The following is a 121,896-nucleotide window of genomic DNA, read 5'->3' as shown; positions in this document are numbered from 1 at the left end:
TTATTTATGATCTCTAAACTACACATTTCCTAAAACTGTTTTTCTATTTTTCATCACCAATGCTTGAGTAGACACAAACTTCATTTTACTTTAATAACTAATTGTTAAAAGTAAGGCTTACTGCAATTATTCCTAAACCCCTATTTGAGAGTGTGAGGAGATGTAAAGAGGCAGATAGCAGGCTGCCCACAGACTGTTTTTTCTTTTTTAATATACACCAGAATTATTTTGGAAAACTTACCTTAGTTGCTCCTCTCAGTCCCTACATCCAGAAACTGGATTTTACCAGTGGCCCTGAATGTGACCTGGCATTTAATGGCACACTTACAATGACTATAGTCATACAATACTCATGCACAGATTAGAAAACCAGTTAATTAATTAGCAATAGGGCATATTTTTTTTCCAGGCGTTGAAGACCTCTTTCAGGATGACTCACCTTCCAACTATAGGTATGCTTGGGAGGAAGAATTAGGAATCACAGAGTTGCTGCATAAGCACGGAATCTGAGCAGAGGTCAATGGCTAAACCTGGGGGACAGTCCTCCAGAGCCTGCTGAAGCCATGAAACATCTTTGCCCCTAACTAGCCAGTCCCCTCTGGTGTCTGGATTGTCCATATGCCCAGATTCTGCTTCTGGCTCCCTAAGATGAAGAGAAAGACAGCTTCCTTGAATCTCCTACTATTCCCTGCTCACCACACCCCTAACCCAGTAGATGCCCCCGGGAGGGAGGGTATGTTTTGGTTTTATTAGTCCAAAGGAGACAACAACTCCATTTCCTTTTCTCCCAAGTTCATGGAGATTCCTCACATCCATACTTAAGGCTTTAACTACCAGTTTCAAGTATCAGAGGGCAGGGCTCATGGCATGTAAGAATGACGTGTGTCATACTAAAAGAACAAAGACACACGTCTTCCAGGCTCCACACGAGAACCTCAGGGACTCCTCAAAAGCAGAGAGCATTTTCCAGTCATTTTTTAAATGCCAGCACATGTCTGTTTTTTTAATAAGTTCCTATGATCAAGCTTAAATTAACCATTCAACAGGTGTTTTCCTACATCCCTGAGTTGTCACTAAATCTTGGGACACTATTATTCCTGATTCCTCTTGCCTTCCAGGTACTTTGCCATCTCATGCCGTGGGTCCCTGAGTGTTCTCCTTTCTTTTGTTCACCCGAAGGAAACACTTCCTAAGTATTCCAGTCATTCTATTTGCTCTGTTGTCAAGTACCTTCTACACCCAACAATCTTATCTCCACCCGACCAACCCAACCCTGTACCCTCCTCACCAGTCTTTTGTCTTGTCCACCCACTCAGGATGCTGCAGAAATGCAAGACAGATTCTTCATCCCAGCTCCGTCCTCCCCTTCCCTACTGATAAGTGGTCTAAGGCCTGTGCCCTAATTTATCCAGAAAATAAGGTTTTTTAACTCTCAAAAACACTTGTGGCAATATCGTGGACATTTTTTCTAACTTTCATTCTCCCTGATCTCGCCAAGAATTTGAAACTCAAGACCTGGAAGCATCTCTTAGAGGTTCAGGAAACACCATCTGGTGACTCATCTATGCTTCGGTGTGACTTCCCGGGGCTTTCCCAGACTTCCATTCACTGCCTTAACCACATTTCCTCTGTGTGAAGTCTAGCTTTAACCTTCTGATTGTCTCGCTCTTAAAAACTCAGTGGTCTCAAGACTTTGTCACCTTGATGTGGACGATCCCTAGCCTTAGCTCCCTCCCAAATTCTTCTATCAATTCCTTTTTTAAACAAAAGGAAAACTTTAATTTGTGCTGGTCCTGTCAGGTGATCCACAAACTATAAAAACAGTATTTTAGTTAGCAGCTTTGAGGAAATTCACCCCCTAGCATGTATACGGTCTTTGCAGAACCCAACAATAACCAAATTTAAAAGTGATTTTGCAATCCTAGTTCTACTCAACATATGCAAATGGTTTCTATCTACAGCACTGCTGACCATTTGTCTTCTTCAAATTCTGCTCTCTTGATTTCCTTGAAACTTCTGTCTCCTGATTCCTCTTTCTTTGGGCATTACCTTTCAATCCCTTATGTCCCCTTAAATGTCACATTGCCTATGGTTCTAGCCTCTGTCATCTCTACCTATTCTCCAGGAAACTTCATTAGGTATTATGGCTGCTCTGAGCCACAAATTCCAATTCCAAAGCCACATGGCAACCGCCTACAAAACATTTAAACCTGGGCGTGGATGGCGCCTCACCCCCATATCCCCGTCCTGAACGCGCCATCTCCCCTACCAAGCCTGCTCCTCCTTTGCATTTCCATATGGGTTAATGGCAGCCCCCAAAGTGTGAAATGGAAACCTCCTGTCATTTTAGGTTCCCCCCACCCCTTCATCAGCCCGTGACTTGTCAATAGTCAAACGCCACCACGTCTCTCTTCTACCGTCTCCTTAGCACCTCCTCACTGCTCTTCCCTGGAAGTCTCGCTGTCTCTTCTCCTTACCCTCAACGTTTCCTATCTCATCTACCTGCCTCTGGTTTCCCTCCAGCTCATCGTGTACAGTGCCAACAGTGTTATCTTTCTTCAAATTAAGATCACTTCACCCCCTGCTTGGGAGTGTTCAGTGGTCCACCCCCTGACTATGGGACCAAGTCCAAATTCTTTACGTGGTTTTAAAGGCTCTTTGCCATCTGGCCCCCATCTTTTTCCAGTCTCACCTCTTGGCACTCACTCTCTCATATAACCTCATGTGCCAGCCAAACCACATTTCACCGAGTCTGTCCACTATGCCACTCATGTTTACACCTCCTTCACCATGCTCGTCTTCCCTCTGCCTGGAATTCTTCTCCCCACACAATGAATTCCCCCTCGTTTTTTAACCTATCATTTAAATGGCCTCTCCCTAACTCCCCCAGACACTAGTTTGGTTTTTTGGTGCTTGATTTGCCTATAAACCTGTATCTATTTTTTAATTATCTATGGCTTATCTCTACCCTCCCCCACCCTTGAGGGTGAGGACCACATCTTATCTTTGCTTCTCAGGACCCCGTAAAATCTCTGGCATACAATAGCTATCCAGTGAGTGACTACTGTATATGAATGGGGGGATCAGAGTCAAGGCACTGGCCCTCCCCACCAGAAGGTAAGGGGGAAAGGCTCGGAGACAAAAAAGAACACTTTTCACCCCCTTTCCTGCTTCAGCTCATCTGAGGATCAAGTTGCATCAATTGAAAGCATACAGAAAAGGCCCTTCTCCAGAATTTTTATCACCACAGTGTCTAAAACTCCACTTGGACAGGAGGTAGCTTTGGTGACTACCTCTCCATCCCTACCCACCTGTGTCAGTAAGTCACACCCCAGATGCCATTAGATGCTTATCCTCCTAACACCTATTCTCATAGCAGGCTGAAAAGTTTTTCTGCAGAGGGAAAAATAGGGAAGCGGAGTCCATCAAGGGAGGACAAACTAAATTGGGGTGTAGCTTTATGGTACCAGGGAGCAACTTCAGAGCACAGGGTAGCTGGGGGGTGAGAGGGGGTGCTGCAGAGAGGAAGAGGGCAGCAAGACAAAGATCCAAATCCAACAATGGAAACCGGGGTAGGTACTAGTTCTCCTACTCCTCCCAGAGCTGTGGGAACACCCTCTCTCACGGTGAAGGCAGCCCCACGTGTGCACACAAGCCAGCCTGAAGGCAAAGAACCCATCTCCCATTGTTGCTTAACTCCAGTTAGCTCTTGTAACCTAACCATTGTTCCCACCTACTGCCTGCAGTATCCTGCCTCTCATCTAGTGAGGAGGCGAGGAGAGGGGTGAGCTGGTTTCTGTAGTTTGGAGACATAGACTGTTGCTGAGGATTAGATCTCATCTTAATCTGTCCCCTGATCTACCTGAGAGCTTCTTTCTCCTCCTACCTTACCTGCAGCAGTGAGCAGGCCTTCCAAGAGGAAGACTGGAAGGTAGAAAACCAGAAAGTTTCCATGCAGAAGACAAGAAAGAGAAGACAAGAAAGCCAGAACTCAAGCACAGACCCTTTAACTCCAGGGTGCAGGGACTGCTTCACGCACTCCCTGGCCAGGGGCTAGGCGTTGCCTTGAAGAGTTAAGTGGAAGGTGAGCGATGTCTGAGCTGGCTCAGGAGCATGAGGATGACATGAAAAGCAGGTCAGAAGGAAACCAAGGTTTTCTATTTGAGGAGAGCTCCCAGGATTCAGAAATGACCATTCATCATGGTTCAAAAGACAAAGTCATGAAATCATGGTCTCCTGTGCTTTTCCACACAGAGAGATTCCTGTCACATATAAGAGTCCAACGCCAGAAGGAGGCATCACTTGAGCATCTGCAGCTCATCAGGCACTTAGCTAAGGGATAAAGAGATTAAGCTGACCCCTAAAATCTATACTTTAAAAAAAATGTATCATTAAAGATGACGCGATGTTACCAGGATCATAGTCACAATCTGAGTCTCTGGAGCGTGCCGGCTGGCTCCAGCTGACTGCACGTCCTCTTGGTGGCCTGGCTTGGAGCAGCGCTGCAGTGGCTGCGAGGCTACTAGGGCCTCAAGAGGAAGCTGTGGTATTGTGGGGGCTCAGAGAACACAGGTGCCTGCTGGTGGAGTTTGGGGTGGTGGGATCGGGTTGGGAGCCTGAGTGCTGGACCAACTGCAGGCCTTGGAGATGCTGGTGGTGCTAATGAGGTGGCCTCCCTTCACGTCAGGAGAGAGAAACCATGCAGAATTTAAACACCTGCACAGTCTCCTGCTCAGCCAAGTGCTCTGCTTAGAAAGTGACAACCCTGATCTTGAATTTAGCTTATGAAAGGTTTCACAGGAATGCTCTACTTTCAGAAGCCAGAAACCCTGTACTGATTTCACAAAACACAAATAAAAGCAGTGCACAGTCAGCATGTCTACTAGGCTTTTCACCCCTCTTTCCTTTGGCACAGCCCACTGCCCTCAGTGATAGCTCCCGGGACCCCAGGCACGAGAGAGGATCTCACTGAAATTCACACAGTCTAAGAGCAGGATCGCAGGGCCCTGTGCTGGGCAGTACTCTCAACTGGAAGCAAATATGAAAATAAGGGCTGGCAATGCTGGCTGATGGGATATGTTATTTCTTACATTATCATTTGCATCTTTCCAAATCTTAAAACTTGATGCTTTTTCTGCACTTTGCAAATGTCTCAAAATTTTTCAAAACAGCACTGGGCTAGGAGTCAAAAGCCTTGGATTCAGGTTCATGCTTCGTTCATCATGATTTTGATGAGTTATTCTTCATTAAGTCCCAAACTTTTTTAGTAACTAATAAATAATAATGCCCCTCTCCCCCCCTCTCAGCAAAATTTAACTCTCAGGGTAACTGTCAGGGTCAAATAAATCACTTAAATTATTTTGTAAAATATAAAAAATACGATTATATTACATGGCCCTAAATATTTTTCTAATACATTACTAGATAAAATACAGGATACTCGGTTAAACAGGAATTCCAAATAAGCAATGAATAATATTGTGGTACAAATATATCCCAAATGTTGCAAAGGACACACTTATAGTAAAAAAAAGTATATACTGTTCATCTGAAATTCAAATTTAATTGCATATTCTGTGTTTTTACTTGCTAAATCTAGTAACATTTTTGTGATCTCTTAGAAATTGTTAAAAATCTCAAGTTATTTCTAAAATCTGTATTTCCAGTTTTATCTTCAAGTTATCATATGCCAGACGAAAAAACCAAGTAACCTGTGACATTTCAAATTATATATTAGATGTGGAAGTGAAGGGTGACAATGATAAGGTGCCTCAAGGTGATGTTAATGTGGAAATCAAGATGGTCCAGGGAGGGACCAAGAGCCCTATGGAGTGAGAGAGGGGTGCGATGCGGCCCAAGCTGAACAGTGACACAAAAGCCTGGCTTAATGAAAGGGAAAACTATCACCATCCAAAATACTACCCGATATTAAGCAGCACCTGTGAGAGCTGGGGCTAAGTGTCTTTGTTTGTACTCTACTCCTCAGGGTAAAGAACTGAATGGGCAAGTGTTGGCATCTGAGTATAAGCCCAGCACAAGAGGAGCAGGACTACGGGGCTGCGGCAGCTCTACAGGCATTGGGTTAGAGCTCCCTGCCCAGACACCTCCAGTAGCATGTTGTTTTGAAAGCCCCAGTGGTTTCCCCTATGTGAAGGGATGCAGTGGTTATCTATTGTATGACAGCTACAGCGCTGCTCACAGAATTCCCAAACCATGTCTCCCCAGAATAACATCTGCACTATAAAAAAAAAAAAGCAACCTTGTTTATGGTTAAACAATAGGGGAATGGTAAATTAGGATAAGAAAGACAACAATTCCAAGAATAAACAAATTTGGAATGGTTCCTTTATGTTATAAATTAAGCTCTGCCTTACCAGACGATGTCATTCTGCTCTGCTTTTCTGCATTGCAATGTTTAACAAATACTCTTTTCACTTCTATTTTCCATTCCTTCAAAGAAAATCCTGTGGCTCTAGTTTGACAGAAACAGAAAGTTAGTACTGTGCTCAACTTTCACAAGTGTTAGAAATGATCCCCAATCTGGATGTTCAAGTTAACAAATCAGGACTCAAGTAGAGAACCAAAATGCTGAATAGGAACAACTCTTGAGGTGTGAAGACACAACTGATGAATGAGAGAAACTGATGAATGCAAAGTCTGGGTAGGCAACAAAATAAACACTCTACTAAATACACAGTTCTTAAAACGATGGTGTGTACTTACTCACACCAAGGCTATCAGGTCACACCAAGGCACCTGCCATAAACCAGGCTAGCATCATGACTGCCCCCTCCCAAACCCAGCCAAGTCCATTACCCTCAAAACATACACGTCACAAAGTCGTTACAGAACAACTTTGAAATAACATTTGTAAATCAATTTTTTAAAAAGGAATGCTCATCAAATCTTCTTACCTTAAAAATTCCACTTAGTTCATTTATAAGGAGGAAAGGTAAGCCTATCCTAAAACAGGCCTGCTATTATAAAAAGGTTCCGTCCTCACCACTATAATTTACATTTCTGGGACAGCCTTTGAAGCCACCAAGCGAAGTTTAATTGAACATTTGGCAGTGAAAATTAGTAAGAATGTGGGATTTAGAGAAGACAGACCTGGTTTCAATTATGGCTCAGTTACTAATTTATTACCCTGAGCTTGATACATAACCACTCTAAATTTCTGTTTCCTCCTTTATAAAAAATATCAATAACAGTACCTGTCTATCTTAGGGTTAAGTAGGTTGTATAAGAAAATGTACATAAATCCCTTCATACAGTGTGTACACAGTAAATATTAACTAAATGTTAGTGATTAAAGGAGGCAAAGCACTTGTTATTCTTGGTCTTCTTGTGCCCAGAGTGACTTGATGGCTATGAGTGTGCTGGACTGTCACAGTAGTCATCCCAGTGCAGGTTGTAGGATCCTATGCTTGGAGAGTTTGCCTTTTTTTTTTTTTTTTTAAGATTTATTTATTTATTTATTTATACAAGCACTGGGTACAGTCAGAAGTGCGGGAAGGTGAGCAGAGCCAGAGCAGGGAGCAGAACAGGAAGACTGACGAAATACACTGCTGAGGGGAGCAGAGGGGGCGGCAGGAGAGGTGTGTTGCGCCATGTGGGACCCTCGCCAGCGGCCGGGGATCAAACTGGCACTGCAGAGGCTGTAGGCAGCTTCTCAGCCCAGCGCTCAACCACTGTGCCACCAGGGGAGGCCCTGGAGAGTTGCTTTGAAGGGCAAAAAAAAAAGACCTGTCTACTAGATCATATTTAAATTGCAGCATTTGTACCATGGAAGTCAAGAAAAAAATAACATACACCTTTCCATAAATAGCCACTCATTTCTATCTAAGCTAGAAATTTAAGTCTAGAAAGGACTAGAAAATGTTCATCTTAATTCTACATTTTAGGTAAAATTATCAATATGGTAAATATTTGTGAGACACCCAAAAAAAAGTATCTTTTTAGCTCTTGGATTACAGAAGTTGGGAAATTGCAAAGCAGCATCACTTACTACTGCATAGTTTACTATTGCATTAATTCAGACATATACCACATGTTCACGACTTAGAATAAAAACCTGATGAAAAGCAGATAATCTCTGTGTGAATGAAAAGCAAATAATGATGTGTGTTAACTCCCTCTGGAAAAGCCAGCACTATAAAAGGATTAACTCTGCAATCATGCATGGTAGCTAATTGCTCTGATTTGTTATTTTAGTAACTGGCCTGGAGTTGAAGGACAATCCTGCCAAAGAATTCGGAACCTCCAGAAACCCAAGCGGGAGGGACCCTCAGAGAGCTGGGGCACAGCCAGCCTGGCACAGGCAAGAGCCACCAGGCTGACCTATTCCAGAGCAGGGACGCTTGTCTCCATTATTTTGAAATTAGTCTGGGGTTTGCCTTTGTTTAGTTGGCTGGATGGGGACAGGGGTGGGTTACAAATGCAATGATAAGAAAGAAAGTTTGTCCAACTCTTGCGTTCCTGGTAATTCTCTAAGTCACAAGACTGGGAAATACAATTTCAGGTCACTTCAGGAGAGTTTTCTGAAGGTAAATGTCTGTGTTCAAATACCAGCTGAGCCCTTTCATTGAACCATTTTGGAGAAGCTACTTAATTTTTTAGGTAAAAGCTACATCATCCAGTGGCTGTCAGGATTTGAGGAAACAAAAATGCAGGTCAAGTGCTTAGCACAGACCCTGAAGCATAGAAAAGTCTCAAGTTATAAAAGCTCTAATTATCTGAGGACTGATTTAGCAAGTGTTACCTACCTATTTATTTAGTGGGTTTAATTTAAGAAATGAAAAGTTCTTTGGGCATTATCAATCTATATACCTGAATCTTTAGTCTTATGGAAGGAGGTTACATTAAATTATTAATAGTATTAATTTCATTAATTTTATTTTATTTATTTAAAATTTAATTTTATTTAAAATTTAATTTAATTATTAATATTAAATTTTCTCCATTGCTATTGTGTTTCATCTAAATAATAATTTAAATCTATTTGTTAACCTGCCCCACCATCAAAAAATAAGGGTGATCTGAACAAAAATTATTCCCGACTTGTTAGAAAACTGACAAGGTGTTTGCTCATTTAAAGTCAAGTATTTTAAAAATCTCTAAATAATAATAAAAAGATTTACTCCATAAGACTTTTTTTGTTTAAATCTATACACTTTGCAAATATTCACTTAAGATCATGAGTAGGGAATCAGAGCTTGAATTATGTACTTTAACCACTGTATGCATAATTTCTAATCCAAATTTTTCTCTAATATTTTTAGATCTGCCCAGACTCCCGGATGAGGTGGCTGAGTGGTTAATGCAATGGAATGCTAACATAACCTATTGATAGTTATTTTCTCTCATTACCAGCCATCTTTGAAATGATCAGTTTTGATAAACAACCAAAACTGGACCTAAAGTAATTTTCTTGCATTTATGAGTAGAGGGCAAAACGGCCACTGAATTTTTGGCAAAGTTTGTAGTCTGAAGAGGTGGGTGGGTGGGTGCTTTTAGCTTTACTAATTTTTGTGAAAGCTAAAGGGGATATTAAGTTTCCACTTTCTTTTCCATGTCTGTTAAATTTTCCTATTAATCTAGGTAATTCATAGTGACCTTTCACAGAAGGAAAGTAACTCCATCAAAAGGAAGACCTTGAGGACATACTACAGAAACTTAAAACCTAAGTCATGTTACATGTAATCCTTAAATTACACCATAGTCATAGTCTAGCTAGCCGGAAAGCCAACTCTAATAGCCAATTCACCTAATAAAAATACAAATTTTAGCAGCTTACTAGTATCAAGATTATCTCAATAATGGACACAAGACCAAAGAAGGGAGCTTTAATATAAAGGAAAAGGTGAGGGCCCAAATGTTTTCTTAACATACAATATGTATACATGATGGAATACTACTCAGTCATAAAAAATGACTACTCAGTCATTAAAAATTTTCAGCAATGTTGATCGACCTTGAGGGGACTAGCTAAGTGAAATAAGTCAGGAGGAGAAAGACAAATGCCATTTTATTTCACTCATTTGTGGGCCATAGAGGAGATAAAGCAACGGAACAAATGAAACTAAAACAAAAGCCCTTAGACTCTGAAAATGGAATGGTGGTTACCAGAGGGGAAGTTGGGGGAGAAAACAAGAACAGGGAACTGACTGGTTGGTCATTAATGGTGACTGGACATCTGGTGGTGGATGTGAGGTGATATATACAGTTATCGAGATGAGAAACTATATACCTGAAATGCATACAGTGTTGTAAACAAATGTTATCTCAATAAAAATTACATAAATATATATTCTAATGTATATATCTTTACACATTTCAAGCTATCTAAAAATTTCTATGCAGAATCTTGGATTTCTTAACATTCTTACACAACATTCTCACATCTAAAAGTTATAATTTGCTTCAAAGTAAAATTAAATTGTCTTCAACTGACCTTTAAATTTTGGATTTACACTCTTGCCAAAACATGAGGTAGAAGAGTTTCGAGAACAAAATAAAGGCTGAGAAAAGGAAGTAGAGAAAGACACTGAGGACATGAAAACATTCAATAAGTACCTTCCTGGTTCAGCAAGCTATAAGGCATCCACCCATCTCTGAGGGAACTTAGTGTCCTAACTCACTCTGAGCAATAAGAATATATTGTAGCACATTATTATAAAATACTAAGTTGTACACAAAGGAAATTAAAAGAGACAGACATGACTAAACTAATGGTGAGAAGCCTAATGAAGATGACATTTAAATCAGAGCTTGGAATTGAGGTAGAACTATTTGGACAACAGCCATGTGGAAGAAGGCTGTTCCAACAAAAGTAACAAGGGTCTTTTTCCCCCTTGCTTCTGTTAGAATAATTGATTTTACTGAAACTCTAGGTACAATATTTTAGCTGTGTCTTTCCAGCATCAGGATTACATTCATTTTACTTAAGACAAACAAGGTCTTAAAATGGGGTTAAGAATAGAGACTTTGCCAAGATTAAACAGAAAAGCTAGCTTAAAATTAAAGGAAAACACTCTTCATGGGATCATGGACTATTATTGTTATATATATTTTAATATTTATTTTTTTAAAGATTTTATTTTTATTTATTTATATAAGCACTGGGTACTGTCAGAAGCACGGGAGGGTGAGAGAATTCACCAGAGCCAAAGCGGGGAGCAGAGCAGGCAGTGGGACCGAAGTACACTGCTGAGGGGAGCAGCGGGCGGCAGGAGAGGTCTGCGCGCCATGTGGGACCCTCCTCTGGTGGCTGGGGAGCAGCCGGGGATCAAACCGGCGCTGCAGAGGCTACGGGCAGCTTCGCAACCCAGCGCTCAACCGCTGCGCCACGCCACCGGGGAGGCCCTATATTTTAATATTTATTATCCATATTTTATAAGCTAGTAAAAGATACAGAAAGGCTGCGCATCTTGCCCAAGCTCACAGAAACACTATTAGGAGAACATAGCACCTGTTGCACTCCATCACCCTCAACTTGAGGGTAGACAGACAGCACAGGTCAAGGTTATTGGGAAGATTCAATCTACCCAGGAAAGAAAGATGCTGTGGGTGCTTCAGTGTGTTGCTGAAGTGGCGACAATGCTTTCTCAAAAACTTTAACATTGCAGCAGCAAACAGATCTTAAGTGATACCACACCGAGCCAAGAAAAACAGCTCCAAAGCTGGTGATATAATCCTTGAGAGAGGGGATGACAGCCTGGCTGAGGGCGGTTACCGTGGTACTCGACCAAAAAAAACCCAAACACATCAGAAATGGCAAAAGAAAATGTGACAAAAATGGGAACTTGGTGGCTATAGGAGATAAAAGAATGAATGACGTTAAAAATGAAAGCTAGCATCATTCAGAGAAAACAGATGACACAGATTTTCACAAAATGGAAGAGAATCCCCTATTCTCCTGCCTATTCTCCTCACTGGTCATATTCCGACTCCAACCTTGTCCTTTCCTGCACTCAGCTGTTGCTAGTTATCGGTTAGACAGTGGGGTAGACTGTGAGAGAGATCACAGTAATAACAACCACCACCAAAAACTATCAAGCACCCTATATATGCCTGGCACTATCCTAAATGGTTTGTATTTATTAACTCATTTCACTCCCACTACAATTTATACCTAAGTAAGTGATTATTCCTGCTTTGGAGATGAGAAAACTGAGACAAAATCACAGCACAAGCAGTTGATCCCAGAGCCCACCCACTCCACCCCTCTGCTTCAGTACGCTGAGGCGTTTTCGAGCTTTTGTGACTTCCATTCTGAAGTCCCAGACGTTTCATAAGAATTGTGTAATATGGGAGTGTCTACAGACATCAAATCCTGACTTTTAGAAGTTTGCCAATGAGAAGACATGGGCTTTATCAATACCTTACCTGTCTCAGTTACTCAGAAAGCACCAGTCTGTCAAACACTGGTTCAACTTTCCATTTGGGATTTGCTCCAATGGCAGTAACCAGAAAGGCATATTCAGCAATTTGCACAAAGCCTCAGAAGATTCAAGCCAAAAAAAATGCCTAACACTCAAATTTTATGTGATCAACAACAGAAAATTCTCAACATTTAGCTCATCAACCTTGCGGTCTTGAGACACAACCTGCATTACCAGATTTGTCTATTTGCAATGACCTGATTTATTATTGTATTTCAATGACTCAATCAGAAAAAAGAAACTCACAGAATTTCCAACTAGAAACTTCAAAAGGGAATTTTATTTGAACTAAAATAAGGAAGAAAGAGGAAACATTTAAAACCCAACAGTGACATAAATCAAGCTGATAACAGAGCCGGATCAACAACATGGTTCACTTGTTCCAGCCAAATTAGCCATGGGAACAGCACCTGTCCTCATTCTAACCATGACACAAAGTCCAGAAACAACTACAGAAGAAATTTATAAACAGAAATACAAGAAAATAAAATGCCAATAAGCAAAGTAATCAGTTCCAGTATTGGGCACTGACCGTGGGTTCCCATCACCACTCTCTGCACCTGTCCTCTAGAAGGATGCCAATGGTTCCTACTGGCCAAACCAAGTTTTTAATTTCCTTTCTCTTCAGCCTCTCTCTGGAGATCACCCCCACCTTGTTCTTTGGGTTCCCTGACTTTTCCATGACCCATTTCCCCTCATTGAGCGCCCTCCTCAGTTTTATTCCCTATTATTCTTCCCAGCCCCTAAAGCAGTGTAGACATTCTGCTCATTTCTCTAAATTTCTTCCCTTAGTGATTCCAACTATCTGAAATATGCTGCTTTAATTTTCCTCTTAAATTATAAACCTATGACTTTAATGGCATTGCTTCCAATTCATTTGTCTTAAACCACTCATCTCCCAAAAGCTGATCTACTATTCTTTAATTGAGCACACGTTCCTCTCTCTCTCTCTCTCTCTCTCTCTCTCTCTCTCTGCTCGTTTGCTCGCTCTCGCTCTCTCCCTCTCTCTCTCCCTCCCTCCATCCCTCCCTTCACTCCCTTAAGCACCTATCCACACTTCAAATGTAGCCCAGATTACCCTATATGATAATCCCTGATTCATGGGTATGTTTGTTTGTCTCTCCAAACAGAGTATAAACTCCTTGAGGGGCATGAAGTATATATAAGTCACCTATATACCCCAAAGACTACCATAGATGTTCAGTATAATCTATTTAAAAATTCAATAAATATGGATAATCTGTTCCCGACAAACTGATCCATTTAGTCTTCACCTGCTTGGCATTTTCAGTCCCCACTTTCCAGAACAGTCCTTTGCTGCTGCACACATGGAAAAATCCTACCCATCCTTCATGAGATTCAGTTTAAATTCCAATAAATTCAGTTTAAATTCCATTTTGAAAGTTTTTTTTTCACCTATTAAATGAAACAAGTAATACATATCACAGAGGATTGGGGGAGGATTAGGGGAGAGTAAACCATCTAGAACACAGATCTTGAGGAAGTTGTTAACTCCTCTCCATCCCACCTCCTTTACCATCTACGTAGAGTTTATGTTGGTAATTTATCTTACATCTCAAGTAGGTTGTAATGTAAAAACTTTAAGGGAAACAGCTGAATTTCATTCATGTTTCTATCTTCTAAACACCTACCAATGTAGCTTTCATAGAGACAATAACAATCGAAAACAATGAAATTACAGTTACAGTGGATTGTGGCAATCGTGTAAATGGTGCCAAGGCTACATACGACAATTTTAAATTTTCATCCAATTTAGCTACTAAATTATTAAATGGCACCTCTGTAATTTCACCCAGGCCAAAAGGCTGATTTCCACGGATGATAGTGCAAATATAAACAAATCCATTTCTAGAGTATGCAAGTTAAATTCATCTTCAATTATACTATTTATATATAATCTGGGCTACATATACTAGCCACAAGGTGGCTTGAAGCAAATGTTATAATCAGTATTCAAAGAAGTTTAATACATATATGTGTGCCCATGTATTTTCATGCAAAGGCTTTCTTTCACATGATTCTTTGAGTTAATATACTCTTAACAGATCTCTTCATATCACTTGTTACTAGATTGAGATTTTTATATTTTCCTACTGGCAGAAAAAGTTAAAGACTAATATTAAAGCAAAACTGGTAAAATCAAGATCCAAAATTTGTGATAATTACAGGTAAAAATCAATTAAAATCACTCTTTAATTGAAATGCTTTCTTTCCAAATTGCATTCATTAATACCAAGGCTCCAACATCCTCTCTGAACTTACTGAATTTTTTTTCCACCCTGATTCACCAAAGCCTTCCTTCATTGCATGTTATCTTTGCCAAGGATCAATTCCCATGAGTGAGTTTCATTTTTTCTTTTATCTGCTGCCCCACTTGCATGTACTGACAAGCTAGAGGAGCTGCAGTGTGTTGGGGAGTAACCTCCATTCTAACAACCAACTCTTCGTTAATCCTCCCAATCGCATTCTCTTTTCCTACAGAAACTCTTTCTATAATTTTCATAAACTGGGAGGTGTGTATATAAATTTAATTTGAAAAAGCAATTAGTAACAGAAGGGTGTATGCCAAGTGCCCCTACCCTTTCAAGAATTTCATACTTCCAAGGAATTTGGCTTTCCCATGTGAAAAGTTTATGCTATGAAATAAAGGCATTCTGTTCTATCAGACCAAATCCACCAGAGCAAAGAACATATACACACACTGACATAATAGAAAAGTCAAAAGCCAGGTGTCACAAGACCAGCCACCTATCATATATCTTTAGACAAGATCATACACTCTCTGAGCTTCAACTTTCTCTCCCACAAACTAGAAATTAACCACCATCCCTATCCCAGGATTATAAAATCACAACACAAATTGCACTATATAACTGTAAAATAAAGTGAATATATAGGGACAGAATAAATATGTAAACATATTTTAGAACAGTAGCAATGTAGTAGCCTATGGGTAGATATAAAATTATTTTATATCACGTATTAAAGTCCCAATTATATACTTTCCTACAATGACTGTTACACCAAATTCTGATAAACGCAATCTACCTTAGAAACATGTTTGCAGTTTAGTTCCGAATTTGGGGAGCAAGTTATCATTTTCTAACATGGATTTATATCCCTGCAGGAAAAGTTTTACTCACAATCATAACACAACTAAATCCTCCCATTTCAATTACTCAAACACTGTAAAAAAAATAGTACAGGGGGTTAGTCCTTATCTTGGGCTATAAATTTCTTCATTATGGTTTTCATAAATTTAATTACACTAACTGTACTTTATCAAATTAGAATAAATTTAAAAATGAAAAATAACAGGGTAGTTTCATGATTTTAGATTTTTTTTATGTTAAAAAGCACCATGAAACTGGAAAACGCCTAAGTCATTACTCATTTCCAACTTCCTAAGCAATGTATCAATATACTTTCATTCTATAAATAAACGAAAATATTCCTTGTATATACACAGAAGTCCTAAACTGTGCTTTTAGGGCTTTAACATTTTGTCTGTGAAACTTCAGAACACTGATTAAATTGTTTAGCATATGTTTGGAATTTTTTTCTTTCTGGTTGCTTTCAGTTTTCTACAAGACCCCTATTACAGCACAGTTCTGACAGACTTTATATTAATTGTTGTTCCAATTAAATAAAACTGCTTAAAACATGAATTAATGCCCAAAAATAGATGACTGGATCAAGAAGATGTGGTACATATATACCATGGAATATTACTCAGCATTCAAAAAAGATAAACACATGCAATTTGCAGCAACATGGATGGCGCTGGAAGGGATCATGCTCAGCGAAATAAGCCAAAAAGAAAAAGAAAAATAACGGATGGTCTCACTCATAGCAGGAATCTAGAAAACTTAAATAAGGGACCAGGAAAATGAATATAAGAAAGTTAAAATCAAAATCAACAAAAAACTATGAACCAGAGACACTTTTTGGGGGTGGGGGGCGGGAGGGGAAGGATTGGGGTCAGAATGGGGCGTTTGCAATTGTATGGGGGAATATAAAAATAAAATTTATTATTTAAAAAAAAAAAAACATGAATTTCAAAAAGACCTTAACTATAATTTTGGAGTTAAAACTTTCTCCAAACATTGCAAATATTCCCTCAAATTAGTGCTGAAAAATAGATTTTAACTGTTGCCCAATGTTTTCAAATAGGTGAAAACTCAAAATGGAACATATGCTATGCTCATCTGAACTACACCCCTTTTCAGTTTCAACACAGCAAAAATCCTGTTTGTTCCTAAGACAAATTCAAAACTATACCTATTGGGTTTGGTTATTACTGAAGGAAATTTATGCAATCATAACCTCAAGATGCTAAATTGGCAAAAAGAAAACCAAGCAGGTAAGCAAACTCTGACACACGTGGGACACACCCTCTCAGTATATAAAGGCCTGTCACTGTCCGTAGTAGCAGGTGCTCCCAGGGCTACAAAGCATCACCATGTCTATTCGCTGCAGCTCAAGCAGGCAATTCTCTTCCTCCCGAAGTGGAGGAGGAGGAGGATCATGCAGAATTTCAAGCAGCAAAGGCTCCCTCAGTGGGGGATTTAGCTCCGGAGGGTGCGGTGGTGGCTCTTTCAGCCGTGGGAGCTCCAGTGGAGGCTGCTATGGGGGTGGATCATCTGGTGGCTTTGGAGGAGGAATGGGAGGAGGAATGGGAGGAGGCAGCTTTGGTGGAGTTTATGGAACCAGCAGCTGTGGTGGTGGGGGCTATGGAGGAGGCAGCTTTGGAGGTGGCAGCTTTGGAGGGGGTGGCTTTGGTGGGGGTAGCTATGGTGGGGGCAGCTTCGGTGGGGGCAGCTTTGGTGGAGGCAGCTTCGGAGGCGGCTTTGGTGGTGGCGGATATGGAGGAGGAGATGGCGGCCTTCTCTCTGGAAATGAGAAAGTAACCATGCAGAATCTGAATGACCGCCTGGCTAGCTACTTGGATAAAGTTCGGGCTCTGGAAGAATCAAACCATGAGCTAGAAGGCAAAATCAAGGAATGGTATGAAAAGCATGGCAATGCAGGCCAGCGAGAGCCTCGTGACTACAGTAAATACTACCAAACCATCGAAGACCTTAAAAATCAGGTAAGAGGCATTTTAAAAATCCAACTTTAAGCCTATTACTTATCCACGTGGTTTAGATACATGAAACTTGAATTAAGCACAATATAGTTGAGTGTGTTAGCTGTTACTTTCTTGCTTCCAAAAATAATTCAGTCTCATCAAAGATAAATACTTGTGAAGATATGGCCACTGCCATCTTCATTCAACATGTGTGTTGTATGCCTTATAGAATGCAGACTACTGAGACTGCTTTAGGTTTTAATGAGTATATGATGACTCCATAGTTAAAATACACTAGATCTCTTAGAAATATGAACTGAATTACTAAATGAAACAAAATATTATTCATAACAAAAAAATGACATGTGCACTACCAGCAGTATGAATTCTACAGTATGGATGTGGGATGTTCCTTATCTCCAAGGAATTTGTGAGCTGTACCTACTGCATGCCAGCTCAGGCTGTGTTCATTTAGAATATATAGTTATAACAAGCTAAACTAAATACAGGCATGAGTCAGTGAAAAGTTGGCTGAAATACATGGCAATCAGTTGCAGGACACATTTGCAGGAACATGTCTATGACATTCCAGTTAGTTTTCAGAAAGGGATGCTACAGAGATAAGAGTACAGAAACTCAAATTTAAGTATATGGTTAAGTTTACAATATTTCCTATTTTAGAGAAAAAAATTCCACCAAAATGAACATAAAAATGCAGTTCATCTATGCCACTATCAAAACCATACCTGCATCTAATTTACTCGCTTCTCCTTCCAGATCCTCACTCTAACAACCGACAACGCTAATGTCCTGCTTCAGATTGACAATGCCAGGCTGGCAGCTGACGACTTCAGGCTGAAGTAAGCTAAGTGAATGTGATTCAAAACTGCCACCACAAATATCTGAGTAGTTTTTAACAATGACTTTGAAAGCTGACAATAGCATTTACATTTTCCTAAATTCACTCAAATTGTTATTAACAACTCCGGCAATACTGAAAGAAGAAAATGCAGCTCAAAGTAACTGTTCAACTTCTTTGCATTAAACCACTAATATCCCTGTGTGAATTAGTATATTATCAATGTGGCCATGATGCTTTTTAAACAGTCACCTCTCTTAGGGAAATTGTATCAAGGATTTGTCTCATGCTTGTTTCAGGTATGAGAATGAAGTGGCCCTGCGCCAGAGCGTGGAAGCCGACATCAACGGCCTACGCAGAGTGCTGGATGAGCTGACCCTGACCAAAGCTGACCTGGAGATGCAGATCGAGAGCCTGACCGAAGAACTGGCCTACCTGAAGAAGAATCATGAAGAGGTATACCAAAAAGTCTTACTTCCCTTAGGTAAAAGGAGCTCATTGTAGTCACAGTGCAAATTAAATTTTACTGCTCCTCAAACAGGAAATGAAAGACCTTCAGAATGTGTCCACTGGTGATGTGAATGTGGAAATGAATGCTGCCCCAGGTGTTGACCTGACTCAACTTCTGAACAACATGAGAAGCCAATATGAACAACTTGCTGAACAAAACCGCAAGGATGCCGAAGCCTGGTTCAATGAAAAGGTAATGCCTCTTCCTTCATGGTGAAGCGGGTGGAGGTTTGTTTATCATTTCAGACTTTTTTCATCTTCTCCTCTGTTTTTAATATTCTAGAGCAAGGAACTGACTACAGAAATCGACAGTAACATTGAACAAGTGTCAAGCCATAAATCTGAGATCACTGAATTGAGACGCACTGTTCAAGGCCTGGAGATCGAACTACAGTCCCAACTAGCTCTGGTATGTTGTTAACTCTCTTGTGAAATGACTTCAACTTTATCTTACAAAGTTTCATGCTCACATAAGAATATGCAGCACATGAGAAAATGCAGAACTGGGGTAAGACAGTAGAAATAGCAGTGAAACTCTCAAGTATAGAAAAGCATTATTGGCAGTGATCTGAAAAGAGCTAAAATTGAATTATCATTCAACATAAAGCTCATGTTCTACTCATTTATTCTTCTGTGCAATGACTTATTAAGTGAGTAAATAAGCTTCCCAGTATTCAACTGAATGAGATCATTAAGCCACATCTGTTCTCTCTTCTTTGCAGAAACAATCCCTGGAATCCTCCTTGGCAGAAACGGAAGGTCGCTACTGTATGCAGCTCTCTCAGATTCAGGGCCAGATCTCCGCTCTGGAGGAACAACTGCAACAGATCCGTGCTGAAACCGAGTGCCAGAATGCCGAGTACCAACAGCTCCTGGACATCAAGATCAGACTGGAGAATGAAATTCAAACCTACCGCAGCCTGCTAGATGGAGAGGGAGGGTAAATTATATTTTTTAATCCTTTTATTCAGTATTTCAAATCCCAAGAGAATGGGCGTGAGAGGGGAAGGTGGATGACAGGAAAACCAGTCTCATTTCCCATGAATTTGTCCAAGAATGATTCTCAGGGTTGTGTTACATAAAATGTATCTTGGGGGTGGTTGTATTTTTATTTTTGAACCCATCTGGCAGGAATTGTTTTTCCTCGAAGCATTCCTGCTTATTTTCTAAAGTCACGATAAGCTGGAAAGCGGCCTGCCGTTTTCCAAAATTAACAGTTAGCCGAAAAAATGTGAACAGAGCATGACCTTACTCCCCACAGCACCGGAGGCGGCTCCGCAGGCGGCTCCTACGGCGGCGGGCGCGGCGGCGGAAGTTCCGGCGGCGGAAGTTCCGGCGGTGGCTACGGCGGCGGGTCCGGCGGCGGCAGCTCCGGCGGTGGCTACGGGGGCAGCAGTTCCGGCGGCGGGGGTTCCGGCGGCGGCTACGGCGGCAGCAGTTCCGGCGGCGGCCAAAGGCCTTCCGGGTCGGAGAGCTCAAAGGGACCAAGGTCAGCAGAAACAAACTGGGGTAATCAGAACTAGTTTTAACTTTCTGAGCTGGTTTGGTTGCTTTTTAAGCACTAGAGCTGCTTTTTTTAAAATTGAAACCTTGCGTTTTGGGCGAACTGTATGCTTGACACCAACCCTGAAGGCACTTGGTGTGGTTTAAGTGCTGTCTTGGACACGGCTCGGTTTTTTAAAACAACATTTATTGTTGTTTTTAAGCGTATTTTTCTCTTAGAAGCTTTGGTTGCTAATTAGTAAGCCCCCTCTCCGCCCCGCCCCAAATTGCGTGGTCTGTATTCTAATTCTGTGTCATTCCTTCCAGATACTGACAAAATCAGGGTAATCAAGACAATTATTGACGAGGTGGCACCTGATGGGAGAGTCCTTTCATCTGTGGTTGAATCAGAAACCAGGAAACACTACTATTAAGCCACAGCGACTGAAAAGAGTCTCAATTCTACAAAAGCCATTTGATACAGAAATGCAGGAGGAAAATCTCCAGGGACGCACTTCAGTCTTAATGGTCTATGGAAATAGGTTCACTCCTCGAAAATAATTGATCTACAGGTGTTTTGTGGTTTCTGTAGTTCTTCTTTTCACTTGACCAGAAAGTGATTTTAATGGATAAAAAGGAAAAAACCTTTCTGTTCTCATTTACTAATGAATTTCAATAAACTTTCTTACTGCTGCAAACTATCCATTTGGTCGTAACTGTCCTTATTTAAATTAGGTAATAATTTTAACTTTGAAGATAGATTTATCCCAGAAATTCTCAAGACGGGGTTATTGTCATGATGATTTCTCAGTAATCTCACTGACTAAAAAAACACATGAGTCAACAATCTTATTCTTTCTTAAAAATACACAATATACTGAAAGCAGCCCTGGCTTTCAAATCATTTCAATCCTAGAAATTCTAAAATAACTCCATTAAGATCCAAAAAATTAATTGGAATTTTCACTTTCTGATCACTTCTCACATATACCTGCCCTTACATTCTTCTCAATACTGTTATCTACAGCTTGTGAGATAGCTCCCAACACAGTCTTGGAGTGAAATCCTATCACCCCAGCAAAGCTATCTGGTGTCTCTCACATGGACAGAAGGACTGTCAACATGGTGTTGCCAATTTGACCAAAGAGTGACTTCCAGACCCCTGCCTTCTCCAGACTTGCCTAGTGAGCAGGACTAAAGACCTGGTACTTGTAAGGTCAACCCAATCCCATCCTTCAGTCAACAAAAACCCATTCTGTGTTACTTAGTACTCTACTGTACATGGAGTAGTGATAGCTAGAGTTACACTGTGCCCCTGCAACTACCTTGGGTTCCCTGATGGGTTCCTGCATTACCGTGTCCACCAAATAGCAGCCTTCCTCCATATTCTTCCTGATTTGAATTGCAGTTTTCCCCAGGACGTGAACCCTGATCCCCCTCCCCACCCCCAGGATATTTGCTTGGGACCTGATGGATAAACCCTAATCTCTGTATCTCACACTGATGACTGATGCCCTATACCAGTGTGCATGGACTCCAACAGTCAAGTTTTCATCATCTACCTGGCACCAACATTGTCATAGTTCAGACAATCTTGACTGTAGTTCACATGTCTTTCTGCATGTACCGGGCACTCTTCTTGGGGGCCACTCTTGTAAGGTACATTGTTGAAGTCCCAACATGCTTCAATGTAAAGCCCTTCAATGTAAAGCTGGGTAAGGACTCTGAGCTCTTACTGTGTACATACTGACTGCTATCCTTTAAAATGCTGATCTAGCAAAGTGAACCAAGCCCTGGAGATCTAGAGTATTGTTCATAACCTGACATGATTTTTCTCCTTTTCCTGGAGAAATTAGTGTTTTCTTTATCAATAACACTAATTTGAGACCAATACAAGGGGAGGTGCAGCAGTTAATCAATATTAGTATTTATTATTAAGCTTTGTCTTTCTCCTCAATCTTCCCCCAATCCCTCCAAGCCAAAGTTCTTTATCTCATAGAGTGGTGACCCAAACTTTCATTCCTGAGAGTTCTGAATCACAGCAGTCCTATCTTCTTACCTTTTCAATTTGCTGATATCACCAACAGTTATTTATGTCAAATTCTCTCTGATAAAGTACATTATATCTATTAACTACTTTTTTAATAGATGTTAACTAAACTTATTGTGATAACCAATTCTCAAGTCATTATGCTGTGCATCTTAAACTTACTTGATACTGTTAATTATATCTCAAAAACAAAAGAGAACTAGTTTCTTTACCAGACTGTGAACAATAGTTTAATAAAGACAGTCTAAGTAAACAATGTGCTATTTTATTTTAACAAGTACATGGTGGGGGTGGGGGGTTAGTAAGAATATTGTTGACTGTGCAGGTCATTTTTCTACATAGATTTATCATGTAGCTATCATTCGAAAAAAATCCTGTACCTGTCCTCACATATTCTTAAGTTGTTACAGATCCTGCTATTTAAGCAGTCTCCAATGAGAGTAGCAAAGCCAATTTTTGACACTCATAGAAGATTTATGCAGAACAGCAAAAAAAAATTGTTTCCCCTCCAAAGATTTTGCATAATTGCATTTTCCTGCCATAGGCCTTCAACTTTCTCTCCCACAAACTAGAAATTAATCACCATCCCTATCCCAAGATTATAAAATCACAACAACACAAATTGCACTATATAACTGTAAAATAAGGTGAATATATAGGGACAGAATAAATATGTAAACATAGTTTTGAACAGTAGCAATGTAATAGCCTATGGGTAGATATAAAATTATTTTATATCACGTATTAAAGTCCCAAATACGTACTTTCCTAGAATGACTGTTACACCAAATTCTGATAAATGCAATCTAGCCTAGAAACATGTTTGCAATTTAGTTCCTAATTTGGGGAGCAAGTTATCATTTTCTAACATGGATTTATAACCCTGCAAGAAAAGTTTTACTCACAATCATAACATAACTAAATCCTCCTATTTCAATTAATCAAACACTGTAAAACAAATAGTACTGGGGGTTAGTTCTTATCTTGTGCTATAAATTACTTCATTATGGTTTTCATAAATTTAATTACAATAACTGTACTTTATCAAATTAGAATAAATTTAAAAATGAAAAAAATATCAGGGTAGTTTCATGATTTTAGATTTTTTTAATCTTAAAAAGCACCATTATTGGAAAACTCCGAGTCATTACTCATTTCCAAAATCCTAAGCAATATACTTTCATTCTACAAATAAATGAAAATATTCCTTGTATACACACACAAGTCCTAAACTGTGCTTTTAGGGCTTTAACGTTTTGTCGGTGAAACTTCTGAACACTGATTAAATTGTTTAGCATATCTCTGGAATTTTTTTCTTTCTGGTTGCTTTCAGTTTTCTACAGGACCCCTATTACAGCACAGTTCTGACAGACTTTATATTAATTGTTGTTCCAGTTAATTAAAACTGCTTAAAAAATGAATTTCAAAAAGACCTTAACTATAATTTTGGAGTTAAAACTTTCTCTAAACTTTGCAAATATTCCCTCAAATTAGTGCTGAAAAATAGATTTTAACTGTTGCCCAATGTTTTCAAATAGGTGAAAACGCAAAATGGAACATATGCTCATCTGAACTACACCCTTTTCAGTTTCAACACAGCAAAAATCCTGTTTGTTCCTAAGACAAATTCAAAACTATACCTATTGGGTTTGGTTATTACTGAAGGAAATTTATGCAATCATAAGCCCAAGATGCTAAATTGGCAAAAAGAAAACCAAGCAGGTAAGCAAATCTGACACACGTGGGACACACCCTCTCGGTATATAAAGGCCTGTCACTGTCCGTAGTCGCAGGTGCTCCCAGGGCTACAGAGCATCACCATGTCTGTTCGCTGCAGCTCAAGCAGGCAATTCTCTTCCTCCCGAAGTGGAGGAGGAGGAGGATCATGCAGAATTTCAAGCAGCAAAGGCTCCCTCGGTGGAGGATTTAGCTCTGGAGGGTGCGGTGGTGGCTCTTTCAGCCGTGGGATCACCACTGGAGGCTGCTATGGGGGTGGCTCATCTGGTGGCTTGGGAGGAGGAATGGGAGGAGGAATGGGAGGAGGAATGGGAGGAGGAATGGGAGGAGGCAGCTTTGGTGGAGTTTATGGAACCAGCAGCTGTGGTGGTGGGGGCTATGGAGGAGGCAGCTTTGGAGGTGGCAGCGTTGGAGGGGGTGGCTTTGGTGGGGGTAGCTATGGTGGGGGCAGCTTCGGTGGGGGCAGCTTTGGTGGAGGCAGCTTCGGAGGCGGCTTTGGAGGTGGCGGATATGGAGGAGGAGGAGATGGCGGCCTTCTCTCCGGAAATGAGAAAGTAACCATGCAGAATCTGAATGACCGCCTGGCTAGCTACTTGGATAAAGTTCGGGCTCTGGAAGAATCAAACCATGAGCTAGAAGGCAAAATCAAGGAATGGTATGAAAAGCATGGCAACGCAGGCCAGCGAGAGCCTCGTGACTACAGTAAATACTACCAAACCATCGAAGACCTTAAAAATCAGGTAAGAGGCATTTTAAAAATCCAACTTTAAGCCTATTTCTTATCCATGTGGTTTAGATACATGAAACTTGAATTAAGCACAATACAGTTGTGTGTGTTAGCCGTTACTTTCTTGCTTCCAAAAATAATTCAGTCTCATCAAAGACAAATATTTATGAAGATATGGCCATTGCCATCTTCATTCAACATGTGTGTTGTATGCCTTACAGAATGCAGACTACTGAGACTGTTTGAGGTTTTAATGAGTATATGATGACTCCATAGTTAAAATACACTAGATCTCTTAGAAATATGAACTGAATTGCTAAATGAAACAAAATATTATTCATATTTGTAACAAAAAAAATGACATGTGCACTACCAGCAGTATGAATTCTACAGTATGGATGTGGGATGTTCCTTATCTCCAAGGAATTTGTGAGCTGTACCTACTGCATGCCAGCTCAGGCTGTGTTCATTTAGAATATATAGTTATAACAAGCTAAACTAAATACAGGCATGAATCAGTGAAAAGTTGGCTGAAATACATGGCAATCAGTTGCAGGACACACTTACAGGAACATGTCCATGACATTCCAGTTAGTTTTCAGAAAGGGATGCTACAGAGATAAGAGTACAGAAACTCAAATTTAAGTATATGGTTAAGTTGACAGTACTTCCTATTTGAGAGAAAAAATTCCACCAAAATGAACATAAAAATGCAGTTCATCTATGCCACTATCAAAACCATACCTGCATCTAACTTACTCGCTTCTCCTTCCAGATCCTCACTCTAACAACCGACAACGCTAATGTCCTGCTTCAGATTGACAATGCCAGGCTGGCAGCTGACGACTTCAGGCTGAAGTAAGCTAAGTGAATGTGATTCAAAACTGCCACCACAAATATCTGAGTAGTTTTTAACAATGACTTTGAAAGCTGACAACAGCATTTACATTTTCCTGAATTCACTCAAATTGTCATTAACAACTCCGGCAATATTGAAAGAAGAAAATGCAGCTCAAAGTAACTGTTCAACTTCTTTGCAGTAAACCACTAATATCCCTGTGTGAATTCGTATATTATCAATGTGGCCATGGTGCTTTTTAAACAGTCACCTCTCTTAGGGAAATTGTATCAAGGATTTGTCTCATGCTTGTTTCAGGTATGAGAATGAAGTGGCCCTGCGCCAGAGCGTGGAAGCCGACATCAACGGCCTACGCAGAGTGCTGGATGAGCTGACCCTGACCAAAGCTGACCTGGAGATGCAGATCGAGAGCCTGACCGAAGAACTGGCCTACCTGAAGAAGAATCATGAAGAGGTATACCAAAAAGTCTTACTTCCCTTAGGTAAAAGGAGCTCATTGTAGTCACAGTGCAAATTAAATTTTACTGCTCCTCAAACAGGAAATGAAAGACCTTCAGAATGTGTCCACTGGTGATGTGAATGTGGAAATGAATGCTGCCCCAGGTGTTGACCTGACTCAACTTCTGAACAACATGAGAAGCCAATATGAACAACTTGCTGAACAAAACCGCAAGGATGCCGAAGCCTGGTTCAATGAAAAGGTAATGCCTCTTCCTTCATGGTGAAGCGGGTGGAGGTTTGTTTATCATTTCAGACTTTTTTCATCTTCTCCTCTGTTTTTAATATTCTAGAGCAAGGAACTGACTACAGAAATCGACAGTAACATTGAACAAGTGTCAAGCCATAAATCTGAGATCACTGAATTGAGACGCACTGTTCAAGGCCTGGAGATCGAACTACAGTCCCAACTATCCCTGGTATGTTGTTCACTCTCTTGTGAAATGACTTCAACTTTATCTTACAAAGTTTCATGCTCACATAAGAATATGCAGCACATGAGAAAATGCAGAACTGGGGTAAGACAGTAGAAATAGCACTGAAACTCTCAAGTACAGAAAAACATTATTGGCAGTGATCTGAAAGTGCTAAAATTGAACTGTCATTCAACATAAAGCTCAAGTTCTACTCATTTTCTTTATTCTTCTCTGCAATGACTTATTAAATTAGTAAGTAAGCTTCCCTGTATTCAACTGAATGAGATCATTAAGCCACATATTTCTCTCTTCTTTGCAGAAACAATCCCTGGAATCCACCTTGGCAGAAACGGAAGGTCGCTACTGTATGCAGCTCTCTCAGATTCAGGGCCAGATCTCCGCTCTGGAGGAACAACTGCAACAGATCCGTGCTGAAACCGAGTGCCAGAATGCCGAGTACCAACAGCTCCTGGACATCAAGATCAGACTGGAGAATGAAATTCAAACCTACCGCAGCCTGCTAGATGGAGAGGGAGGGTAAATTATATTTTTTAATCCTTTTATTCAGTATTTCAAATCCCAAGAGAATGGGCGTGAGAGGGGAAGGTGGATGACAGGAAAACCAGTCTCATTTCCCATGAATTTGTCCAAGAATGATTCTCAGGGTTGTGTTACATAAAATGTTTCTTGGGGGTGGTTGTATTTTTATTTTTGAACCCATCTGGCAGGAATTGTTTTTCCTCGAAACATTTTCCTGCTTATTTTCTAAAGTCACGATAAGCTGGAAAGCGGCCTGCCGTTTTCCAAAATTAAGAGTCAACCGAAAAAATGTGAACAGAGCATGACCTTACTCCCCGCAGCATCGGAGGCGGCTCCGCAGGCGGCTCCTACGGCGGCGGGCGCGGCGGCGGAAGTTCCGGCGGCGGAAGTTCCGGCGGTGGCTACGGCGGCGGGTCCGGCGGCGGCAGCTCCGGCGGTGGCTACGGGGGCAGCAGTTCCGGCGGCGGGGGTTCCGGCGGCGGCTACGGCGGCAGCAGTTCCGGCGGCGGCCAAAGGCCTTCCGGGTCGGAGAGCTCAAAGGGACCAAGGTCAGCAGAAACAAACTGGGGTAATCAGAACTAGTTTTAACTTTCTGAGCTGGTTTGGTTGCTTTTTAAGCACTAGAGCTGCTTTTTTTAAAATTGAAACCTCGCGTTTTGGGCGAACTGCATGCTTGACACCAACCCTGAAGGCACTTGGTGTGGTTTAAGTGCTGTCTTGGACACGGCTCGGTTTTTTAAAACAACATTTATTGTTGTTTTTAAGCGTATTTTTCTCTTAGAAGCTTTGGTTGCTAATTAGTAAGCCCCCTCTCCGCCCCGCCCCAAATTGCGTGGTCTGTATTCTAATTCTGTGTCATTCCTTCCAGATACTGACAAAATCAGGGTAATCAAGACAATTATTGACGAGGTGGCACCTGATGGGAGAGTCCTTTCATCTGTGGTTGAATCAGAAACCAGGAAACACTACTATTAAGCCACAGCGACTGAAAAGAGTCTCTCTTCTACGAAAGCCATTCGGTACAGAGATGCAGGGGAAAAATCTCCAAGGACGCACTTCAGTCTTAATGGTCTATGGAAATAGGTTCACTCCTCGAAAATAATTGATCTAAAGGTGTTTTGTGGTTTCTGTAGTTCTTCTTTTCACTTGACCAGAAAGTGATTTTAATGGATAAAAAGGAAAAAAACCTTTCTGTTCTCATTTACTAATGAATTTCAATAAACTTTCTTACTGCTGCAAACTATCCATTTGGTCGTAACTGTCCTTATTTAAATTAGGTAATAATTTTAACTTTGAAGATAGATTTATCCCAGAAATTCTCAAGACGGGGTTATTGTCATGATGATTTCTCAGTAATCTCACTGACTAAAAAAACACATGAGTCAACAATCTTATTCTTTCTTAAAAATACACAATATACTGAAAGCAGCCCTGGCTTTCAAATCATTTCAATCCTAGAAATTCTAAAATAACTCCATTAAGATCCAAAAAATTAATTGGAATTTTCACTTTCTGATCACTTCTCACATATACCTGCCCTTACATTCTTCTCAATACTGTTATCTACAGCTTGTGAGATAGCTCCCAACACAGTCTTGGAGTGAAATCCTATCACCCCAGCAAAGCTATCTGGTGTCTCTCACATGGACAGAAGAAGGACTGTCAACATGGTGTTGCCAATTTGACCAAAGAGTGACTTCCAGACCCCTGCCTTCTCCAGACTTGCCTAGTGAGCAGGACTAAAGACCTGGTACTTGTAAGGTCAACCCAATCCCATGCTTCAGTCAACAAAAACCCATTCTGTATTACTTAATACTCTACTGTACATGGAGTAGTGATAGCTAGAGTTACACTGTGCCCCTGCAACTACCTTGGGTTCCCTGATGGGTTCCTGCATTACCGTGTCCACCAAATAGCAGCCTTCCTCCATATTCTTCCTGATTTGAATTGCAGTTTTCCCCAGGACTTGAACCCTGATCCCCCTCCCCACACCCAGGACATTTGCTTGGGACCTGATGGATAAACCCTAATCTCTGTATCTCACATTGATGACTGATGCCCTATTCCTGTGTGCATGGACTTCTACAGTCAAGTTTTCATCATCTACCGGGCACCAACATTGTCATAGTTCAGACAATCTTGACTGCCGTTCACATGTCTTTCTGCATGTACCGGGCACTCTTCTTGGGGGCCACTCGTGTAAGGTTCATTGTTGAAGTCCCAACATGCCTCAATGTAAAGCCCTAAAAAACAGATATTACTGGGTAAGGACTCTGAGCTCTTACTGTGTACATACTGACTGCTATCCTTTAAAATGCTGATCTAGCAAAGAGAACCAAGCCCTGGGGATCTAGAGTATTGTTCAGAACCTGAGATGATCTTTCTCCTTTTCCTGGAGAAATTAGTGTTTTCTTTATCAATAACACTAATTTGAGACCAATACAAGTTGTTAATCAATATTAGTATTTATTATTAAGCTTTGTCTTTCTCCTCAATCTTCCCCCAGTCCCTCCAAGCCAGGTGGTCAACTAGTCAAAGTTCTTTATCTCATAGAGTGGTGACCCAAACTTTCATTCCTGAGAGTTCTGAATCACAGCGGTCCTATCTTCTTACCTTTTCAATTTGCTGATACCGCCAACAGTTATTTATGTCAAATTCTCTCTGATAAAGTACATTATGTCTAATAACTACTTTTTAATAGGTGTTAACTAAACTTATTGTGATAACCAATTCTCAAGTCATTATGCTGTGCATCTTAAACTTACTTGATACTGTTAATTATATCTCAAAAACAAAAGAGAACTAGTTTCTTTACCAGACTGTGAACAATAGTTTAACAAAGACAGTCTAAGTAAACAATGTGCTATTTTATTTTAACAAGTACATGGCGGGGGAGGAGGGTTAGTAAGAATAATGTTGACTGTGCAGGTCATTTTTCTACATAGATTTATCATGTAGCTATCAATCGAAAAAAATCCTGTACATGTCCTCACATATTCTTTAAGTTGTTACAGATCCTGCTATTTAAGCAGTCTCCAATGAGAGTAGCAAAGCCAATTTTTGACACTCATAGAAGATTTATGCAGACAGCAAAAAAAATTGTTTTCCCTCCAAAGATTTTGATAATTGCATTTTCCTGCCATAGGCCTTCAACTTTCTCTCCCACAAACTAGAAGTTAATCACCATCCCTATCCCAAGATTATAAAATCACAACAACACAAATTGCACTATATAACTGTAAAATAAAGTGAATATATAGGAACAGAATAAATATGTAAACATAGTTTTGAACAGTAGCAATGTAGTAGTCTATGGGTAGATTTAAAATTATTTTATATCACTTATTAAAGTCCCAATTACGTACTTTCCGAGAATGACTGTTACACCAAATTCTGATAAACGCAATCTAGCCTGGAAACATGTTTGCAATTTAGTTCCTAATTTGGGGAGCAAGTTATCATTTTCTAACATGGATTGATATCCCTGCAAGAAAAGTTTTACTCACAATCATAACATAACTAAATCCTCCCATTTCAATTAATCAAACACTGTAAAACAAATAGTACTGGCGGTTAGTTCTTATCTTGTGCTATAAATTACTTCATTATGGTTTTCATAAATTTAATTACAATAACTGTACTTTATCAAATTAGAATAAATTTAAAAATGAAAAAAATATCAGGGTAATTTCATGATTTTAGATTATGTTAATGTTAAAAAGCAGCATGAAATTGGAAAACTCCTAGGTCATTACTCATTTCCAACTTACTAAGCAATATACTTTCATTCTACAAATAAATGAAAATATTCCTTCTATACACACACAAGTCCTAAACTGTGCTTTTAGGGCTTTAACATTTTGTCGGTGAAATTTCTGAACACTGATTAAATTGTCTAGCATATGTTGGAATTTTTTTCTTTCTGGTTGCTTTCAGTTTTCTACAGGACCCCTATTACAGCACAGTTCTGACAGACTTTATATTAATTGTTGTTCCAGTTAATTAAAACTGCTTAAAAAATGAATTTCAAAAAGACCTTAACTATAATTTTGGAGTTAAAACTTTCTCTAAACTTTGCAAATATTCCCTCAAATTAGTGCTGAAAAATAGATTTTAACTGTTGCCCAATGTTTTCAAATAGGTGAAAACGCAAAATGGAACATATGCTCATCTGAACTACACCCTTTTCAGTTTCAACACAGCAAAAATCCTGTTTGTTCCTAAGACAAATTCAAAACTATACCTATTGGGTTTGGTTATTACTGAAGGAAATTTATGCAATCATAAGCCCAAGATGCTAAATTGGCAAAAAGAAAACCAAGCAGGTAAGCAAATCTGACACACGTGGGACACACCCTCTCGGTATATAAAGGCCTGTCACTGTCCGTAGTCGCAGGTGCTCCCAGGGCTACAGAGCATCACCATGTCTGTTCGCTGCAGCTCAAGCAGGCAATTCTCTTCCTCCCGAAGTGGAGGAGGAGGAGGATCATGCAGAATTTCAAGCAGCAAAGGCTCCCTCGGTGGAGGATTTAGCTCTGGAGGGTGCGGTGGTGGCTCTTTCAGCCGTGGGATCACCACTGGAGGCTGCTATGGGGGTGGCTCATCTGGTGGCTTGGGAGGAGGAATGGGAGGAGGAATGGGAGGAGGAATGGGAGGAGGAATGGGAGGAGGCAGCTTTGGTGGAGTTTATGGAACCAGCAGCTGTGGTGGTGGGGGCTATGGAGGAGGCAGCTTTGGAGGTGGCAGCGTTGGAGGGGGTGGCTTTGGTGGGGGTAGCTATGGTGGGGGCAGCTTCGGTGGGGGCAGCTTTGGTGGAGGCAGCTTCGGAGGCGGCTTTGGAGGTGGCGGATATGGAGGAGGAGGAGATGGCGGCCTTCTCTCCGGAAATGAGAAAGTAACCATGCAGAATCTGAATGACCGCCTGGCTAGCTACTTGGATAAAGTTCGGGCTCTGGAAGAATCAAACCATGAGCTAGAAGGCAAAATCAAGGAATGGTATGAAAAGCATGGCAACGCAGGCCAGCGAGAGCCTCGTGACTACAGTAAATACTACCAAACCATCGAAGACCTTAAAAATCAGGTAAGAGGCATTTTAAAAATCCAACTTTAAGCCTATTTCTTATCCATGTGGTTTAGATACATGAAACTTGAATTAAGCACAATACAGTTGTGTGTGTTAGCCGTTACTTTCTTGCTTCCAAAAATAATTCAGTCTCATCAAAGACAAATATTTATGAAGATATGGCCATTGCCATCTTCATTCAACATGTGTGTTGTATGCCTTACAGAATGCAGACTACTGAGACTGTTTGAGGTTTTAATGAGTATATGATGACTCCATAGTTAAAATACACTAGATCTCTTAGAAATATGAACTGAATTGCTAAATGAAACAAAATATTATTCATATTTGTAACAAAAAAAATGACATGTGCACTACCAGCAGTATGAATTCTACAGTATGGATGTGGGATGTTCCTTATCTCCAAGGAATTTGTGAGCTGTACCTACTGCATGCCAGCTCAGGCTGTGTTCATTTAGAATATATAGTTATAACAAGCTAAACTAAATACAGGCATGAATCAGTGAAAAGTTGGCTGAAATACATGGCAATCAGTTGCAGGACACACTTACAGGAACATGTCCATGACATTCCAGTTAGTTTTCAGAAAGGGATGCTACAGAGATAAGAGTACAGAAACTCAAATTTAAGTATATGGTTAAGTTGACAGTACTTCCTATTTGAGAGAAAAAATTCCACCAAAATGAACATAAAAATGCAGTTCATCTATGCCACTATCAAAACCATACCTGCATCTAACTTACTCGCTTCTCCTTCCAGATCCTCACTCTAACAACCGACAACGCTAATGTCCTGCTTCAGATTGACAATGCCAGGCTGGCAGCTGACGACTTCAGGCTGAAGTAAGCTAAGTGAATGTGATTCAAAACTGCCACCACAAATATCTGAGTAGTTTTTAACAATGACTTTGAAAGCTGACAACAGCATTTACATTTTCCTGAATTCACTCAAATTGTCATTAACAACTCCGGCAATATTGAAAGAAGAAAATGCAGCTCAAAGTAACTGTTCAACTTCTTTGCAGTAAACCACTAATATCCCTGTGTGAATTCGTATATTATCAATGTGGCCATGGTGCTTTTTAAACAGTCACCTCTCTTAGGGAAATTGTATCAAGGATTTGTCTCATGCTTGTTTCAGGTATGAGAATGAAGTGGCCCTGCGCCAGAGCGTGGAAGCCGACATCAACGGCCTACGCAGAGTGCTGGATGAGCTGACCCTGACCAAAGCTGACCTGGAGATGCAGATCGAGAGCCTGACCGAAGAACTGGCCTACCTGAAGAAGAATCATGAAGAGGTATACCAAAAAGTCTTACTTCCCTTAGGTAAAAGGAGCTCATTGTAGTCACAGTGCAAATTAAATTTTACTGCTCCTCAAACAGGAAATGAAAGACCTTCAGAATGTGTCCACTGGTGATGTGAATGTGGAAATGAATGCTGCCCCAGGTGTTGACCTGACTCAACTTCTGAACAACATGAGAAGCCAATATGAACAACTTGCTGAACAAAACCGCAAGGATGCCGAAGCCTGGTTCAATGAAAAGGTAATGCCTCTTCCTTCATGGTGAAGCGGGTGGAGGTTTGTTTATCATTTCAGACTTTTTTCATCTTCTCCTCTGTTTTTAATATTCTAGAGCAAGGAACTGACTACAGAAATCGACAGTAACATTGAACAAGTGTCAAGCCATAAATCTGAGATCACTGAATTGAGACGCACTGTTCAAGGCCTGGAGATCGAACTACAGTCCCAACTATCCCTGGTATGTTGTTCACTCTCTTGTGAAATGACTTCAACTTTATCTTACAAAGTTTCATGCTCACATAAGAATATGCAGCACATGAGAAAATGCAGAACTGGGGTAAGACAGTAGAAATAGCACTGAAACTCTCAAGTACAGAAAAACATTATTGGCAGTGATCTGAAAGTGCTAAAATTGAACTGTCATTCAACATAAAGCTCAAGTTCTACTCATTTTCTTTATTCTTCTCTGCAATGACTTATTAAATTAGTAAGTAAGCTTCCCTGTATTCAACTGAATGAGATCATTAAGCCACATATTTCTCTCTTCTTTGCAGAAACAATCCCTGGAATCCACCTTGGCAGAAACGGAAGGTCGCTACTGTATGCAGCTCTCTCAGATTCAGGGCCAGATCTCCGCTCTGGAGGAACAACTGCAACAGATCCGTGCTGAAACCGAGTGCCAGAATGCCGAGTACCAACAGCTCCTGGACATCAAGATCAGACTGGAGAATGAAATTCAAACCTACCGCAGCCTGCTAGATGGAGAGGGAGGGTAAATTATATTTTTTAATCCTTTTATTCAGTATTTCAAATCCCAAGAGAATGGGCGTGAGAGGGGAAGGTGGATGACAGGAAAACCAGTCTCATTTCCCATGAATTTGTCCAAGAATGATTCTCAGGGTTGTGTTACATAAAATGTTTCTTGGGGGTGGTTGTATTTTTATTTTTGAACCCATCTGGCAGGAATTGTTTTTCCTCGAAACATTTTCCTGCTTATTTTCTAAAGTCACGATAAGCTGGAAAGCGGCCTGCCGTTTTCCAAAATTAAGAGTCAACCGAAAAAATGTGAACAGAGCATGACCTTACTCCCCGCAGCATCGGAGGCGGCTCCGCAGGCGGCTCCTACGGCGGCGGGCGCGGCGGCGGAAGTTCCGGCGGCGGAAGTTCCGGCGGTGGCTACGGCGGCGGGTCCGGCGGCGGCAGCTCCGGCGGTGGCTACGGGGGCAGCAGTTCCGGCGGCGGGGGTTCCGGCGGCGGCTACGGCGGCAGCAGTTCCGGCGGCGGCCAAAGGCCTTCCGGGTCGGAGAGCTCAAAGGGACCAAGGTCAGCAGAAACAAACTGGGGTAATCAGAACTAGTTTTAACTTTCTGAGCTGGTTTGGTTGCTTTTTAAGCACTAGAGCTGCTTTTTTTAAAATTGAAACCTCGCGTTTTGGGCGAACTGCATGCTTGACACCAACCCTGAAGGCACTTGGTGTGGTTTAAGTGCTGTCTTGGACACGGCTCGGTTTTTTAAAACAACATTTATTGTTGTTTTTAAGCGTATTTTTCTCTTAGAAGCTTTGGTTGCTAATTAGTAAGCCCCCTCTCCGCCCCGCCCCAAATTGCGTGGTCTATATTCTAATTCTGTGTCATTCCTTCCAGATACTGACAAAATCAGGGTAATCAAGACAATTATTGACGAGGTGGCACCTGATGGGAGAGTCCTTTCATCTGTGGTTGAATCAGAAACCAGGAAACACTACTATTAAGCCACAGCGACTGAAAACAGTCTCTCTTCTACGAAAGCCATTCGGTACAGAGATGCAGGGGAAAAATCTCCAAGGACGCACTTCAGTCTTAATGGTCTATGGAAATAGGTTCACTCCTCGAAAATAATTGATCTAAAGGTGTTTTGTGGTTTCTGTAGTTCTTCTTTTCACTTGACCAGAAAGTGATTTTAATGGATAAAAAGGAAAAAAACCTTTCTGTTCTCATTTACTAATGAATTTCAATAAACTTTCTTACTGCTGCAAACTATCCATTTGGTCGTAACTGTCCTTATTTAAATTAGGTAATAATTTTAACTTTGAAGATAGATTTATCCCAGAAATTCTCAAGACGGGGTTATTGTCATGATGATTTCTCAGTAATCTCACTGACTAAAAAAACACATGAGTCAACAATCTTATTCTTTCTTAAAAATACACAATATACTGAAAGCAGCCCTGGCTTTCAAATCATTTCAATCCTAGAAATTCTAAAATAACTCCATTAAGATCCAAAAAATTAATTGGAATTTTCACTTTCTGATCACTTCTCACATATACCTGCCCTTACATTCTTCTCAATACTGTTATCTACAGCTTGTGAGATAGCTCCCAACACAGTCTTGGAGTGAAATCCTATCACCCCAGCAAAGCTATCTGGTGTCTCTCACATGGACAGAAGAAGGACTGTCAACATGGTGTTGCCAATTTGACCAAAGAGTGACTTCCAGACCCCTGCCTTCTCCAGACTTGCCTAGTGAGCAGGACTAAAGACCTGGTACTTGTAAGGTCAACCCAATCCCATGCTTCAGTCAACAAAAACCCATTCTGTATTACTTAATACTCTACTGTACATGGAGTAGTGATAGCTAGAGTTACACTGTGCCCCTGCAACTACCTTGGGTTCCCTGATGGGTTCCTGCATTACCGTGTCCACCAAATAGCAGCCTTCCTCCATATTCTTCCTGATTTGAATTGCAGTTTTCCCCAGGACGTGAACCCTGATCCCCCTCCCCACACCCAGGACATTTGCTTGGGACCTGATGGATAAACCCTAATCTCTGTATCTCACATTGATGACTGATGCCCTATTCCTGTGTGCATGGACTTCTACAGTCAAGTTTTCATCATCTACCGGGCACCAACATTGTCATAGTTCAGACAATCTTGACTGCCGTTCACATGTCTTTCTGCATGTACCGGGCACTCTTCTTGGGGGCCACTCGTGTAAGGTTCATTGTTGAAGTCCCAACATGCCTCAATGTAAAGCCCTAAAAAACAGATATTACTGGGTAAGGACTCTGAGCTCTTACTGTGTACATACTGACTGCTATCCTTTAAAATGCTGATCTAGCAAAGAGAACCAAGCCCTGGGGATCTAGAGTATTGTTCAGAACCTGAGATGATCTTTCTCCTTTTCCTGGAGAAATTAGTGTTTTCTTTATCAATAACACTAATTTGAGACCAATACAAGTTGTTAATCAATATTAGTATTTATTATTAAGCTTTGTCTTTCTCCTCAATCTTCCCCCAGTCCCTCCAAGCCAGGTGGTCAACTAGTCAAAGTTCTTTATCTCATAGAGTGGTGACCCAAACTTTCATTCCTGAGAGTTCTGAATCACAGCGGTCCTATCTTCTTACCTTTTCAATTTGCTGATACCGCCAACAGTTATTTATGTCAAATTCTCTCTGATAAAGTACATTATGTCTAATAACTACTTTTTAATAGGTGTTAACTAAACTTATTGTGATAACCAATTCTCAAGTCATTATGCTGTGCATCTTAAACTTACTTGATACTGTTAATTATATCTCAAAAACAAAAGAGAACTAGTTTCTTTACCAGACTGTGAACAATAGTTTAACAAAGACAGTCTAAGTAAACAATGTGCTATTTTATTTTAACAAGTACATGGCGGGGGAGGAGGGTTAGTAAGAATAATGTTGACTGTGCAGGTCATTTTTCTACATAGATTTATCATGTAGCTATCAATCGAAAAAAATCCTGTACATGTCCTCACATATTCTTTAAGTTGTTACAGATCCTGCTATTTAAGCAGTCTCCAATGAGAGTAGCAAAGCCAATTTTTGACACTCATAGAAGATTTATGCAGACAGCAAAAAAAATTGTTTTCCCTCCAAAGATTTTGATAATTGCATTTTCCTGCCATAGGCCTTCAACTTTCTCTCCCACAAACTAGAAATTAATCACCATCCCTATCCCAAGATTATAAAATCACAACAACACAAATTGCACTATATAACTGTAAAATAAAGTGAATATATAGGAACAGAATAAATATGTAAACATAGTTTTGAACAGTAGCAATGTAGTAGTCTATGGGTAGATTTAAAATTATTTTATATCACTTATTAAAGTCCCAATTACGTACTTTCCGAGAATGACTGTTACACCAAATTCTGATAAACGCAATCTAGCCTGGAAACATGTTTGCAATTTAGTTCCTAATTTGAGGAGCAAGTTATCATTTTCTAACATGGATTGATATCCCTGCAAGAAAAGTTTTACTCACAATCATAACATAACTAAATCCTCCCATTTCAATTAATCAAACACTGTAAAACAAATAGTACTGGTGGTTAGTTCTTATCTTGTGCTATAAATTACTTCATTATGGTTTTCATAAATTTAATTACAATAACTGTACTTTATCAAATTAGAATAAATTTAAAAATGAAAAAAATATCAGGGTAATTTCATGATTTTAGATTATGTTAATGTTAAAAAGCAGCATGAAATTGGAAAACTCCTAGGTCATTACTCATTTCCAACTTACTAAGCAATATACTTTCATTCTACAAATAAATGAAAATATTCCTTCTATACACACACAAGTCCTAAACTGTGCTTTTAGGGCTTTAACATTTTGTCGGTGAAATTTCTGAACACTGATTAAATTGTCTAGCATATGTTGGAATTTTTTTCTTTCTGGTTGCTTTCAGTTTTCTACAGGACCCCTATTACAGCACAGTTCTGACAGACTTTATATTAATTGTTGTTCCAGTTAATTAAAACATGAATTTCAAAAAGACCTTAACTATAATTTTGGAGTTAAAACTTTCTCTAAACTTTGCAAATATTCCCTCAAATTAGTGCTGAAAAATAGATTTTAACTGTTGCCCAATGTTTTCAAATAGGTGAAAACGCAAAATGGAACATATGCTCATCTGAACTACACCCTTTTCAGTTTCAACACAGCAAAAATCCTGTTTGTTCCTAAGACAAATTCAAAACTATACCTATTGGGTTTGGTTATTACTGAAGGAAATTTATGCAATCATAAGCCCAAGATGCTAAATTGGCAAAAAGAAAACCAAGCAGGTAAGCAAATCTGACACACGTGGGACACACCCTCTCGGTATATAAAGGCCTGTCACTGTCCGTAGTCGCAGGTGCTCCCAGGGCTACAGAGCATCACCATGTCTGTTCGCTGCAGCTCAAGCAGGCAATTCTCTTCCTCCCGAAGTGGAGGAGGAGGAGGATCATGCAGAATTTCAAGCAGCAAAGGCTCCCTCGGTGGAGGATTTAGCTCTGGAGGGTGCGGTGGTGGCTCTTTCAGCCGTGGGATCACCACTGGAGGCTGCTATGGGGGTGGCTCATCTGGTGGCTTGGGAGGAGGAATGGGAGGAGGAATGGGAGGAGGAATGGGAGGAGGAATGGGAGGAGGCAGCTTTGGTGGAGTTTATGGAACCAGCAGCTGTGGTGGTGGGGGCTATGGAGGAGGCAGCTTTGGAGGTGGCAGCGTTGGAGGGGGTGGCTTTGGTGGGGGTAGCTATGGTGGGGGCAGCTTCGGTGGGGGCAGCTTTGGTGGAGGCAGCTTCGGAGGCGGCTTTGGAGGTGGCGGATATGGAGGAGGAGGAGATGGCGGCCTTCTCTCCGGAAATGAGAAAGTAACCATGCAGAATCTGAATGACCGCCTGGCTAGCTACTTGGATAAAGTTCGGGCTCTGGAAGAATCAAACCATGAGCTAGAAGGCAAAATCAAGGAATGGTATGAAAAGCATGGCAACGCAGGCCAGCGAGAGCCTCGTGACTACAGTAAATACTACCAAACCATCGAAGACCTTAAAAATCAGGTAAGAGGCATTTTAAAAATCCAACTTTAAGCCTATTTCTTATCCATGTGGTTTAGATACATGAAACTTGAATTAAGCACAATACAGTTGTGTGTGTTAGCCGTTACTTTCTTGCTTCCAAAAATAATTCAGTCTCATCAAAGACAAATATTTATGAAGATATGGCCATTGCCATCTTCATTCAACATGTGTGTTGTATGCCTTACAGAATGCAGACTACTGAGACTGTTTGAGGTTTTAATGAGTATATGATGACTCCATAGTTAAAATACACTAGATCTCTTAGAAATATGAACTGAATTGCTAAATGAAACAAAATATTATTCATATTTGTAACAAAAAAAATGACATGTGCACTACCAGCAGTATGAATTCTACAGTATGGATGTGGGATGTTCCTTATCTCCAAGGAATTTGTGAGCTGTACCTACTGCATGCCAGCTCAGGCTGTGTTCATTTAGAATATATAGTTATAACAAGCTAAACTAAATACAGGCATGAATCAGTGAAAAGTTGGCTGAAATACATGGCAATCAGTTGCAGGACACACTTACAGGAACATGTCCATGACATTCCAGTTAGTTTTCAGAAAGGGATGCTACAGAGATAAGAGTACAGAAACTCAAATTTAAGTATATGGTTAAGTTGACAGTACTTCCTATTTGAGAGAAAAAATTCCACCAAAATGAACATAAAAATGCAGTTCATCTATGCCACTATCAAAACCATACCTGCATCTAACTTACTCGCTTCTCCTTCCAGATCCTCACTCTAACAACCGACAACGCTAATGTCCTGCTTCAGATTGACAATGCCAGGCTGGCAGCTGACGACTTCAGGCTGAAGTAAGCTAAGTGAATGTGATTCAAAACTGCCACCACAAATATCTGAGTAGTTTTTAACAATGACTTTGAAAGCTGACAACAGCATTTACATTTTCCTGAATTCACTCAAATTGTCATTAACAACTCCGGCAATATTGAAAGAAGAAAATGCAGCTCAAAGTAACTGTTCAACTTCTTTGCAGTAAACCACTAATATCCCTGTGTGAATTCGTATATTATCAATGTGGCCATGGTGCTTTTTAAACAGTCACCTCTCTTAGGGAAATTGTATCAAGGATTTGTCTCATGCTTGTTTCAGGTATGAGAATGAAGTGGCCCTGCGCCAGAGCGTGGAAGCCGACATCAACGGCCTACGCAGAGTGCTGGATGAGCTGACCCTGACCAAAGCTGACCTGGAGATGCAGATCGAGAGCTTGACCGAAGAACTGGCCTACCTGAAGAAGAATCATGAAGAGGTATACCAAAAAGTCTTACTTCCCTTAGGTAAAAGGAGCTCATTGTAGTCACAGTGCAAATTAAATTTTACTGCTCCTCAAACAGGAAATGAAAGACCTTCAGAATGTGTCCACTGGTGATGTGAATGTGGAAATGAATGCTGCCCCAGGTGTTGACCTGACTCAACTTCTGAACAACATGAGAAGCCAATATGAACAACTTGCTGAACAAAACCGCAAGGATGCCGAAGCCTGGTTCAATGAAAAGGTAATGCCTCTTCCTTCATGGTGAAGCGGGTGGAGGTTTGTTTATCATTTCAGACTTTTTTCATCTTCTCCTCTGTTTTTAATATTCTAGAGCAAGGAACTGACTACAGAAATCGACAGTAACATTGAACAAGTGTCAAGCCATAAATCTGAGATCACTGAATTGAGACGCACTGTTCAAGGCCTGGAGATCGAACTACAGTCCCAATTATCCCTGGTATGTTGTTCACTCTCTTGTGAAATGACTTCAACTTTATCTTACAAAGTTTCATGCTCACATAAGAATATGCAGCACATGAGAAAATGCAGAACTGGGGTAAGACAGTAGAAATAGCACTGAAACTCTCAAGTACAGAAAAACATTGGCAGTGATCTGAAAGTGCTAAAATTGAACTGTCATTCAACATAAAGCTCAAGTTCTACTCATTTTCTTTATTCTTCTCTGCAATGACTTATTAAATTAGTAAGTAAGCTTCCCTGTATTCAACTGAATGAGATCATTAAGCCACATATTTCTCTCTTCTTTGCAGAAACAATCCCTGGAATCCACCTTGGCAGAAACGGAAGGTCGCTACTGTATGCAGCTCTCTCAGATTCAGGGCCAGATCTCCGCTCTGGAGGAACAACTGCAACAGATCCGTGCTGAAACCGAGTGCCAGAATGCCGAGTACCAACAGCTCCTGGACATCAAGATCAGACTGGAGAATGAAATTCAAACCTACCGCAGCCTGCTAGATGGAGAGGGAGGGTAAATTATATTTTTTAATCCTTTTATTCAGTATTTCAAATCCCAAGAGAATGGGCGTGAGAGGGGAAGGTGGATGACAGGAAAACCAGTCTCATTTCCCATGAATTTGTCCAAGAATGATTCTCAGGGTTGTGTTACATAAAATGTTTCTTGGGGGTGGTTGTATTTTTATTTTTGAACCCATCTGGCAGGAATTGTTTTTCCTCGAAACATTTTCCTGCTTATTTTCTAAAGTCACGATAAGCTGGAAAGCGGCCTGCCGTTTTCCAAAATTAAGAGTTAACCGAAAAAATGTGCACAGAGCATGACCTTACTCCCCGCAGCATCGGAGGCGGCTCCGCAAGCGGCTCCTACGGCGGCGGGCGCGGCGGCGGAAGTTCCGGCGGCGGAAGTTCCGGCGGTGGCTACGGCGGCGGGTCCGGCGGCGGCAGCTCCGGCGGTGGCTACGGGGGCAGCAGTTCCGGCGGCGGGGGTTCCGGCGGCGGCTACGGCGGCAGCAGTTCCGGCGGCGGCCAAAGGCCTTCCGGGTCGGAGAGCTCAAAGGGACCAAGGTCAGCAGAAACAAACTGGGGTAATCAGAACTAGTTTTAACTTTCTGAGCTGGTTTGGTTGCTTTTTAAGCACTAGAGCTGCTTTTTTTAAAATTGAAACCTTGCGTTTTGGGCGAACTGTATGCTTGACACCAACCCTGAAGGCACTTGGTGTGGTTTAAGTGCTGTCTTGGACACGGCTCGGTTTTTTAAAACAACATTTATTGTTGTTTTTAAGCGTATTTTTCTCTTAGAAGCTTTGGTTGCTAATTAGTAAGCCCCCTCTCCGCCCCGCCCCAAATTGCGTGGTCTGTATTCTAATTCTGTGTCATTCCTTCCAGATACTGACAAAATCAGGGTAATCAAGACAATTATTGACGAGGTGGCACCTGATGGGAGAGTCCTTTCATCTGTGGTTGAATCAGAAACCAGGAAACACTACTATTAAGCCACAACGACTGAAAAGAGTCTCTCTTCTACAAAAGCCATTCGGTACAGAGATGCAGGGGAAAAATCTCCAAGGACGCACTTCAGTCTTAATGGTCTATGGAAATAGGTTCACTCCTCGAAAATAATTGATCTAAAGGTGTTTTGTGGTTTCTGTAGTTCTTCTTTTCACTTGACCAGAAAGTGATTTTAATGGATAAAAAGGAAAAAAACCTTTCTGTTCTCATTTACTAATGTATTTCAATAAACTTTCTTACTGCTGCAAACTATCCATTTGGTTGTAACTGTCTTTATTTAAATTAGGTAATAATTTTAACCTTGAAGATTATAGTATTTGAAGATAGATTTATCCCAGAAATTCTCAAGATGGGGTTATTGTCATGATGATTTCTCAGTAATCTCACTGACTAAAAAAACACATGAGTCAACAATCTTATTCTTTCTTAAAAATACACAATATACTGAAAGCAGCCCTGGCTTTCAAATCATTTCAATCCTAGAAATTCTAAAATAACTCCATTAGATCCAAAAAATTAATTGGAACTTTCACACTTTCTGATCACTTCTCACATTTACCTGCCCTTACATTCTTCTCAATACTGTTATCTACAGCTTGTGAGATAGCTCCCAACACAGTCTTGGAGTGAAATCATATCACCCCAGCAAAGCTATCTGGTGTGTCTCTCAGATGGACAGAAGAAGCACTGTCAACATGGTGTTGCCAATTTGACCAAAGAGTGACTTCCAGGCCCCTGCCTTCTCCAGACTTGCCTAGTGAACAGGACTAAAGACCTGGTACTTGTAAGGTCAACCCAATCCTATCCCTCCGTCAACAAAAACCCATTCTGTGTTACTTAGTACTCTACTATACATGGAGTAGTGATAGCTGGAGTTACACTGTGCCCCTGCAACTACCTTGGGTTCCCTGATGGGTTCCTGCATTTCTGTGTCCACCAAATAGCAGCCTTCCTCCATATTTTTCCTGATTTGAATTGCAGTTTTCCCCAGGACGTGAACCCTGATCCCCCTCCCCACCCCCAGGACATTTGCTTGGGACCTGATGGATAAACCCTAATCTCTGTAACTCACATTGATGACTGACGCCCTATTCCTGTGTGCATGGACTTCTACAGTCAAGTTTTCATCTACCTGGCACCAACATTGTCATAGTTCAGACAATCTTGACTGTAGTTCACATGTTTTTCTGCATGTACCGGGCACTCCTCCTGGGGGCCACTTTTGTAAGGTTCATTGTTGAAGTCCCAACATGCTTCAATGTAAAGCCCTAAAAAACAGATGTTGCTGGGTAAGGACTCTGAGCTCCTACTGTGTACATACTGACTGCTATCCTTTAAAATGCTGATCTAGCAAAGTGAACCAAGCCCTGGAGTTCTAGAGTATTGTTCAGAACCTGAGATGATCTTTCTCCTTTTCCTGGAGAAATTAGTGTTTTCTTTATCAATATCACTAATTTGAGACCAATACAAGTTGTTAATCAATATTAGTATTTATTATTAAGCTTTGTCTTTCTCCTCAATCTTCCCCCAGTTCCTCCAAGCCAGGTGGTCAACTAGTCAAAGTTCTTTATCTCATAGAGTGGTGACCCAAACTTTCATTCCTGAGAGTTCTGAATCACAGCGGTCCTATCTTCTTACCTTTTCAATTTGCTGATACCGCCAACAGTTATTTATGTCAAATTCTCTCTGATAAAGTACATTATGTCTAATAACTACTTTTTTAATAGATGTTAACTAAACTTATTGTGATAACCAATTCTCAAATCATTATGCTGTGCATCTTATACTCACTTGATACTGTTAATTGTATCTCAAAAAAAAAAAAAAGAGAACTAGTTTCTTTACCAGACTGTGAACAATAGTTTAATAAAGACAGTCTAAGTAAACAATGTGCTGTTTTATTTTAACAAGTACATGGGGGGGATTAGTAAGAATATTGTCGACTGTGCAGGTCATTTTTCTATATAGATTTATCATGTAGCTATCTATCAGAAAAAATCCTGTACATGTCCTCACATATTCTTAAGTTGTTACAGATCCTGCTATTTAAGCAGTGTCCAATGAGACTAGCAAAGCCAATTTTTGACACTCATAGAAGATTTATGCAGAACAGCAAAAAAAATTGTTTTCCCTCCAAAGATTTTGCATAATTGCATTTTCCTGCCATAGGCCTTAATATTTTGCACCCTGACCTTAATGTTTATGGTGGCTAAAGAGTTTGCTTGGGGGCCTCCCCTGGTGGCACAGCAGTTGAGTGCTCGGCTGCGAAGCTGCCTGCAGCCTCTGCAGTGCCGGTTCGATCCCGGCCGCCGGACGAAGGTCCTACATGGCTGCAGACCTCTCCTGCCGCCCCTGCTGCTCCCCTCGGCAGTGTACTTCATCACTCTGTCTGTTCTGCTCCCCACTCTGGCTCTGGTGAATTCTCTCACCTTCCTGCGCTTCTGAGTGTACCCAGTGCTTGTATAAATAAAATAAAAATATTTTTAAAAAAAAAAGTGTTTGCTTGGTTGGGTATGAAAAAGTAACCTTTTTATGGTCTGATTTTAGGGGATATAGCTTGAGTAATGTTAATTACATAAGCTTCAGCATCTAGATTGCACCTTGAGAATGGGGGTTGGGGAAAGATTTCATTTGTGGGTAAGCATGCATTTCAAAGTTACTAGTTCCTGGACTTCATATCTTGGCACTGGCATTTACAAATCTGGTAACTTGTGGACAAGTAACTTCAACCCTCTGAGTCTCGGCTTCCTTATGTATTCAATAGGGATAATAACTACCTCTTATGAGATTAGTGTGAGGTTAATGTCTGTAAAGCTCTTAGAAAAATACCTGCCCTGTAGAGTCAGTACCGGAGAGACAACATTCTGTTCATCTTCAAAGAAATATACTTATTAAGGTCTCCTTGGTGACATAGGGTTTAAGCCTCAGCACTACGAAGCTATCAGCAGCCACTGTAGCATGAGTTTGAACCCTGGCCAGGGAGCTGACCCATATGGCACAGCAGACCTCTCCTGTCTTGCCTGCTGTTCCCCTCAGCAGTGTATTTCAGTAGATCCACCTGTTCTGATCCCCACTCTGTCTCTGGTGAATCCTCACCACCCCCCACACCTCTGGCCTAGACCCCAGTTCTTATATGCATAAATAAATAAAAAGAAATCTTTTTTAAAAAAAAAAAAGAAATATTAGCTAGAAAAACTAGTTTTTCCAGAGATTGACGTGAGCATCACAATAAGTTGTTGATTAGGTAATCATCAGTGTGCGGCCCCAGGGGTGGAGAACAAGGTCAAGTTGCTATCCTAGGACTGAAAAACTAAATTCCAGACAGTATGAATATGGTGAGAATGTGTCACAAAGGACTGAGACTAATCTAGTCCTGTGAACCTGCGTCCCAATATTATATACAAGAGGGATGTAGGAGTTATTGGAAGGACCAGCCGTTGCCCCCAAAGAACTGAGGTATTTGACTGCCCTTAAAAGCTGCAGGTGTGCCATAATGCAAACTGTCTAAAATGTGTCCACACAGAAACAAGTCAGCACTGCAGAAATAAATGCAGTCCAGAAACAGGAACAAAGGCCTTTTTGAAGGATAATTTTCAAACAAGCTTGTCCCCCAGAAAACCATGCCAGAAGAGGAAGGACTCTTAGTGTCACATTGGGCCTCAGTCTCCAGCTAAAGACACAAACACTATTGACATCCCAACACCAAGAAAGCTCTTTATACAGCTTAGCATCACTTAGAAAAGGAAGAAATTATTGTGAATTGGTGTAAATTACCCTGAGAAAGATGAAAACATTCTGAAATGGTTTTGTCCTCCAGGATTTTTTTTCTTGTTGGGGGCAGGGGAAACACATCCATAAGCTTTTAATTAACCTGTTTAACTCAAAATGAGTTCTCTCAGGAGAAATATTTGAAACACATGAATACATGATTTGAAAAGCATGACTACAAGGTTACCTGAACCCCGGCCAAGCTAACAACCCCCTTAGAAGACCTCTCATTAAAAGTTTTCCCCTATAGAGTCACTATACAGTTTTGTAAGTAAGATATTTGTAGGGGAGACTGGAAGACAAAATTGCACCAAAATGCATCTTGAAGGTTGAACAACACTTGTAAAGATGAAAGCAAATGGGTTATTGCCAAAAAAAAAAAATGAAAAGAAGCTCAACATCAATAATTACTGGGGAAATGTGAATCAAAATTGTAATGAGATACCATCTCACACCCTTTGGGATAGCTACTATCTAAAAAAAAAAAAAAAAGTAACAGGTGTTGGCAAGGAGGTGGAGAAGCTGGGATCCTGCTGCCCTCTTGTTGGGAATGGAAAATGGTGCAGCTGCTACTGAGAACAGGATGATGACTTCTTTAAAAATTAAAAATAGAATTACCAGATGATCCAACAACTATTCTTCTGGTTCCGTAGCCCAAAGATTCTGTCAGGAGCTTAAAGAGATATTTGCACCTGCTAATTTCATGGTGTATTATTCACTGTAAGAGCTTGGAAGACACCTGCTTTTTCCCTTCTGGAGCCTCTGCTAATAGTACAGTGCCTTGGTACATAATTGGTGTTCATTAAATATTTCTTGAATGAGCTAAAGAAATGAATGAATGACAGCTGATAGGCAGTGTAACTATAGTCAAGAGTGTCATTTCGCTGTTAACTAGAAATTGCTGTTCTAAATAAGATTCATTAATCCTCATTAAAGAAGGATTTTTTTGCTTTTTATTCGTTTTATTTTCTTAAAATAATTATATCAAAGCACTGAATCACAAGACACATCCTGACTTCATTCATCCAGTTTCACATTCTGTATACTCAAACACTCCTTTTCCTCAATTCCTCATCTTTAAAGCTAAGGAAAGAAACCTCTCTTTCTAATTCCCAAAAGCATTATTTAAGGTTCATTTGAGAACGTATACCACAAGTGTCTTTGGAAGTTGTGAAGTACCACGTAGGAATCTTGGGTTTATATATTCATCCTGCTCTAGATTTGTTGTTGTTGTTAGTACATTTGCCTTTGCTTTTTATCAGGGGTTTAATTATTTCCAGGTGAGGCAGTGTGGGACCTAGCCAGAGGTGGCAGTTCCGCCCTAAGCAACATCCATTTGTAGGCCAGCACTGCCCTCTGGTGGAAATAGTATGGCAGGGCATATGTGGTTAACCACCCGGAATTGCCAGGAATGATGCTTATTGAAAGGTGTTAAAAGAAACCACTTATTGGCAGCCACCTGCACTATGCAGGTGCCTCTCTTTTTCTTTCTGTTCCTAATAAACCTGTCCCTTTAAAGCATAAAAAAGAGAAAGAAGCCACATATTTAAGTATTGCTTTAAACAAATGGCTTCTTCCCCTCTTCTGCCACAGAATATTCTTTTGGAAATATTTTCTCACATATGCACGTAGTAGGCCCATTACACCATCAACTTGTGTAATTATTATTACTTACAGTTAATAGGCACAGAAGAGGTTTGCAATTCTTTATATATTTCAATATTCTATTTCTTTGACATTTCAACTTCAATATTCAATATCTTAATCATTCAATAATTTCACTTTTCAAATATTTAAAATCCCCACATGTTGAGACTATTGATGGAAGTACATAAAGTAGGTATTCATATTATTATGGATCATGTAGAATAATTATTTATATGTAAAATATGCCCATGAAGCCAGAATCTCAAGGGCCATCTTTAAACACATGACAGTTCTCCCTGAATAAGTCTGGTGACACTGAGCAAACTGTTTAACATTCCTGGGGCCTCATCTTCCAAATAAAGGGAAAGAATTAGGTGATGTCTAAGACTCTGTGCTGCTCTGAAATGATCAAGAATAGATCAAGATGTGGTATGTTTACACAATGCAATACTACTCAGCGATCAAAAAGGTAAACTCATACTATTTGCAGCAACATGAACAGAGCTGGAAGGGATTATGCTAAGCAAAATAAGACAGACAGAAAAAGAAAACTAAAGGATGGTTTCATTGATAGGAGGAATATGGGGAAACCAAATAAAGGGTCAGGAAATAGGTAAAACTTGCAGGCAAACCACAAATTTGAGGCACAACACAGGGGAAGGGGATAGAGGAGTCAAAACAGGGTTGGGAAGAGCACAAGAGACTGTGGTGATGATTCAGGGGTGCTATGTCAGTGGGAATATTATGGGGACTACCCCTGAGAGGAGAAATCAAGTATTGTACAAAAATGAACAATGACATAAGAAAAAATAAATAAAATAAGAAATGCATTTAAAGGCCATTATCTGATGCCAGCTGAACAGACTTCAGACTGCTTGTGCCAACACAGTTCTAAAAGACACCCCCACAGAACCTGAAACCGATCCGGTCCCTCCCGTCCTTCCTTTTCCTGCCCTACCACCACCTTTACACACACTCCCTCCACAGCATCTAGAGGAGACTGCTCACGTCCTCTCTCCCCGCTCACCTCTTCTTTCTTAACCTCCTCAATCCCTTCCACACACATCCTGCTCCAGACATAATAACAATCATAAGCACAATCACCTTTGGTGTCTCAACAAATGTATGAGGTGGATACTCTACATCCACACTTTGACAACCACACACACCCTTTCGCAGGCCTCACCACAGAAGAGTCCACTGAAAAAGGATATTTTATGTATCACTAACCATTTAAAATGCCTTTCTCCTGGGCCTCCCCTGGAGGCGCAGCAGTTAAGCACAGGGCTGCAAAGCTGCCCACAGCTTCTGCAGCGCTGGTTCCATCCCTGGCCACTGGCAAGGGTCCCACATGGCGCGCAGACCTCTCCTGCTGCGCCCACTGCTCCCCTCAGCAGTGTACTTCGGTCCTTCTGCCTGTTCTGTTCCCCGCTCTGGCTCTGGTGAATTCTCTCACCCTTCCACGCTTCTGACTGTACCCAGTGCTTGTATAAATAAATAAATCTTTTTAAAAAATGCAAAAAATAATAAAATGCTTTTCTCCTGAATCAGCCCCATTTTCTCTTGGAAACAAATCACTCATTCCCTGTTTCCATTCCTGGCTCTCCCCCACCCATCTCTGCCCTCCCTTTTCTTCCCTTCCCATCTTCTCTCCAGCCTCTCTCTTGACCTTCCATTTCCCCACCCCATCTCCATCAGCACCTTGCTCCTTCCCCCCACTTCCCTGTGCACTTCTCTCCCCATTCCCTCACCCACACCCCCACTCCACTTCCACATACCTGATACACGAACTTCAAGAAAAGCTCAGTGTCTTCCTGCTCCGGGATTCGCAGTCTCCACTCATGTTATGGGATTCCCACTATCTGGAATCAATTTCCTAAGAGCCACCCCCAACCCCACCTTCTTCCTCCTTCTCCAAACTCAATCAATGATGGTACCTGCTCAGACTCTTCTTCCCTCTCTTTGTCTTCAGCCTTCATCCTCACCTGGCCCATTGTCCACACCTTGCAATTACGCTTTCTTTCTTTTTTTCATTTCAACCTGATCATTCTGCCCTCTGCTTTCTTTTTTAAAGATTTATTTATTTATACAAGAACTGGGGTACAGGCCAGAGGCGCAGGAGGGTGAGAGAATTCACCAGAGACAGAGCGGGGAGCAGAACAGGTAGAAGGACCAAAATACACTGCTGAAGGAACAGCGGGCAGGACAGGAGAGGTCTGCCACACCATGTGGGTATCTCCCTGGACAGCCAGAAATCTAACCCGCACTGCAGAGGCTGCGGACAGCTTCGCAGCACGGCATTCAACCCAGGGAGGCCCTATCCTCTGCTTTTTTACTTAGAATTCATTCCAAACTCCTTAGACTAGCACGGAACACTATGCTACATCTGGTCCTGACATTCATGCATTTAGCATTAAACACCAGCTATTGTAACTATGCATTCATTAAAGAATCAGTGATACTTATGTTATTGTTCTAGGTACTGAATAGATGTTATAATCACGGTAATACAGGGAAGTTGTCATATTTTTAATAACACATGTTTTTTGCTCTGATGGGATAAAACATATGTTTCTGTAGCTGATGGTTCTTTTTACACCTCTCTGATAATTAAGACCCTGCTGGAGCTGATGGTCCCCTAGCACAATCTTCCTTAACTTTTAAAAACTTTATAATACCCTGTGCCACATAATGATGCTATATGCCTAGGTCTAGATGAAAGTAAAGGATTACTCACTCAAAATTAGAAGTTAAAATAATGAACTTAATATAGAATGAACCCTATTATATTTAAGATAACAAATATCCCGAAGCAACAGTCAGAGATGTTAGACATCAATTTACACACACACATAAAAAAAAACCCACCCAATTATACATAATTTCATGCTAATCTGAATGATGCCCTTTTTCTTTTGGCATGCATCATTCAAATAGAAACACCCCCATAATTGCGTATAAAAGCCGAGCGAAATCTTTCCCACACGATATTCTGTTCTTTGCAGCCGAGCTGTCCCCAGGAAGGACGAACGTTTCTCAAGCGGCCATGTCTCTCCGATTTTCCAGCGGGTCCAGGCCTGTTTGCTTACGGCCTGGAACTGGCTCTGTCAGGCCATCCAGCGGCGGCGCGGGCAGCCCCCTGGTGGGAAATGGACTGTCCTGCGCCTTGGTCGGGGGCTTGGGCGGCGCTGCTGGTGGGAACCACACGGGCGGTGCCCTTGGGAATGCAGGCTGCGCTGGCTTTGCTGGCAGCGAGGGCGGCCTCCTGTCCGGCAACGAGAAAGTGACCATGCAGAACCTCAATGACCGCCTGGCCTCCTACCTGGACAACGTGCGCGCCCTGGAGGAGGCCAACGCCGAGCTGGAGAGAAAAATCAAGGGCTGGTATGAGAAATTCGGACCTGGATCTTGCCGTGGACTTGATCACGACTACAGCAGATACCACCTATCCATTGAAGATCTGAAGAGTAAGGTGAGAAATCCCAAATTTCAAACCTCAAAGTATTTTTTTCTTAAAGATTTATTTATTTATGTATGAAAGAGCTGGGGTGTAGGCCAGAGGTGGGGGGGTTGGAGGATTCACCGCAGTGGGGAGCAGACTAGGTGGAGCCACTGAAGTACACTGCTGAGGGGAGCAGCAGGTGAGATAGGAGAGGTCTGCTGTGCCATGTGGGTCACCTCCCTGGCTGGAGATGGAACTTGTGCTTCATAGTGCTGAGACTTAACCCCTTGTGCCACCAGGAGGCCCCTGAAACTTTAAAGTAATTAAAGCTAAGAATTACTTTCTTAGCAAAAGACATATAGCAACAACAGGAAATGCTTTATCTGTAATTTATATTGTATTGACTTATTTATTTTGGTAAATAATTCTTCCTATCAAAATAGGCACTTTTAGGCCTCCCCTGGTGGCGCAGGCGGTTGAGCGCAGCGCTGTGAAGCTGTCCGCAGCCTCTGCAGCGCCGGTTCGATCCCTGCCTGCTGGCAAGGGTCCCACATGGCGCAGCAGACCTCTCCTGTCTTGCCCGCTGCTCCCCTCAGCAGTGTATTTCAGTAGATCTGCCTGTTCTGTTCCCCCACTCTGTCTCTGGTGAATCCTCTCACCCTCCCATGCATCTGGCTTGTACCCCAGTTCTTGTACAAATAAATAAATAAATCTTTTTTTAAAAAAAAGGCACTTTTATTCATGAATATCAATGTAATTTAAATGTTGCTAGTTTTATTATTTTGAAATATAGTCACTGATAAAAATGTAGTCTATTCTAAAAGCTCTTATGAGCATATGAGAATAAAATCTTATTTATAATTTTTAAAAATTAAATTTTAGACATGTTGGTTGTTACTTAAGGAAGTATATTTCAAAAGCTCAATTGTGTAACATTTTTTTATTTCCCAAAAAAATAAGTTATGAGACTAATTTCTTGTGTTCTCCTTTTGATTTCTTGCAGATCATCTCTTCTACCACTGCTAATGCTAATGTCATTCTACAGATTGATAATGCCAGATTGGCCGCTGATGATTTCCGGCTAAAGTGAGTAGACAGAAAAAAATTCAAAAAAAAATTTTCCTATCTACTTGACGTGTGAAATAAAATTTCATTTTCAACCTAACTAGAATGAACAACTAGCTTATAGCTTGTAGTTGAAGGAAGTAATGCCTCCTATAACACTACACTTCATGCAAGCAGGTCATATTGCAATCAGCTACACTCATGATTTATATGTGTTTATTGTGTGTTTGTAATCTAAGAACAAAATATCACTGTATTTCTGTGCCAACCCAGAATAGTGCCATGCACAAGATAGATATTCCTAAATATTTGTCAAGTAAGTAATTTTTTAAAGATTTATTTATTTATTTATTTATTTATTTATTTATTTATTTATACAAGCACTGGGTACAGTCAGAAGCACAGGAGGGTGAGAGAATTCACCAGAGCCAGAGCGGGGAACGGAACAGGCAGACTGACAAAATACACTGCTGAGGGGAGCAGCGGGCACGGCAGGAGAGGTCTGTCGCAACATGTGGGACCCTCACCAGAGGCTGGGGATCGAACCGGCACTGCAGAGGCTGCAAGCAGTTTCTCAGCCCAGCGCTCAACAGCTGCGCCACCAGAGGAGGCCCTCAACTAAGTAATTTTAACTAAGATAAAATTCTGCAGTGGCATACTTTCACTTAATTGGCATATACTTTCACTGTAATGTTTATGCTAAAGAACTGCTGTTGATCCTGCACAGAACTGGGTGAGCAGAGTGGAAGCGGCTTTTTGGGTATATTTTTTGTAATATTTGGCGTCCTGGTTTAATTTCTAACTTTCAGTTTGAAGCAACAGAGGTTTTATTGCTCATATCTTGAAGTCGTCTAACTTGTTCTGAAATTCACTGAATGCCCCTCAAGGTATGAGAACGAGCTGGCCCTCCACCAGAACACAGAGGCAGACATCAACGGGCTGAGGCGGGTCCTGGATGAGCTGACCCTCTGCAGGACCGACCAAGAGCTGCAGTACGAGTCCCTGAGTGAGGAGATGACATATCTCAAGAAGAACCACGAGGAGGTAGGAGAAGCTTTCATTCTATTCAAATGGCAGCTCTGTACATTTTCCATATGGGGGCGGGGGGACAGAAGAGAGTGTTAAATTATAAGAGTAATTCAGCCTCATTACAGCAACTCAAACAATGCCAAGGGATTAAAGGAAGAAATTCCCTTCTCCCACTCTGCCTCTGTAATCTCATCCCCTGAGGTAATAAATATGAACAAGTTGACCTGTGTCCTTCCATTTTTCAGGCTGATATATTCCATCTTTTGGAAAATAAAGCATTGCTTTTCTATTAATACAACCATCTTTCCCCACACTAGATAGATCATTTCTCTGATTCAACAGGCACGTCTTAGGTTAGCCTTCTCACCAAAGACCCCCAACTAGGGAAGATGTCAGTGTTTTCCCCACTGCACAAGCCTGGATTTATTCTAATGTCAAAGCCTGCACAATAACAAGCTCACTGTTTGATACATAACACCAGACAAAGCCAACTTCCTTAAAAAAAAAAAAAAAGTATTGTCCCAGAGGAATTGCAGAAGTTTCCAAAATAATGAATGACAGATTTTCAGGAGCCACCCAATAATAGGAGTGTCCTATCATTGACTAAGACACCAAACCTCCTTACCCCAGTGAGAAAATTATGGGAGAGGGGAAAAGCACATTACAATAAAAATGTTAGAATGAAAGAGAAGTGAAAAGAGAGGACAGTCACAGAGCAGAGGACTGGAGGAGGAAGGCGACCAGAGAGTGTTAGCAAGAGAGCGGAAAAGCCTGAGTGTGAAACAAAAAAAGAAACCAGCTCGGAAGAGAAGTGATAAGGACCACAGTGAGCAGCCCAGCCAGCCTGCACCTTCAGGGTGGGGTCAGGATCACAGCTCACCGAGGCCCCTCTGAATGCACTGAGGCAGGGAACCAAGACCCACTCACATCTCTGCACCCCTGAGAGTGTCCTCTTTATCAAGCTCACCCATGACCAGTGTCCTGAAGGTAACACCAAGCAATTCAATTTCTAAGCTTTTGTAGCAACAAGAATTCTTCACATGGAATCTTATGCAAAACCTCAAAATATGGGCAAGGTAAATCTTTTGCTCTTGGTGGATACTGGAAAGTCGCTGATCACAGGACACAGAGAGATGGTGTAAGAAAACAGAGATACCCATCCATCAAAAGCAAAATGAAAAAGGCATGGCTCCCTAAAGAACTAAGTTCCATCATTCATAGGCTGATTTGTCCAGAAACCCATTCCCTGGCCAGGCAAGACAGCTGAGTGACCCCGGTAGGGCCCAGTGCAGCTGCTAAGCAGATGCTGTGGAGCCAGCATCCACCTTGTTCAGTATTAAGTATCTTGGGAGAGGTATGCTACCTCTCTGTGCCTGTTTTCTAATCTGTTAAATAAGTCCAGCAATAGTGCCTACCACATAAAAATGTTAGAAGAGTTGAATGTATGAATGCATAGAAACTGCCGAGAACGGGGTCTGACCTGTGACAAGCACTCGGTAATGGATTGCAGTTACCCTGAGATGCCAGTTCCAAGGAGGGTAGGGATGGTTATGTGCCCTTTCCACTGCTCTATTCCCATCAACAAGGGCTTTTCCTGGTATTAGTCACAATTGATGTGCTTGATAACACTCTGGCCTTTTTATCCCTTTCTTGATTAAAAGAATAAAATGCTTCTCCTAAGATGCTGTATACCGCCTTCGCTGAGGTGTCGGTTATAGTTGTTTTAATAACACGTCATTAAAAACACATAATTAAATAGATGGCTGGCATGATTACGGATCCAGCGAGTCTATCTGAAAAATCTTGAATGGGTTTCCCTTCTGGGGTGAGTCAACTGTTCTCTCGAGGTTAAGCCACGAACCTTGCACGATCAAGTACCTCTCTGAAAATTCTCCTCGGGCATTGGGTGAATACAAAGAGCCCCTGAGTCACACTCCTTTCCCTGCAGGAGATGAAGGCGCTGCAGTGCGCAGCGGGCGGCAACGTGAACGTGGAAATGAACGCGGCGCCCGGTGTGGACCTCACGGTGCTGCTCAACAACATGCGGGCCGAGTACGAAGACCTGGCAGAGCAGAACCGCAGGGACGCCGAGGCCTGGTTCAACGAGAAGGCGAGTCTTGCCACAAACAGCCCCGCAGCGCTGGGGGGTGCTCACAAAGCTAAGGTTTGCCTCTTGCCTCTCCCCAGAGCGCCTCGCTGCAGCAGCAGATCTCCGACGACGCTGGCGCAGCCACCTCGGCCCGCAACGAGCTGACCGAACTGAAGCGCGCCATGCAGACCCTGGAGATCGAGCTGCAGTCCCTGCTTGCCATGGTAGGTGACAGCGTGGGTAGCCCGGGCTTGGGGATTTGAAAAGTCTCTCTGAGCCCTGCCTTGCTTCCCGGTAAGTAGCTTTACTCACATATGCTTAAAAGAGCAGAAAGACAGACACACAGAAAGAGAGACAGAGTGTCTCCTCCTCACAAGACCTCTGAGGCTTCCGTCCAGGCTGGGCTCAGCGACCCTGGCTTGAAAATAGCTCAAGGTTCTCGAAGCATTTTGCTCCCCCTGAGCAGTCAGCGGCAGGCCTGTGTCCTGCTGCTGCGCCTGGCAGGGCCCGCGTGCCTGACATCTCCAAATAGTGATGCCAAGTGCACATCATCCCGCAGAGCGAAGCAGTGCGCACCTGCTCCCACAGAGCCCCCTCGTCAGCTTCATCCCCACGTGTCCCTCCCAGCATCCTCCATACCCAGCCGGTTCCTTCAGAGGTTACCATAGAGACCACCCAAGACTAAAACTGGCTGACCTTCTGGGGAGTCAGGTGGCAGTACTCAAAAGGCTTGATTTAGAAAGTCATGCACAGACATAGCCCCAGTTTCCCTGTCCCTGTAAGATGTTTCCTGCTCCCTAAGGTCACCCGATTGTGGCACAAAGAAAAAGGCAACAGGTATTGCACAAATGAGTCTATGAGTCAGGAAGGAAAAGATGATGGTTGTGATGGAGACACCCAAAAGAGTGAGCCCTCTTACCATGCACATCTCATGAGATTTGTTTTTCACCGCTGCCCAGTCCCCATCCAATCAGCCTGACCCTCTTCTCAGCCTTGTGGCCACTGCCGACTGGTACCTGGACCCTCCCTGCCACTGTGGATTCCTGGGGTGCTCCTCCCTTCCCATCCCCCTTTTCCCTGCAAGTAGAACCCGAGGACCTGGTCCTGCTGAGCACATGTCCTCCCTCCCATTCCCAAGCTGTGTCCAAGGAAATAAATCCCTGGGTCCCCAGGATGGAATTTTGTGCATTTTCACATAGAAGCAATGATGTTAGAAAGCAATATATGTATAATTTTCTAAGAGCATGCTTCCATGTGAAAATGTCTATGCCCACACTCATACACAGACATGTATACAGTGGAATTTCATAACATTTATGAGCATACTGGAAAACAAAGGAAAGAGCTCATTCTGTGCTGCCAGAAGTACTATAGTTTGGACTCAGGAAATAACCCAAAAAAAAAAAATTTAACAAACAACATAACTGAATTATAGACTCATGGTGACATTGAACTTAACTTTCATACCTAAGAATCATTTGGCGTAAGATGAACTCTGAGCTCCATCTTCCTAGGTTAGCACACAAATCATGTGTAAGCTGGGCACTGTCTAAATATATAAATATGTCATATGCTTTCTGTAGTATCCAAACTGCCCAGTTCCACCTGCCCTCCTTCCCCATCTATAGTCAACCTTTAGAAGGAAGGCTCTGAAATAGAGATCCCGCCCAACTGATTTAAGAGAGTATTAGTGATCTTTAATAAATATGTGGTGATATCATGGGGGAAATTAAAGTTCTGAGCAGCCAAGCACATGCCTCCCTGACACCTGGCCACTTGCTGCCTCGCCTTGCCCAGGTCATCCTGCCCACCTTCCCCCCTCTGCCCTAGAGAGGCCAGCACCACTTAGCCAGTCTGCCTGGCTAAGTCAGTGGTTCTTAGCCCATTAGACCCAGTATCCGCTTAATAAGATTAATATTTTATAACTTCTTCTTTAATCCTATTATGAAGGCAATACATAATCTACTTAGCCCTACACAGAACATCTTAAACCAAAATTTCTCCCAGACCTGCAATAACAAGGAAAGCTGAAAGTATTGTTAAATATATATATTTACAGTTAGGTCCAACCACCCCAAAACATGGACTGAAAGAGACAGAGACTTGTGCCTTCCTTTGATGAGTTTTATTTTAAGTTTTATTTTAAGTTTTATTTTAAGTAATCAGGATCAGGAGTTGCTCCACACAAGAAGGGAAATGGAGTGTAAGTGAGGGTGGCTGCACAGGTAAGAACTGATACCAGAAGTAGGACCGCTCAGATGTATTTTCATATGATAAGGGATGGAGGAAAATTGCTTTACCTGAAGTAGGGGTCACGTGATGGAGAAATTAGAGCCTATGGAAACAGCCGTGGGGCTGTATAACACTCAGAAGAGTGGTGCTGAAAAATGATCTGTGCCGAGTTATGAAATCTACGCGTCATCCTGAAATCCCACCCCCGCAACGGCATTCATTCTGTCTCAAGTGCTAAATAAAAGACCTTTGATGGACAATGGAGACTCGAGGAGGGACTAAATAAAGAAAGAACAGCACAAACGGCTGCTAAGGAACAGTGTGGGGTGGAGCTCTAGCCACAGAAGCAAAAGATTGGAAAGCAGAAAACCCCCAAATCAATGTGTCTTTTCAAAATGTCTGTTTTTCAATACTAATTTCTCATGGTGCTAAGCCCAAAAAAGTACTTTAACATATAGGTTGGTCTTAATAGGAAATATTACCTCAATATTATGACACTTGAGACACTCAGCAGTCTGTGGGAAAAGCATCATTACCTCATGTCAGGTCATCCAGGGTGTCTGCCCCCCATCTAGTAAACGCCTCTCTCTTCCTCTTCCTCTTGCCACCTGCCTTTGTTGTGACAAGCCCCTCACATTGTCAGAACTCACCTAGGGGGCAGCACTGGTCTCCACATAATCCTCAGAGTGGCTTCATCCCTTGCTCTGGCATCTTCTGCGTCCCTAGAAACACTCCCTGGAGTGCTCCCTGACCGAGACCGAAGGCAACTACTGTGCTCAGATTGCCCAGATCCAGGCCCAGATCACGGCCCTGGAGGAGCAGCTGCACCAGGTCAGAACTGAGACCGAGGGCCAGAAGCTAGAGTATGAGCAGCTGCTGGACATCAAGGTCCACCTGGAAAAGGAAATCGAGACCTACTGCCGCCTGATAGATGGAGATGGAAAGTAAGTAACACCATCTGAAAATCCAGCTTTTACCTCTTCCAAACCACAACCAGAAGCTGCCCGTTAGCCTTCTGAACCTGCAGGCCTTTTCTTTTTCATTCCACTGCAGAAAAGCATGTCCATCTCCTGCCTCTGCAGTCACCTGCTCCGTGACTTGTACATCACAGGGGCATCATCATCTGCCTTGAATGACCCCAGCTGTCCTTGCAGAAGCCAGTGTTTGTTGTCCATGTTAATCCCCATGTTTCAGCATTCTCCCGGCCACACCCCCAGGCATTATCTAGCTTCCAATTCATGCCTAATATCATCTCTGTTTCTCTGAAACAAGCATACTCTTGAAAAACTCCCTGAAGCTTGACATTCTTGAGTTTTAAAAAAAATCAAACAGAAATAACATTGTTTTTGTTTTTTTTTATTTTAATTAATTTTATTTTTATATTCCCCATACAATTGCAACCCCCTTATTTTGACCCCAATCCCTCCCCTCCCGCCCTCTACCCACCATAGAGTGTCTCTGGTTCATAGTTTTTATACCCTCTCTTTAGATAACGTTTAATTATTTTCAGTTCCGGCACACAAATATTTTAACATTTCCTCTCTAGAGAATGAAGATCTGTTTCTGGCATATAAAGTTCACCTGAGTTCATGTTCATCTCTTGATTCAGTGATGGTTTCTTGTTCTTGCCTGATAAATAGAAGTAATAGAGACTAAACTGGACTTTATTTTTTTTTATTTTAGCAGCTCATGCTCCAAGGGCTTTGGGTCAGGAGGCTCAGGAAATTCATCTAAAGGTAATAAAATCGAGTTCTGTTTCTGTTGCAGCAAATACTTTCACATTAATGGCAATCAAATGTGATAGCAACAGGCTATATTTAAATAATCTTAACTAAAGTGCTCTGGACTTAAGGCATTATTCTATCTAAACCAACATACTTATGATATATTTGTGAGTAAACTATGCTTACTCACAAATACATAAAATGTTTAAAACAGCACAGGAATTCTTTGTCATGTAGTCTTTCAGGTTGAATATGTATATTCACTAATGTTTTGTTTCTAGAATTATCCAAAACCACACTGGTAAAGACAGTGGTTGAAGAAATAGATCAACGTGGCAAAGTTCTTTCCTCAAGGGTTCACTCCATTGAAGAGAAGACATCGAAAATGACCAACGGCAAGGCAGAACAGAGGGTTCCTTTCTAGCTATCATTTTTGAGAAAAGCACTTGGGGAAAGATCCCATGTGACTGCATAATTCTGAATAGCAGGGAAGATAATAAAAGTATTTCCTACCTTTACAAATAACTTTCTTACACATAACTTTTACAGGATGCTGGGTGTTTGTTTTCAAATAAATTTAAAAAATTGATGTGCACTCTTTTCCATTTACTTGTGACTAATAAATAATTATTTGTGATTCTTTTTTCCTATGTTAATTCATGGGAGACATTTGTGGGATATATTGTCTTTGCTTTTCACTCTAGTCTTAAACAGTAAGCAAAATCATATGACATTTAAATATCAAACATTCACCAAACATCATCTTCAATTCTCACCACTTTGGTGTGTGCAAATAAACTGGACAAGTTCAGAATTATCTCTTCAAATTGAAAGTTTCCACCACTAGATGGCACATTCCCAGTATTTTGCCTATGAGCCTACAAAGTCAAAAACTCTTCTGGAGACTTGGATCAATCCAGAATACCATTGCCTTCATGAACAGGATAATCTCTAGAAAGATCCAGAGAAATAAACCTCATGCTCATTACTTTTTTCCTAGAACAGAGATGGGCAAATCTTTTCTGGGAAGGGCCTTACAGACACTAAGGTCTCTTATTTCAACTGCTCAACTGAACAATTACAGCAGAAAGTAGCCATGCTACTTTGCCATACTACAGCAGAAAGTAGCCATAGACAATAGATCAACAAGTGAGCTTGGCTGTGTCTCAGTAAAACTTTACTTACGGCCACTGAAATTCAAATTTTTAATGATTCTAATGTGTCCTACAATATTTTTCTTCTTCTGATTTTATTCAACCACATAAAATGTGAAAACCATTCTTAGCACATGAGATATATGAAAACAGAGAGCAGACCAGATTTAACCCACCAACACTTGTTCTAAAACTTCAAATCTCATCAAATTGATGAGCATTATGTTTACTATGTATTTCTATGTTTCTGAATCAAAACAGACAGTGGGGATTTCAAACAAGCGTTAACTTCTCACTAAGAGAGCAGTGCTCATATTTCTCTCAAATATGACCTGATACTAATGATCAGATTAGATCAGATCTAATCTCCAGGGAAGTGAGAAATTCTACCTAATAACTCAGCAGTCTGGTGGGATTTCAAAGGATAGGCTATTTAAAAGACCTTGAACCAAGACTTATCAAATAAAGCAAATACTAGAAATTCATGAGGAAATAGCTTCCCAAATGTACAACATACAAGGCCAACTACATAGGTTACAAGACTCAATGAATATATACAGTTCTTTATTCAAACATCAGGGGGAAAGTATCATTAAAGCACTAAAATATGTTTTTTTTCCTGCCTTCTGCAGTCAAACTCTCAACTCATCATGGTTTTTTTTTTTTTTTAAAGATTTATCTTTATTTATTTATTTTATTTATTTATACAAGCACTGGGTACAGTCAGAAGCGCGGGAGGGCGAGAGAATTCACCAGAGTCAGAGCGGGGAGCAGAGCAGGCAGAAGGACCAAAGCACACTGCTGAGGGGAGCAGCGGGCGGCAGGAGAGGTCTGCGCGCCATGCGGGACCCTCCTCCAGTGGCCGGGAAGCAGCCGGGTATCGAACCGGCGCTGCAGAGGCTGCAGGCAGCTTCGCAACCCAGCACTCAACCGCTGCGCCACCGGGGAGGCCCTCAACTCATCATGGTTTTGTGTGTGTGTGTGTGTGTGTGTGTGTGTGTTGGGTGGCGGGGTGGGGGGGCTCTTGCCATTTAATGTCATTCTAAGTCAGTATAAATTAAAATAAATTATTGGTATAAATTTTCCCCTTCATTTTATATTGTACAATGCCAGGTTCAAATCCCAATATAAGAACATTTGACTTATGCAGAATCAGAAAATCACACAATTCATATTTTGTAGCTTATATGTGTGCGTATGTTGATCTTACCAAAACACTGGAAACACATCACCAAACACACTCAACTGTTCTCAGTTCATTTCTTTACATGGTCACATTCTACCAGTATGCTCCACCAAAGGAACTATGGATTGTCTTATCTTCCTACATTATTGTTTTCAGCAAAAGGAGCTGGCTGACATAGAAACATAACACAAGTAATTACATGATATTTCTTTGATCATTCATTGTCCTCTTTCTGCTTTCAAAGCAAGTTCCATTTGAGTGGAAAGCCTGGCATCTTGGGGCTGTCAGAGAACTGCTTGCTCAATCGTAGACATAGATACGTCCCTTGTACTCCCTGTGAGTCTCCCCAGACTCCTGCCAACCTGGGTCCACCAGAAAGCTGTGCACATGGACATTGCATGTGCTATACACAACTTAGGCAATAAAGGTGAACACAGACATTTCATATACTTCTCTGCCCATTCACATGCCCCATAGTCTTCACTTATAAGACCAAAGTTCAAAGATAAAAGTATCATAAATATCAAAATGGCAACAGGAGAGGATTAAACTAAATGTGTGAATCTTCTCCAATTTTGTGCCACAATGCCAGCCCTGCCTATGCCAGGAACTCATAACACACTGATTTTTTAAAATCTTGTCTTCATGATCTGCTTTCCATAGCTAGGACCACTATATACTATGAACACATATTGCATTTTGTGGCTGTGATAAGGGTGCTGTTGGTATGGAAAAATTTAAAAGGAAAAAAATAACTCTCATTCATCATTTCTTGCCAAAGAAATAAAACCTGCATATCTCTGTATCTACTTAGCCAAGGAATAAGTCTAAAATTAAATTCTGGATGCATTTCCCTCATTTCTGTTGCGTTCACAGGATGGAGGGAAATATTCCATCCTCAGACCTTAGCATCCCAAGTCTGTCCTTCCTACCTGGACGTCTGAGAACTGACAATCTCCTCTGGGATTTTCCTTTACTCAGCAGAATTATAGGGCTCCTGGGTTCTTAGGGAGTTTGGCTGAATGACTACATGTTCTTATCAATCCTTGAAAGCTCACATGCTTTTTGTTGGAATGGGAAGGTACTTCCAAGTAATCAGTTTCCATCTAAATGAAAGAATTCAGTTGCTATGCTCTGGTGGTTGTCAAAGCAGAAATCACATGTGGCTCCACTTTCTTTCTTTTAACAAACATCCAACATTTGTGGGAGCTCACTGCAATGGAAGAAAAGTACCGCTTGTGAAAGTGTGATGGAAATGTTGATATTGCTATTTTTCTTTCATTTTTTGTCATCATTAAGACACATAATTCAATATCATATTTATTTATTTATTATTTTAATTTTATATATTTTTACATCATTTTTCATTTTTGCACAATGTATGCATTTTCATCTTGGTTATAGTCCCTCCCCTTGCTTAAAATTTCATCATTAGGTTCTGAGTTTCAAATCTGCTGAAGCAAGTCTTTGTCACTCCAACATTATAAATAAAATTGTACATTTTCCTTTGGTCCTTTTGAAATGATCACATGATTTTTTTTTTATAAAACATTTCTAAGTAACTCCCTTGGAATATCATTTACTATTTGATATACTATTTAATTGTATTGGCTAAGATTTTATTTAAGATTGTATATTTCCAGAATGTCTTTTCTTTTAGGACTGATTTCCTCTGAACATCTCATTCTTGTGATTGTAATGTGCTTAGTGTAATGACTTTTTTATTTCACTTCTAATCTTTTCTAAGTCATATCCCCTAATTTCTAAATTTTCTATTTTTTGGCATTTTTTTTCCTGTTGTTTCAAATGCATTATGGGTCACTTTGAAATAGTAGGTTATGTCATAATCTGTTTTGTGGGCCTGACTTTCTGACATGCTTTCAATTTCTATAGGGATGTTATTCAGAAAATCATCTTATTTTAGTGTATTAAGATTCTGTGGGTCAAGTCCAAATCCTAATGTATGTGTTGTGCCCCAGACTTGGCAGGTTCACTGTTGATTCCAACAAACAGAAAAAGAATCTTCGAGGCTTAGGTATATACGATATGCCTTTAAGACTGAAGCAGGGGACTGGATACACAGACAGAACAGCAGGCAGGGAGGCAGGCAGGCAGCAACGGAGCCTCCTCATCCTGGACCCTAAGCTTGATCTTTTCTTCTTTATATTTCCCCTAGTAGCTTCCAGAAAAAGCGTGCAAGAGAGGTATATTTTTTGAGAATTTTCATGCTACTATTGCAGGTATAATGGAGAACAAAACAAACCTAGTCTCTCATGGGCTGGCCTGATCTGAGTGCACTCAGCTTCCTTTATGGTCTTTTCCCAGAGGGCTATTTTTTGCTGCTTTATCTCAGTCTCTGTCTTTATGTTGGAGTTATTTTTCAATATATGATATCTTTTGAAATTCTGTTTACCTTTAAGAGTAAAGCCTTTGTGGCCTCCCTAATGGCACAAGAGGTTAAGACGCAACCTATGAAGCTATCCACAGCCTCTGCGGCCAGGCCAGGGAGCTACGCACATGGTGCAGCAGATCTCTCCTGACTCGCCTGCTCCCCTCAGCAGTGTGTTTCAGTCAGTCTGCCAGTTCTGTTTCCCACTCTGTCTCTGGTGAATCCTCTCACCCCCGCACCTCTGGGCTGTACCCCAGCTCTTGTATGCATAAATAAATAAATCTTAAAAAAAAAAGAGTAAAGCCTTAAATATTTGGAGAATCCATGAATTTGTGTGTGTGTATTCACTTCAAGGTAGTTGTGTAGTGACCTTCTATTTGTGGAAAACATGCAAATATCCATAGCTGGAAGTCTTTTTTCTAGGATTCTTCAGCTTCCCTACTGAAGGTCCCAACAACCAAAGATAGCTACATGATTTTCAGGGCATAGTACAAGGTGGAAATGTGAGGCTCTGTGTTCAAAAGTCAGGAAAAAGTTCAGTTAGAAGTACTAAAACATATTTTTTTAATGTTATTACTTAAAAAACATAATAGAGGTCATAATGATGCATATATAATAATATAAACTTACAAATTTCAAAAAGTAATATTTGCAATGTCATCCTTTCATGCCACACAATATATAGTAATTTATTAAAGTGATTTCTTAATTGATCAACTGATCTTTCTGGCTTGCTTTTCTGCAAATTCACTTATTAGGTCAAGAAAATATATATTTTTAGCAACTTCATTTTCAATCTATATAATTGAAAGTGATGTCAGTAATTCTTGGCAAATTCAAGATCTCAAATAATCTCAAGTGGAGAGAACAATATGAAGAAAGACAAGGAGGGGCAGTAATATAAAAGAATGGATGGATTGGTAGGTAGTACCGATGTCAAGAATGACCTTAAATGTCAGGCAAAGAAGCTTCATCTAGTTGATAGTCAATGATTTTAAACTGGAGAGAGTAGAAAAGGGAAAAAATACTTACCAACTACCTATTATTGACAGATACGGTTGCTTTACATATTTAAATACCTCTTAACAGTCTTACAACCACACAAATAATTTCTCAATCCTAGAAATGAAAAACTAAGGCTTAGTTATGTGAATGATCAGTCACACAACTAGGAGGTGGCAAAACTGGGATACAAACACTGATACACCTGATTCAAGAGCCCAAGTTCTTTCAATTGCATGAATGGAATGGTACATCAGGGATGGTACTTCAGCACCTATCTGCCTACCAACTAGGACAAAAAGGAAAAAGACTTGAAACTAAGAATCCAATTAAGACTTCAATAATTGTCTAAAAAAATAGTAGTGATAAGAGAAATAGAAAAGAGAAAAAACCTTCAGGAGACACTGCAGAAATAGATTCAGTAGAACCTAGTGACTTATTAGATGCAGACTGATAGAAAATGAGAGCAATTCTCGTCTTCTTAGTAATCTTGAGCATGACTCAGGGTAATTCCACCCACCACTAATGAAAAAAGATGCAAAAGATCCTATTTTAATGACAAGGTGATTGAGTGTTGAGAAGTCAAGACAGAATACCAGAAATGTCTGGTGGGCATAGAATGGTGTGGGTTTAGAAAGGTGAAGAGGTCAGTGGTAAAGATGTAGATTTAGAAATCATTCACACAGAGCCACAGCAATAAGTAAGGACAAATCACAGAGTCTGTAGAAAACAGATGCATCAAGCCCAAAACTTTAAGGAATGAAAAAATGTAGAGAACATAAGCTACGGCATGGAGGAACAAAGAGAAGCAACCAGTGGTAGAAGCATCCTCAGAAAGCAATTGCTTAAAACTCACCAGTACTGGGATTATCAGTATCAAATGTATCTAAGGGAAGAGAGGAGAATAAATACAAGAGATGATGGTTGGATTGGAGATGTGGGGTAACAAACAACCTTTGAGAGATCAATTTCAGTAAAGTTACAGGACCAAAAATCAGCAGTAAGTAGGAAGTGAAAAGTGAAAGAAAAGAATGCAGCACATTTTTATAGAATAATGAAAGAAAGAAATGTAAAATGACAAGAAATATAGAAATGCAAAGAGAATATACGGGTCATAGTCTTAGTCCCTTCATTTTTACAATGAGAAAACTGAAGCCTGGAGTATCTCACCAACACCTCTATTTAACCTGGTTAGCAACAGAGTGTAGTGGAAAACCAATAAATACGAAATGGTAACTCAGGAGGGAGAGGAATCAAGGGAAGACTTTCTGTCCCCAAAGAATAGTCATTCCTCAATTTTCATTTTAGAACCTGGCGTCCTTCTTCTGATCCACAACCCCAAGATCTTTTTTTTTAAAGATTTATTTATTTATATAAGAACCAGGGTACAGGCCAGATGCACGGGAGGGTGAGAGGATTCACCAGACAGAGCGGGGAACAGAACAGGCAGACAGACTGAAATACACTGCTGAGGGGAGCAGTGGGTGAGGCAGGAGAGGTCTGCTGCGCCATGTGGTATTCCTGCCAGCCAGCCAGGCTCGAACCGCACTGCAGAAGCTGCGGACAGCTTCACAGTGCGGCGCTCAACCGCCTGGGCCACTGGAGAGACCCACGACCCCAAGATCTTGACCTTTTCAACATCTCTGAAAGAAACCTCACACAATTCATAGAAAACCATGAATATGATGTTTCACCTCTGCCAAAAATGCAATGCTATTGATTTGAGCAAGGGAAAGAGAAATATGTCAATCAACTTTTATATTCTTATAGGAATTTCATGGTCCCAAAGGCTGGAGGGCAGGAAGGATTAGTCACACTAAATTTGAAATGCATCACTATAATAACCCTGATAATACTCCTCCCTGACCCATTTTGGAGATAACAAATAACCCCAAGGTAACTCTCCACCTACAGAAGTGGACATAGTAGGGTAAAGACATTCATTAAAAAAAAAAAAATCACCCAATTATGAATAATTCATGATGAGCTGGCAAATACTCTTTTGCTATGGGTAGCAAAGCTCATCAAGAAACACCCCAATAATGTGTATATAAAGACAAACTGAACTCTTGGAGTAGGACACTCGCCATCGGAGCTCCACTCCAAGAATAAACGCTCCCGTCTGGCCACCATGTCTGTGCGCTTTTCTTCCACATCCCGGCGCCTTGGCTCCTGTGCCGGAGCAGGCTCCACGCGGCTCTCTAGTGGGGGAACAGGCTTTGGGGCTGGAAACGCCTGCGGTGCGCCGGGCATCGGAGGGGGCTTCTCTTGTGCCTTTGGGGGAAGCTCAGCTGCAGGAGGCTATGGCGGGGGGCTGGTCGGAGGGAGCACCCCCTGTGCCGCCTACACAGGGAATGAACACGGACTCCTGTCCGGCAACGAGAAAGTGACCATGCAGAACCTCAATGACCGCCTGGCCTCCTACCTGGACAACGTGCGCGCCCTGGAGGAGGCCAATGCCGACCTGGAGCAGAAGATCAAGGGCTGGTATGAGAAATTTGGGCCTGGCTCCTGCCGCGGTCTCGATCATGATTACAGCAGATACTTCCCAATCATTGATGACCTGAAGAGCCAGGTAAGAAACGCAGTATCGCGAGGTAAACACCCCACCTGCTACCCAGGTCCATATACATACATAACATATATCACAGTGGGGCTCTGCTCTCAGCTTCTAACATTGGTAGTTCATTACTAATATTTTTTTAAAGATTTATTTTTTATTTACACAATAGCTGGGGTACAGGCCAGAGGCGGGGAAGGATTCACCAGAGACAGAGCAGGTAACAGAACAGGCAGACAGACTGAAAGCACTGCTGAGGGGAGCAGCAGGCGAGGCAGGAGAGGTCTCCCGTGCCATGTGGGTATCTCCATGGCCAGCCGGGAATTGAACCCTTGCTGCAGAGGCTGCAGACAGCTTCGCAGCGCTGTGTTCAACACGCTGCTCCATCGCGGAGGCCCATCATTACTAACATTAAAAAATCTTTATATTAAAATGTAAGCTTAGAACATGGTCTGCCCATCATGTGGTATTAAGTATGCATGTTTATGCATTTAGAAGATTAAAATAGCAAAAATTGCTCGATGTCTTTAGGTCTATATTTACAAGCTCTTCCATAGAAAGGGTTGGTTTGCTTTTAATGAGCGGGATAGAGGGTAAAGGAGGTCATACTTGAATTTCCTATTTTCAAAAGAATCAACTTCTTGTTGGCAACAGAACGACAGAAATACTATTATAATTTCATAAGTGACTATTTTAAGGAATTTTTTAAATTAGCATTTCTACTCTTACCTGACTCTCCACTTATCAGATCATTTCTGCAACTACAAGTAATGCCAACGTGGTCCTACAAAATGACAACGCAAGACTCACAGCTGATGACTTTAGGCTCAAGTAAGTAGATGTAGAAGGAAAAACAGGAAAAGTTTATCTGAGCATTTGCTTCATTTTTTAGATTAAAGGTTGGTTCCATGCTTTGTTTTTTGTTTTTTTGTTTTTTTAGTTTGTTTTAAACCAAATGTATACTAGAATGACTAACACACTGTACTTGGAAAATTGGACAGGGACGGTGACACACATGCACGTCAGGCTCATGGGAAGGGCGTTTTGAATATTCCCATTCTCTTGTTTCTAAGAAATGTGTTTATTGCATTGTGGGTCATCTAACTAAAGTTATAGAGGATATTTTAGTCATCTGACCTCAAAGCTGACGTGGATTTTTATGAAGACCTAGAAAAGCGATGTGATTAGGGAGTTGAAACGTTCCAATATTTGTCTAAGGTATGAAAACGAGCTGGCCCTCCACCAGAGCGTGGAGACGGACATCGGCAGCCTGCGCCGGGTGCTGGAGGAGCTGACTCTGTGCCGAGCCGACCTGCAGATCCAGCTGGAAACCATGAGCGAGGAGCTCACTTACCTCAAGAAGAACCACGAGGAGGTACACACCCCATGGCCCCAGCTCTCACCACCTGTCTTCCTCCCCAACTTTAACACGAATTTCAGATGAGAAATAGGACATCTTCAATCCATTTCGAGAAGGAACTTGCTTGCTTTGTTCTGGGTGGCTTGGGATGATTCTATTCATTCCCCTCAAACGAAACCAAGCCTTTAAAAAAGTATCTAACAGTATGGATGTTGTCAGTCAGGTGCCTTTAAAAATGTTCAGCTCCTACAATAGTGAAACTGCATTTCAGGAGATGAAGGCGCTGCAGTGCGCGGCGGGTGGCAACGTGAACGTGGAGATGAACGCAGCGCCCAGTGTGGACCTCACGGTGCTGCTCAACAACATGCGGGCCGAGTACGAAGACCTGGCAGAGCAGAACCGCAGGGACGCCGAGGCCTGGTTCAACGAGAAGGCGAGTCTTGCCACAAACAGCCCCGCAGCGCTGGGGGGTGCTCACAAAGCTAAGGTTTGCCTTTTGCCTCTCCCCAGAGCGCCTCTCTGCAGCAGCAGATCTCCGACGATGCTGGAGCCATCACCTCGGCTCAGAACGAATTCACTGAGATGAAGCGTAATCTTCAAACCCTGGAGATTGAACTTCAGTCCCTCTTAGCTATGGCAAGTAAAAATTACCAAAAACAGAATTGGTTGACCATATTCAGATCAAAAGTTGGGGGAGAGGGGAGTTTTAAAGAGGGTTTTCTTCAGCTCTTCTTTTTTATCCATTCATGACTATGCTTGAAATAAGACACATTTGCATTTTGCACAGTAGACACCACCTTGGCTGAAAATTATGCCACGTCGCTAATAATTGTGATACATTAGAAACTAGCAAATACGATTATTTTGAGGTGTGTGGAACAGAAAATTTTTTTGCCCTGACTCTTTTCTTCCCAATCAAAAGGTCCAAAACTACTGTCCATGGAGTGAAAAAATATGTTTGCACCCCTTCCTAACTTCTTTGGCTGGGACTCCTTTCTGGGCACTTTAGAGTACTTACAAGTTCCTTTTTAAGTGGCACAAACAAGAAGCAAAGTGGAAGCATGAAGGTTACCTATAAAGCTAAACATTTGATGATGATAATAATAACCCTTCTCATTAAGGGTTTTCCCAGCACTTTCACCCACATGAATCCACAATAACCCTGGGGCATGAGCCAGGTAGACTTTATAACTCATGTCATTATCTACAAAAGAAGAATCAAGATTCAAAGAAGTTTAAGCATTTTTCCCAGAGTCCCACAGTTGTATACAAGGAATCCAGAATGTCTCTCCAAATTTTCTAACCCCCAAGTCTACACTTTTTCCACTAAGGCTAGTAAGCTTCCAGAGTATAGCCACCCAAGAGGCTATGAATGTTTATACAATTAAAACTTTTACTTAAGAAAGAAATTTTAATTCATTTTAAAAAATATTCTTGCAGATAAAAGGGTAAGACTCATCTCCATTCCATGTAAAATTTCAACAGTGTCCCTCAGTGTGATAAACACTGTGTAAATCCATTTGGATTTGCAAACCAATGAATCAAATTATTAAAGCCCTAAAAAGGTCATTCTTTTCTTTGGGTCATTCTGTGGGAAAGTGTATGCAGTTTACTATAAGATTTTAATAGAGCAACAATCCTCATGAGACAAGGTTGTTGCATGATTAGAAGTGACATGGCATCGTGTGGGGGGTTAGCAGGGGTATCCTGGGGAGTGGGAAACTGTACCAGACTCTGCAAGCACAGACGGTGTTGGTGGTGGGAGGGATCTTTAGACTGTCCCCTATGAAGAAACAACTTCTTCTTTTGAACACTCCTGGGCATAACATTCACCACCAATTATTCATTCTCAAACAGAACAATAGGACATCTAATATGACATCTAATAAAGGCAACAATTAACAGCAAACAAGTAGAATCTTTTGAGTGAATATGGCTATTTGCATGATGTAAGGATAACTCAAATGTTTTTTAAGTGTTTTACCTTATTCTAAAACAACACGGTGACATTTTCTACAAACCACAGAAACATTCCCTGGAGTGCTCCCTGACCGAGACCGAAGGCAACTACTGTGCTCAGCTCGCCCAGATCCAGGCCCAGATCACGGCCCTGGAGGAGCAGCTGCACCAGGTCAGAACCGAGACCGAGGGCCAGAAGCTGGAGTATGAACAGCTGCTGGACATCAAGGTCCACCTGGAAAAGGAAATCGAGACCTACTGCCGCCTGATAGATGGAGAGGATGGGTAAGCACAGCTTCCATTGAGAAAACTATCTTAAGGTTCTTAAAGGTTTTTTTTTAATCATATACATTTTTTTTCTCGTTCCTTCAACCACAGAGTTAAAGTGTTACCTTGAAATCTTTATTATTTTTTTTTTAGTGTAGGCCTGTGTTGCTATAAACTTCCCCAGTGGTATTGCTTTTAAAGCATCCCATAGGATCTGGCAACTTATCTCTCCATTTTCATTTGTATCTAAATATTTTGTGATCTCTTCTTTGATTTCTTCTTTGACTCAAAAGTTTTTCAGAAGCATTTTGTTTAGTCTCCGCATGTTTTGGTTTGTTCCAGAATTCCTTTCATGGTTAATTTCTAGCATGATAGCACTATGGTCTGTGAAGATGCTTGACATAATTTCTGTTTTCCTATATTTTCTGAGACTTGTTTTATCTCTAGTTAGTATGTGATCTATTCTTGAGAAGGTTCCATGTGCACTGGAGAAGAAAGTATGTTCATTACTTTTAGGATTCAGTAAGAAATCACATAAAATTATCTTTGATCTAAACCATATGTCCATAACCACTGTCTAGTATTACCTAAGAATTCAATGAACTCCCATCTTAAATCATTGTTTTTCAGTTTCCTCAGCAAAACACAGAGTGATATAATTAATTCAAGCTCTCTATATTTTTGCAGCTCTTGTTTCAAATCAAAAGGCTATGGAGGGCTAGGAAATCAGATAAAAGGTAAACAACAGCTGTGTTGAGTATTCTGTATTTGTATGTTTCAAATGAGGAGTTCATTATTTGCCTTTCATGACTTTAATCAATTCTAACAGTTCATATGTGTTATTTTAGATTCACCTAGAACCACCATGGTTAAAACAATTGTTGAAGAAATAGATCCTCGTGGCAAAGTTCTCTCCTCCAGAGTTCACACTATGGAAGAGAAATCCATCAAAATGAACACCATGAACAGTGAGCAGAGGGTGCCTTCCTGAACCCACAAAGAAGGTCCCTGGATTAAAGTACTAAATTGAACTTGATCTTTTAATGAAGGCCCTCTTATCTTTTCTGTTTTTCTTCTAATGAATTAAGACCAACTACTTCTAGAATAGTAACATTCTCTGGTTTTCTCTACAGTGGTGTTTTAATAAAGATTCTTCCTGTTGCAAGTCATCTTCACTGGTTCTGGTTGTCAATTTTTTGCATTTTAAATATACTCCCCAAAGGGAGGTGAATTTTGTTTTTAATTTTTCCTACTTAGTTCAGTGGTCTTCACAAGTTAGGTGTAAGTTTAATAGCCAAATTAGTAACCAGTTTCACATCTCTATAAAATTTTAAATCTTCCTTCCTTCAATAATACTTTTGAGCACACATTAAGTGTTAGTGATGAGAATGAAACAGTAAAATTTAGTCTCTAAGTGCAGTACACTCATAGAGTAGAAATAAAGAATTGAAGAATCAGAAACATCCTAAAAAGAAAGAAAGAAAGAAAAATCCCATAAATGGTAGTATTTGAAGGTTAAGGGAAAAGAGAGAGATGTGGACTAGATGACTAGATAGAGTGGTGGGAAATTCAACAATATTAGGCCACAAAACAAATTTAAGAAAACTGAAATCATATCAAATATTATTTTCTGACCACAATGGTATGAAACTAGAAATGAATCACAGAACGAAAATTGAAAAACTATGTAGTAATTAAGCAACACACTTCTGAACACCCAATGAATCACAGAAGAAATCAAAAGGTAAATCAAAATGATCTTGAATCAAATGAAAATAGAATAATTCTAAATGTATGGGGTACAACAAACACTAAGGGAGAACTTTATTGTTGTAACCGTGGACATTAAGAAGAGAAATTCCAGGGCCTCCCTCGTGACTAGGGGTTAAGTCTCAGCGCTATCAGAGACTGCCTGAGTTCAATCCCCAACCAGAGAGCTAATCCACATGGCACAGCAGACCTCTCCTATCTCACCCGCGGCTCCCCTCAGCAGTGTATCTTGGTAGATCTGCCTGTTCTGCTCCCCACACTGTCTTTGGTGAATCCTCTCACCCTCTACCCCCCACACCTCTGGCCTACAGCCCAGCTCTTCTATGCCTAAGAATAAAAAAAAGAAGAGAGATTCCAAATAAGTAACCTAACTTTACACTTCAAAGTACTAGAAAATTAAAAGCAAACTAAGTCCAATGTTAGCAGAAGAAAGGAAATAATAAAGATAAGGACAGAAGTAAACAGGCACTAGGAAAATCTTAAAGAAGATCAACAAAACAGTTGATTTTGGGGGGAAAAAAACATAAAATTGACAAATCCTTGGCCAGACTAACCAGGAAAAAAAAAAATAACAAGAACTCAAATAAATAAAGTTATAGGGTGAAAGAGGAGATGTTACAACTGATGCCAGAACTACAAAGGATGGTAGATGATACTAGAATATTTATATGTCAACATATTTGAGAAACTAGAAAAAATGGCTTATTTTCTAAAAACATGTAGCCTACTGAGACTGAATCCCGAAGAAATAAAAAATCTGAACAGACCAATAATGAGTGAGGAGATTTAATCAGTAATCAAAAACTACTCAACAAAGAAAAGCCCAGGACCAGGTAGTTTCTCTGGTGAATTCTACTACTTAAAGTAATGCCATTCTTTCTCAAACTACAAAAAATATATATCTATATGAATAAGAGGGAACATTCTCAAATTCATTTTAGAAGGCCATCATTATTCTGCTATCAAAGCCACAGACATTTCAAGAAAAGAAAATTACAGACCAATATACAGAGATGCAAAAATTGTAACAAAATTCTAGCAAATCAAATTCAATGACACTTTTTTTAAAAGCATCATACCCCATGATGAAATGGGATTTATTCCTGGGGTGCAAGAATGATTTGACATACACAAATCAACAGATGTGATACACCACATTAACAGAAGGAAGGATTAAAATAATCATTATCTCAATAGATGCAGAAAAACATAAGATACAATTTAATACCCTTTCATGTTAAAAATGCTTGACAAACTCAGTATAGAAGGAATGGACCTCAACACAAAAATACCATACATGACAATCCCACAGTTAATATGCAGGTGGTAAAAGTCCAAAAATTATCTTCTATCTCAGGAACAAGAAGAGAATGTCCACTCTTGCTACTTTTATTCAGTGTTATACTGGAAGTCCTAGTCAGAACAACTACACAACAAAAAGAAACTAAAGAAACAAATAAAAAAAATTATTTTACAGAAGACATCTTACATATAAAAAACCCTAATGATATCACACAAAAAAAACATTAGAACTAATCAACAAATTCAGCAAGGCTGCAGGATATGAAGTTAACATTAAAAAATTAATTGGAGTTCTATACACTGATAATAAATTATTCAAAAGGGAAATTAAAAAATCAATTCCATTTACAATAGCATCGGAAAGAATAAAATATTTAGGAGTAAATTTAACCAAGAAGGTGAGAGACTGGATATCCACAACTGAAAAAAAGAAATAGGACCCTATAGTATACACAAAAATCAATTTAAAATGGATTAAAGATCTAGACATAAGACATAAAACTCCTCAAAAAAAACACAGGGCAAAGCTTCACTGCATTGGTCTTGGCAATGATTTCTTGCATTTGACACTAAACGCAACAGATCACAAATACAAAAATATACCCAGGACTTGTCACATAATTTCCAGGAAAGAATCAATAACAGTGATAACCAGCACTTACCATGTGGCAGATTCTATTCTCAGCATCATTTAATCCTCACAATAATCCTACGAGGTAGGTACTACTATCATTCTTTTTTTATAGATAAGGATATCAAGGCAGAGAGTGGTTGAGTAATTTGTTGGAGGTCACACAACTAATAATTAGAGTTGCGGGAGTGCTAACCCAGGCAGTCAGGCACCCTGTCCGTTTAATAACAACCTAATACCATGCTCATGTTTCTACCTTCCTGACAGCGAGAGAAGGAATTAAAAAAAAAAAACACCTAAATGCTATACATTCTAACTCCAGTCAGTCTCAGATTAAAAGAATATTCAGTCTTCTTCCCAACCAAACCAGGGAAGTCATTTTGCAGAAGGAATTAGCACAACGGAACTTGAGTCTCACAAAAAAAAGTAGGAATCTAGGAACAAAACAAACTTCATTCATGTTCAAGGAAAACATTTTCTAAAGTTGGCTAACAAAAATACAGAATGTGCATTTTAAACAACAGCAAAAGATATCCAAGCACATGTGAAATAATCTCTACATTTATGAGGGAAAAAATAATGTAAGATCATTACAACAAGATAGCATAATGAAAAACAATCCTGAGACAAGCAGACTGTATTCCCACTTAGAATTTAATTCAATTCAATTGTTTTGAGTACCTACAACAAGCTCATTATGTAATGGATGTTGTATTATCTCATAGATTCTCAAGAAATGATAATATATGTGGTTTCTCACCATGAATAAAACATCATTCTCAGGGAAGAAAAATATAGATAGACATGGTCTAGAGGGTCTAGAGGGATTCTGTTATCCTCAACTTTCAGCCAGCACAAAGGCATACCTTAACTTTTTTAGTAAGTATTGGTTTAGAGGAAATCTGTGATTAAGAAAATTCAAAAGCTGTGTCCTCCTAAGTAGTCAACACTGTTTCGAGAAGGAGCTAAGTATCCAAGTCCTGCTGTGATATAAAAATGCTTTGTGATCTGTGTTACCACTTATATCAGAGCAAACTCATCTCCAAAATGGCTCTAATAATATATGCTAAACTTATTTCACAAAAGATTATAAGGTAATTAGTATTTATAAAACATCTAGAGATAGGCAGATAATCTTAATAATACTTTACCACCTCATAATGTATCTTACCCAAGAAACTGAAGACTCTTACATGCTAACAACATGTTACATGCTAACAACAACTGTTTTTCTTGATTAATTCATGGGAAACATCAACAAAAGATGACATGTTGACCAGGTCACACAAAACCATTAACAAGTCTCTGAACAGGAGCTGACTCTTTAAACTTAGGACACATTGTTCTAAGCATGAGTCAATGGTCTGAATTACAGTTTTGTATTAATCATCTTAAAATATTTTTGTCCAAAAATTCCTGCATTCTGGGCCAACAGATAGTTCATATCTTTTAAAGGGAACAATAATATTGGATGGGTTTTAAAGTGTTCAATACCCACAACACTGGGAAATCTCAGTGAGAAAAAAATTATTCTTTCAAAGCTATCTAGACCCATATCAGTTAATCAATCAATTTGTACCATTATAAATGATAGAGACTGACCCTGTCTGACACTTCCATTTTATTATAATAATTTAAATAATTAACATTTACAATATGTTTGTGCCCTTCAGACTGTTTTATAGTCATTCATTATTGGCTTAACATTCATATGAGTCTGTTCACCATGATTATTTTCATTTACCCAGCAGGGAAATAAGGCACCATCAGACAGGATAACTTCCCTTTGGCATCAAGGCAATGAATGAAAAGTATTTACCTGTGACAACTAATCTCCTATTCAGAGTACCATAATTATAGGTTTTCTAGGTAGTGATGAAAACCCTCTTCTTAATAGATCTCTTACTCCCCATTCATCAATATGAAGCTCACTTCTCAAAATAATTCATAATACCTTAAAAATAAAGTGAAGCTACAAGGCAATAACGAGTATTTTTTAGGTAGATAAAAGAAGGAACTGGAGACTTAGAAGTTAGTTGAATGGACATTTTGTTCCTAAACCATGAAATCTCAATGGAAATAATTTTCAGTGCTATATATTCATTCACTTTACCCAAATTGATAAGCAAAGCACTGTAGACTACTATTATTCAATTTTCAATTAAGACAATTAAAGAACTCCCACTACCAAAAGATTGCTATGTATTGAGTATCTGATTTTAATGAGAAATAAACAGTCTCTAAAACACGACTAATAAAAACACCCCCATACGCACTTGCAGTACAAAGGCAGTGGACATTTCTCCTTAGAATTACTAATCACAAATTCTTTGATAGGTGAGGGGGAAGGAGAGGTCAAAAAGATGTACATTTACTCATACTTAATTTTGACCTTCCAAACTATGATTTAGTTTCAGGCCACCTGGCACCCTTTTCATATCCAAAGATATCCGTGGGCAGCTTTCCACCTTCAGACTGGACAGTAGTAAAAATCACCCAATTATGAAAAACAACAATTAAGACGCTAGTAATATTTTATTACAGATCATCCTAATTAAGACCAGAATGACCTAGTGAATCCTATAAAAGGCCAATGGAGCAGATTCCCTGGATGGTGTGCTTTGGTCCGCTCAGTTCTCTGAGAAAGGTCACTCCACGGTGCTCTGGACATGTCTTTCCGACTTTCTAGCGGGTGCAGGCGGGCGAGCTCACGCGCTAGTCCTGGCCGGCTGCCTGGTGGAGGAACAGGCATCACCGCTGGGAATGGATGCAGTGGGTCGGGCGCAGGCGGTAGCTTTCCCGGTAGTCTGGCAAGCCTTTCATCTGGAACGGGTTTCTGTAATAGCGGTGGAGGCTTGGGAAGTGGCACCTGCGTTGGTTTCCTTGGAAATGAACACGGCCTGCTCTCCGGGAATGAGAAGATGACCATGCAGAACCTCAACGACCGCCTGGCGTCCTACCTGGACCACGTGCGCACTCTGGAAGAAGCAAACGCCGATCTTGAGCAGAAAATCAAGGGTTGGTATGAGAAATACGGACCTGGTTCTTCCCGAGGAGTCGATCATGATTATAGTAGATATTTTTCAGTCATTGAAGATCTTAAAAGCCAGGTAAGAAATATGGATGTTCATACTTTTTAAAATAATTGATTCTTTTCATTGTAGTAACAGTGGGTTTTCCCCATCCGGCAGCACCACCCTAGGGTCGGGGCCACCAGATCACCCTAGTCCACCACCAGAGTCTATGGTGCTCTCTTCCCTCTTTGTTCATGCCCTCCCCGGTCCCTCCCCACTTTGGGTGCTTCAGTTCTATGCTTTTTGCTACAGACTTAGAGTGGGCCAAACCTGAAAACATAAAATGTGCTCAGCAAACTTACACGATCTAGAACTTGCTCACTCTATATCCCCACTGCTCAGGGCAGCGCTTGGCAAACAAATTTACATTATTAATGAATGAAAGGGGAATTGTCTCAAAATAGATATTGCTTTGTTGATCTCCTATTTAGCTCATACTGTTTGATCAAGAGTAATCAAAGTATCCATGACTGTGAAATTGTCTACTTTGGCTCTTAATTGCCGGTCATTTATTATCTGAAAAAAACCCAGATGCCTTTACTATTATAAATAATGCTTAAATGGGCCTCCCCAGTGGCGCAGCGGTTGAGCGCTGGATTGCGAAGCTGTCCTCAGCCTCTGCAGCACTGGTTTGATTCCTGGCTGCTCCCCGGCCACCGAAGGAGGGTCCCACATGGTGCGCAGACCTCTCCTGCCGCCAGCTGCTCCCCTCAGCAGTGTACTTCGGTCCTTCTGCCTGCTCTGCTCCTCAATCTGGCTCTGGTGAATTACCTCCCGCACTTCTGACTGTACCCAGTGCTTGTATAAATAAATAAATAAATAAATCTTTTTTTAAAAATAATAATAATGCTAAAATAAATGTTTGGTTGGTTAAGAATATGAGAATCATACTTAAATCCTGACTTTTGGTACTTAACATTTTGCACAATCTACCCTGTTTAGATTATTTCTATGACTGCCTGTAATGCCAGCATTGTTCTACAGAACGACAATGCCAGACTGACAGCTGATGACTTCAGGCTGAAGTAGGTGAAAATAAAGTAATGAATCACAGTAAAGGTAAAAATGCTGCAGTAAAGAACATAGCCTTTGCTTTAAAAACCAACATGTTTTTACAAAGTCAGACTAGATCACTGAAGAAGTTAAATATGCCCTTCTGGAAAGAGCTATCATAATATTTAAACACTATTCTTACTCAACTGCTAAGCATGTTAGATGACAAAAATCAACTCTGAAAAAACAACCTCTCCAAGATAATTAATATTCATGAATCAGCAAGTACCCATGAGTTGAGTTGCCATTGCTTTACTGTTGCAAGAAGCTTTAGAAGCGTGTACATCCCCTCCATCAGTATAGGAAATGTCTGGAAAAGTTGTGCTCTGTTCTCACCTCCAGTTACAGCTCTCAAGCATCTGAATTACCTTCCAGGTATGAAAATGAGCTTGCCCTGCACCAGAGCGTGGAAGTTGACATTAACAGTCTTCACAGACTGTTGGAGGAGCTGTCCCTCTGCAACACCGACCTGGAGATACAATCGGAAACCCTCAGCGAGGAATTGATGTCCCTCAAAAGCAATCACCAGGAGGTAAGGAGCCAAGTGGGGGGGGGGATCCACACAGTGACTGATTTCCTTCCCCAAGCCCACTGCTCAGAGAAGAGTGAACAGCAATCACAGCTCTCCCTTGAATATGAACACGGATCCCCTTTCCAGGAAATGCAAGTCCTGCAGTGCGCAGCCGGGGGGAACGTCAATGTGGAGGTGAATGCTGCCCCAGGAGTGGACCTCACTGCCCTGTTGAACAACATGAGGGCTGAGTATGAGCATCTGGCCGAGCAGAACCGCAGAGACGCCGAGGCCTGGTTTAACGAGAAGGTAGGGATCTGGCCCTTCACACGCCAACAGTGTATACAGTTGTCCTCAGCGGGTTACTGACTCTTCTGACAATTATGCTCCAGAGTGCTTCACTGCAGCAGCAGATCTCTGACGATGAGGGGGCAGTCGCCGCAGCCAGAAGTGAACTGATGGAACTGAAACGCAACCTACAAACCTCGGAAATCGAACTTCAGTCTGTTACTGCCGTGGTGCGTAGGAATCACCTTTGATTTGACTATGCATGTGTGTCCATAACTAAACTAAAAATATAACTACATATAAATAGATTAAATGTCAAGCATCTTGTCCATCAGCACTACTTCTGACTCATCAACTCCCAAAACTTAAAACTTTTTCCAGTGGAGAAAAAAACATTTTTTTAAACTTCGCTAATGCAGATTTTTCAATCGAAAAGATTCAGGCCACAAAGATTCTTTCCACCCTAAGAATGTTTAAAATATGAAGATGTCATGGATCTTTTACACATGTGAGCCTTACTTTGTTCTTTCAGAAACATTCCTATGAATGTTCCTTGGATGAGACCAAAAGCAATTATTGCCTTCAGCTTCAGCAAATCCAGGATCAGATTGGAGCGATGGAGGACCAACTGCAGCAGATCCGAACAGAAACAGAAGGCCAGAAGCTGGAGCACCAGCAGCTTCTTGACATCAAAATATTCTTAGAAAAGGAAATTGAAACTTACTGCAAATTAATAGATGGAGAAGAAAGGTAAATATTAACTCATGAAAAGATTAATGTTACACCAAGTAGGTTTACTCAGTATGCATGTGAGCCAACTGGTCTTTTAGGACTTCCTACCAGAAAAACCATATCCATTCTTGAGCTCAGGAATTTATTATAGCCTCCAAGTGAAATGAAAAGACACAAAATCAAATTTCAAAGTATGTAGTGTAATTGCATCTATAATAGCATAGAGAACACTTAAATGCAGAATGTTGAACAATTCCTGTTCTCCAGTCTAGGGAAAGAGTTGCTACCTGTGATTTCATGGTGAAGCACATTTCTCATAATAACACACACCTATTTTATTATTACGTCATTAGTTGTCCCACATGCACCCTGTGTTAAGTGGGTTGTTACATTTCCATTTGAAAGATGAGCAATGAAGATACAGGAAGACTTAATTGGAGAAGCACCATAGTTTGTTAGCCAAGAGCAACAGCTATGGAGGTGAAGCCCCGGCTGCCAATCACACCACTGGGTAAATTTCAGCAAAGTGTTTAGCCTCTTTAAACTCCTTATTGGGGTCCCCTTATTGATAAGATTGCAGTAACACCAAAACCACACTCTCGCCATCATGCCTCGCTGTGTGGGTAAAGTGCTCAGGACAGGGACTTACACACAAAATACACTTGGGGATCAGAGACTAATATGGAATGCTTGTTCAAGGTCATGCCATGAGTCAGTAACATGCTCCAGGGCCAACATCAGTCCTCCATAGCCTATTCTCAAAAGAGCCCAAAGGTGATTGCTCCCTCCTTCAAGCAGAGTGCTGTGACAGCACTCATTTTCCACTTCTCTTACAGTAACCTTCATGCCATGATATAAATAACTTCTTGCATGCATATACTTTATGGCCAACCATGTAAATTGCTTGTATCTGCACTCTATGTAATTTGTACAGGACTAGCCCCATGCCATCTACGTGATGGGCACTCCAGGCATATTCACTGGCCAGAAAATGGACTGAAAAGTCAGCATAAGAACCTGGAGTCCCTGGATAACCAGATGAAAGAGATCATGTCTGGGCACGAGGGAGACTCTGATGGTGAACATCACTGAATCTCCTCTTTCTCTAGATTAAAGACATGAAAAGCTTACTAAGGTCTCTTTAACAAAAGAGGAATTGAATCTTATGGAAACTACAAAACTTTTATTATCAACTTAGAGTAATTGATGAGCTCCCTAATGAAAGATTTTTTTTAAAAAATCATAATTTACCCTTCTCTTCACAGAAAAGGTAAATCTACATTCTACAAATCAAAAGGACGTGGGCCTATAAGTTCTGAAAATCAAGTCACAGGTATGGAAGATTTTTTAGTGGGTGTAACTCTTTTAAAGTCCAGCACTTGTATTAAATAAGTCACTTATTTGTAAACAAAATTAAATTGTCTCTAAATAAAGTTTCAGGACAAGTGGGTATTTAAAAGAAAACAATATTACTTGCTCCAGGCTATACTTGCCTGATAGTTATGTAGTTTTAATGTGTTTTATTTATACTTTCAAACATGCGTGGCTTGAAAAAGTGGGAAATAGAAGAAAGGTTGACCAGCACCTTGCTAAGCAGATGTCAAAGACACTATGGTATTTCATTTTACTGCCAACTTGCAAACACCATCTTTTCAAGATGGTCTTTTCAGCTTAAGAATGAGTCCTAGGGCCTCCCCTGGTGGCGCAGCGGTTGAGCGCTGGGCTGCGAAGCTGCCCGCAGCCTCTGCAGCGCCAGTTCAATCCCCAGCCACCGTGAGGGTCCCACATGGCATGACAGACCCCCCTGCCGCGCCCGCTGCTCCCCTCAGCAGTGTATTTCGTCGGTCTGCCTGTTCTGTCCCCCACTCTGGCTGTGGTGAATTCTCTCACCCTCCTGTGCTTCTGACTATACCCAGTGCTTGTACAAAAAAAAAAAAAAAAAAGAATCCTAAACTTCTTTTCCTTTTATTTTAGACTCAACAGAAGAAATCCTTGTCAAAACAGTGGTTGAAGAACTAGATCAACTTGGCAATGTCCTTTCACTGAGGGTCCACTCTGTTGAAGAAAAATCCTCCAAAATAAGCAACATCACAATGGAGCAAAGAGTGCCTTCTAAAGCACCACACTGAGATTATTTCCCAAAAAACAGTCTGCCTTTTCAAATCCCATGGGTCAAAATTACCCAAAGAAATCATTCATTTCTGTTCTTCAAAATATAAGGGATAGAATTTGTTTTCCTTCTCTTCCTTTGCTCATGTTCTTTGCATATTATCTTTCTCAGAAGTAAGACACTCTTTTCTCTCTCAAGTTTTTGTATTTTGGGGTCCTTTTTTTGCCACTTCATTAAAATTTTTTCTGTTGCAAGTTATTTTGGATAAATGAGCTTTTGAATTTCCACAGTTGATCTTTGTGGGACAGTCCTGGGAAGATGGTAAAAAAAATTAAGTGCTTCACTACACAGTCAATGTACTTCAATTAATTATAGGCTAAATTGGAAAAAACATTGGTCCTAATCTCTGGTCCCAAACATGTCTCTGATTAACTCTGCAAATGACTAGATCTCTTTGGGACTGGCCTTCTATGGATACAAAAGAAAATTATACCTGTTGATCACCAGGAAAAGAAAATTATACCTGTTGATCACCCTTTTAAAGGCTAGCTGGCGTGGGTGATCAACTAATGTTAGGTTGTTGAATCTGAATCCGGATAGCTATCTTTCCATTTGCAATACACACATCTCTCTTCTCCTACTATGGAGGTAACAACAAATTTAGAACTGCACCACTCAAGCCCAGAGAAGTTCCCAAAATTTTGTATGTCCTCATGCACACAAGATTCTGCCTGATAGCCTTACCAAATTATTTTTGGAAAGTGCAACTGGACAGAAGCAAGGTTCTAGGCTAAAAAGGTTTATTTCGTTTGGAGTGAAGGGAGATGAGGAGGTCTGCAATAACCTAGATTTACAACTTTCATGACAGGGCCTCTCAAAAGGGTTTTAACCAAATGGGATATGGACTATGCGGAATTCAAAGTGGCCCATAATATGGTCCATAAACACTGAACTACACGGTCTAAGGTTTCCTGGTCTCCTGAGATTGCATTTCCAACTCTCAACATAGTCTTGATTGCTATTGTTTCTTATTCCCACATAAAGGAGTTGAACTTAACCCAGAGTCGGTTTCTTGATATGCAAATACAGGTGAAAGCTACCTTTTTTCACTATCTTCTTATGAATGGCCCAAGACATGCAGATGGAGACCATAATTTCAATGGTGAAAAGTGAGATTGAGTTCAGTTGATATTTTCAATGGTAAGACCATTATGACAATATCTTATCTTTGTATTTTATCTCACTTTCCATGAATTAACCAATTTAATCTTCACAAAGACCGATGGAGTGGGTGTTCATTATTTTTATATTACATATAAGGACATAGAAATTCAAAGAAATTAAATAGTTTCCCCAACATTCCATAAAAGTGATGAGTGGTAGGGCCTAGATTCAGTCCAGATCTCCCTCTCCAATGCAGTGATCAGAGTCAACAGGGAGAATATCAATATAACATAGAAATTTCACCAACCACATTCCATTCTCACACTGCAATTCCATTGTGTGCGTAATCAGCATTGACAGAAGGAATAGGGCTCATTGTTATGTGAAGACATGGTCATTTCCTCTCCATCTATTACCCATCTCCAGCTCCTCTCCAGCCCCAACCTTCACTGCCCACATGTTGATCAAAGCCTGCTCACCAGGTGACTCTCTCACATAGGCGAGTTTCCCTCTTTATACTTCATTTTTGAGTAGTAGGTGCATCCAAGGTTGGAATTGGAGGACTAGTCACAATTTCAGTTCATCAAGACACTTGGATAATCAGTCATCTTATACCACGATATCATACCCCCTTTCTCTGATGACCTTCAGTACTAGACAATCTTTATTTGATAGTTTCCAGTCTTTCCAAACCAATCTGACTAACTTCCATTTTTCTGTATCCATCCTTTTCAACTTAAACAGATAAATTGTCTACATAAGACAGTTATGCTGAACATAAGTATAAACTATGGTTGTTTTTAGCAAACAATCATAGTCCTTGAAAAGAAGGCTGAAAAGTTTAAGTATTCCTCTCATTTCTAAGAAGTCAGTATTATCCAAAAACAAAAACAAAATAAAAGATTGTCACCAAGAGTTGACAAATCCAAAAAAAAATGTATTGGGCATCCTTAATTGTTAACTTCCAAACCTCATTCAGATACACCTTGGCTAGATAAAACATGTCCCAGCCATGATATTCATTTATATTATATATATAATAGGTCCATATAATTGCATCCATCTGTCCATATTTACATATATATATGAAAATGTGTATATATGTATTTTCACTTATATATAAACAAAAAGCCATAACTTCATTCCAATAATCTAATTCCATTCCGACACAGGATTTATTCTAACTTCCTCTCTTTCCATATCTGTTACTCCTTTCTCTGATCATGAGAAACCTGGCTCTCACTATCTTTAATGTAATTACTTAGTTGATCAATAGCTCATGTGTCACTGATCTGCCATTCCCCACCCCTTCCCCACCACTCACAGACTCTGAACCCCCTACACACACAAGGATGCCCTTCTGATTCCACCTGCTTAGACCTACTTAATGGTTTTTGGACTGAATCATTCAAGAAGAGAAGTGGGAAAAAGAGAGAAAGGGAGAGAAAACATCATGTCTTAATAACTGTAAGAGAATCACTCTATATCTAGTATATAGTATTCCTTGAATCAGAGAGGCCACAAGACAATAAACGCAATGAGTCCAGGGGCCTTATTTGACACATCCCCATATCCCGAGTTTTCATAACAGCAACTGGCACGTGGTGGGTGCTTCATAAATATTTGTAAAGAAGATGAATAAATGAATCAGTATGTTCACAATAGTCTCACACAATAAATGCTCGTGAAAATTTTGTCCTTAGCCAATTTCCAGGTTTCTCAAAAATTTCCAACATTTTTAGGGTGTGAAACAAATCTATGTGCTGTGTGGCCTTGTAAATAGTTTATTAATGACTTTCACCAAAGTTATGCCAAATGAAGTAGAAACAGATGAAATATTTCCTTCCAGGCTTTCTTGAAAATTTGCAGGGTCAGGAATAAGCTAATGTCCTTCCCAACTCCTGCAGTACACACCAGCAATTAGGGGGTGTGTTCCTAATTACCAAAATGGATAAGAAAAGACAACTATACCCAGACATAAGTAAGTGTCAACAAAATACAATGCATGTCAGCCAAAAAGGAAGTCAACTTCCTATTAGAAACAGTGGCAAGGGAAGGCGCGGGGGACTGTTAATGAAAAGACCAGGGAAACAATGATTACGGTTCTGTTCTCTACCTGAAAAGACCCATAGACCCAAAAGCAGAAACAATCTCAGAAACATCAAAATCCGCCTTGGCATGATAGCCCAAAACCAAGACGCCAGATTTTACTGTGTGTGGTGGATGGATGAGTTTTATCTTCCAAGGGTGGAAGTGAGGAGTGACTCACAGGCAATTTAAGAATGCAATCGGAACCTGAAGGAGCTCCACCCAGACCCATCTCTCAGATAACCAGCAACCCCAGGGCAACTGCCCTCCTACAGGAATGAGCCCAGCAAAGTTAGTTACTAATTAGAAAAAATCACCCAATTATGTTAACTTGCTGAGGCTGGCAAGCCCTGTTTTACTCTATGTAGGCAAAATTCCATCCAGAACACACTTGAGAAGTGTCTATAAAAAGGCAAAGCCTACGGTTGCAACGAGAAGGCTCTCGCTCGTCTCACACGCACAGCCCAGCGACACCCTCGTCCCGACACCATGTCTCTTCGACTTTCCAGCGGATCCAGGAGAACCTGCACCCGACCCACCACAGGATCGCTCAGGCTCTCTGGGGGAGCCAGTTTTGGGGCTGGAAATGCTTGTGGCGTGCCAGGGATTGGAAGTAGCTTTTCCTGTGCCTTCGGAGGCAGCTCTTTGGGAGGAAATGCGGGGGGAAGCACTTCCTGCGCCAGCTTCACTGTGAATGAGGGGGGCCTCCTCTCCGGCAATGAGAAAGTGACCATGCAGAACCTCAATGACCGCCTGGCCTCCTACCTGGACAACGTGCGCGCCCTGGAGGAGGCCAACGCCGACCTGGAGCAGAAGATCAAGGGCTGGTATGAGAAATTTGGGCCTGGCTCCTGCCGTGGTCTCGATCACGACTATAGTAGATACTTCCCCATCATTGAGGATCTTAAAAATCAGGTGAGAAATTATACTTCACGATCATTTCTATGTACTTTTCTTTCTAACTGTTCTTTTCCTTCTTCACGGAATACTAAAAATATGTATCATCCCTGCTTGTACTTTCTTAAAGGGTATTTCAATTTAGCACAGGAAGTGAGCGTGGAATAGATTCAATCGGTTAACCCCATCTAGTAGCTCATCACTGTCTAGTGACTCTATCCATTTTCTAATCTAAAAACACCTTGATGGTGATAAATTGCTTTTTTAAAAGCTGAATTCCCCATTTCTAGATCATCGCTTCCACCACCAGCAATGCTAATGCTGTTCTGCAAATCGATAATGCCAGGCTGACAGCGGATGATTTCAGACTCAAGTAAGTCAACTCACAGTGAAGAGAGTTCACAGCAATTAATGTGAAGTATTGACTGAATTTATTATTTTTTATTCTTCCATAAACGATTATCAAATCTTATTCCAGAACTGTAACCCATTCGGATAAACTGTGTTATTGCTTTTTTATACTTTGGCTATGAAATATAAAGTATGAACAGTACTTATACAAATAGTGCCCCATATCTTAGTTCTTTTTCTGTCCAAGAAATACCTCAAAATAAATAATTATTAGAATATGATAAACCTAGAAAATGTGCCTGGTGGTCAAATCTGCCACCACAAAATTCTAGAATTCTAGCTTTTGATCACTGACTGGTGACCCTTTCTCCAACCATGTGACAAACTTGAAAATTGCTAACACTCTTTCAGGTATGAAAATGAGCTGGCTCTTCACCAGAGCGTGGAAGCGGATGTCAATGGGTTACGCAGAGTTCTGGATGAAATAACCCTGTGCAAGACGGACCTGGAGATTCAGTATGAAACCCTGAGTGAGGAGATGACTTACCTCAAAAAGAACCACAAAGAGGTAAGAACTGACTGTCTACGTGGCACTGTCAGACACTCTCCAGCTGACAGGAAATGATAGACTTGACTTCTTAAGTAAGAAAATGGCACCAAAATAAGCCACAAGTATTTATTGGGCGACTTGTGGGCAAGTCAGATCTGAGATGTGATATAAAGGTCAAGTATATTCTGGAGGTCATATAAGCATAAAGTACATCTGGATTTTGAAGACTCAGTATAAATAAGTATGTAAATTTTTCCTTAATTTTTATATTAGGGCCTCCCCTGGTGGCTCAGCAGTTGAGCGCTGGGCTGCAAAGATGCCCGCAGCCTTTGCAGCGCCAGTTCAATCCCCGGCCACCGGCGAGGATCCCACAAAAAAAATAATAATAATAATAATTTTTTATATTGATTGCATGTTGAGATGATAATATTTGGGGTGTGTTAGATTAAATAAAATATGTCATAGGAAGGAAGGAAGGAAAATGAAGGCAGAAACAAAGAAATTGGCACTAAACACCCTTTGTCAGATAAGGTTGGGGACTGAGTTTTCTTTAGAAGTGACAAAGTATTGGAACAGGACATCTTTACTCTCTCATCAAGTTTCCCATGGGAAAGAAAAAGAATTGTGTATTCTAGACTGAGAACAGTGTTTGGCCAAGTAATTATAGCTAATTTTAAAAGGTACATTTAAAAGATAGCATCTAATTAGATAAAATAGCCTTTAAGGACATCTTGAGAAATGAGATCTAATTTCTGTCTAACAATGGCAGATTTAAAACACCCGTTGACTTCATACCCCTGTAGTATATACACACTTAATGCATATTCTTAATAGATGTGACTCTAAAAGTAATGAAACTCAAATTAAACTGTTAGACCAATATTTACTTCTCCAAATACATAGTATACTTCCAAAATTGTCACCTTTAGAAGCTAGGATCAAAATCAAATCACACATCCGCTACTCTTTTCAGAACCAGTGTAGTTTTGTTTTTTTTTTTTTGAGAAAAACTTTATCCTTTGAAAATGAATTTGATATTTTTATACAGCCAAAAGATTTCTAGTCAAGCCATGTGCTTAATGCAGAGATGGAGCTAAGAATGCTACTATGAAGGTGTCATAAATCTAGCTACTTGAAGAGCAACATCTGTGTGGATCTGTGGGTTCAAGTATGATTACAGCCTGTAGCAGTTAGTAGATTTTTTTGATGAATTGAATGCAAGTGATTTTTTAATACTTCCCTTATAGGCAAGCCGACCTGCATCCTTTTTTTTTTTTTTGTCTTTTTCTTTCTGCTTGAACAAGGAAAGTATTCACTAAATCCTCAGAAGTAAAAACCAGATCTGGAGCTAGACAGGGTATTGTGACCGCCAGTGAGGACAGAATGCGAAAATGATCTGAGGAACTTGATGCAGGGAGGAAAGAAGGTCTCAGTTATCATCCTTAGGACCAATCTTAGGAGGGAGGGGGGTGTTTCTGTAGCAGAGACAAAAGTTGATCTGTGTTGCTTCAGTTTACATAATCAGGCGTGAGGTCTGCCATCCACCATCTGATCTCACTGCATCCAACAGCACCAACTTCGATGGAATAATATGTAGACTAGATTCCAATTTTTATGAAGATAAGTCATAATAACCAGCTTTCTATGCAGGGCACTATTGTTAGGTCTTATTACTAATAATTCATTCACATCTTTCAACAACCCAGAGAAAGATATTTTAATCCACAATTTTAGATAAGAAAATTGGGATTTACAGAAGTTAAGCAATTTCTCCAAATTCATCCAGCCACTAGAAGGCAGAACTAGAATTCACAGAGATTTGTCTGGCACAACACTCTAATGTCCCTGTGTGAGCTTAGTAGCTTAATAAATAGAAGTCTTTAGAGGATGATGTTCTTCCTTTATGAATTATAAATAAATATTTAGCCTATACACTGATATTTATAATTATCTTAATTGCTCAGGATTACCCAGCTGCAGTCCTTCGACTACATTCATGTGTCTTCAGGAAATAGCTGAGTCCAGAATATACCAAAGTCTCTAAAATAAAATAAAGTCCACGAAAGTGGAGATATTTCAGCCGCACGTGCATGGAGTAAAAGATATGGACAATACATTGTAAATAGTTTAAGGACTTTCACGTGGAAAAGGAATTAAGACTTTTCAGTGCTGCGAAACTAAAATCAATTCATTGGGGTTTCAGGAGCAGGAGTATGGAAGTTTAAAGTCACATTAGCTCTGTAGAAAACATAAAATGTAGGAGGAGTCGCACTGAGGCCTTGGGAGCTGCAATCCGAGGAGCGCTAAGAGCGCTTCCGAAGCAGAGTGTGAGGCTCTCTTGAGATCGCTGCAAAGTTGAGCTGAACTGAACACTTTTCTGCCTCCAGGAAATGCAGGTCCTGCAGTGCGCGGCCGGCGGCAACGTGAACGTGGAGATGAACGCAGCGCCCGGTGTGGACCTCACGGTGCTGCTCAACAACATGCGGGCCGAGTACGAAGACCTGGCAGAGCAGAACCGCAGGGACGCCGAGGCCTGGTTTAACGAGAAGGCAAGTCTCTCTACAAACAGCCTCGCAGCGCTGGGGGGTGCTCACAAAGCTAAGGTTTGCCTCTTGCCTCTCCCCAGAGCGCCTCGCTGCAGCAGCAGATCTCTGAGGATGTGGGCGCCACGACCTCAGCCCGCAACGAGCTGACCGAACTGAAACGCACCCTCCAAACCATCGAAATTGAACTTCAGTCTCTCTTAGCAACGGTAGGAGAATGACAATTTCTTACCAGCCCCTAGATCAGCATTTTACATATGTGCTTGTGGCTTTAAAGCCCATAACGATGTTGAGAATATATCCACACATTTTGTACACTATTAATTTAAAACTTAAGGGAAGAATCGCATTTTCTATATAACAGCTGAAACAGCAGCATGGGTGTCTTATGCTTATTTTATTAAATATAAGCAGTTTTGTTTAGAAGCAGTGTCATGGTCTTCTGGCCTATGAGCCAGCATCAACTTCAGACCTTAACACGATGAGCCACATAGCAAAGCAAATTTATGTACATCTGTATATGCATCTCAGGCGCTTTGTTGTTTCCTAACAGAAACACTCCCTGGAGTGCTCCCTGACTGAGACCGAAGGCAACTACTGTGCTCAGCTCGCCCAGATCCAGGCCCAGATCACGGCCCTGGAGGAGCAGCTGCACCAGGTCAGAACCGAGACCGAGGGCCAGAAGCTGGAGTATGAACAGCTGCTGGACATCAAGGTCCACCTGGAAAAGGAAATCGAGACCTACTGCCACCTCATTGGTGGCGATGATGGGTAGGTGAAATAACTATGGGGGCACTGTGATTCCCTGAAATCTGTCTGGAACTTAGATCCTTGGAAAGTGAGCATAAACTGATAGGGCTGCATTTATTATCATGAATGTTAAGCATGAAGCAGAATGCATTACTGCCAGCATATCAATTAGCAACATTTTACAAAACCAACATGCAGTGAACCCCATATTTGAGGTGTGAAAACAGGTAAATATCATGATGCTAAAACAGAGTAGTTTAACTATGAAAGCCACTGAAAATATTGTCAGCAAACAACTAAAGAAAATGCAATCGTGATCTAGAATTGAAGGGGTTCTCTCTAAGTCATCCTCTTTTATGATGGTTTCAATAATGTGTTCCTAGGGCATGCAAGTCTGGAGGTTACAAGTCCAAAGATTATGGATCTGGAAGCATGGGGAATCAAATCAAAGGTAACTGAGATGAAATTCTGTGTCTGTGCTGTTCTACTACATCTTCATTGTGCAGCGTGCTTGCTTTTATCATCCCAGACATTATATTCCTAGAGACCATAGATTTGTATACCAATGTGCACTAGGTGTCCAGTTTCAGTGATGTGTGCTAAATTTAAACACAGCAATAGGTCACTGTGTTTTGCTAACCAAGAAATCAAAATTCACCAAAGAGTGTTTTTGTTCTTACTGTTTAGTCCATCTAATAAGAAAATCCTCTTACTCCTTTCATTGGTATAGTTTCTTACTAATCTTTTTTTTTTAATTTTTTATGGTAAAATACACAGAACATAAAATTTACTTTCTAAACCATTTTAGGAATACAACTCAGTGACATTTACTACTTTCCATCTAGGACTCTTTCTATCTGGCAACACTGAAACTTTATACATATTAGACAGTAATACATTCCCTCCTTCCCCAGCCCCTGGTACCCACCATTCTAATTTCTCTCTCTATGAATTTGATGCTCCAGTGACCTCATATAAGTGGGATTGTACAATACTTGTCTTTTTGTGACTCATTTCATGTAACATAATGTCTTCCAGATTCATCCATGTTGTAGCCTGTGACTGATTTCCTTCCTTTTTAAGACTGAATAATACTCCATTATATGTACATGACATACTTCATCTATCCATTCACTTGTTGATGGATGCACAGCTTGCTTCCACATTTCAGTCATTGTGATCTTATTCATCTTGATTCAACTCTCTAAAAATCTCCTTTTAAATTTTAATCTTTAGATCCCATCAAGGCCATAGTGGTTAAGAAAGTTCTTGAGGAGGTAGACCAACGCAGCAAGATTCTTACCACCAGGCTCCACTCCCTGGAAGAGAAATCTCAAAGCAATTAATTCAAGACATGAGCAATATATGCCAAATACTCTCTGAGAAGAGGAAGCATTATATATCAGTCTGAAAAAAAAGAACAAACCTAAGAAAAATATCTGTCCTGTTGTCTTTCTATTCCTGAAACATAATCTCTGTCTGGGTGATCAATAGCAGGTCTTCCCACTCATCAGGAAGTATGTCATGTACACATAGGATGACTCCTTTGATTACCTACAGAAATTATTGTCAATTCTTTGTATTCAATAAAGCTTCTTCCTTTAGCAAGTTACCACTGGTTGTACTGTCTTATCTTTAATATGCTCTTGTCTGTGGTACAGATATAAGAACACTTAACAGCTTTTGAATTATATGAAAACTCCAAAAATTAAACTTTAAAAATTAATCAACAGATTTCCCCTAAATTTTCATGAGGCTTCATCATTCAAAATGAGACAAATTCAGAATGAATAAGAACACTTTCTCAGACCCCAGTCTGCCATGTTTTGACATAATAGCCAAAGTGTACACACATAATGTTCTCCTGTAAAATGGGAGCAATAATAGTACTTGTCTCAGATGGTTAGTGGGAAACATGCAAATGGTACATTAAGGATTTGTTGGATAAGTGACTAAAAACTATATTTGAAAAAGAAACAAATGTAAACTACTAGATAAAATGAAGATAAGAAATTAAATTTAAAATCTCAATATTTAGATGTAAACATTTATATTCTGAAGATATTATCCAGACCAGCATAGAGAGAAAAAGGTTACCTTATATATATACATGATCCTATTGTTCATATGGACATGTAAACAAAAACATAAAATAACCACACATATGAACAGATAGGTAATAAGATTAAGGGGCATGGAAGGATAAGTTGACAACACTATAAAAAGGGCATAAAAATATGAACAAGTTCCACAATGATGAGGAAATTCACGCATTCAACAAAGATGAAATATACCCAGCTTCATGAGTCATCAGGAAAATGCAGATTAAAACCACCTGAAATTCCATTTCATACTCCTCAACTTGACAGATATCAAAATGTCATACTGTATCAAATGGCCATGAGAATGTGTTACAACAGAAATCCTAATACTCTGTGGAGTCATAAACATAATCACTTTGAAAAGTTATTTGGTTTTATCTCACAGAGCCAGATATGTGCATATTTCATAGCCCTGAAACTTCCATCCTAGGCTTAAAACTTCAAGAGACCCTTAAACTTGTGCACCAAGAAATGTGCCTAAGCATGTCCATAGCAGTGTTGCTCCTGATTGCAAAATCTGGAGACAGCCCAGACTGGGTATCACCAGGAGGATGGACAAATAAAGTGAGCTTCATTCATTCCATGCAATATCAACCAACATTGAAAAATCACTATAACCCTTATGGGGACTCTGTAACATGCCACCCAGGTCCCCCTTCAATGGAGGATGCAGATCATCAGCAGCCATGGTCCCCAAAGATTGTCTCAGTTGCAGCAAGTCACCTCACCCAAGGTCATGCTCCTTCCTGGAAGGACCCATGTCCAACATCTGATTGGTCCAGGAGTAGAAAAGTCTGGAAATCACTGCCCAACTCAGAATAATACTGAACTCCATGTCTCATGGAAGCTCACCACTCCACACGTACACAACCCATGCCTAATCTTGCTTCCTTCCTCCCTTACACAGGCATTAATTCCAAGGGCACTCTTTAATAAGCACCTTATACATAAGGTTGTCTCTGAGACTGCTCCCCAGGGAACCCACCTGCAACCACCACCTGCATCAAGGATGAATCACAAAAACACAGAGCAAATGAAGGAAGGACGTTCCAGGGCAGTGCAAAGGCATGAGTCCACTAGTATAAAGTTCAAAACAGAAAAAAACTAAATAATGCACTATCTGGAGATACACAGGTGGTAGAACTGCTTTTTAAAAGTTTGAGAATGTATCAGTCAAAGGGTACAAACTTCTAGTTATAAGATTAACAAGTTTGGGGTCCTGATGAGTGTCACAGTGGTTTCAGGGAATATGCTGTACCATATACTGGAATATGGCTGAGAGCATATCTTAAATATCCACACCACATAGAAGAAATGGTAACTTTAATGCAGGGCTGAGGGGTAGCTAATACTACAGTGATAATCATTTTGCAATTATGTAAATGCATCAAATCAACACTATCTACCTTAAATTTATAGGATGTACTGTATCAATTACACCTCAATGAAAGCTGGGAAAAAAAGAAAACTTAGGATAGTGATGACATCTGAGAAGGACTGAGGAGATGCCTTGGGGAGAAACAATAAGGTCTCTACGATGACCGGTATGTTTCATTATTGCTCATGAAGCTACACAGGGTAGTTTATTAATCTATGGCATGTAGGATATTTTGCAACAAAAAAAAAAAAACTTTAAACAGATACCAAAAAATAAAGCTTTTAAGAAACACAGCTAGAAAATAATAATGCTGCTGGGAGCAGTAGCAAACTGAAAATGGATCTCAGTGGAAGGGAAAGGTGGTAAGTTTCATTTGGAAATGGCACTGGGGTGAGGACAAGGGAGTTCATTGCCTAAAGGAAGAGAAAGAACCAGAGCGAGGATTCCACAGAAGGGAGGAGACTGCTGAGGCTGTGAAGCAGGTGAGAATGAGGCACTCTCTGGAGGGTGAAGCGCCTAGGGCTCAAGCATGTCACCAGCCCTGGGGAAGGACACAGGAGGGGATGGATTTAAAAAAAAAAAAAATAGGCTCAGAGGAAACGAGTGAGGGCAGAGGTACTGAAGGCAGGAAAGAATAGGATGAGACTCCAGAACAGACCATGCCGCCTGGATAAATGTGAGCATGAAAGAGACTCCCTGCCAAGCAGAAGGTATTTTTTTGACTTTATGCCATTTGGGTTAGTGCCACTGTCCCCATTCGTGTAAGAGCAATCATCAACAATTTTCTCAGTACTAAGACTCTAATTCGGCAATAATACTACTTCATTTGGAACTTTTACCTGAAATTTAATGAAAATTATGTCATGGAAAGAAGACAAGTGTCTGGGAACATTTTCAGGGCTCCCACTGTCAACACAGTTCCCCAGTGAGTGCACCATGCTGCCTTCACCACCTCATTTTTGGTTCACTGGAAAGCTGACTCACAGCAACTATGAGAATTTTTGGGTGTTTCCATTGATGTCTTACCAGATCAGGTCTAACTTCACAGGGAAACCAAATCTTATAAAATTGCACCTGTCCTTTCTTAGGTTGGTTTTTTTTTTTTAAGATTTATTTATTTATTTATACATGCACTGGGTACAGTCAGAAGCGCGGGAGGGTGAGAGAATTCACCAGAGCCAGAGTGGGGAGCAGAGCAGGCAGAAGGACCAAGGTACTTGGTCCTGCTGAGGGGAGCAGCGGGCGCAGGAGAGGTCTGCGCAGTCTGCGCACCATGTGGGACCCTCCTCCGGTGGCCTGGGAGCAAACAGGCGCTGCAGAAGCTGCTGGCAGCTTCGCAACCCAGCGCTCAACCACTGTGCCACGGGGGAGGCCCCCACCTTTCTTAGGTTTAAAGTTATATCCTCACAGAGCCACACTGGCAATAAAACTGCCCACGTGGTGGATTTAATTCAGGGCAGCAAGGAGCACTAAAACTGGCCAAGGACACTGACAAAAAGTTTATCGGTCACTGTCTGAGATCTTCACCCATGTGTGCAATTGCAAGACTACTCAGGTTCAGAGAACAACAATTCTGGGATTTATTTGACAAACCAGGGAAAACAAAGAGTTACTGAGGCCAACAATGGCCAGGGAGCGAACTCAGGCCATAGGGGTGATAGCGCTGAGACTTAACCACTAGGCCACCAAGGAGGCCACTGATAGGATCTTTTAAAACACACACCCACCCTGCCACCTGGAGAATGCTCACAAATATGAACTGAACATTTATAACTGTACTGTCACGTTTTTGTGTGGGATAATTGCAACTGGGTCCCATTTCTCCCTTAGTCTTTGTAGAAGAACTGAGTAGAGGTAGTACTGGTGTCTCTTATTCATTGATTTGGTTAAAAAATATATATATTGTCAGTTAAGTCAATGCCCACGGCAACCTGGGGGCTGGGGGTCGATGGGAATGCAGAAAAATTGGCTCCTGCTTCCATGGAGTTGATTTACCAACAGAGGGAGGCAGGCAATGGCTAGTGAACAAGTAAGAGGACAATGGCTGCTGCTCAGGGCATTAAAGACAACAAGCAAGGGCCTCCCTGGTGACACAAGGAGTTAAGTCTCAGTGCTGTGAAGCAATCCGCAGCCACTGTAGCAGGAGTTTGATTCCCGGTTGGGGAGCTACCCACATGGCACAGCAGACCTCTCCTGTCTCGCCTGCTGCTCCCCTCAGCAGTGTATTTCAGTCAGTCTGCCTGTTCTGCTCCCCACTCTGTCTCTGGTGAATCTTCTCACCCCCGCACCATGCACCTCTGGCCTGTACCCCAGTTCTTGTATGCATAAATAAATAACTCTTTTTTAAAAATAAATTAAAAAAATAAAGACAACAAGCAGAGTGCAGTCTGTGAGCTGTACTAAAAATTATCCCTGGAATTTAATTTAGTGCTCTGACTGATGACACAGAGATGCCAAAGCCATTAAAAGATTTTTATTACCCATATTTTCCAAGAGAAAAGGGGCACATGATGACATGCAGGGCCACACAGAGAGCACCAGGGCTGGTCGAGAAGCAGAGAGAAGAGAGGGGCAGACAGAGGGCAAAGTCTTTACTAGAGGATTTGCAGGAGAGGCAAGACAGGGCAGAGTAGACAGCGTTGAAGTGGCTAGCTTGAATAATTTCCTGGGGCATTGGGGACTCTAGGGTGGTCTCTACCTGGTACCTGGCCCTGGCAGGATGTAGGGCAGGGGAGATATTGGCTTGGTGTGAAGGACAGGTAAGGAGACCTTGAGGTTGTAGACTCAGGGCTGGTTGATGTGCATAGAGACACGCTGCCAGTCGCGCCCCTTGTAATATCTCTAAGAATCAACCAGGCCCGAGCCAGCAAACCTTTTAAGATGTCAAAAGAGCATAAAGTATAAAATGTAAAAGCGTTAATAATACAGGAGCAGCATGGCTTCCCTGGTCATTGAATGACATTTGAGCTGAGGTCCAGCTGGACGAGAAGGAGCCAGTCAGTGCTGTATGGACAGCTGCTGCAAAGACTCTGGCACTGGAGGGTATAAACGTTGGCATGTTCCAGAAAAAGCACAGCTGGTGTGGCTGGAGCAGAGTGAGGAAGGAGAAAGGAGGTTCAGTTGAGGTCTTGGAGGAAGGTGAAGTTTATTCAAGGTTCACTGGGAAGCCATGAGAGGTTCCAACCAGAGATTGCCATGAGTCTAGAAAAACCACTGTTCACCATACAGAGAATGGATTCTAGGAAGGCAGGAGTAGAAGCAAGGAGGGTCTTACAGTAACCTTCATGAGAGACGGTGAAGGTGTGGCTGTGCTGTGGAAACTACTCCTTCTCCAGTAGGAAGTCCTCCAGGAACACGTCATCTATGTTCTATATCTAAGGTTCAAATCCTCATTCTGTGTTAAAATTGCCTATTCCCATCTAGCTTGTAACTTGGCTGGCTGTAAACTCTTGACAGCAGGGTCTTTTCCTACCATCTCTGAATCCTTAGCACCAACCCCAGGACCAGACTCAAAACTGAGTGAGCGAATGATGTGACTCAGGCTTACACCCAAACAAGTCAAAGCTACACCTAAGTCCTAAAAGGAATGCAGTCATCGAAAATTTACATGCGAAAGTAAACTTGGATCTTTCCACCCTGCTCCATCCTTAGCATAGTAAATATCCAAAAGGCATAGATTAAAATGATTGTAAGACAACCCATCATGAGTTTAGAACGGGGTGGGGGAGGGAACTACACTAATTTTCCCAAAAGCATACCAGCAAAAGTGTCCATCATCTGTATTATAGCAAGAAACCATTCTATAATAATATGACCAAACTGCAGAAGATGATGATCGCCTTGGCAATGCCATAAAGCAGTGACCTTCAACTCCGTTCAGCGTCTAACTCCTTTGAGAGAAACATGGAAGAAGGCTGCCAGCTCCACTAGAAATTCTGATATGTACTTCCCACCCCTCCCCGTTGAGAATTGTTACTACAGAAGGTCACCTGTGAGGCTTTTGGCAGGTTATGCCCTGTAATAGGGACCCAACCCACACTTCACTCTCCCTCAAGCTGAGTGCCTAAGAGAGGAGACACCTTTATTTAATCTGACTCACAGGAAGAACGACAGCCATGCTGGTTCTCAGCCCTGAGAAGTTCTGCTGCCCAGAGCCCCCTGAACGCCTTCAGCTGTGGCCCAGACTTTCCTCCATGGCCCCCTCCCCACTACCCATGGGCATTGCAGGGAGCCCACTCCAGACCCACCAGTCCCTGGAGCCTGAGTCACAACCATTGTACTTGATTATTAAAGATTATGCGTATTACACGCAGTTTTATCAATTTTCCTTCTCTCTCTTTCTAGACACATCCTTAGGACAACCTAAAGAACTATGTGCAGACTCAGGAATCAGCACACATGACTGAGACCATCCCCCCGATGCATCTCACTAGTGAAAGAGACAAACATAACAAACTGAAGGAAGATATATTCTCTAGAACTTACTTCTCAGCCTGGAAGAGTGGCTGAGGCCCTTCCCTACCTGGATTCAAAATCATTTCTACCTCTTTCTAATTGTGTGTTCTTGAGAAAGTGTTCTAACTGCTCTGTGCCTCGATTTCCTTACATGCAAAATGGGGGTGATAATGATAATGTCCACTTCAGAGTTTTGTGAGGGTCAAATACCCAAGCCGAGTAGTTTGTAAAGGACCTTGTTCATATTAAATCCTTGAAAAATATACCTAAGATGATGAAGAAGTAAAACATAGAAAATAACTTCATGAGATGAGAGAAATATAAGACCTGGGAGAGTTTAGACATGATGAAGTTCATGCCAAGTTTCCCCAATGGAAACGGAGGCCCCAAAGCATGAATGGCCTCCATTACTCAGAATGAGAGAAACCATCTTTTCGGGCCTTTTCAGGGTAAATGGTAATTCTTTCTACTTTGTCATAAAGCTCAGGTAGCAAATTGAATCAATCAGACAACTAAAATGAAAAATGACCTAATTTCTATGAAAATATTGCCAAAATGGCAAGTTTACAAAGAAAACAGAGAGCACCATTCCTGCACCCATCCTCAGAGATACTTGTGTCCCCAGAAATGTGGCACCCGACATGGCCAAGGTGTCCCTGTTCCGTGGGAGTTCTGACCTGAGAAGGTACTTAACATATTTGAACTAGTGTTTAAGGCAGAAAGTATCTGAAAGCATTTCATTCCAGAAAATGAAGCAAAAGTTGACTGCCTTGACTCATCTGTAGTAAGTATGTTTATATACAATACCCAGAGTACATGGCTTTAATTTTAAAAACAGCTAGAGGATTTGTAATTTGGAATATAAGTAAAGGTATAAAGTTATCAGTGAAGTGGTATTAGCATATCGACATTATTTTTCTAAAAGTCTAGTCCCCCCTACTAAACATAGAGCTTCCATATGATGCAGCAATTCCACTCCTAGGTATTTACCCAAAGGACACAGAAACATCAATTCCAAAGAACACCTGCACCCCTATGTTTATAGCAGCACTATTTACAATAGCTAAGCTTTGGAAACAGCCCAAATGCCCAAAAATAGATGACTGAATCAAGAAGATGTGGTACATATATACCATGGAATATTACTCAGCATTCAAAAAAGATAAACACATGCAATTTGCAGCAACATGGATGGCGCTGGAAGGGATCATGCTCAGCGAAATAAGCCAGAAAGAAAAAGAAAAATACCGGATGGTCTCACTCATAGCAGGAATCTAGAAAACTTAAATAAGGGACCAGGAAAATGAATAACTATAAGAAAGTGAAAATCAAAATCAACAAAAAACTATGAACCAGAGACACTTTTTGGGGGTGGGGGGCAGGAGGGGAGGGATTGGGTTCAGAATGGGGGGGGTGGCAATTGTATGGGGAATATAAAAATAAAATTTATTATTTAAAAAATAAATAAATAAAAAATAAAAGTCTAGTCCCCACCTATAAAACTATAGATAAAACCTCTGGGAACTGACTTTCCACCATAACTTAATGCTCTGCGTTAGGATGTTGAGACTCTCAAGTCTCATGATGACCCCACAACTTGGAAGTCACCATCTGAAAGTAAGAGAGAGAGTGTGCACCCCTGTCCTCCTGAACTCAGCCTTTCCGGAGTCCCCAAGACCACCCTCGGATGCTGTGATTTATGACGAGGGCTGACAGAACTCAGGGGCACTGCTGTACTCACAGTTATGGTCTAGTACAGCGCACAGCCGATCATTACAACAGTGCAGGCATCACCTGCCTGTTGTCCTTTTTCAGTAGAATCATACAAATGAGCACATTTCGGCATTTCTGAAATGAGCATTCTTTCAGAAATGATGTATAACAACCCACACGTAGTATTACCACCAGAGAAATGCACCCAAACTTTGGTGTCCAGGGTTTTTATCGGGTTAGTAACTTAGACTTTGTTACTCAGTCTCCAGCCCCTTCAGTGGTCAAACTGATACAGTGCAGCCCAGGGATTCCTGCCCCCGCATCCCATAAATCACATCATTACCATAAACTCTGCTATCAACAAAGATACCCACTAGGCAGGATAGTCCATGGTTTAGAGGTTATTTCCCAACATTTGGGTCAGGGTCAAACATTTCTTTGGGATTTTCAGGGTCTGAGCAGCCCAAGCTTGTTGAGTTTTAATCCTTTACTGCACAAGGCACCTCACAGTCAGGCCCCAAGATAATCCAGTGTTCAGCTGCAGTTTACCTCATGGTGAAATCCATTTTTCGTTAAAGTGACATCTATCTCTAGAGTCCGTCCTTATTATTTAGCATCTCTGCTCACTGCCTGTCTGTGCATGTGGATATCCAAAGGCCAATCACAGAGGAGACTTGTGATCCTTTCATAAGCCCTACCTAAAGCAAAAGATAGAAACAGTTGGCCCTGGCTGCACTTTAATCTCCACTCAAAGAGATTTGATGGTCTAAAGGGATAGGGTGTGTGTGTGTGTGTGTGTGTGTGTGTGTGTGTGTACGTGTGTGTAAAGAATCACTAAATCAAGGCCAGCCTAAGAGAAACTTACATTCACTTAAACCTTTTTCCAGGTTGTAAGGCAAAAGTGGTAAATATGTTTCAGACACATTAGAAAACACTTTTGCTGGGCCTCCCTGGTGGCACAAGGGGAGCTCTTCACAACCATTGCAGCACGAGTTCGATCCCCAGCCGGGGAGTAACCCACATGGTGCAGCAGACCTCTCCTGACTCGCCCATCGCTCCCCTCAGCAGTGTACTTCATTCAATCTGCCTGTTCTGTTCCCCACTCTGTCTCTGGTGAATCCACACCTCTGGCCTGTACCCCAGTTCTTGTATGCATAAATAAATAAATAAATAAATAAATAAATAAATAAATAAATAAATAAATAAATAAAAACACTTTTGCTCTATCTGTCAGTTTCTAAGTCTGGAAACACCAGAAAAAGAAAAAAATACAAATGGATACTCCCTTCAGTCTAACATAAAAATTCATCATCCACACATAAGATGCAGTCCTCTCTACCGCCCTACCTTCAACACAGATTATTCTTAAAGTCTAGAGATAGAACTGGTTTCATGATGAATTGAATGGTGGTTACACTTTATATTTATAGATGACTTTAAATCTAACATACAGATACATTTTTAAATTTTGACCATCACAAATCATTCGAAGATAAGAAGTACAATGATGATTTTCAGTTCAATACCCAGACTCACAGGTGTCATTTGTCTTATCCTTGGTCACAAAGCAATGAAGTGACAGGACCCAGTCTCCAAACCTCCAGCAGTATCCTCCCCACCTCACGCTACACTATGAATTTGACAAAGATTTTCAAAGCCCCAGCTTATTTCACACAATGTAATTTTATATAAAATGTTTTTCAAACATGGACAGACACAGAAACTAACAGATGTAAACTGATGCTTCAACATGGATCAAAATGTTTAATTTTATGCCTTTGATCAATGCCAAAGGAACAGAATGTAAATTATTTTCACTTCATTAAGAATTCACTAGAACACAGATGGAAAGTTTGAACAGCATAAAACTTCAACAGCAAAACAAAGGAGAGAATCTAGTGGGTGACAGGTTATAGTTGCCGGTGCATAACCAAGAGGGTGTGAACTACATAGCAGTTTCTAAGACCAGGCGACATGGAAACTGGGTCTCTAACGAAGGCAGCTGTTTGTAAGCAAGGGAAGATGAGAATTAGCCATAGACAATCCAGAGTCTATATCCCATCAACCACTGGGGACAGTAAATAACTTCTACTGCTTCTCAATAGGGAAGAAAATGTAAATTAAATGTAAATGTAAATTATTTTTCTGACACCTTCTCAAGTGGGGACTGAGAGGATTCACCAGAGACAGAGTGGGGAGCAGAACAGGCAGATGTACTGAAATACACTGCTGAGGGGAGTAGTGGGCCAGTCAGGAGAGGTTTGCTGTGCCATGTGGGTAGCTCCCTGGCTGGGAATCGAACTCGTGCTGCAGAAGCTGCAGACAGCTTCATAAGTTGCACCTTAACCCCTTGTACCACCAGTGACTAGTAAAATATATATGGAATAGATACCAAGTATGTTATATTTGTATTTTAGCACCACTAAGTCTTATGAAACAATATAGCAATATAGTACAAATGCAAAAATATGTATATACACTTAAATGTATACTGAGATATATGCTTGACATATCTTAGTAAATAAAACTTTTTGAGCTCAGCTCAAGGTTAGTCACTTCTGCTTGCTCAGGTTGCGTCATCTGCAGATTAACTGCTCTGTGAATACAAGCCTCAAAGAGAAAATCAAATAAGTTTTTTCTTTTATGCTCTAGGGCCTGAAACAATTTAATCACTTGACTTCAGTTACAACAGCCTCATCACAGAACATGGTTTTAGTATTGACGTCCTGAATACTGAACAATGTTATTTTAGTTTGCTTGTGCATGTGTGGCAATGCTCCCTGAAAGGGATCCCAGCTCACACGGGAGGGGTTGATGTGGCTCAGTTTTCAGAAATCGAGATGCAAGTCAGCAGCCTGGAAGAGCAGATCTGCCAGATCCAGGGGAGCCCGTGTGCTGCAAGAGCCAGCACGCAGCATCAGGACCAACCTGGAGATGGAGATCATGATGTTGGACCTCGTGGTCGAAGGAAAGGAAGCGTAAGCCATTGACACCCAGGCTGTGCAAGTATTGTACAAAATGAAGACATTAGTTTTGATTCAGCAATGAAGATTTTGGGAAGTTTCCTATAAAGCATCCATCTGTTGCAAATCAAAGATCTTTGTTATACACACCAACTCTTTTCACAACAGCACTATTGAGATATGACTTGCATGTCATATAATCCCATTTAAAGAGTACAACTTGGGGATCCTTAGTATATTCTCAATTGTACAGTCATCAGCACAATTTTAGAGCATTTTTACCACGTCACAGAGAGACCTGATACCTATTAGCAGTCACTCCCCACCTCTCCCTCCCAACCCTTAGATGTCACTATTCTACTTTCTGTCCTACAAATTTTCCTAGTCTAGGCTTTTCACACAATGGGAAAGGCTATATAAGGTCTTCTGGATCTGGCTTCTTGTACTCTGCATAATGTTTTCAGCATTCCTCCATCCATAGCTTATATGAGTGTTCCATTCCTGTTTGTTGTTGAATAGTATTCTATTGCATCAATATACTACATTTTATTTATCCCTTCACCAAATGATGAAAATTGGACTTACTTATCCTTGTTTGCAATTGTAACTAATGCTGCTATGAACATTCATATACACATTTTTGTGTGGACATATGTTTCCATTTCTCTTGGATGGAAACCTGGGAGTGGAATTGCTGGGTCATGTATTAACTCTATGTTTAATTTTTTGAGCAACTGACTGTTTTTACTCTGTTTACCAGGGTGTTTTTCAGCTGCCCGCTAAATCTAGTCCTAGCTGCAGTTTGGCGCCACCTGCTGGCAAGATATCTTCTCTGTCTAAAATCAAGAATGATCCCGAGACGAGCTGACCAACAAGAAAACAGCACACCGTTTTGTTGGCCTGATTCAGCCTCAATATCCGTTCCCCAAACTCCTCTTCCCCAATTACTGGCCCCCAAACCCGCTTTTCCCTGCCTCTTGGGAACTGGATGCGGAACAAGAGCCAAAAGCCAATCCTTTGGTGTCTAAATTTCCAGCAATGCAGAAAAAGGTACCAGGGGCTTTCACTGTATCCATCATATGTGGCTGATGTCCCAGCCTATAAACTCATGGGTGGATCTCTAGGTAGGAGACAGCCATATCAATAAGAGACAGATATTTGGTGCACATAAGCTATTCCTAAAACGTGGGTAGCCAGCAGACATTTAAAAGTGCCAATACCCACATCTCCAGTAAAAGAAAGCCAAATTAAAATAAAGAGATAGCATTTTCAGCATCAGAAAAGGTCCAGTTTGTCTGATAACAACTCCCACTTTTGCAAGGGAGTAGGGATAAAGCACTAACAACTGGACAGAACGTAAAGGGGCAAAACCTTCAAGAGAACAATCCAGCAACAGCTATTAAGAGCCTCTAAGAAAAAGAATATATCCTTGGAGCAAACAGTTCTATTGCTAGGAATCTAATCTTAAATGATCAATTATTATTATATCGCCATCCCTCCCAGCAGTGTTTCATCACAGTGAAAAGTTAGACATAATAAAATATCCAACAACGAAGAATCAGGAGACTATTATAGAACACATACCAAAGTCCACTGTAGGCGCACCATGCAGCCATTAAGAATGTTCAAGTTCCTGTACTGACCCCAAAGATGCCAATCATCAGTTGAGAAATGAAGAGTAGAGTTCCAAAACAATAACTATAGTATTATTTACTATTGTAAAAATAACACAAATTACATGTGCACCTATTAAAAACTTGGATCAATATACATAAAAATGTTAATGGTGACTATGGGTAGTGGAAATTGGATAATGTTTATTTTTTCCCACATATTCCCATGCATTTTCAGATGTCTTTGCAGTAAACATGTATGTAAAATTGTTCAATCTTTAAAGAAAAACATCTATATATTTAAATTTTTTTACAATGAATATGCTTCTCTTTAATTTTTAGGAAAAATAGAAGAATAGCAAATATTGAGTAATGCAGCAGAAACAATAAGAAGTATGTGGGGAGATGAGGGAGCTGGTAAGTTAGATGCTGCAAGGGAAGGGGCAAGAAAAACATTCTAGAAGAGGCAGACCTTGAAAAATGATAAAATTTGGGTACACAGGAAGAGAAGACCGGGGCATGGTCTGGCTTCAGGACTAACCCTGTCAGAGTGTTTCTGGAAACACAGAGTCACCTACAATGAACAGGTCACAGGTTAGTACAGAAACATCATCCATAAGCCCTTTACAGAAATACTTGTGTCCACTCTGTTCCCAGAGGACAGTGGTGGGCCTGAACACTGGGACTTCCTGTCAATCTTCAATCGAGGTTTCCTGGGCTCCTGGCTCCAGGCACAGGTGCCAGAGGGAAATAATTGCTTGCCGAGACCTGTTCCTCTCTCAGTCTAGTCAGCCCATATCAGAGCTGAGTCCTGCTCCCTTTCTCCTGGAAAGATCTGGCCTCCTAGCCAGCAGTCCCGCTGGTTCCCTCCACTGGTCACCCTACCAGGTGGCCCCTGAGTCCCAACTCCACACCCAGTCATCTCAGCCTACGCCAGGTCTACAATCCCTAGACCAGACTTTCTTGTCCTGTGAGCCTTTCTCAGTCAATGCCCCAGCTCTGCCATGGATTCTCTAAGGTCTCTCCTCCTGGGCTAAAACCCATGCTCTTTCTGTCCCAGCATGCCCTGGGGCCAGTGCAGGTAGGCCTGTCCCTGCCCCTGGGATGAGCCTTGACTGGTCTGCTCTACTGGGTAATAATGATTTGACTAAGTACTAGAAAGGTCCCCAAGTGTGTTTGGCTTATACATAGTAGAAGTTATGTCTCCTTCCCCATTTCTAGTCATATGTATTTTGAATCTCTTTCCCTTAGTAAAATTCGTGAAGACATTGTCTATGTTAATAATTGCTACCAAGAGCCAGTTTTTCAGTGTATTTATATATTAATTTTTTACCTCAGAATGTCAGCTTTTACCTTTATTCATTTTGTGTTTCATGTATTTTGTTGTTCTTTTTTAGAAAATGTGTGTCCTAAGTGTCTCTTCTTTAATAATACAGCCACTTGAGACTAAATTTTCCTCAGTACAATTTCAGCTACAACCCAGAAATCCAGGTATAAAGTTTTCTTCTTTTTGTTACTTTCTTTTTTTTTTTTTTTAAAGATTTATTTATTTATTTATTTATTTATACAAGCACTGGGTACAGTCAGAAGTGCGGGAGGGTGAGAGAATTCACCAGAGCCAGAGCGGGGAGCAGAGCAGGCAGAAGGACCGAAGTACACTGCTGAGGGGAGCAGCGGGCGGCAGGAGAGGTCTGCGTGCCATGTGGGACCCTCCTCTGGTGGCTGGGGAGCAGCTGGGGATCGAACCGGTGCTGCAGAGGCTGCGGGCAGCTTTGCAACCCAGCGCTCAACCGCTGCGCCACCGGGGAGGCCCCTTTTTGTTACTTTCTAGACAATTTATCCTATCCATCTTGATTTCCTTTGGCCTAAATCCTCTTAATTCCCCTTAATTTGCAAAATAAATTTGCTCTGGTTGGCATTTTATTGTTTAATTCTAATTATGCCAAATAAAAAACAATTGGGACTTAGAGAAGGAGAGACTTTCAGTAGAAAGAAAATACTAATGGAGGAGATTGTTGGGATCTCAGAAATCTGCAAGTATCTCAAAACCAGACAGAGAAAGGTTTTCCTTTGTAGAACAAAAGAGGAGGCAGGGAGAGATCATCAGGGTCTTTGGAGGGGAATCTGGGCAAATACGGAGAAATGACCAGTGGGATCTGACAGCAAAGCGGTCTTACTGTGATCAGCTGATTTCTAAGAGAAACTGATAATGGAACAAGTCCCACTTTTTTAAGTACTTCCTCAAGCTTGAGGGCAAGCAGAGCTCTGGGCCTGTCAGAGAGAACCCCAGTAATTTGGCCAAGACAAAGCAGAGGGTAAGAAGTGCACTATTGTGAAGACTTGGTCAGGTGTAACAAAGGATCCTAGGCAAGCACACCTCCCTCTCAGTCAGCTACCTCCCTCAGGTCTTCCCTTAGGGTGCACGCGTACAGTTGAGGAGAACTTCTCACCTCAACCTTCTTACTTGGCAGTTTCCAGCAGACAGTCTTCTCTACCCACTTCTTAAGTGCAAGAGCTGAACTGTTGCAGCTTATGCATTAGCAAAGAGAATCCCTTCTAATTGTAACATGACGCACAAATCCAGGAGTAATAACCAAATTGCTAAATATTAGAGCTGGAAGAGAACTTGAAAATGATTGGTCCGATATTATAATTTATAACAGGAAACGGTGGCATCAACAAGAGACATCCAAAGTATTGAAATTTGAAAACAATTCTTAGAAGTTGTGTTACTGCCCTCGTGGAAAGAAGAGAGGATTTGAACAGGTGAAGGTTTCCCTGAGTCTATAAGATAAATATCACCCCACGCATTTCCTATGAAACTATTATTTTACCACTGGAATTCCTTGACTGAAGGTTTATAGACTTTCTGGGATCAAAGGCCAGAGGAGGTTGAGGGGTCAGTTCAGAGAGGAGAGGACAGATGCCCAGCGGGTTGACTTAGCAATGGCAGGAGACGCAGAAGGCTGGGCCTTGCTGCTCACAGGGGCTGTTTCTGTCTGCTAAGAAGTAAGGTCCCAAAAGACCTGCAGGCAAAAATAATCAATAAGCTCTGTGCTCACTCAGGAGACCTTGTGGGAGAGAAGCAACTCCGCCCCTACAAAGTCCCTTGCCCATAATTCTCCATAAACTGACAGATGTTCAGGAAAATTATAAAAATGAGTTGTTTAAAGAGATTCTAGATCATTCAAACTCAACAAATACAAAGTAAAATCACTTTCTGCCAGAACAAAATTTGGCAAAATGATATGATCTAATGGGTACAGCTCAATTGAAACTATTAAGAAAAAGAATAGAAAAGGGTATTGGGGAAGAGAGGCAGAACTGAGGGGTTTCTGCTCTATTTGGTAGGTGGTTTGTAGCTCCTTTGCAGTCTGACAATAGCAGTGTTATCAGTCTACGGACTGTACTAGACCACTGAGAACAGCCTCTCAGGACACTCTGTTGCAAAATCGTTTTTCTTCCAAGTACTTGAGCCTGACTACCCCCTGGGCCTTATAAGGAGAGATCCCTGGGGTTTCTCTGTCTCATTCCCAAACTACAGCTCCTCTCACCAACAGGCTTCCTGGTGCATGTGCTCATGCATGCACACACACACACACACAATGAGAATCACAAAAGGTGGAGAATGGAACTTAGAGGACAGAGTAAAGGGCAGAAGTGATTGGTGAGCCAGGCCGTTCATGAAACAAGTCAAGCAGTGTTGGTTTTTATCCCTTCAAGGAATATTTATTGCTTATCCACAAAAGGTATGGAGTCACAAAGAGGCTGTGTGCCCCTCTGACTGGAGCTTCTCCTTTCTCTGTATAGTTTGCCACAGAAAGTTCTGCACCCCTTCACAGTACCCCACACCTTTCTCTTAGTTGTTCTGATCTTATGTTTTTATTTGAAAAACACATAACAGGATATATCTCTAGCACAAACAGAAGATACTTCCCCCCAGTTCATTCTATTCTCGACTTTAAAGATTCATTAGGAGCAATATGCCAAACCTTCCACTGTTTGGCTTTCTTACTAATCTAAAAATGTGCACTCATTTGAAATGCAAGTAAGTTATCTCGTGAAAATGCTGATGCTTGTTTTTGGCAAGTTATTCTGCACTTATTATAAAAGTCACATTCTATAATGAAATGTAGTGTATGTGATCTTTACAGTAAAAAAAAAAATTTAACTGTAAACAACAAATTATTCAAAACAATGTGTAACTGAGAGCAGAGTCTGGTAAGGGGAGCCAGGACATCTGGGGTTCAGGCTGTTTCTTTTCAACCACTGTCTATCGAACATCTGACTGGGTGCCAGGTACTGAAAGTGGCACTTCTGAACATATTGTCTCCCGACCAGATCCTTGAAGCTTTCATTGTAGAGATGAGAGAAATGTTGAGGATTAATTTTCGTCCTGGGCAAGTCTTTATTTCAAATAAAGAGCGTATTCAAGTGGGGGATGTCTCAAAACAATCAGAGCGAATGTTTACTCAAGAAGTCTCACACTTCAGCACAAAGTTGTATTTATATGTGTGATTAAAATCCTTTAATCCACTAGACACCAAATTTCTAGATGGTGTGCAAATCACAGAGTCAAGATTAATCGGTTCAACAGATGCACGCAGAAACAAAGTCTGCAGCTGCATGTAAGGAAATACTAGCAGAGAAGAAAACATTTATTTATTACTTTTATGATTGCTATTATTATTTACACACATTTACTCACTAAGCCAAGAAATTTGAGGCAGTAAAGGCTGAGTTATTCATTAGTGCCTTCTGGAGTACAGACTATCAGAGAAACATTACAAATTCTCTCTTAATGCTCTTTCTGCATCTCTGAATTTAAAAAACAAAGAATGTCAGCATTAAAATTTATATCAACAAGAAAGATTATAAAAAAATTAAAAACAAGATAGAATACCTCAGTCACCACAGGCTTCCTCAAGTGAGACCCAAATGTCCAGATATCCCACATGAGATAAAAAAAAATAATCTCCCAACACGAGGTAAAGGAAACCACCAAATGAAAGAGAAAAACTCCACCAACCCCAAACAATATTCAGAGACCAAAGATACTCCTGAATTTTGTCTTTTCTTTCCCCATAAAACTCTTTCTATCTAGGCTCTGAAATTTCTGTTTCATCTGATTTCTTTTGCCCAACTATTGTTCCTTGCTGCAAACCTTCGATTAGTCAAATGCTCGCCCTTATGAAAGTGGAAAGATTACATTCCATAATTGGGGAGGGAAAGCCCAAAGATTGTTCTTCCCATCTCCCGTACTTGCACACTATTTAATCATTAGTGTTTAGAGCTTCTCCAGTTTCATGGCTTTGGGGAGGGTGAGGAAAATGACCAACATCTATAATGGCTAGTGCATTTTTTTACCTAGCTTAGAAGGGTGTAATGAGACAATTTAAAGTTATAAGTCACCTTGCATCCCTTGGAGAGCTGGCATCCTAAATATAAAGAACACCACCGTGTTACTGTGAAAACACTGCTCTGTGAAAACAATGCAGGCAGAACATGAAAGCTAATAACATAAAGAGCAACACAGTAAAGGGAAGAGTCACCTCTTTAATAATGTGTTTCAAAGGTAGTCTAAGGAAAAATTACAAGTTAGAATGTTAGATAACAACAATCAAATGTAAAGATAAAAGTATACTTATAATTTAACAGAAACAGCAAGATACAAAAGAAAGGGGGTTTTATCTCAAGGTTTTCTTTATGGTTTAAATTATTTCTCATCTATCGGTTATCTCAAGGTTATGGATCAGATAGGAACACAAACAAGCATTAACAGATTAAAGGAAAAATTGAATATGTCACATTGATGTGGGTTTATTTCTGTAATTTTTTTTTTGTGGGACCCTTGCTGGTGGCCGGGGATCAAACTGGCACTGCAGAGGCTGCGGGTAGCCTTGCAACCCAGCGCTCAACCACTGAGCCACCAGGGGAGGCCCATGTGGGTTTACTTCTGGACTCTTAATTCCATTCCATTGATCTGTGTGTCTCTTTTGTTCCAGTACTGTATGGTTTTGGTTATTATAGCTTTGTAATATAATTTGAGATCAGGGACTGTGATGCCACCATTTTCCTCTTGTCAGGATTGCTTTGACTTTTGGGGGGGTCTCTTGAATTAAAATTTGGGGTTCCATATGAATTTCATTAATGTTTGTTTTATATCTCTGAAGAATGCCATTGAAATTTTGATAGGATTGCATTCAATCTGTAAATTGCTTTGGGTAAGATGGCCATTTAGACAATGTTAATTCTTCCAATAAATGAAGAATAGCTGAAGAAAGAAAGTTTTTAATAAACAAAAGTCAGCTACCAGTACATAAAACTAAGGATACCAAGAAATATTTTTGGAAGTATCTGTACTTTTGGAAAAAAAGATTTTTTTAATTGTGGTAAAATGCATAGAACATAAAGTTTAGCATCTTAACCATTTTTTAATCTACAGTTCAATAGTGTAGGTGCATTTACATCTTTGTGCAACCAAACTCCCACACTCATAATTTTGTAAAACTAAACTATGCCCATTAAACTATTCTACCTTTGCTCTTCCCCAGTCTTTGACAGTCACTATTCTACTTTCTGTCTCTGAATGTGTCTACTACACTAGGTGCCTCATACACGTGGAATCATACATATCTGTCTTTTTAAAACAACACTTTTAAATCAGAGAAATTCTTAACAGGGTAAGTGGAATTAATCTGAAGTACAAATAGGCAGAGAAACAGGAAGCAGAAACTGAACTGGGGAGGATTTTAGATTTCATTGTCTATAAAACAACCGCAATCATTACAGCATTGAGAGTGGACAGATCCTCAGAGAATAGACTAGGAAACCCCAGCTCTCTGTATCTGCAAAACAACTCCAAGCATAGTGGTTGTCAGAAGGGGATTCAAATCCTCTTGCCTAGATAACTTTAAAACTGAGAGAGGCAAAATCAACATCATCTCTTAGTTTCTTAAGCTCTGATTCTAAAGAAAGAAGTTATCATTATATCCGTCTCAGATGCAATCAAAAAAAAATTAACTCCAATCTGATACTAAAATGATCTAGCTAAAAACTTCTCTGTTTCTGAATCATTTTTCTGTTCAAATAAAGGTGTTGCTGAGATCTAATAACACATAGATGAAAGGTTATTATTTATTACTTCAGTTTTTCTTAGTAATGCTAAAAATATCTAATTTGTCTCAAAATACAAATAAAGTGATCATCTAACATTACAAACTTCAACAACCTTAAAAACATGCTGATAGAAATCATTGCAGAGGACAACTATGTAAATCTGAAATTACACTAATGCTAAATCTCATTTCAACTGTAAAAGAGCAATATGAGTATAAATTTGCAAGTCTGATGGGAAATTTCCATTCTCATCATATAAAGCATTTTAATTACATTTTTAAATCTGGGAAGTGCCTGACAATTGGGAAATCATAAAGCAAATTAATAGAATTACTCTTTCAGAAAAGAATTATCAGTCATCAAAACTTCTGAAAGATTAAAAATGTACTTTGGAAAAAAAAATTTTTTTTTGCTTGCTCCACCTTATTTTTTTTTTTTCTTGATATACTAAATGCCCTGGGGCTCTGACCCAGCTTCAGAAAAAACAGCCAGTAGAGTGGGTTTATAAAAAAAAAAAATTATCCAATTGGGGATTAGCAAAATTTAACAGGGATTAAGAAGTGACACAGAACAGGAACACCCTAAAAGTGTGTATATAAGGGCCAAAAAGGCAGCCTGCAAACACGCTCCTCTCTATCACTTCTCTCACTCACTGGACAAGCTACACATCTGCAGGAGCATCATGTCTTGCACCGCTCGCATGTCCTCCAGGGCTGGAGGCAGCGGCTCCATCAGGGGCTCCACCTGTGGAAGCGGCTTCAGCGGTGGAAGCAAATGCGGTCTTGGGGGCGGCTCTAGCCGGGGCTTGCGAGGAGGCTCCAGCAGCTACGGCATGAGTGGGGGGTCCAGCGGAGGCTTCGGAGGGGCTTGTGGTAGCTTCTCAAGCGGAGGCGGATATGGAGGAGCGTCAGGCTCTGGGTCTGGCTTTGGTGGGGGTTCTGGATTCGGCGGGGGTTCTGGATTCAGTGGGGGATCTGGATTCGGTGGAGGTGCTGGTGGAGGCTTCTACAGCTATGGTGGTGGAATGGGTGGCGGAATGGGTGGCGGCATGGGTGGAGGTGGTGGCGATGGAGGGCTTTTCTCCGGAGGTGAAAAGCAAACCATGCAGAACCTCAATGATCGCCTGGCCAATTACCTAGACAAGGTCAGAGCCCTGGAGGAGGCCAACACTGATCTAGAGGTCAAAATCAAGGAATGGTATGAGAAAAATGGGTCTGGGTCTGGAGACACTGGCTCTGGAAGAGATTACAGCAAATACTACCCAATAATTGAAGATCTCAGGAATCAGGTGAGAACAATGCAATGCTGAATTTCTACTTTTTCTGTATCTTTTGCTTTTATTCAGATCGTGTACCATAATGAAGAATTTAAATCTAGGAAGTATTTGAAAACATATCTGCTCGTTGTACATGTAAAATGAAACTTGGTGTGTTCTAACTGATAGCCTTGTATGTGACATCCAACCACATTAATTTTCTGTTTGCATCTAAAGATGAATACTTCTACTTCACAGTAAAATTTACCCAATGCCAGTCAACATATTAATGTGGATATATAAGAATGAGTCCACACTAACTTAATCTAATTGTTTCATTTAATTGTTAGGTTGACATATTTTAGTATCTTGCCACATTTAAACAGCCTTTACAACTCTTTTTCTTCCAAGAAAATTTGGTGTCAATATTGTATGAGAATGTGCTGGAATCTAAATATTTAGCCATCTTCTATGGGAAATACATAATTTTAAAGACTTATTTGCAAGTGAAATTCATGTTTCACACTATGAAGGAGCTCATAGAATAACTGACCTTCTAAGCAACAGAAGATGCAAAGGTCTGTGTTCCTTATAACCATGTTGGGTGCCTATTCCAATAAATGTGCAAATTGTTAACTAGCAGAAGGATGTAACCCAAATACACCAGGATTATCAGTATAACTAAGCAAATTTTCAAAGCAGTTCACCTTTGAAAGGTAACACAGGGGACCATCTACCCTCACAGGTGGGCACACAGATATCAGGTAAAAGGCATCCATGATTCACTCACTGTTACTGTCTTTCCTAGATCATCACAGCCACGATTGAAAATGCTGGGATCGTTCTGCAGATTGACAATGCCAGACTGGCTGCTGATGACTTCAGACTGAAGTAAGAACAGTGAAACCTTGAAGATAAACATTGCAGGAAAAATAAAATTCGATCCACTTCTTAATTTATTCTTTAGTGGAGCACAACCTAAATTCACAAACATCCCAAAGACAAACTTTAAAACCATTCCACAGCAAGAAAAGAGAGAAGCAAATTAAGGGTGATATTTTGGTTATAAAAGATATTGTCTGTCCATAGAATTAACAATAGGTTCATATTTTCCTTTACAGGGGAATAACTCCTAAGAGAAAACTTAGTAGCCTTCAAATATCAAATGCTTAGAGGAGAGAACTTGAATATGTAGGAATCCACCGTCTTCTATTGAAATGTATGCTCATGTCTTACTGCTGCCCACGCCAGGTATGAGAACGAGCTGTATCTCCGGCAGTCGGTGGAGGCTGACACCAACGGCCTGCGGAAGATCCTGGATGACCTGACCATGACTCGATCCGACCTGGAGATGCAGATCGAGAGCCTCACCGAGGAGCTGGCCTACCTGAAGAAGAACCACGAGGAGGTGAGAGCACCCCCATGCTATTAAACAGCTCTGACCTACTCCTTCCCCAGTGCTATAAAAACAAATTCTATCTGAATGGATTTCCATCTCTCTCCTATGACCTGGAAAAAGTAGCAATGAGCAAATTATATCTGATTTTGCTGGTGGGGGAAAGGAGGTTCCCGATGACCTGGGTTCAACTTTTTACTGTGTATGCACATTTTAGAAACTATTGCTTTTACATTTTCATCACTATGGTGTTTTCTCTTCGCTCCAGGAAATGAAAAGTATGCAAGGAGGCTCCTCTGGAGGAGACGTGACCGTGGAAATGAATGCTGCCCCAGGAACTGACCTGACCAAGTTGCTGAATGACATGAGGGCGCAGTACGAGGAGCTGGCTGAGCAAAACCGCAGGGAGGCCGAGGAGCAGTTTAACAAGCAGGTACAGCATCACAGCGGAGCTTCCGAGCCTGCGGCCACACACAGCCACTTGCACACATTTCATCAGCCTACAATAACTGCATTGTGTTTTCTTTAGAGTGCATCCCTGCAAGCACAGATCTCCACCGATGCTGGGGCAGCCAACTCCGCCAAGAGTGAGATAACAGAGCTGAAACGCACCATGCAAGCCCTGGAAATCGAGCTCCAGTCCCAACTGGCCATGGTACGTGCCATCGCTTTTCAAAATCTCCAATAGGGAGTTAAGCAATTCCAATTTCTTTCTTTGCCAAGATGTGCCACTTGGCACATAATGAAAGCAATTTTAAGGAGGCCTGTATTGTGGTTATAGAAAGCTGTAACATTCCAGTTAGAGATAATTGGAATATTCTCATGAAAGATTCTGTTTTTAAAAGTAATGCCAGGGGCAGGGATGGCAGGGAGTGGGGAATATGGGGAAAGGGGCCCACTCTACCCTGGGCGGGGCCCAGACTTCAGCAGTGATCATAATGTGATTTATTCAGACGTCAAAATGTAAAACTGCACACCTGAAACTTACACTATTAGAAATGAACATTACCTTGATTTAAAAAAAAAAAAGTAATACCAACAGAAATTAAGGAAACAGTGATATAACAATATAGCAACTTGATGAAGGTGTGTTTCTGGTGCCTTAAAAAATGTGTTTTTTAATTATCTAATGGCTTGATTTCATCATAGAATTTTTTGTTTTTTTCTTAGAAAAGCTCCCTGGAGGGGACCCTGTCCGACACGGAATGCGGCTACATGGTTCAGCTGTCAGACATTCAGATGAAGATCAGCAGCCTGGAGGGCCAGATCTGCCAGATCCGGGGCGAGATGGAGTGCCAGAACTCCGAGTATGAGCAGCTGCTGAACATCAAGACCCGCCTGGAAATGGAGATCGAGACCTACCGCCGCCTGCTCGACGGCGAGGGAGGAGGGTAAGCGAAAGGCCTGAGCGAGCCAAAATGCTGATCTTGGTGCATTTACGTTCTGGACCCAAAGGGGCTGGGGGTGGGACTTGTAGTTATAGCGACAGTGACACCTTCCAATCACAAGACTCCCTCCTGAAAAGCCCCACCCCCACCCACCCCGAGGCTTCTGCCAGTTGCAAAATGCGAAGGGTAAACAGTTCCTTTTTCTCCCAGTAGTTCTGATGTGGGGGGCTTTGATTTTAGAAGCTCGGGATCCAGACAGACGGGAGGAGGCAGAAACACCGGATCCAGGGGTTCGATATCTGGAAGCTCTGGCCAATCAAGGGGTAGGCATTTTCTTAATAGTCATGATAATTTTATAATTTAAAAGGAAAGGCACGTCTTGCTTGTCATATTCAAAGTGTGTATTGTTTAAGTAATCTTACCCTGAGAGAACACCTTAAATGAATGCCTTTGAATGCCTCTCCATCGGGGTTTCTGGGGTCTTTCCCAAACTGACAATCTGATTCTACTATTTTCAGATCAAGGCAAGACTAGAGTGACCAAGACCATCGTAGAGGAGATGGTGGACGGCAAAGTCGTCTCATCTCAAGTCAGCAATATTTCTGAGGTGAAATATAAATAAGTGATTTCCGGTTTCCAGATCAACCAGGGTGTCTTTCAGAGAAAAAATATCTAAAGGACACAAATGAGGAAGCCTCATTGATCTGATCATCTTTTTGGATAACTTCAGAAGAAAATGTCCATCTAGAAATTGATAACTAACCAATTTTTCTGCATCCTTCTCTTTTCTTATTAGAATGCTCTTTAAAAAGTTGAAATGACAACTTTGCTCTAATTGTTTCTATGCTTCAATAAACTTACTTTTGCAAGTTAACTAAATTGTTCTTGATTTTTTTTTAAGATTTAATATTTTACCTAGACATGATGGTATCAATTATGAGCTAGCTGCATTATTCGGTATTGATGTAGCACTGTTTTCGTAAAAATCATGGGCATTTTTTATGTGGCATCTTCAACAAAATCACATTAGAACTCAGTGATACCTGAAATTAGACGTCACGGTCCCTGTAACTATAACCAACAGTTTAACCCACAAAGAAGGATGGAAAGAAACAAACACAGCGATAGCACATTGTTTAATGTTAGTGTTTAACTGTTTTAATGACACATGAATTAAATGACAAGCCCACAGCCTATCTCAGATCCATCATGTGTAAAATGCACAGACTCCCAGGGAAGGGGGTGATGAAGTGTTTGTTTTGTTGACTGAAGCACAAGGAACATGAAAATACAGGGGAACTCATAACACTGCAATATGATCTGCATCTTAAGCTTGCTTAACACAGCTCTGGTTAGTGTTCAAAAGACTACCAAAAGACTACTCCTACAGAGTAGCAAAACAGATGACAGGTGTAAAAGTCATGCCATAATTATCTTTTAAAAGGAAAAAGAAAAAATCACCAAAAGCATTATCATAGGTTAAAATATCCTACAAATGTACACCTATAAAATACCAATAAAAATTTACATTGGGGCCTTCCCGGTGGCGCAGTGGTTGAGCGCTGGGTTGCGAAGCTGCCCGCAGCCTCTGCGGCGCCAGTTCAATCCCCGACTGCTCCCTGGCCACCGGAGGAGGGTCCTACATGGCGCACAGACCTCTCCTGCCGCCCGCTGCTCCCCTCAGCAGTGTACTTCTGTCCTTCTGCCTGCTCTGCTACCTGCTCTGGCTCTGGTGAATTCTCTCACCCTCCTGCACTTCTGACTGTACCCAGTGCTTGCATAAATAAATAAATAAATAAATAAATAAATCTTTAAAAAAAAATTTACATAGACTTCCACACAAACTTGTAGAGAATCATGCCCAGTTTTGAGGATAATTTCATTATCTTTCTCAAATGGAATCAGGAGTCATCCAGAGTGCACAGAACAGGGATGACTTGAGTAAAGTCCAGAAATGATGGTTGGTGCAAAACAAGGAGGGACCCTTGACATTTCAAAGATCTAGACACCATGGAACTTGTCCAAACTTCAGGAATCTAGTCTCAAAAAAATGGCAACAACCAGAGATAATAGATTATAATCTGTTACAATATAAATTGATAATACGAACTACTCTAGTAAATTTAGAGTATAGGGCCACTCAGCTTGGGAAGGTAATAAATATTCATCACAGTCATGGGGACAGGCATTATCTAAGTGACTGTTTCTCATTATTTGACAACTAAGGTCTGTTAGATTCATTAATACCCTTATACCCAGAATTATGGTATGTGCAAAGGTATTTATTGCAGTATGCTCTAAAAGAGCAAAAGCATCCTGAATGTCCATCCACTAAGAAACTGTTGAATAAGCCTTGTGCAGTCAGGTAATGAAATATGAGTGAGCCACAAAAAAATAATGCATGGGGTTTTTATAAATGTTAACTTGAAAATAGAACTATATTTTAAGTGTAAAGAGCAACGTGCCAAGTCAGTGTATATATTATGCCTTTGTGTAAAAAAATACTAAAGGGAGCAAGAGAAGTGAGTGCACCATAAGGTCCTCAGCAATTCCCAGGCAGGTCTAGGGGAGGGGCTGAGGGGGGAGCCTGGGGGAGGAAGAAGAACTTGCATTCTCAAGATGGCTGCCAATTGCTCCACGTGGTCTGTGGAGCAGGTATTGCTTTTTTATTTGAAAATCACTTAGAAGATGTGGCCTCTAAACACAATGGTTCAAAGTCATAGGGAAAGAATTGGATAAAAGTAAGATATGATTACCTAATGGAAAACAAAGAGTGGAGAGAAACACTATGTGAAGTCATGCTTATTTTTATAGTGCTATTGCAAGTTATAAAAAGCATAATTTTCAGCAGAGAAACCCCTAAAGGCTTCAACTTTCTTTAAGACAAGGAGACATATGTACCAGTCAAAGAAATCAGTGCACTGAAGTTCACAGAAACCATAACGGTTCTGTAGTGGATGAAAAATGTGATCCATTTTTATCCATGAATGACCAAAACTCCCTTAGCAGTTTTATCAGCTGTTCTATAAACTATGCAAAATGTGAAAGCTTAGAAATGAGTTTGGTCAGCTTTTTTGGTATTTATCAAAAACAGCATCCAAACTGCAGGGACAGGAGCAGATGAGATTGCCTGATACATAAAATCAGAGCAAAATTCCCAAGCACTTTATTAAATTATTTCATTTGTTTGAGCAAAACATTTCTTAGAAGTAAGGCCAAGTACTATGTAAGAGGTACTCTCAACTCTGGTTTGTAACCAAAATAAGCAGATTATTGAAGCTACCCATCTTGGGGGGGAAAAAATAGTTCAGGAATTATGCAATTAGTAGAGGAATGGCTCATGCTTAATGGGATATAAACTAAGTGGAGGTTTTAAAGCACACAAAATTGATTTTTGTCTGGCATTAAATATTCAGTGTGCTCAGTACTGAAATGCATAAGATTTAAAGATCTACCATGTGACTCCATCAGCAGGTAAATCCCCTGGCTCCAGAACTGGTAGTAGATGTACCTGGCAACACACATAGGGACACCAGAAGGAGAGATTGAATGTTACCCTCCATCAATAAGGGTCTTGTAGGTTTGCCAAAGTACCAAGAGGTTAAAGGCATGTTCCCCAGCCTATGGAAACATGGACCATGTGGGGAGGGCTAATGGTCAAGGGATGAACCAAAACTGACTGCTGATTGTCTAGATGTAAAGTACCACCAGGCAAATAAAGTCTGTAAACATTTCTTTAAAAAAAAAAAAAAGTATTATTTCATTTTAGAAATAAATGAAGTCCTAAAACTGAAAAAATATTTTAGTTGAGTACATAATAGAAGCTCATTATTTCTAAGAGTGTGATGATGGTTTGTATTTAAAGAATGATTTATGTTTCATGAGAAAGATTTTTTATGTATCAGGTATGTTAAGTGAGGCTCCTAAAAAGTACCATTATGTGCTCTGAAGATTCTTTAATTTGACTCTCTCCTTTATATGTGTGGACAAGGCCCTCAACAAATTAGGGACAACATCCTGAGAAATAAAAATGCTCAAGAGTGGAATGTTCCCACTTGGGGGCATATAGTCAAAGAACACGAGATCATCAACACAAAAACCCCAATGTTCACTGCAGCATTATTTACAATAGCTAGGGCATAGATGCAGCCTAAATGTCCACCAACAGATGATTAGATCAGGAAGATGTGGTATGTCCATACTGGAATATTATGCAGCCATAGAAAAGAATGAACTGCCGTCATTTTCAACAAAATGGAGGAAACTTGAGAGAAATATGTGCAGCAAAGTATGTCAGAACAATAAAAACAAATTTGGGGGTCCCCCTGGTGGTGCAGGAGTTAAAGTCTCAGTGCTATCAAGCTATCAGCAGTCACTGAAGCATGAGTTCCATGCCCCACCAGGGAGTCACCCACATGGCACAGCAGACCTCTCCTGTCTTACCTGCTGCTCCCCTCAGCAGTGTATTTCAGTGTATTTCTGCCTGGTCTGCTCCACACTCTGTCTCTGGTGAATCCTCTCAACCCCCTGCACCCTTGGCCTATACTCCAGTTCTTGTATGCACAAATAAATTTTTAAAAAATCTTAAAATATAAACAAATCTTGGACATTCATATAACAGATAATTCAACAACATGAAACACTTTCTAAAACCAGTGAACATTGATAAATATCCTGAGGGCTCTCAGTGAAGTAGGAAGGAGAGGAACAAGGGGACACATGGGATTGTGGTGGGGAAAATGTTTTTAAATTTTAAAAAAGAAATTAAAATTCTTTCCCCAAACCTTCAGCATTTTATATGCAATGCCAAGGCAACTCCCCCAAAATGTGAATCATTAATAATAAATTACATTTGAAGCAAATATTGAACGGAAGC

General features: G+C 40.8%; 9 protein-coding genes across 11 annotated transcripts; all 9 read left to right on the top strand.

Annotated features, from left to right (window-relative positions):
* The first annotated feature begins 16,920 nt into the window (after window positions 1-16,920).
* Window positions 16,921-21,377, top strand: LOC119232156 (keratin, type I cytoskeletal 10-like). The gene is made up of 8 exons (XM_037494077.2): window positions 16,921-17,556; window positions 18,313-18,395; window positions 18,694-18,850; window positions 18,936-19,097; window positions 19,188-19,313; window positions 19,627-19,844; window positions 20,166-20,413; window positions 20,714-21,377. Exons 1-8 carry the CDS (start codon window positions 16,927-16,929, stop codon window positions 20,818-20,820), a joined length of 1,731 nt encoding a protein of 576 aa, XP_037349974.1. The 5' UTR covers window positions 16,921-16,926; the 3' UTR covers window positions 20,821-21,377.
* Window positions 21,378-24,240: 2,863 nt separating this feature from the next.
* Window positions 24,241-28,746, top strand: LOC119230570 (keratin, type I cytoskeletal 10-like). Its single transcript, XM_037491825.2, has 8 exons — window positions 24,241-24,913; window positions 25,676-25,758; window positions 26,057-26,213; window positions 26,299-26,460; window positions 26,551-26,676; window positions 26,993-27,210; window positions 27,534-27,781; window positions 28,082-28,746. Exons 1-8 carry the CDS (start codon window positions 24,257-24,259, stop codon window positions 28,186-28,188), a joined length of 1,758 nt encoding a protein of 585 aa, XP_037347722.1. The 5' UTR covers window positions 24,241-24,256; the 3' UTR covers window positions 28,189-28,746.
* A 2,874-nt stretch (window positions 28,747-31,620) lies between these two features.
* On the top strand, window positions 31,621-36,126 carry LOC119230569 (keratin, type I cytoskeletal 10-like). The gene is made up of 8 exons (XM_037491824.2): window positions 31,621-32,293; window positions 33,056-33,138; window positions 33,437-33,593; window positions 33,679-33,840; window positions 33,931-34,056; window positions 34,373-34,590; window positions 34,914-35,161; window positions 35,462-36,126. Exons 1-8 carry the CDS (start codon window positions 31,637-31,639, stop codon window positions 35,566-35,568), a joined length of 1,758 nt encoding a protein of 585 aa, XP_037347721.1. The 5' UTR covers window positions 31,621-31,636; the 3' UTR covers window positions 35,569-36,126.
* A 2,864-nt stretch (window positions 36,127-38,990) lies between these two features.
* LOC119230571 (keratin, type I cytoskeletal 10-like) lies at window positions 38,991-43,195 on the top strand. The gene is made up of 8 exons (XM_037491826.2): window positions 38,991-39,663; window positions 40,426-40,508; window positions 40,807-40,963; window positions 41,049-41,210; window positions 41,301-41,426; window positions 41,740-41,957; window positions 42,281-42,528; window positions 42,829-43,195. Exons 1-8 carry the CDS (start codon window positions 39,007-39,009, stop codon window positions 42,933-42,935), a joined length of 1,758 nt encoding a protein of 585 aa, XP_037347723.1. The 5' UTR covers window positions 38,991-39,006; the 3' UTR covers window positions 42,936-43,195.
* Window positions 43,196-51,412: 8,217 nt separating this feature from the next.
* On the top strand, window positions 51,413-60,371 carry LOC119231155 (keratin, type I cytoskeletal 28). The gene is made up of 8 exons (XM_037492823.1): window positions 51,413-51,838; window positions 52,812-52,894; window positions 53,761-53,917; window positions 55,851-56,012; window positions 56,090-56,215; window positions 58,950-59,167; window positions 59,910-59,959; window positions 60,229-60,371. Exons 1-8 carry the CDS (start codon window positions 51,413-51,415, stop codon window positions 60,369-60,371), a joined length of 1,365 nt encoding a protein of 454 aa, XP_037348720.1.
* Window positions 60,372-67,809: 7,438 nt separating this feature from the next.
* On the top strand, window positions 67,810-72,815 carry LOC119231136 (keratin, type I cytoskeletal 27). The gene is made up of 8 exons (XM_037492800.1): window positions 67,810-68,253; window positions 68,987-69,069; window positions 69,457-69,613; window positions 69,870-70,031; window positions 70,109-70,234; window positions 71,625-71,842; window positions 72,512-72,561; window positions 72,673-72,815. Exons 1-8 carry the CDS (start codon window positions 67,810-67,812, stop codon window positions 72,813-72,815), a joined length of 1,383 nt encoding a protein of 460 aa, XP_037348697.1.
* Window positions 72,816-78,196: 5,381 nt separating this feature from the next.
* On the top strand, window positions 78,197-83,314 carry KRT26 (keratin 26). The gene is made up of 8 exons (XM_037493273.1): window positions 78,197-78,637; window positions 79,544-79,626; window positions 80,030-80,186; window positions 80,313-80,474; window positions 80,558-80,683; window positions 80,986-81,203; window positions 82,451-82,518; window positions 83,160-83,314. The coding sequence occupies exons 1-8, from the start codon at window positions 78,197-78,199 to the stop codon at window positions 83,312-83,314; spliced, it is 1,410 nt and encodes a 469-aa protein (XP_037349170.1).
* Window positions 83,315-86,980: 3,666 nt separating this feature from the next.
* KRT25 (keratin 25) lies at window positions 86,981-93,250 on the top strand. The gene is made up of 8 exons (XM_037492690.2): window positions 86,981-87,462; window positions 87,735-87,817; window positions 88,207-88,363; window positions 90,733-90,894; window positions 90,972-91,097; window positions 91,442-91,659; window positions 92,022-92,089; window positions 92,875-93,250. Exons 1-8 carry the CDS (start codon window positions 87,037-87,039, stop codon window positions 92,982-92,984), a joined length of 1,350 nt encoding a protein of 449 aa, XP_037348587.1. The 5' UTR covers window positions 86,981-87,036; the 3' UTR covers window positions 92,985-93,250.
* A 20,413-nt stretch (window positions 93,251-113,663) lies between these two features.
* KRT24 (keratin 24) lies at window positions 113,664-117,860 on the top strand. 3 transcript variants are annotated; one of them, XM_037492622.2, is made up of 8 exons: window positions 113,664-114,269; window positions 115,045-115,127; window positions 115,488-115,644; window positions 115,901-116,065; window positions 116,162-116,287; window positions 116,803-117,023; window positions 117,294-117,343; window positions 117,539-117,860. In XM_037492622.2, exons 1-8 carry the CDS (start codon window positions 113,664-113,666, stop codon window positions 117,640-117,642), a joined length of 1,512 nt encoding a protein of 503 aa, XP_037348519.1. In that variant the 3' UTR covers window positions 117,643-117,860. The 3 variants fall into 3 exon arrangements, with proteins under 3 accessions (XP_037348519.1, XP_037348518.1, XP_054544927.1); XM_037492621.2 differs by having other exon boundaries at window positions 117,234-117,343; XM_054688952.1 differs by having other exon boundaries at window positions 117,231-117,343.
* The last annotated feature ends 4,036 nt before the right edge of the window (window positions 117,861-121,896 follow it).

This window comes from Talpa occidentalis, unplaced genomic scaffold (genome assembly GCF_014898055.3).
Source record: "Talpa occidentalis isolate TD23 unplaced genomic scaffold, MPIMG_talOcc4v2.1 talOcc4.7, whole genome shotgun sequence".
Classification (NCBI taxonomy): domain Eukaryota; kingdom Metazoa; phylum Chordata; class Mammalia; order Eulipotyphla; family Talpidae; genus Talpa; species Talpa occidentalis.
This window is presented reverse-complemented; position numbering and strand designations above follow the sequence as displayed.

What these genes read in the sequence shown, in the direction of transcription:
- LOC119231136 (XM_037492800.1), top strand. Translation starts at nt 67,810, where the DNA reads ATGTCTGTGCGCTTTTCTTCCACATCCCGGCGCCTTGGCTCCTGTGCC. An exon ending in TCAAGAAGAACCACGAGGAG is followed by an intron (nt 69,614 to 69,869) that starts GTACACACCCCA and finishes ACTGCATTTCAG; the next exon opens with GAGATGAAGGCGCTGCAGTG. An exon ending in CTGATAGATGGAGAGGATGG is followed by an intron (nt 71,843 to 72,511) that starts GTAAGCACAGCT and finishes ATATTTTTGCAG; the next exon opens with CTCTTGTTTCAAATCAAAAG.
- LOC119232156 (XM_037494077.2), top strand. Translation starts at nt 16,927, where the DNA reads ATGTCTATTCGCTGCAGCTCAAGCAGGCAATTCTCTTCCTCCCGAAGT. An exon ending in TCGAAGACCTTAAAAATCAG is followed by an intron (nt 17,557 to 18,312) that starts GTAAGAGGCATT and finishes TTCTCCTTCCAG; the next exon opens with ATCCTCACTCTAACAACCGA. An exon ending in GCTGACGACTTCAGGCTGAA is followed by an intron (nt 18,396 to 18,693) that starts GTAAGCTAAGTG and finishes TGCTTGTTTCAG; the next exon opens with GTATGAGAATGAAGTGGCCC.
- LOC119231155 (XM_037492823.1), top strand. Translation starts at nt 51,413, where the DNA reads ATGTCTCTCCGATTTTCCAGCGGGTCCAGGCCTGTTTGCTTACGGCCT. An exon ending in GCTGATGATTTCCGGCTAAA is followed by an intron (nt 52,895 to 53,760) that starts GTGAGTAGACAG and finishes ATGCCCCTCAAG; the next exon opens with GTATGAGAACGAGCTGGCCC. An exon ending in TCAAGAAGAACCACGAGGAG is followed by an intron (nt 53,918 to 55,850) that starts GTAGGAGAAGCT and finishes CTTTCCCTGCAG; the next exon opens with GAGATGAAGGCGCTGCAGTG.
- KRT26 (XM_037493273.1), top strand. Translation starts at nt 78,197, where the DNA reads ATGTCTTTCCGACTTTCTAGCGGGTGCAGGCGGGCGAGCTCACGCGCT. An exon ending in TTGAAGATCTTAAAAGCCAG is followed by an intron (nt 78,638 to 79,543) that starts GTAAGAAATATG and finishes TACCCTGTTTAG; the next exon opens with ATTATTTCTATGACTGCCTG. An exon ending in TCAAAAGCAATCACCAGGAG is followed by an intron (nt 80,187 to 80,312) that starts GTAAGGAGCCAA and finishes TCCCCTTTCCAG; the next exon opens with GAAATGCAAGTCCTGCAGTG.
- LOC119230570 (XM_037491825.2), top strand. Translation starts at nt 24,257, where the DNA reads ATGTCTGTTCGCTGCAGCTCAAGCAGGCAATTCTCTTCCTCCCGAAGT. An exon ending in GCTGACGACTTCAGGCTGAA is followed by an intron (nt 25,759 to 26,056) that starts GTAAGCTAAGTG and finishes TGCTTGTTTCAG; the next exon opens with GTATGAGAATGAAGTGGCCC. An exon ending in TGAAGAAGAATCATGAAGAG is followed by an intron (nt 26,214 to 26,298) that starts GTATACCAAAAA and finishes CTCCTCAAACAG; the next exon opens with GAAATGAAAGACCTTCAGAA.
- KRT24 (XM_054688952.1), top strand. Translation starts at nt 113,664, where the DNA reads ATGTCTTGCACCGCTCGCATGTCCTCCAGGGCTGGAGGCAGCGGCTCC. An exon ending in TGAAGAAGAACCACGAGGAG is followed by an intron (nt 115,645 to 115,900) that starts GTGAGAGCACCC and finishes TCTTCGCTCCAG; the next exon opens with GAAATGAAAAGTATGCAAGG. An exon ending in TCCAGTCCCAACTGGCCATG is followed by an intron (nt 116,288 to 116,802) that starts GTACGTGCCATC and finishes TTTTTTTCTTAG; the next exon opens with AAAAGCTCCCTGGAGGGGAC.
- LOC119230571 (XM_037491826.2), top strand. Translation starts at nt 39,007, where the DNA reads ATGTCTGTTCGCTGCAGCTCAAGCAGGCAATTCTCTTCCTCCCGAAGT. An exon ending in AAGCCTGGTTCAATGAAAAG is followed by an intron (nt 41,211 to 41,300) that starts GTAATGCCTCTT and finishes TTAATATTCTAG; the next exon opens with AGCAAGGAACTGACTACAGA. An exon ending in TACAGTCCCAATTATCCCTG is followed by an intron (nt 41,427 to 41,739) that starts GTATGTTGTTCA and finishes TCTTCTTTGCAG; the next exon opens with AAACAATCCCTGGAATCCAC.
- LOC119230569 (XM_037491824.2), top strand. Translation starts at nt 31,637, where the DNA reads ATGTCTGTTCGCTGCAGCTCAAGCAGGCAATTCTCTTCCTCCCGAAGT. An exon ending in CTGCTAGATGGAGAGGGAGG is followed by an intron (nt 34,591 to 34,913) that starts GTAAATTATATT and finishes TACTCCCCGCAG; the next exon opens with CATCGGAGGCGGCTCCGCAG. An exon ending in GTCAGCAGAAACAAACTGGG is followed by an intron (nt 35,162 to 35,461) that starts GTAATCAGAACT and finishes CATTCCTTCCAG; the next exon opens with ATACTGACAAAATCAGGGTA.
- KRT25 (XM_037492690.2), top strand. Translation starts at nt 87,037, where the DNA reads ATGTCTCTTCGACTTTCCAGCGGATCCAGGAGAACCTGCACCCGACCC. An exon ending in TTGAGGATCTTAAAAATCAG is followed by an intron (nt 87,463 to 87,734) that starts GTGAGAAATTAT and finishes CCCCATTTCTAG; the next exon opens with ATCATCGCTTCCACCACCAG. An exon ending in CTCATTGGTGGCGATGATGG is followed by an intron (nt 91,660 to 92,021) that starts GTAGGTGAAATA and finishes ATGTGTTCCTAG; the next exon opens with GGCATGCAAGTCTGGAGGTT.